This window comes from Tursiops truncatus, chromosome 2 (genome assembly GCF_011762595.2).
Source record: "Tursiops truncatus isolate mTurTru1 chromosome 2, mTurTru1.mat.Y, whole genome shotgun sequence".
Taxonomy (NCBI): Eukaryota; Metazoa; Chordata; class Mammalia; order Artiodactyla; family Delphinidae; genus Tursiops; species Tursiops truncatus.
Window position 1 is genome coordinate 41,182,447 of NC_047035.1, and position 129,339 is coordinate 41,311,785.

General features: G+C 38.2%; 2 protein-coding genes across 9 annotated transcripts; one reads left to right on the top strand and one right to left on the bottom strand.

Annotated features, from left to right (window-relative positions):
* The first annotated feature begins 57,285 nt into the window (after positions 1–57,285).
* On the top strand, positions 57,286–91,554 carry DHRS7 (dehydrogenase/reductase 7). Of its 4 annotated transcripts, XR_002173954.3 has the most exons (8): positions 57,286–57,547; positions 63,712–63,864; positions 65,620–65,726; positions 66,196–66,435; positions 69,018–69,140; positions 70,348–70,563; positions 76,974–77,127; positions 91,522–91,554. XR_002173954.3 is itself a non-coding variant. In XM_019923291.3 (7 exons), the coding sequence occupies exons 1-7, from the start codon at positions 57,415–57,417 to the stop codon at positions 77,016–77,018; spliced, it is 1,017 nt and encodes a 338-aa protein (XP_019778850.2). In that variant the 5' UTR covers positions 57,286–57,414; the 3' UTR covers positions 77,019–79,963. The 4 variants fall into 4 exon arrangements, 3 of the variants coding, with proteins under 3 accessions (XP_019778850.2, XP_019778846.2, XP_019778859.2); XM_019923291.3 differs by lacking the exon at positions 91,522–91,554 and having other exon boundaries at positions 76,974–79,963; XM_019923287.3 differs by lacking the exons at positions 76,974–77,127; positions 91,522–91,554 and adding an exon at positions 73,233–73,746 and having other exon boundaries at positions 57,290–57,547.
* On the bottom strand, positions 77,695–119,891 carry PCNX4 (pecanex 4). 5 transcript variants are annotated; one of them, XM_019923252.3, is made up of 11 exons: positions 119,561–119,891; positions 108,899–109,643; positions 103,507–103,686; positions 102,902–103,416; positions 102,553–102,653; positions 102,305–102,427; positions 97,702–98,062; positions 95,032–95,135; positions 90,936–91,972; positions 90,388–90,574; positions 77,695–78,032 (listed from the first exon to the last, which is right to left on the bottom strand). In XM_019923252.3, the coding sequence occupies exons 2-11, from the start codon at positions 109,585–109,587 to the stop codon at positions 77,781–77,783; spliced, it is 3,549 nt and encodes a 1,182-aa protein (XP_019778811.2). In that variant the 5' UTR covers positions 109,588–109,643; positions 119,561–119,891; the 3' UTR covers positions 77,695–77,780. The 5 variants fall into 5 exon arrangements, with proteins under 5 accessions (XP_019778811.2, XP_019778804.2, XP_033706980.1 ...); XM_019923245.3 differs by having other exon boundaries at positions 119,411–119,891; XM_033851089.2 differs by lacking the exon at positions 119,561–119,891 and adding an exon at positions 108,015–108,341 and having other exon boundaries at positions 108,899–109,038.
* Between the last annotated feature and the right edge of the window lie 9,448 nt (positions 119,892–129,339).

Consider the following 129,339-nt stretch of genomic DNA (forward strand, 5'->3'; position numbering starts at 1 on the left):
AGTGAAAAGATATTTAAAAATTTGCATTTTCCAAATGTAGAGAAACATATGGAAATGTAATGGACAGATGCTTATTTTATAGAGACAACATGAAGAAGGTCCCTATATTTTTCAATTTTCAGTCACGTCTTTGGTACCCTTTTTTCCTGGATTTAGGTAAGACTTAGGCCTTCTCACTCAATGGAAAGATATTGAAATACAATTTATTTTCTTCAATTTCTGACAACAGAATATTTTTGGATTCAGTGGCCTGTACCTACTTCTTCCTGTACTTTCATGAACACTTGGTGAATGCCAGGTGCTATGCTAGGCACAGAGTCAGCAGTTAACAATACATAGTCCTCCCCTCAAGGAGCTTAATCTAATAAGAATGATAGTATAGATTACCATAAGATATCTCATTAATTTATTTATCCATCCACACATTGATTTATCCATCATTCATCCACTCAACCATTCATCAACATTTATTAATCACTCAACTTGGGCATAGCACTGCCTTAGCAACTTTGATCATTGTGCATCTACAGAGATCCATAAACTGTCATTGTGGGTCTGATCTGTAAAGATAATTTCTGGTATTCATTAAGGTAAAAAGAACATTTTATTAATACTTGACATTGGATAAGGAGCAGGTGGATGATCACAAAAATGCTCTAAGAGGCAGTATAATGTGGCTAAGAGCCTGGACCTTGAAGTCAGATAGATTTGGATTCAAATCTTCAGGCAAGTTTAATCTCTATGCTCTTCAATTTCCTCATCTATAGATGGAGAATAATACCTATCTCACAGAGTTGTTGAAATTCAGTGAGATGATATCCATATAGTACTTAGCAAAAAAGTGCTTATTAAATGCCATGATGCCATTGAAAAATCATTGTGGCAAATAGAAACAGACAGGACTGTATGGCAGTACTCCATCACTCCTTCCTTGTCTTCTTTACTGTCAAATTCAGTAACAACCACTTTGAAAACAAAGCATATGAAAACACACACATGCACACACAAATGCACATACACACAAATTTGTGAATTTGCAGGTAGAATGGAGAGCCCTGACAGCCCAACTGGTTCAAGTAACGTCTCTGACAAAAGGCTTTTTCCATTTTACTAAGGGATGAGTTGTTCAGAGCACCAGTAGTAAAATTCAGTTGTCTAACAGAATTAGAATTCCACTGGTGAGATGCTTTACCTGGGACTGAGAAAGCCACCGGTCCACAGCCGGCAGTGTCAGAATTTTGCCACGTTTCAGTTGGTAGGTGCTTCAGCATAAGATGTCCTGGCTTCCACCTGATAATGATAAAATTGAGTGGAGGTTATATTTTCTGTGGGTTAACGAATACATTAACTTTCACTTGAGTAGAGGCTTTACAACTTGCCTGCACACTGGAATGGCTGTGGAGCTGTTAAAAAGTTTGGATGCCAGGTCTCATCCCCAGAGATTCTGACTTAATTGTTCTGGGATACAGCCTGGGAATAAGGATTTTTTAAAAGTGCCCAAGTGATTCTAATGAGCAGCTAAGGAGAGAACCCCTGCCCTAAAGCCTAAGCTCCAGCTTAAGGCACAGAGGAGTTCCCATCTATACTGCATGAAGCAGATGGTGCCTGTACACACACACACACACACACACACACACACACACACACACACACTCCAGTCACCTGCTATCCTGGTAACCTTACTGAGAAGCCACAAGGTTTGTGTTTGGTCAGCAGGGCGGTAGAGTGCAAGGCTGAGCATTTCCATCTCACTGCTCGGCACCCAGAAGAGGAGCCCAAGGCATTATCATTCTCAGGTTTTTCTCTTGAGCTACAATTACAAAAGTGCCATGAGCAACAGTAGCTGCTCTCAGCATGAGAAAAACCATCAGAGTCTCTTCACAGGCTGTGGTGAAGACAGGGCATATGGTCTGTGAGGTCCAGATTAGTGGCAAGAACTGGATAGAAGAGGTGTATGTTTGCTTTGGCTGTGGGAGCCATCTTGCTTTGGTCAGAGCTAGACATGGTTCTTTTTATGGTTTATAATGGGAAGCTGCTGAGACTCGTTGGGGTAAATGCTACAGTGCAGAATCCAGACAATTGTGAATATAGATATCTCTTGGGGGGGACTCATTAGAGTGCAGATTCCTGGGCCTCACCCTGTCTCCACATTCTGATTCATTAACTCTAGGACAGGGTCAAAGAGTCCGCATTGTAACAGGTGCAATAGGTGGTTTTTATGCAGATGGCCCAGGATTCACTGATGTTGGAGGACCCTAAGCAAATCGGTTGTCAATTATATTTGATACATTGAAAATATGAAGCTGCTTTTGAGTAGCATACAGTCCAGTTGCTGTTAGAGGATCTGTGTGTATGAGTGTAAGAAACAAGGACCTTATAACAGGAGATAGGATATGATGATGGCCATACAGAGATGCAAACCAACATGTGGGCAGTGAAATGAAACAGATGTCACATTTGACTGAGAGGATCACAAACACTTCATGAAAGAGGTGGTACTGAACTGGGTTTGGAAGTATGAGTAGGAATACTATAGGTAGCAATGGGATAGAGCAGAGAAGAGTATTGCTGGACCAGAGACGTCAGTCATTTCCTGCCCACCCACAGTCCCTTCTAAGGGAACCTGATCCACCTACAGCCCTAGCTGACTGGGCAGTATATCACATGGTTTCATCATCTGGTTGGAGTTGATTGGACCACATATACCCACTTGATTAGGGCTAGCTCACTTATAGGGTTGCCAGCTGTCTGTCCCTGCTGTGGCAGGGCACACGAAAATGTGCTCTTCTCTTGGGAGTAGGGAATTAGGAAACTGAGAGACTGAGTCACTTAAAAGCAAGGTCATGACAAGGTAAATTATTTGGAGTTATTGAGAATTATTTTGGGACATAAAAAACAATTCATTTTCTGGAGGATTTTAAAAATTATTATTCAGTATATTAAAGTTATACAACTGTATTAAATGAGGTTTGATTAAGTAGGACAAATATAGGAGGATATTCTGATGATGGCAAGACAATTGGGAGGCCACTGTGACTATCTAAGGAAGAATTAATTACAGCTAGCATTTATTTCGCATTTATTAGATTCCAGGCATAGCACTTGACAAGTGTGATTAATGCCAACAACAACCCTATTGGGAAAGGCCTATTATTATTTCCATTCAAAATGGGAAATGAAGCTCAGAGCAGGTAAGCAATTTGCCCAAGGTTACAGCTTATAAGTAGTGGAGGCAGAACCAGAGTCTGAACCCAATATGCCTAATTCCAGAACCTGTGCTTGGAACCACCACTTGATGCTCCCTAGATTGCAAACCGAGGGCCTCATGGCAAAGGTGACAATGGATACAGAAAGAATGACAGCAGGAGGCAGCATCCACTGCAGCACTGCCATGAGTACAACAGCGGAATGTAAGAGTGGAAACAGATGTTAGAGTTCATCTAGCACCACAGCCTCTCTATGGACAAGGCTGTAAGACCCTGAAAGGAAAACATTTCTTCCCCCATGAGCTCATCAGTCTACAAGAAAAGTCTTAACATGAAAATTAATGTCAGGGCTAAGGGAGAAGGAAGAATCAACAATACTTCTGAGGTTTGGCATCAGATTACCAAGAAAATAGAGGTCGGGGCCGACAGTGATGAGGTACTGACAGAACATAAAGGTTGAGATGTCCCATGGACTATAGGCTAAGTTTAAAGATTCACTGAAGTCAGAGGAAAGGTTAGATCATTGGAAACACCTTAAAGAGAGAAATGAAGAGCCAGGGCAGAGTGAGGGAGGATGATAGAGAAGGATCGGTGAGAGAGAAAGGAGGATATTCAGGAAGCATATGGTCACTAAAGACAACATAAGAGACATTTCATGAGGGAGAGGATTTAGTTTAAAATCCTGCAAAGAGCTAAGGGAGGGTGCTACTGAGAATGGGCCTTTGCATCGTGATGAGGACAGGTTTCTTAGCAAAAAACAATGCAAACCAACTCTGGCTAACTTCCGTAGAAAAAGGCGTATTGGAAGAATATTGGATAACTCAAGAGAACCAGACTGAGAACACCGGCAGGAAACCAAAGAAACTGGGGAATCAAGGAACATGGCTGAAGTCTTGCCCAAGAAATTGTCTGGTGAAGACATTGCCACTAGCTTCCCCACTCTGAGGTATTCACTGCATTCACCAGAAACTTCAATGTCACCCCTCCTGTTATGACTAATCTCTAACTGACATTGTGTTCTTGCTTCATGCTCTCCAAAATCAAATTTCCTTCTGCAATTTTGGCCAATCCTACTGGCCAAACCTAGATCATGTACTTACACTCTAACAGGGAGAAAGACAAGTCTGATCGTCTTCAACGTTCATAAAAGGCCAAAGAAGTCTGCCTCCACCAATCCTCATGAATAGGAGAGTTCTCACATATGAAGCTGTTTCTGTGCTGAATATCCTGGAATGTCCATCATATCACTTGGGACATTTGAAACCATAATTTCAAAAAAGGCTCTAGTGGCAAAGTCTGGTTAAAGAGTGAATGCAGGGCTTCCCTGGTGGCACAGTGGTTAAGAATCCGCCTGCCAATGCAGGGGACACAAGTTTGAGCCCTGGTCCGGGAAGATCCCACATGCCGTGGAGCAGCTAAGCCCGTGCACCACAACTACTGAGCCTGCGCGCCTAGAGCCCATGTTCCGCAACAAGAGAAGCCACCGCAATGAGAAGCCTATGCACTACAATGAAGAATAGCTCCCACTCGCCGCAACTAGAGAAAGCCCGCGCCCAGCAATGAAGACCAAACGCAGCCAAAAATAAATTAATTAAAAAAAAAAAAAAAAAAGAGTGAATGCATAAGGAAGTTTTTACTATGGTATAAACTATTCCCCCAAAAGGGAGGACATAGTTGAAGGAAGAAATTCTTTAGAATGGAGAAAGCCCGAGACAGTTTGTATGCAAGGGAGAAGGTATGCACAGAGAGAAAGGAGCAGTATAGGTCTCATTTGCCACTGGATTTTCAGCACCTAAAATGGGAAGAAGGAAGGACGGAGAAGGAGCAAGAAGAAGAGAAAGAAAGAGAGGGCCATAAGAAGCAAAGATGCACAGATTTATGAAGTCTTCTTGGGAAGACAGAAGATGCAGTTGATGTTAGGCACATATTTGTTGGGTTGCCATCACTTGAATTTGTGACTTTCTTCGGCAGCCCCACCTCAACACTGTCAAGAATAATCAAACTTTTGACTGAGATTTTGAAGACCCTCCTCCCCTGAGTCAGCACATTTTCTATTTCTTTCTCTCTTTTTTTTCCTTCTCCTATTGATTTTTTTAAAATTTTATTTTATTTTTTTAACATCTTTATTGGGGTATAATTGCTTTACAATGGTGTGTTAGTTTCTGCTTTATAACAAAGTGAATCAGTTATACATATACATATGTACCCATATCTCTTCCCTCTTGCGTCTCCCTCCCTCCCACCCTCCCTATCCCACCCCTCCAGGCGGTCACAAAGCACCGAGCTGATCTCCCTGTGCTATGCAGCTTCTTCCCACTAGCTATCTACCTTACGTTTGGTAGTGTATATATGTCCATGCCTCTCTCTCGCTTTGTCACAGTTTACCCTTCCCCTTCCCCATATCCTCAAGTCCATTCTCTAGTAGGTCTGTGTCTTTATTCCTGTCTTACCCCTAGGTTCTTCATGACAATTTTTTTTCCTTAAATTCCATATATATGTGTTAGCATATGATATTTGTCTTTCTCTTTCTGACTTACTTCACTCTGTATGACAGACTCTAGGTCTATCCACCTCATTACAAATAGCTCGATTTCATTTCTTTTTATGGCTGAGTAATATTCCATTGTATATATGTGCAATATCTTCTTTATCCATTCATCCAATGATGGACACTTAGGTTGTTTCCATCTCCAGGCTATTGTAAATAGAGCTGCAATGAACATTTTGGTACATGATTCTTTTTGAATTATGGTTTTCTCAGGGCATATGCCCAGTAGCGGGATTGCTGGGTCATATTGTGGTTCTAATTGTAGTTTTTTAAGGAACCTCCATACTGTTCTCCACAGTGGCTGTATCAATTTACATTCCCACCAACAGTGCAAGAGGGTTCCCTTTTCTCCACACCCTCTCCAGCATTTATTGTTTCTAAAATTTTTAATGATGGCCATTCTGATTGGTGTGAGATGATATCTCATTGTAGTTTTGATTTGCAGTTCTCTAATGATTAATGAAGTTGAGCATTCTTTCATGTGTTTGTTGGCAGTCTGTATATCTACTTTGGGGAAATGTCTATTTAGGTCTTCTGCCCATTTTTGGATTGGGTTGTTTGTTTGTTATTGAGCTGCATGAGCTGCTTATAAATTTTGGAGATTAATCCTTTGTCAGCTGCTTCATTTGCAAATACTTTCTCCCATTCTGAGGGTTGTCTTTTGGTCTTGTTTATGGTTTCCTTTGCTGTGCAAAAGTTTTGAAGTTTCATTAGGTCCTATTTGTTTATTTCTGTTTTTATTTCCATTTCTCTAGGAGGTGGTCAAAAAGGATCTCGCTGTGATTTATGTCATAGAGTGTTCTGCCTATGTTTTCCTATAAGAGTTTGATACTTTCTGGCCTTACATTTAGGTCTTTAATCCATTTTGAGCTTATTTTTGTGTATGGTGTTAGGGAGTGATCTAATCTCATACTTTTACATGTACCTGTCCAGTTTTCCCAGCACCACTTATTGAACAGGCTATCCTTTCTCCACTGTACATTCCTGCCTCCTTTATCAAAGATAAGGTGACCATATGTGTGTGGGTTTATCTCTGGGATTTCTATCCTGTTCCATTGATCTACCCTTCTCTTTTTGTGCCAGTACCATAGTATCTTGATTACTGTAGCTTTGTAGAATAGTCTGAAGTCAGGGAGCCTGATTCCTCCAGCTCCGTTTTTCGTTCTCAAGATTGCTTTGGCTATTCAGGGTCTTTGGTGTTTCCAGACAAATTGTGAGATTTTTTGTTCTAGTTCTGTGAAAAATGCCAGTGGTAGTTTGATAGGGATTGCATTGAATCTGTAGATTGCTTTCGGTAGTAGGGTCATTTTCACAATGTTGATTCTTCCAATCCAAGAACATGGTAATCTCTCCATCTATTTGTATCATCTTTAATTTCTTTCATCAGTGTCTTATAATTTTCTGCATACAGGTCTTTTGTCTCCTTAGGTAGGTTTTTTTCTAGATATTTTATTCTTTTTGTTGCAATGGTAAATCGGAGTGTTTTCTTAATTTCACTTTCAGATTTTTCATCATTAGTGTATAGGAATGACAGAGATTTCTGTGCATTAATTTTGTATCCTGCTACTTTACCAAATTCATTGATTAGCTCTAGTAGTTTTCTGGTAGCATCTTTAGGATTCTCTTTGTATAGTATCATGTCATCTGCAAAGAGTGACAACTTTACTTCTTCTTTTCCGATTTGGATTCCTTTTATTTCCTTTTCTTCTCTGATTGCTGTAGCTAAAACTTCCAAAACTATGTTGAATAAGAGTGGTGAGATTGGGCAACCTTGTCTTGTTCCTGATCTTAGTGGAAATGGTTTCAGTTTTTCACCATTGAGGACGATGTTGGCTGTGGGTTTGTCATATATGGCCTTTATTATGTTGAGGAAAGTTCCCTCTATGCCTACTTTCTGTAGGGTTTTTATCATAAATTGGTGTTGAATTTTGTCAAAAGCTTTCTCTGCATCTATTGAGATGATCATATGGTTTTTCTCCTTCAATTTGTTAACGGGTTTATCACATTGATTGTTTTGCGTATATTGAAGAATCCTTGCGTTCCTGGAATAAAACCCACTTGATCATGGTGTATGATCCTTTTAATGTGCTGTTGGATTCTGTTTGCTAGTATTTTGTTGAGGATTTTTGCATCTATATTCATCAGTGATAGTGGCCTGTAGTTTTCTTTCCTTGTGACATCCTTGTCTGGTTTTGCTATCAAGGTGATGGTGGCCTCGTAGAATGAGTTTGGGAGTGTTCCTCCCTCTGCTATATTTTGGAAGAGTTTGAGAAGGATAGGTGTTAGCTCTTCTCTAAATGTTTGATAGAATTCACCTGTGAAGCCATCTGGTCCTGGGCTTTTGCTTGTTGGAAGATTTTTAATCACAGTTTCAATTTCAGTGCTTGTGATTGGTCTGTTCATATTTTCTATTTTTTCCTGATTCAGCCTTGGAAGGTTGTGCATTTCTAAGAATTTTTCCATTTCTTCCAGGTTTTCCATTTCATTGGCATATAGTTACTTGTAATTATCTCTCATGATCTTTTGTATTTCTGCAGTGTCAGTTGTTACTTCTCCTTTTTCATTTCTAATTCTATTGATTTGAGTCTTCTCCCTTTTTTTCTTGATGAGTCTGGCTAATGGTTTATTAATTTTGTTTATCTTCTCAAAGAACCAGCTTTTAGTTTTATTGATCTTTCCTAACATTTCCTTCATTTCTTTTTCATTTATTTCTGATCTGATTTTTATGATTTCTTTCCTTCTGCTAACTTTGGGGTATTGTTTTTCTTCTTTCTCTAATTGCTTTAGGTGCAAGGTTAGGTTGTTTATTCGAGATGTTTCCTGTTTCTTAAGGTAGAATTGTATTGCTATAAACTTCCATGTTAGAACTGCTTTTGCTGATCCCATAGATTTTGGGTCGTCGTGTGTCCATGGTCATTTGTTTCTAGGTATTTTTTAATTTTCTCTTTGATTTCTTCAGTGATCACTTCCTTATTAAGTAGTGTATTGTTTAGCCTCCATGTGTTTGTATTTTTTTACAGATCTTTTCCTGTAACTGATATCTAGTCTCATAGCATTGTGGTCAGAAAAGATACTTGAAACAATTTCAATTTTCTAAATTTACCAAGGCTTGACTTGTGACCCAATGTATGATCGATCCTGGAGAATGTTCCATGAGCACTTGAGAAGAATGTGTATTCTGTTGTTTTTGGATCGAATGTCCTATAAATATCAATTAAGTCCATCTTGTTTAATGTATCATTTAAAGCTTGTGTTTCCTTATTTATTTTCATTTTGGATGATCTGTCCATTGGTGAAAGTGGGGTGTTAAAGTCCCCTACTATGAAAGTGTTACTGTCGATTTCCCCTTTTATGGCTGTTAGTATTTGCCTTATGTATTGAGGTGCTCCTATGTTGGGTGCATAAATATTTACAATTGTTATACCTTCTTCTTGGATCGATCCCTTGATCAGTATGTAGTGTCCTTCTTTGTCTCTTCTAATAGTCTTTATTTTAAAGTCTATTTTGTCTGATATGAGAATTGCTACTCCAGCTTTCTTTTGGTTTCCATGTGCATGAAATATCTTTTTCCATCCCCTTACTTTCAGTCTGTATGTGTCTCTAGGTCTGAAGTGGGTCTCTTGTAGACAGCAAATATATGCGTCTTGTTTTTGTATCCATTCATCCAATCTGTGTCTTTTGGTGGGAGCATTTAGTCCATTTACATTTAAGGTAATTATCGATATGTATGTTCCTATTCCCGTTTTCTTAATTGTTTTGGGTTCGTTATTGTAGGTCTTTTCCTTCTCTTGTGCTCTTGCCTAGAGAAGTTCTTTTAGCAGTTGTAAAGCTGGTTTGGTGGTGCTGAACTCTCTCAGCTTTTGCTTGTCTGTAAAGGTTTTCATTTCTCCATCAAATCTGAATGAGATCCTTTCTGGGTAGAGTAATCTTGGTTGCAGGTTTTTCCCTTTCATCACTATAAATATGTCCTGCCACTCCCTTCTGGCTTGCAGAGTTTCTGCTGAAAGATCAGCTGTTAACCTTATGGGGATTCCCTTGTGTGTTATTTTTCCCTTGCTGCTTTTAATATGTTTTCTTTGTATTTAATTTTTGACAGTTTGATTAATATGTGTCTTGGCGTATTTCTCCTTGGTTTTATCCTGTATGGGACTCTCTGTGCTTCCTGGACTTGATTAACTATTTCCTTTCCCATATTAGGGAAGTTTTCACTTATAATCTCTTCAAATATCTTCTCAGTTCCTTTGTTTTTCTCTTCTTCTTCTGCAACCCCTATAATTCGAATGTTGGTGCGTTTAATGTTGTCCCAGAGTTCTCTGAGACTGTCCTCAGTTCTTTTTTCTTTATTCTGCTCTGAAGTAGTTATTTCCACTATTTTATCTTCCAGGTCACTTATCCATTCTTCTGCCTCAGTTATTCTGCTATTGATCCCACCTAGAGTATTTTTCATTTCATTTATTGTGTTGTTCATCATTGTTTATTTGCTCTTTAGTTCTTCTAGGTCCTTGTTAAATGTTTCTTGCATTTTGTCCATTCCATTTCCAAGATTTTGGATCATCTTTACTATCATTATTCTGAATTCTTTTTCAGGTAGACTGCCTATTTCCTCTTCATTTGTTAGGTCTGGTGGGTTTTTATCTTGCTCCTTCATCTGCTGTGTGTTTTTCTGTCTTCTCATTTTGCTTATCTTACTGTGTTTGGGGTCTCCTTTTTGCAGGCTGCAGGTTCGTAGTTCCCGTTGTTTTGGGTGTCTGTCCACAGTGGCTAAGGTTGGTTCAGTGGGTTGTGTAGGCTTCCTGGTGGAGGGGACTAGTGCTGTGTCCTGGTGGATGAGGCTGGATCTTGTCTTTCTGGTGGGCAGGTCCACACCTGGTGGTGTGTTTGGGGTATCTGTGGACTTACTATGATTTTAGGTAGCCTCTCTGCTAATGGGTGGGGTTGTGTTCCTGTCTTGCTAGTTGTTTGGCATAGGATGTCCAGCACTGTAGCTTGCTGGTCGTTGAGTGAAGCTGGGTGCTGGTGTTGGGATGGAGATCTCTGGGAGATTTTCGACGTTTGATATTATGTGGAGCTGGGAGGTCTCTTGTGGACCAGTGTCCTGAAGTTGGCTCTCCCACCTCAGAGGCACAGCACTGACTCCTGGCTGCAGCACCAAGAGCCTTTCATCCACACGGCTCAGAATAAAAGGGAGAAAAAGTAGAAAGAAAGAATTAGTACAAGTGGTAAGAAAGAAAGAACGAAAGGAGGGAAGGAAGGAAAAAAAGAAAGAAGATAAAGTAAAATAAAATAAAGTAAGATAAAATATAATAAAGTTATTAAAATAAAAAAATAATTATTAAGAAAAAAAGAAGAAAAAAATTAAAAACAAAAAACGGACGGATAGAACCCTGGGACAAATGGTGGAAGCAAAGCTATACAGCATAAATCTTGCTCTCAAAGTCCACCTCCTCATATTGGGAAGATTCGTTGTCTGTTCATGTATTCCACAGACATCAAGTTGATTGTGGAGCTTTAATCCACTGCTTCTGAGGCTGCTGGGAGAGATTTCCCTTTCTCTTTGTTCTCACAGCTCCCAGGGGCTCAGCGTTGGATTTGGCCCCACCTCTTCGTGTAGGTCGCTGGAAGGCGTCTGTTCTTCGCTCAGACAGGACGGGGTTAAAGGAGCCCCTGATTCGGTGTCTCCGGCTCACTCAGGCCGGGGGGAGGGAGGGGCATGGAGTGCGGGGCAAGCCTGCGGCGGCAGAGGCCAGCATGACGTTACACCAGCCTGAGGCACGCCGTGCGTTCTCCTGGGGAAGTTGTCCCTGGATTACGGGACCCTGGCAATGGCGGGCTGCACAGGCTCCCCGGAAGGGGGGTGTGGATAGTAACCTGTGCTCGCACACAGGCTTCTTGGTGGCAGCGGCAGCAGCCTTAGCGTCTCATGCCCGTCTCTGGGGTCCGCGCTTTTAGCTGCGGCTCGCGCCTGTCTCTGGAGCTCCTTTAAGCGGCGCTCTTAATCCCCTCTCCTTGCGCACCAGGAAACAAAGAGGGCAGAAAAAGTCTCTTGCCTCTTCGGCAGGTCCAGACTTTTTCCCGGACTCCCTCCCGGCTAGCCGTGGCGCACTAACCCCCTGCAGGCTGTGTTCTCGCTACCAACCCCAGTCCTCTCCCTGCGCTCTGACTGAAGCCCGAGCCACAACTCCCAGCCCCGCCCGCCCCAGCGGGTGAGCAGACAAGCCTCTCAGGCTGGTGAGTGCCGATCGGCACCGATCCTCTGTGCAGGAATCTCACCGCTTTGCCCTCTGCACCCCTGTTGCTCTGCTCTCCCCCACGGCTCCGAAGCTTTTCCCTTCTGACACCCGCAGTCTCCGCCCGCGAAGGGGCTTCCTAGTGTGTGGAAACCTTTCCTCCTTCACAGCTCCCTCCCACTGGTGCAGGTCCCGTCCCTATTCTTTTGTCTCTGTTTATTCTTTTTTCTTTTGCCCTACCCAGGTACGTGGGGGGTTTCTTGCCTTTTGGGAGGTCTGAGGTCTTCTGCCAGCCTTCAGTAGGTGTTCTGTAGGAGTTGTTCCACGTGTAGATGTATTTCTGGTGTATCTGTGGGAAGGAAGGTGATTTCTGCGTCTTACTCTTCCGCCATCTTCCCGGAAGCCCTCTCCTATTGATTTTAAAATAGGCACCATGGCCTGATTCTCCGTCCAGTCCAGCTCAGCCTGCAGTCCATGAACTAAGCATAACACGAGCTAATTTACTCTTACCTTATGCTGCTACTCTTTGAGTGTGACCAATAGATCTGCCCAGGTGCCATCCACGTGGTCTTGGTTGGGCTTCTCCTATTCACCAGCTCTCATTTATTAAGTCTGGCAAGGTTTAAATGTATAATAGGCACTGAGGAAGAAAATGCAGCTAAGTGACCCAGGAAGAGATTACACCCAAGACCATGTGTGCAGCACAAAGGGGAAGGGCAGTCATTGGTCTCAGAAGCTCTGAACCAGATTCTCTCATGTGGTTCAAGATAATCAAGCCTAAAAAAGTACACTTGTCTCCCTAACTCATTTGCACCAAAACAATCTTAAGGCAGATTTAATTATATGACAATGAACACCGAGCGCATAGAGCTCCACTCCTCTGTTGCGGTAGTCTTTTCATGTATATTTCTCATGTTCCAGTATCTTGATGTCTGATGCTCCTAGAAAGATTTCTTTAAGATCTGAAGAATAAAAGATGCCCCTAAATTTGAGAATTTCTGAGTCCCTATTAACCTAACAAATGTTCTACCAAATGTGAAATGCAATCAGGAACAATAGGAGAAGTTTAAAATGATTCCCGATAAAAGCTGAACACGACCAAAAGTCATGGCAAAGGATATAAACAAGAACCAGAGATATAAAAATATGTAGTAAAATTTAATATGTGTGTGATTTGGTTTAGTAAATATTTTCTTAAGAAATTAATACTTTGGAAGCAATCAGTTCAAGGATAATGTATAATAGAAAGAAATTGTAATGACCTAAATGTCCATCAGCTGGGTTTGTTGAATAAATTATGGTACAGCAAATATAGTGGAATACTATGGAACAATTAATAAAGTTGACAGAGTGCTACATCTGTTGACACAAAGAGGTATCCACAGTATTATGCTAAGGAAAAATGCCGATGGCAGAACAGTGTGATACAATTTTGAAAAATCTGGAAGAGACCCACTACAATGTGTAGGTTGAGAAGAGAATCTCACTTTCTTCATTTTCTATGTCATTGATTTTTTACAGTAAGCATTCATTGCTCTGACAATCAGCAGAACCACTAAAATTGTTCTACTCACAACCCCATAAAACAAAAAGAAAGAAAAAGGGTCTGTGTGAGCTAGTAAGCATTCACATAAAAGGTGAGCTACACCTTTTTTCCCTGATATTGGAATTCAAGGTCAGCACCACTGAGGCAGTGACAAATGGGGGAAGGGTTGTTAAAGGCATGATGTTCCGAGAACTTTGTTGAAGAAATTCACAGGCCTGAGGATCTGAAGAAAGTCTAAAAGGCTGTCTCCTTTTATGGTGCTGTGTGTATGTTTGCATGCCCTTAGACATAACTTCTCATGCATCTTTTCCAATGAACCTCAGAGCCTCTGGATGAATGTCAAGGGTGTGGACTCTTTTTTCACATTCCCTCCCTCCCTCCCTGATCCCCAGAGGAAGTCCTCCTTTTAGAATGCTCAGCTCCACCTGGCATCAGTCCTGGGAGAACCTCGCGTAGAGGAGGCCCTCCCAACATCCTCTCCATGGGACACTCTTCCTCCTCCCAACTTCCTCTCTCACCGCCCTCTGTCACCTGAGGCTATTCTCCAACTGCCTGCTTTTGTCAACTGTGGTCTCCCACCCCGTGTACCTTCCTCTCACAGCCCCCCTTCTCTCCAGGCTCCAGAGTAGCATTGCCTTTTATTCCCATCTCCCTGTGGGACCACAACACCTCCTATTATGTCGGGGCTCGTTTCTTGGTTAGGAGCAAGTGAAATCACACCACAGTATAGATAATCCATACCCTGACAAGTATTATGTCACTAGAGCTAGTTACGTCTTAGAGAGTTAACTTGGAGTAATCAATCTCTAAAAGTGGAATTTTAGCCAGAGTTACAGACTAGTTAGGAAGATATTTTAGGTGGGGGGAAGCTTGTTAGCAACAAAACAAGGACTAGAAGCCTTGTTTCCCTCTTGCCCAGTCCAAGACCCTTCTGGTAACAGTTGGCTGCCTCTTCTTTTCTCCTTTGTTAAGATTCAGCACTCTTAGCACTATTTTATAATTTAAAGAAAATTCCACCTTTCATCACTTTAAAGGGAAACAATATATTGCTACAGAATATGCATACGAAGCTGATTTGAACAGTGGTTTTAGGCATCATGGTGTCTCAAAGGCTTATCCCATTATACTAGTATTTCCAGTTTATAGCAAAAAATCAAGATAACATGAATCCCTGCTAAACTGTTTGACAGATAGTGAGCTCTGGAGCCAACTGCCTGGATTTAGTGAGTGTATTATATGCAACAGCTAGCTGAGCCACAGGCTGGCTTTGTGACCTTGGGCAAGTTTACTTCACCTCTCTGTGCTTCCATTTTCTCTTCCATAAAACGCAGAAAGAGTACCCACCTGATAGGGTTACTGCTAGCATTAAATGAGTTGATGCATATCAAAACACTCAGAACAGTGCCTGGCACAAGCACTCAATAGATGTTCCCTATTACAAACAGCAGTTGAAGAAATCTAAGCATAGGTTATACCTACCTATATGTTTAGTTGGATGCTCGAGTCAGCAAAAAAATCTGTCAAATATATTGGTGAATGTATTATATATATAAATGGTGAAAGTAGTCAGGAAAACTTTTAAAAGAACAGTAATAAAATGAGGGCTTGTATTTCCAGGCGATATAGAATATAATATATTGTAATATATATAATTATATATTATAATATGTAAATACAATTCATCAATACAATCAATAAAACAAAGTGAAACTATTGCAACAGTAAACAGAACAATGGAACAGAATAGAAATCTTTGAAAGCAATCCCAACACACACAAGAATTTAGTATCTGAGAAAATTGAGATTTAAAGTTTGGGAAGAAATGCTTAGCCACCCAAAAAATAGTGGTGAGACAAATGGTTAAAAATAAGAAAAGTTGTCAGATCTATTCTTTACAATTTATACCAAACCCAAGTAGATTAAAGAGTTAAGTGTAAAATCAAAGTGAAAATATAAAATGATAAAAAACAAATATGGATGATAAAGATAACTATTAATCAGCCATTGGGATGAGAAAGGACTTAATAAGCTTGAAACAAAAGGAAGAAGCTACAAAGAAATGGCTTAATTAAAATTTTTTAATTAAAATAAATATTTGTAAAAAATGTTGCATATGGGGTTAAGAGCCTTAATATATAAAGCTCATTTACAAATCAATAGGAAAATACAGTGCACAATGAAACAAAAAAAAATGGATAAAGGACATGGAAGGTCAATTCCCAAAAGAAGAATATTAATGGCTAATATATCAAAATTTTTTATTTGGACTAATATTTCAAGGAATATGAAAATTTTAAATGAGCTGCTATATTTCTCTTATCAAATTTTATCAAAAGGAATCAACTTTTAATAAATTATACTCTTCATTATTTGAGAAGGTTTGGGGAATAAATATTTTCAGTTACTGTTAATAGGAGTGTATTTTGCTACAAACTTTCTTCAGAGCATTTAAGTGATGTGTCAAAGGCCTTAAAAATGCTTATACCCTTCGAACAGTAATTCTACTTCTTAAAATTATCTGAGGGAACTTAGATTGGTCTAAAGAATCAAGATAACTCTCCCAGGGACTTCCCTGGTGGTCCACTGGGTAAGACTCCATGCTCCCAATGCAGGGGGTCTGGATTCAATCCCTGGTCGGGGAACTAGATCCCGCATGCATGCCGCAACTAAAAGTTCACATGACACAATGAAGATCCTGCGTGCCACAACTAAGACCTGGCTCAGCCAAAAAAAAAAAGATAACTCTCCCATGCTAATGACTATATGTTCCCAAAAGAACCTGACTCCATATTTTGAGACACATTTGTATTTGAGAATAAAGACAATGAGCAGATTATCTTGAAAAAAAATTTATCTGAGGGAAATAATCAGAGATGTGGCCAAAGGTTTATCTGCAAACATACTCACTGAACATTTCTCACAACAGACTAAAAAAGACAAACCAAAGGATTCAGTAAATAGATTGTGGTTTTTCCATATGAGAGGATAATATGCAGTTTAATGTTTTAGGAGACTGCATAATCATATGGAAAACTGCTCACAGTATATTAAGTTAAAACACTGGCTTAATAAAAAGGAACGAAACTGAGTTATTTGTAGTGAGGTGGATGGACCTACAGACTGTCATACAGAGGGAAGTAAGGCAGAAAGAGAAAAACAAATACCCTATGCTAACACATATATATGGAATCTAAAAAAAGAAAAGAAAAGAAAAACAAATGATCAGAAGAATCTAGGGGCAAGATGGGAATAAAGATGCAGACCTACTAGAGAATGGATTTGAGGATACAGGGTGGGGGAAGGGTAAGCTGGGACAAAGTGAGACAGTGGCATGGACATATAGACACTACCAAAAGTAAAATAGCTGGTGGGAAGCAGCCGCACAGCACAGGGAGATCAGCTTGGTGCTTTGTGACCACCTGGAGGGGTGGGATGGGGAGGGTAGGAGGGAGGGAGATGCAAGAGGGAGGAGATATGGGGACATATGTATATGTATAGCTGATTCACTTTGTTGTGGAGCAGAAATTAACACACCATTGTGAAGCAATTATATTCCAATAAAGATGTTAAAAAAACAAAACAAAACAAAAACACTGGCTTATAAAGTTTAATACTGATTTTTTTACAGTTTTTTTTTTTCTTTTTGGCTGCCCAGAGCAGCATGTGGGATCTTAGTTCCCCAACCAGAGATTAAACCCGTGCCCCCTGCATTGGAAGCGCAGAGTCTTAACCACTGGACCGCCAGGGAAGTCCCAATACTGGTGTTTTTTAATACTGATATTTTCAATATAAATTTTAAAGAGGCTAGAAGGATATACTTTAGAGTCTTAATAGTGGTTTTTTTTTAAGTGATGAAACTGAGAATTATTTTATTTTTCTTTTTCCTTTTTCTTTTTCTATATTTTCCACAGAGAGCACTTATTGTTATTTTAGCTGAAATGTTAGTTGAGATAAGTGTATTCTCACATGCAATTATCACAACCAGGATATTGACACTGATATAATCCATGGATTTTGTGCAGATTTTTTTTTTAAGTATTTTTGGGGTTTTTGTTTGTTTTGTTTTTTGTTCGCACCATGCAGCTTGTGGGATCTTGGTGCCCTGGCAGTGAAAGGAATGAGTCCTGGATAGCCAGGGAATTCTCTGAATTTCTTACTTTATTGTACTCATTTGCGTGTGTGTGTTTAGTTCTATATAACTTTTATCACACCTGTAGGTTCATGTATCCATCACAAGCAAAATACAGAACAGTAAGAAGCATCCCTCCTGTTTTCTTTTATACCAACATCTACCTCCCTAGTCTCCCACCCACCCTCCTGATCCCTAACCCTGAAAACCACTATTATGTTCTCCATTTCTAAAATGTTATATTAAATAAGTTAAATAAATGTTTAAATTTGTTAAATAATTTAAAACATGGAATGTTAAATAAATGGAGTTAAAAGTTCAAAATGTTAAAAATATGTATTAAGTATTGGAATGTTAAATGTTAACATTTAAATGTTAAATAAATAGAATCATACTGTATGTAACCTTTCAGGACTGGCTTTTTTTTTTTTTCCACTCAGCATAACTCCCTAGAAATTAATCCAAGTTGTCACGTGTACCGGTAGTTTTTCTCTTTTTTTTGCTGAGTAGTATTTCATGGTATGGCTGTGTCACAGTTTGTCGAATCATCCAACCGCTGACGGACTTTTGGGGCTATTCTGGATAATGCTGCTGTGAACATTTGTGTACAGGTTTTCATTTAGACATAAATTCTCATTTCTCTGGGGTAAATGCCCAAGAATAGAATTGCTACATCTTAAGGTATTTGTGTGTTTACTTCTCTGAAAAACTACTAAACTGTTTTCCAGAGGGCTGTGACATTTTACATTCTCCCAGCAGTGTAAGAGTGATTCAGCTTCTCTGCATTCCTCGCCAGCATTTAGTGTTGTCACTACCTTTTATTTTCACCATTCTGATAGGTGTATAGTAATATCTCATTGTGGTTTTACTTGGAATTTCCTTAATAGCTAATGATGGTGAACATCTTTTGATGTCCTTATTTACCATCTTCAGTGAAATATCTGTTCATGACTTTGACTCATTTTCTAATTGGATATTATTGGGGGATATTTTTAGTGTTGAGTTTTTATTTTTATATATTCTAGATACAAGTCTTTGCTGGATATGTGGTTTGCAAGTATTCTCTTTCAGTTTGTAGTTTGTTTAACCTATTCACATGGTCTGTCACAGAGTGAAGTTTCCTTTTTTCTTTTCCTTATGAATTTCTAATTGATTTTAAAACCTATCCAAAGAGCATTTGAGAAACTGGGTATTTTTGACAATGCTAGTATAAGATTGCTGGGTTATATATAAAACTAGTTAATGTCCAAAAGGCCATACTATAACCTTTGGGATTATCTGTTCCACCAGACAGAAATTATTTGTATACCAGATATATAAATTCACCTCCACTTCTACAGAACTGTAAATATCCCAAACAATAGAAAGTCGAGCTCAGCACTATATCGCAAGAGTACTGAGTAACCTCTTTTGTTTCTTTCCAAATTGAACAATGTGCCAGGAACACAAAACTAAACTACAGCCAGTGAGAATCTTCAGGTCTTGCACTTTATTTTATTTTATTTTTTTAAACAACTTTACTGGAGTATAATTGCTTTACAATGGTGTGTTATTTTCTGCTATATAACAAAGTGAATCAGTTATACATATATCACCCTATCTCCTCCCTCTTGCATCTCCCTCCCACCCTCCCTATCCCACCCCTCTAGGTGGTCACAAAGCACTGAGCTGATCTCCCTGTGCTATGTAGCTGCTTCCCACTAGCTATGTATTTTACATTTGATAGTATATATAAGTCCATGCTACTTTCTCACTTTGTCGCAGATTACCCTTCCCCCTCCATGTGTCCTCAAGTCCATTCTCTACATCTGCGTCTTTATTCCTGTCCTGCTCCTAGGTTCTTCATAAACTTTTTTTTTTTTTTAGATTCCATATATACGTGTTAGCATCTGGTATTTGTTTTTCTCTTTCGGACTTACTTCATTCTGTATGACAGACTCTAGGTCCATCCACCTCACTACAAATAACTCAATTTCGTTTCTTTTTATGGTTGAGTAATATTCCATTGTATATATGTGCCACATCTTCTTTATCCATTCATCTGCTGATGGACACTTAGGTTGCTTCCATGTCCTGGCTATTGTAAATAGAGCTGCAATGAACATTGTGGTACATGTCTCTTTTTGAATTATGGTTTTCTCAGGGTATATGCCCAGTAGTGGGATTGCTGGGTTGTATGGTAGTTCTATTTTTAGCTTTTTAAGGAACCTCCATACTGTTCTCCATAGTGACTGTATCAATTTACATTCCCACCAACAGTTCAAGAGGGTTCCCTTTCCTCCACACCCTCTCCAGCATTTATTGTTTGTAGATTTTTTGATGGTTTCTGCCCATTTTTGGATTGGGTTGTTTGTTTTTCTGATATGGAGCTGCATGAGCTGCTTGTATATTTTGGAGATTAATCATTTGTCAGTTGCTTCATTTGCAAATATTTTCTCCCATTCTGAGGGGTGTCTTTACGTCTTGTTTATGGTTTCCTTTACTCTGCAAAGGTTTTTAAATTTCATTAGGTTTATTTTTGTTTTAATTTCCATTTATCTAGGAGGTGGGTCAAAAAGGATCTTGCTGTGATTTATGTCATAGCGAGTTCTGCCTATGTTTTCCTTTAAGAGTTTTATGGTGTCTGGCCTTACATTTAGTTCTTTAATCCATTTTGAGTTTATTTTTGTGTATGGTATTAGGAAATGTTCTAATTTCATTCTTTTACATGTAGCTGTCCAGTTTTCCCAGCTCCACTTATTGAAGAGGCTGTCTTTTCTCCATTGAATATTCTTGCCTCCTTTATCAAAGATAAGGTGACCATATGTGCATGGGTTTATCTCTGGGCTTTCTACCCTGTTCCATTGATCTATATTTCTGTTTTTGTGCCAGTACCATACTGTCTTGATTACTGTAGCTTTGTAGTATAGTCTGAAGTCAGGGAGCCTGATTCCTCTAGCTCCATTTTTCGTTCTCAGGATTGTTGTGGCTATTCAGGGTTTTTTCTGTGTCCATACAAATTGTGAAATTTTTTGTTCTAGTTCTGTGAAAAATACCAGTGGTAGTTTGATAGGGATTGCATTGAATCTGCAGATTGCTTTGAGTAGTACAGTCATTTTCACAATGTTGATTCTTCCACTCCAAGAACATGGTATATCTCTCCATCTGTTTGTATCATCTTTAATTTCTTTCAACAGTGTTTTACGGTTTTCTGCATACAGGTCTTTTGTCTCCTTAGGTAAGTTTATTCCTAGGTATTTTTTTCAATTCTTTCAGAATTTTTTCATTAGTGTATAGGAATGCAAGAGATTTCTGTACATTAATTTTGTATCCTGCTACTTTACCAAATTCATTGATTAGCTCTAATAGTTTTCTGGTAGCATCTTTAGGATCCTCTATGTATGGTATAACGTCTCATGCAAACGGTGACAGTTTTACTTCATCTTTTCCGATTTGGATTCCTTTTCTTTCTTTTTCTTGCCTGACTCCTGTGATAAAACTTCCAAAACTATGTTGAATAATAGTGGTGAGACTGGGCAACCTTGTCTTGTTCCTGATCTTAGAGGAAATGGTTTCAATTTTTCACCATTGAGAATGATGTTGGCTGTGGGTTTGTCATATATGACCTTTATTATGTTGAGGTAAGTTCCCTCTATGCCCACTTTCTGGAGAGTTTTTATCATAAATTGATGTTAAATTTTGTCTAAAGCTTTTTCTGCATCTATTGAGATGATCATATGGTTTTCATCCTTCAATTTGTTAATGTGGTGTATCACATTGATTTTGTGTGTATATTGAAGAATCCTTGCATTCCTGGAATAAACCCCACTTGATCATGGTGTATGATATTTTAATGTGCTGTTGGATTCTGTTTGCTAGTATTTTGTTGAGGATTTTTGCATCTATGTTCATCAGTGATATTGGCTTGCAGTTTTCTTTTTGTGTGACATCTTTGTCTGGTTTTGGTATCAGGGTAATGGTGGCCTCGTAGAATGAGTTTGGGAGTGTTCCTCCCTCTGCTATATTTTCGAAGAGTTTGAGAAGGATAAGTGTTAGCTCTTCTCTAAATGTTTGATAGAATTCGCCTGTGAAGCCATCTGGTCCTGGGCCTTTGTTTGTTGGAAGAATTTTAATCACAGTTTCCATTTCAGTGCTTGTGGTTGGTCTGCTTATATTTTCTCTTTCTTCCTGGTTCAGTCTCGGAAGGTTGCGCTTTTCTAAGAATTTGTCCATTTGTTCCAGGTTGTCCATTTTATTGGCATACAGTTGCGTGTAGTAGTAATCCCACATGATTCTTTGTATTTCTGCAGTGTCAGTTGTTACCTCTTTTTCATTTCTAATTCTGTTGATTTGAGTTCTCCCTTTTTTCTTGATGAGTATTGCTAATGGTTTATCAATTTTGTTTATCTTCTCAAAGAACAAGCTTTTAGGTTTATTGATCTTTGCTATTCTGCCCTTCACTTCTTTTTCATTTATTTCTGATCTGATCTTTATGATTTCTTTCCTTCTGCTAACTTTGAGGTTTTTTGATCTTCTTTCTCTAATTGCTTTAGGTGTAAGTTTAGGTTGTTTATTTGAGATGTTTCTTGTTTCTTGAAGTAGGATTGTATTGCTATAAACTTCCCTCTTAGAACTGCTTTTGCAGCATCCCATAGGTTTTGGGTCATCATGTTTTCATTGTCATTTTCTTCTAGGTATTTTTCTATTTCCTCATTGATTTCTTCAGTGATCTCTTGGTTATTTACTAGTATATTGTTTAGCCTTCATGTGTTTGTATTTTTTACAGAAACTTTCCTGTAATTGATATCTAGTCTCATAGCATTGTGGTCGGAAAAGATACGTGATACGATTTCAATTCTCTTAAATTTACTAAGGCTTGATTTGTGACCCATGATATGATCTATCCTGGAGAATGTTCCATGAACACTTGAGAAGAAAGTGTATTCTGTTGTTTTTGGATGGAACATACTATAAATATCAATTAAGTCCATCTTGTGTAATGTATCATTTAAAGCTTGTGTTTCCTTATTTATTTTCATTTTGGATGATCTGTCCATTGGTGAAAGTGGAGTGTTAAAGTCCCCTACTATGATTGTGTTACTGTCAATTTCCCCTTTTATGGCTGTTAGCATTTGCCTTATGTATTGAGGTGCTCCTATGCTGGGTGCATAAATATTTACAATTGTTATATCTTCTTCTTGGATCAATCCCTTGATCATTATGTAGTGTCCTTCTTTGTCTCTTGTAATAGTCTTTATTTTAATGTCTATTTTATCTGATATGAGAATTGCTACTCCAGCTTTCTTTTGATTTCCATTTGCATGGAATATCTTTTTCCATCCCCTCACTTTCAGTCTGTATGTATCACTAGGTCTGAAGTGGGTCTCTTGCAGACAGCATATATACAGATCTTGTTTTTGTATCCATTCAGCGAGTCTATGTCTTTTGGTGGGAGCATTTAGTCCATTTACATTTAAGGTAATTATTGATATGTATGTTCCTATTACCATTTTCTTAATTGTTTTGCATTTGTTACTGTAGGGCTTTTCCTTCACTTGTGTTTCTTGCCTAGAGAAGTTCCTTCAGCATTTGTTGTAAAGCTGGTTTGGTGGTGCTGAATTCTCTTAACTTTTGCTTGTCTGTAAACGTTTTAATTTCTCCATTGAATCTGAATGAGATCCTTGCTGGGTAGAGTAATCTTGGTTGTAGGTTTTTCTCCTTCATCACTTTAAATATGTCCTGCCAGTCCCTTCTTGCTTGCAGAGTTTCTGTTGAAAGATCAGCTGTTAATCTTACAGAGATTCCCTTGTGTGTTTTCTGTTGCTTTTCCCTTGCTGCTTTTAATATATTTTCTTTGTATTTAATTTCTGATAATTTGATTAATATGTGTCTTTGCATGTTTCTCCTTGGATTTATCCTGTATGGGATTCTCTGTGCTTCCTGGACTTGCTTGACTATTTCCTTTCCTATGTTAGGGATGTTTTCAACTATAATCTCTTCAAGTATTTTCTCAGTCCCTTTCTTTTCCTCTTCTTCTTCTGGGACCCCTATAATTCTAATGTTGGTGCATTTAACGTTGTCCCAGAAGTTTCTGAGATTGTCCTCAATTCTTTTCATTCTTTTTTCTGCTCTTGGTAGTTATTTCCACTCTTTTATCTTCCAGATCACTTATCCGTTCTTCTGACTCAGTTATTCTGTTATTGATTCCTTCTAGAGAATTTTTAATTTCATTTATTGTTTTGTTCATCATTGTTTGTTTCCTCTTTAGTTCTTCTAGTTCCTTGCTAATCATTTTTTTTTAATTTTCTCCATTATATTTTCAAGATTTTGTATCATCTTCACTATGATTACTCTGAATTGTTTTTCAGGTAGACTGCCTATTTCTTCTTCATTTGTTACGTCTGGTGGGTTTTTGCCTTGCTCCTTCATCTGCTGTGTGTTTCTCTGTCTTCTCATTTTGCTTAACTTATTTTGTTTGGCGTCTTTTCACAGGCTGCTGTTTCATAGTTCCCGTTTCTTTTGGTGTCTGCCCCTAGTGGGTGAGGTTGGTTCAGTGGCTTGTGTATGCTTCCCGGTGGAGGGGACTGGTGCCTATGTTCTGATGGGTGGGGCTGGATCTTGCCTTTCTGGTGGGCAGGGCCACATCAGGTTGTGTGTTTTGGGGTGTCTGTGGACCTATTATGATTTTAGGCAGCCTCTCTGCTAATGGGTGGGGTTGTTTTCCTGTTTTGCTAATTGTTTGGCATGGGGCATCCAGCAGTGGAGCTTGCTGGCTGTTGGGTAGCTCGATCTTAGCATTGAGATGGAGATCTCTGGGAGAGCTCTCGCCGATTGATATTATGTGGGGCAAGGAGGTGTCTGGTGGTCCAATGTCCTGAACTTGGCTCTCCCACTTCAGAGGCTCAGGCCTGACACCAGGCCAGAGCACCAAGACCCTGTTAGCCACACGGCTCAGAAGAAGAGGGAGAAAAAAGAAAGAAAAACTAAAAAATTTTTTTAATAAATAAAATTAAGGAGGAGTCAAGATGGCGGTATGAGAAGATATGGAGTTAGCGTCTCCCCACATCTAGGGCGCCTTCTGGCTGCTGGTGGCCGACTCAGACACCCAAGGAGAACAGAGGAACTCTAAAGTGAACTGGTAGGATGTAGGGAGACTAAGGGAGGAGGAGAAGTGGAGGCCAGACAGGATTGGCACCCCTGAGGCCAGGGAGATCAGGAGAGGCAGTCGGGAGGGGCCCTCAGGGAGGAGCGGAAGAGGAGTGGAGGGCGATTGCCCCACCCACTCAGGCATGGGGAGCCTGCTGAGCTCCCAGGCCAATCCCCTGCCCTCCAAAGTCCCCTCCGCGTGGGTCCTTGAGGGCATAGGAGGGAGGCCGGGGAGATTAGGAGAGGCAGGTGAGAGGGGCCCTCCCAGACCAGAGGAGCAGGAGAAGAGAGGAGAGCGTGTGTCCCACCCACTCGAGTCCAGGAAGCCTGCTGGCCTCCCAGGTGGGGTCCCCTGCCCTCTGAGACCAGGGGTGGAGGGCACGCCTGGGTCCCATCTTTTCCTTGAGCCTGAGCCCCACCCCCTACATCCCCCAGGGCCTTTTCCATCCCTGTGGGTCCTGAGCATTGGCCCTGCCCACCACCCAAACTTCACCCTTGCTTAGGCCCTGCCCCCCACAGCCAAGGCCTTTTGCTCTCATCTTTTTTTTTTCTTCTCTTTTCCCTCCTCCTCTTTTTTACTACTGTGGTATTGATGTACCTTCCAGTTGTTGACTCATCTATATTTTAATTTTTATATTCTTCCTAACGTATCTGTTAGTTTCCTAGTCTAATTTTATATTTTACTTTGTTATTGTTCTCTCTTTTTTTTTTTTTTTTGCACCTCATGCAGCTTGCGGGATCTTGGCTCACGAGCCTGGGGTTGTGCCAAAGCTCCTGTGGTGGGAGCTCCGAGTCTGAACCACTGGACTAATAGAGAACCTCAGATCCCAGGGAATATTCAGCAGAGTGAGTTCTCACGGAGTTCCTCATCTCAGCACTAAGACACAGCTCTACCCAATAGCCTACAAACTCCACTGTAGGAAGCCTCAGGCCAAACAACCAGTAAGACAGGAACAGACTCCCACTCATAAAAAATAAAATAAAATGAGATAACAAAAAACATGTCACAGATGAAGGAGCAAGGTAAAAACCTACAAGACCAAATAAATGAAGATGAAATAGGCAATCTACCTGAAAAAGCATTCAGAGTAATTATAGTAAAGATGATCCAGAATCTCAGATATAGAATGGAGGCATGGATTGAGAAAATACAAGAAATGTTTAACAAAGATCTAGAAGAACTAAAGAACAAACAAACAGAGATGAACAACACAATAACTGAAATGAAAAATACACTAGAAGGAATCAATAACAGAATAACTGAGGAAGAATAACAAATAAGTTAAAATGGTGGAAAAAACTGCCAAGGACCAGAATAAAGAAAAAAGAATGAAAAGAATTGAGGACAGTCTCAGAGACCTCTCAGACAACAATAAATGCACCACCATTCGAATTATAGGAGTCCCCAGAAGAAGAAGAGAAAATATTTGAAGAGATTACAGTTGAAAACTTCCCTAATATGGGAATGAAAATAGTCAATCAAGTCCAGGAAGCACAGAGAATCCCATACAGGATAAACCCTAGGAAAAACACAACAAGACATGTATTAATCAAACTAACAAAAATTAAATTCAAAGAACAAATATTAAAAGCAGCAAGGGAAAAACAAAAAATAACATACAAAGGAATCCCCATAGGTTATCAGCTGATTTTTCAGCAGAAACTCTGCAGGCCAGAAGGGAGTGGCAGGATATATTTAAGGTGATGAAAGAGAAAATCCTACAAACAAGATTACTCTACCCAGCAAGGATCTCATTCAGATTCAATGGAAAATTCAAAAGCTTTTCAGACAAACAAAAGCTAAGAGAATTCAGCACCACCAAACCAGCTTTACAACAAATGGTAAAGAAACTTCTCTAAGTGGGAAACACAAGAGAAGGAAAAGACCCACAGAAACAAATCCAAAACAATTAAGAAAATGGTAATAGGAACATACATATTGTTAATAACCTTGAATGTAAATGGATTAAATGCCCCAACCAAAAGACACAGACTGGCTGAATGGATACAGAAACAAGACCCATATATATGCTGTCTACAAGAGACCCACTTCAGGGTGGGTCAGTGTAGGGACACATACAGACTGAAAGTGAAGGGATGGAAAAAGATATTCCATGCAAATGGAAATCAAAAGAAAGCTGGAGTAGCAATACTCGTATCTGATCATATAGACTTTAAAATAAAAACTGTTACAAGAGATAAGGAGGGACAATACATAATGATCAAAGGATCAATCCAAGAAGAAGATATAACAATTACAAATGTTTAAGCACCTAGCATAGGAGCACCTCAATACATAAGGCAAATGCTAACAACCATGAAAGGAGAAACTGACAGTAACACAATAATAGTAGTGGACTTTAACACCCCATTTTCACCAATGGACAGATCATCCACAGAGAAAATAAATAAGGAAGCAAAGCTTTAAATTACACAATAGACAGGAAATATCTAATTGATATTCATAGAACATTCCACCCCAAAGTGGCAGAATACACTTTCTTCTCAAGTGCACATGGAACATTCTCCAGGATAGATCACATCTTGGGTCACAAATGAAGCCTCGGAAAATTTAAGAAAATTGAAATCGTCTCAAGCATCTTTTCCGACCACAATGCTATGAGATTGGAAATCAATTACAGGAAAAAACTGTAAAACACACAAACACATGGAGGCTATATAGTATGCTACTAAATAACAAAGAGATCACTGAAGAAATGAAAAAAGAAATTAAAAACTACATAGAAACAAATGACAATGAAAACACAATGACCCAAAACATATGGGATGCAGTGAAAGCAGTTCTAAGAGGGAAGTTTATAGCAATACAATCTCACTTTAAGAAACAAGAAAAATCTCAAATAAACAATCTAACCCTATGCTTAAAACAACTCGAGAAAGAAGAACAAAGAAAACCCAAAGTCAGTAGAAGGAAAGAAATCATAAAGTTCAGAGCGGAAATAAATGAAATAGAAATGAAGAAAACAGTAGTAAAAATCAATAAAACTAAAATCTGGTTCTTTGAGAACATAAACAAAATTGATAAACCCTTAGCCAGACTCATCCAGAAAAAAAGGGAGAAGACTCAAATCAATAGAATTAGAAATGAAAAAGGAGAAATCCCAAATGACACTGCAGAAATACAAAGGATTATAAGAGACTACTACAAACAACTATATGCCAATAAAATGGACAACCACGAAGAAATGGACAAATTCTTGGAAAGGTACAATTTTCCAAGACAGAACCAGGAAGAATTAGAAAACATAAACAGACCTATCACACGTAATGAAATTGAAACCATAATTAAAAATCTTCCAGCAAAGGGCTTCCCTGGTGGCGCAGTGGTTGAGAGTCTGCCTGCCGATGCAGGGGACACGGGTTCATGCCCCAGTCTGGGAAGATCCCACATGCCGTGGAGCGGCTGGGCCTGTGAGCCATGGCCGCTGAGCCTGTGCGTCCGGAGCCTGTGCTCTGCAACGGGAGAGGCCACAACAGTGAGAGGCCCGCATACCGCAAAAAAAAAAAAAAAAATCTTCCAGCAACAAAAGTCCAGGACCAGATGGCTTCACAGGCGAATTCTATCAAACTCATAGAGAAGAGCTAACACCCATCCTTTTCAAACTCTTCCAAAAAATTGCAGAGGGAAAAACACTCCCAAATTCATTCTACAAAACCACCATCACTCTGATACCCAAACCAGAAAAAGATCACAAAAAAAGAAAATTATAGCAAATATCACTGATGAACATAGATGCAAAAAATCCTCAACAAAATACTAGCAAACAGAATCCAACAGCACATTAAAAGGATCATACACTATGATCATGTGGGGTTTATGCCAGGAATAAAAGAATTCTTTAATATGCACAAATCAATCAATGTGATACACCATATTAACAAAATGAAGGATAAAAACCATATGATCATCTCAATAGATGCAGAAAAAGCTTTTGACAAAATTCAACACCCATTTATGATAAAAACTCCCCAGAGTAGGCATAGAGGCAACCTACCTCAACATAATGAAGGCCATATATGACAAACCCACAGCAAGCATCATAGTCAATGGTGAAAAAAGAAAGCATTTCCACTAAGATCAGGAAAAAGACAAGGATGTCTACTCTCACCACTCTTATTCAACATAGTTTTGGAAGTCCTAGTCACAGCAATCAGAGAAGGAAAATAAATAAAAAGAATCCAAATTGGAAAAGAAGAAGTAAAACTGTCACTGTTTGCTGATGACATGATACTGTACATAGAAAATCCTAAACATGCCACCAGAAAACTACTAGAAGTAATCAATGAATTTGGTAAGGTTGCAGGACACAAAATTGATGCACAGAAATCTCTGGCATTCCTATACACCAACAACGAAAAATCAGAAAGAGAATTTAAGGAAACACTCCCATTTACCATTGCAACAAAAATAATAAAATACCTAGGAATAAACCTGTCTAAGGAGGCAAAAGACTTCTACTCAGGAAACTATAAAACACTGATGAAAGAAATCAAAGATGACATAAACAGATGGAGAAATATACCATGTTCTTGGATTGGAAGAATCAATATTGTGAAAATGACTATACAACCCAAAGCAATCTACAGATTCAATGCAATCCCTATCAAACTACCAATGGCATTCTTCACAGAATTAGAACAAAAAATCTTACAATTCGTATGGAAACACAAAAGACCCTAAATAGACAAAGCAATCTTGAGAAAGAAAAACAGAGTTGGAGGAATCAGGCTTCCCAAGTTCAAACTATACCATAAAGCTACAGTAATCAAGACAGTATGGTACTGGCACAGAAACAGAAACATAGATCAATGGAACAGGATAGAAAGCCCAGAGATAAATCCACGCACATATGGGCACCTAATTTATGACAAACGAGGCAAGAACATACAATGGAGAAAAGACAGCCTCTTCAATAAGCGGTGCTGGGAAAACTGGACAGCTACAATGTAAAAGAATGAAATTAGAACACTCCCTAACACCATACACAAAAATAAACTCCAAATGGATTAAAGACATAAATGTAAGACCAGACACTATAAAACCCTTAGAGGAAAACATAGGAAAAACACTCTTTTACATAAACCACAGCAAGATCTTTTTTGACCCACCTCCTAGAGTAACAGAAATAAAAATAAACAAATGGGAATTAATTAAACTTAAAAGCTTTTACACAACAAAGGAAACCATAAGCAAGACAAGAAGACAACCCTCAGAATGGGTGAAAATATTTGTAAATGAAACAAAAGGAAAGGATTAATCTCCAAAATATACAAACAGCTCATGGAGCTCAATATCCAAAAAACAAACAATCCAGTAAAAAAATGGGCAGAAGACCTAAATAGACATTTCACCAAGGAAGACATACAGATGGCCAAGAGGCACATGAAAATATGCTCAACATCACTAATTATTAGAGAAATGCAAATCAACCTCACACCAGTCAGAATGGCTATTATCAAAACATCTAGAAACGGGGCTTCCCTGGTGGCGCAGTGGTTGAGAGTCTGCCTGCTGATGTAGGGGACACAGATTTGTGCCCCGGTCCGGGAAGATCCCACATGCTGCGGAGCGGCTGGGCCTGTGAGCCATGGCCACTGAGCCTGCGCATCTGGAGCCTGTGCTCTGCAATGGGAGAGGCCACAACAGTGAGAGGCCCATGTATCACCAAAAAAAAAAAAAATCTAGAAACAATAAATGCTGGAAAGAATGTGGTGAACAGGGAACCCTCCTGCACTGTTGGCGGGAATGTAAATTGATACAACCACTATGGAAAACAGTATGGAGGTTCCTTTAAAAACTGAAAATAGAACTACCATATGACCCAGCAATCCAACTACTGGGCATATACCCTGAGAAAACCATAATTCTAAAAGTCATGTACCACAATGTTCACTGCAGCTCTATTTACAATACCCAGGACATGGAAGCAACCTAGGTATCCATCAACAGATGAATGGATAAAGATGTGCCACACTTATACAGTGGAATATTACTCAGCCATAAAAAGACATGAAACTGAGTTATTTGTAGTGAGGTGGATGGACCTAGAGTCTGTGATACAGAGTAAAGTAAGTCAGAGAAAAACAAATACCGTATGCTAACACATATATATGGAATCTAAAAAAAAAAAAAAAGGTTCTCATGAACCTAGTTGCAGGGCAGGAATAAAGAGGTAGACATAGAAAATGGACTTGAGTACATGGGGTGGGAGGGTGAAGCTGGGGTGAAGTGAGAGTAGCATCAACATATATAAACTACCGAATGTGAAATAGTTGGCTGGTGGGAAGCAGCAGCATAGCAGAGGAAGATCAGCTTGGTGCTTTGTGATGACCTAGAGGGGTGGGATAGGGAGGATGGGAGGGAGGCTCAAGAGGGAGGGGACATGGGGACATGTGTATGCATATGGCTGATTCACTTTGTTGTGCAACAGAAACTAACAGTATTATGAAGGAATTATATTCCAATAAAGATCTATTAAAAATTTTTTTTAATTTTAAAAAAGTATTAAATAAAATAATTTTAAAAAAGGAAAAAAGAAGAGAACAACCAAACCAATAAACCAATCCACCAATGGTAACAAGTGCTAAAAACTAAACTAAGATTAACATAAAAATCAGAAACTAATCAGTCACAAACAGCAAACCCCAAATCTACCATTGCTCCCAAAGTCCACCGCCTCAATTTTGGGATGATTCGTTGTCTATTCATGTATTCCACAGATGCAGGGTACATCAAGTTGATTGTGGGGATTTAATCCACTGCTCCTGAGGCTGCATAGAGAAATTTCCCTTTCTCTTCTTTGTTCGCACAGCTCCTGAGGTTCAGGTTTGGTTGGCCACACCTCTGTGTGTAGGTCACCCTCAGGCATCTCTTCCCCACCCAGACAGCAGGGGCGTAAAGCCACGGCTGATTAGGGTGCTCTTGCTCACTCAGGCGGGGTGGGGGAGGGAGGGGTATGGTAGTCATAACTGGAATGCGGAGCGAGCCTGCAGCAGCAGAGGCTAATGTGACGTTGCACCAGCCTGAGGTCCACCGTGTGTTCTCCCAGGGAAGTTGTCTCTGGATCATGGGACCCTGGCAGAGGTGGGCTGCACAGGCTCCCTGCACAGGGGGGTGTGGATAGTGACCTGCACTTGCACACAGGATTCTTGGTGGCAGCAGCAGCATTAGCGTTTCATGCCCATCTCTGAGGTCTGAGCTGACAGCCACAGCTTGCGTCTGTCTCTGGAGCTTCAGGTGTTGCTCTGCCTTCTGTGGGCACAAGGGAAAGCAATCCCCTCTCCTCGCACACCCCTAAACAATGGTCTCTTGCCTCTTAGGCAGGTCCAGACTTTTTACCGGACTCCCTCCCGGCTAGCTGTGGCGTACTAGCTCCCTTCAGGCTGTGTTCATGCAGCCAACCCCAGTCCTCTCCCTGGAATCTGACCTCCAAAGCCTGAGTCTCAGCTCCCAGCCCCCACCTGCCGAGGGCTTCCTAGTGCGTGGAAACTTTTCCTCCTTCACAGCTCCCTCCCAGAGGTGCAGTTCTTTTGTCTCTGTTTTTTCTTTTGCCCTACCCAGGTACGTGGGGGATTTTCTTGCCTTTTGGGAGGCCTGAGGTCTTTTGCCAGCGTTCAGTAGGTGGTCTGTAGAAGTTCTTCCACATGTAGATGTATTTTTGATGTATTCGTGGGGAGGAAGATGATCTCTGTCTTACACCTCCTCCATCTTGAAGATCCCTCACGTCTTGCGCTTTAAATGATCGATTTCCAATACACAGGTAATCGATACAAACTTGGGGTTCTTGGCCGATTGTTTAGCTTAGGGCAGACCATCCAGTTGATGCTGACCAATCAACGAATAAATTGCTAAGTATTTGCTTTCCAAGTCACTTTGAGGAAGGCTTAATAAGCTTCCCTTAAATTTTCCAGGGCAACAGTTTATAATGAGGGCAGTGAGTCAGGTGTCCATATTGGTCATGGCAAAGTGTAGTGACAACTCCCTACTGCTTACTACTCCATCATTCTAGGTTCCATTTAAAATTGTTGGAATCCTGTCTCCAGGCTAGCAGTCCCTGAGATGTTTTCCCGTTCATCTCAGAGCACTTTCATGGGCCACAAAGCCCTATGGGGATTGGCCAGTTAGAACACATGCCTGTGTTCATGACTCTTCATGACAGCAATGGATAACCCTAATTCAGATCAAGAAGCTGCAACCTCAACTCCTCTGTTGTCCGGAGACGGCAGTGGCATGAACTAAAAGAGGACTCCTTCTCCTGGGGCACCAGCCTTCAGGACCTGCAGAGGGCTCTCATTTCCACTGTTTGGAGCCTTCCAAATGCACAATTCCTGGTGGTCTATCTAATACCTTGTTTGCGGAATTCAAAAGCTTACATTTATTCATTAAGTAGTGTTTCTGAGCCATGCTCCTGGATAACCAGATCCCGGAGGTGGCTCCATTTCATTAATCAAGGTCTCGACTAACTTCTCCACCCTTCAACCTCTACTTCAATGAAATGAAAGTGGTTTCTGTTTCTAGAAGAGGTGCCTTCTCAACCTCCTCAGCCCTGACAGACACCCCTGACACACTAGAGTTTGCTCTCTTTCTTTTTTTCAAAACATGAACTATCGCGTACACAAAGAGTGTAAAACACAAACGTACCACTGTTTAATGTGAAATTATGGAGTGAAAATCTGCAAAACACCATTAATCAAGGAAGAACATTGCCATCCCAGAAGCCCCAGTGTGCCCCTTTCCAAACACAACTCCTTCTCCCTCCCCAGAGGTAACTACTATCTTGACATTTGAACTCATTATTTCCTTACTTTACTTTGTAGTTTTACCAATTTTGTATGCATCCCTAAATAGCATAGTTTAATTTTGCCTACTTTAAAATTCTTTGTGAATGAAGTCTTACCATATATCTTGCTTCTTTCATTCATCGTTATGTTTATGAGCTTTATTCATTTGGTTGAGTCTAAATGTAGTTTGTATACATTCATTGTCCCATTTTTTATTCGTTCTACTGTTGATGAACATTGACTTTTTTTTCAGTTTTTGGTGAATAGGAACATAAACTATAAAGATTCTTGCACATATTTACTGGTGCAAATGTGCCAATAGTTTCTCCAGGGTAAATACCTAGGAGTAGAATTTCTGGGTCATAGTGTAAGGATATCTCTGACTTTAGTAGATAATGCCAAAGAGGTCTGCCAATTTACTCTCCCAGCAGTCCCCATAACTCCATGTGAGCAGTTATATTTTTAGAGTTCTGATGGAAAGGCCTATGTGGCTGGTGATTTCATAGAGTAATGCTTTTTTCCTTTGCTCCCATGGGTCCACGCATGTCAAAAGTAGCCAGGTTACCCAGAGCCCAGATTGAGTCTAACTCCACCAAAAGACAATAGGTGTCAAAGTCAACCTGAGGAGGTGGCCATATTGCCACAATATCATGGACACACTGCCAAAGAAAAGATATAATTTTGAACACTTTAGATAATTTTGTAAAGCATAAAAATATTTGTTGCATTAAATGACATTAGCAGAAAACAAGAACAAAATATTTATTGACAATTCTGCCACTCAGCGAATCATACTGTCTTTCTGTTGTTTCCTGCCAGACCTGGCCTAATTTAATGTTATCATTTTTTTACACTACTGTAGTCACAACATAATTTTGTGCTTTGCTCTATTCCCTTCACAAGATACCATGAGCATTTTTTTCCTACCTTGCTATATAAACTTCCTAATAATTATTTTATTCACTGTGCAATATACTGCCTATAGTGGCAGCTCTGGAGCATAGCTGGGGCAGGTTTTAGTGCCCCCCAATTCCATTCTTCATTCCCCACAAAAAGCCTCAAATAAATATTTAGCCCAAGTAAAAAGAGCATGCGCTCTGTTGAAATGCAGCTTTAAGCCCCCAACTTCCCTCCAACAAAATTATGTATCTCAAACACTTATCATGCAGAAATGCTGAGATTCTACTGACTACCAAGGGTATACCATAACTGATTTAATTGTTCCCCTGTTGGTGAGCCTTCAGGTTGTTCCTAATCCCTAGAAATTTTAAATCATGCCCATTCATAGGGCCATTTTCCTTCCTTTGGGCTATTTCTCTAGCATAAATTCTTAGAAGAGGGTTAATGAGTCAGAAATGAATGTTTTTTCTGGATCTTGATATATAATACTACAGCACTTTACAGAAGTGGTGTTGCAATTTATATTTGCATGGAGGATGTATGAATGTGTGTACTATATTAATCAAAGTCTTTAGTTGCAAACTAAAGAATTATTGGCCCTTCCAGAGGTCCAGAGAATATGTCTTGGAGGCTCCACAGCCATGAAGAATGCCTACACCACACTATGGGACAGTTCCAGAGAAGATTCTGTTGTTGTCATCAGGAGACAACACTGCAGCTCACCTGCTGAGTCTGGGTACTGGTTGATGATAGAAACTCTGCTCTCTCCAAAGCTGCACACCTCTGCTGTCATCTCCATCAGAAAATGAATTCTGTGCATCATCTGCTTCCTCCTGTTTCCCTCTTCTATACCAAATTCTTAACTGGATGTATTTGTAAGTTACAAGTCTATATCCCTGTTGCAAAGGAGCTTGGGAAAATGAGTTCTGTATTTTCCCTTAAGAGGTAGGACTTAAAACTTGACAACTTCCTCAAATATAAAAAGATTGTTCAAAAGATGCTGGTGGCCACAGACATAATATGAATATGTGTCTGCCTCACCTTCCGTAACTGCCAGCATTAGATGATTAAGTTGCTTTTGCTAACCAGTTAAAAAATAGTTCTTTTTTCATTTATCTGATTACTAATTAAAGTTTCTGTATACTATTTTTATATCCACTCACATAAACTATCAGTCCACCTTCTTCATCTTTTAGAAACACCTGTGAATATATTTATTAATATATTTCTCATGGATGTAGAGGAACTTTTATATGCGATAGAGATTAACCTTACAGGTCAGTGTTTTCATCTTTCAGCATCTAAATGTCACACTCATTTCTATGCAGGGCAAAGGTTAGGTAGGCTCAGCTTATTTGGCCTTTGTGCCCTTTTATTGCCAAGATATTTATTCTAATAAGCAGCTCGTCTCTTGATAAATGTCCAGAGAATTCCAAGTAACTCTAAGAAGAGAAGAAAAAAAGAATCCAAAAATCACAAATATTTGTTTTAAGCCTTTGCACATTTCATGGATCTAGTTATTCTAGGAGGCATGAGAACATTGTGCGCTTAAGTGGCTGAGATGGATCCTCATCATGTCTCAGGTGATATTTTTCTGAACCAGACAGACAGACTTGACCTTGACATTTTTCTCCCGTTTTCATTATGGACTGATGAAACAAAGGAAATAATATTTGTTCTTTATGTCTAATCTTTCACCCAAAGGATCATTAGTTTACAAACATTGACCTCAAGATGAACCCAAGCTCTAATTCTACACTCTGTAAGCAGCCATTTTACATATGGGGGAAAACAGCCCAGTTATTTTATTAAGGTTATAAATATTTTATCAACAGAGTCAGGAATTGTCCCTTTCTCCATTCTGGTCGCTTACTATTATTATCTCATATGCCCCTTATACAGAATTGTACAACTGCCAAATCACATTCTCAACGGCCGGGGAATTGCGCAGCATTCTTTGGGTGCTCTAGGACATGATTTTCTCCTCTACCATGAAAGCACAAAAGGTGCAGCTTACCTCATAGACCACTGGACAAATGCCTAAATCTTTCTGGATTAGATCTGCCCATGTTTTCTGACACATATGGATTTGCCCTAGCTAATGCTGCCCATGATTGGGAACGTCTCTGGAAGGACTTTCACGGATGAATGGCTCTTTCCACTACTTGGTGAATTGTGTGCTCCCATGGATAATAAAATAAATCCAACCGACAAGACTGCATTTCAGAGAAGGGGTAGCAGAGGAGTAAGCAACCAATCAAAAGTATCTAAAGCACCAAATTATGCCCCAGAGGAGTAATCCTGCATATCCTTGGTTCTGTTTCCATGGTAGTAAGGAGTGCTTGGGATATTCAAAGGTAATTTAAATGCATTTAGGCTACAGCTTACAAGGGGATCATCTTCGGAAAATCAGAAGTGAGTAAACATTAACTGCTAGTAAAAATAAGCAGTATTAAAAACGACACTCCATCTTGCTCGCTTTTTTATTTAGTAAAAAATAAACAATTTTTTGACATCTGGAAACTTATGTTTGCTTCTAACTTGGGCTTAGGATGACTCATTTCAAGAGAGCACCACAATTGCCATAGGCTAGAATACAGAAATTTGAGGCCGCTTTTTTTTTTTTTTTTTTTTGCGGTACGCGGGCCTCTCACTGTTGTGGCCTCTCCCTTTGTGGAGCACAGGCTCCGGACGCGCAGGCTCAGCGGCCATGGCTCACGGGCCTAGATGCTTTGTGGCATGTGGGATCTTCCCGGACCAGGGCACGAACCCGTGTCCCCTGCATCGGCAGGCGGACTCTCAACCACTGCACCACCAGGGAATCCCCGAGGCCGCTTATTTTTTTAATTTAATTTTTAAGCTCAAAACTATTAACTTACATTACCATTCTCCCCAGGGCCAGCATCAGGAGTGTGAGACCAGGTACAGGAAGTGTACCCTCACCTGAAAATACAACTCCTCAGTGATGTGTCAGTGTTGGAGATTCATTTCTTTAAGCTCTGGTGACTTTCTCAGCCTTTTAGAGTCTCTGTGGAATTCAAAGTACCCTCTAGAAGAAGCTTATCCAGGCACCTTAAAACATTACCAGTTGTGATCTGCTAACACCCTGGTAGGAACCTTGAAAGGGGGCTAAAGATGAACATAGAAAAAAGAAGAAGGGATTGAAAGAAGGAATTGTGGGTAGGAAAGACAAAAAGCTTACTTCTGAATTTTTCCCCTAGGGCGTTGTTTGATTGCAATAATGGGACCAAAGCCTCATGTTGTTTTATCTATTTTATAATTTTGTTTAACGAATACTTTCATAGCACTCGCTCGATGTTAGACACTATTCTATGCACTTTACAAATATTAGCTCATTTGTATCTCATAACCACCTTAAGAAGTAGGCATTTTTATTATCTCAGTTGGATAGATAAGGAAACACAGAGGCTGAGGTGAGGGTACCAAGGGTCCTCACGAGCCAGTAAGTGGCAGATCTAGCTCCAAACTCCCCACTTTTAACCATTCCACTCTGCTCATATACAAACTATGCATGTTTTCAGCTCTCTTTTAGAGCTTTGGTGGTAGGGGATGCGGACGAGGAGAGGTCAGGTTAATGGTAACAGCTAGCTCCCAGGATTCAGCTCCCAAGTGGAGAATATACAATAATGTCTACAGAGGACTCAGGAGACATAAATCCTGGAATTTGATTCTTTCCTCTGCTTTGTGTAACCTTCAGAGAGCTACAGCAACTCACTGCCTCTGTATTCATCTTTGAATGGAGATTTTGATGTTGATCAGATAAGAATTCTAATTTTCATATAAAAGAGAGGCTGAACTCCCCCAGGGGGCAGTTGGGCATTAGCATGATGGCCTGTGAAGGAAACTTTACTTTTTGCTCCTTTGAAAGCAGAGAATAGTCCGATGGTAGAAAACAGTAGGGAACTCAAAGTATTTTGTGGAATCTGAAACTCTTCTCTGTGGCTGAGTATCATGGGAATTTTCTTGGCCTGTGCTGTGAAGGTAGCATGACCCTCTCTCTATGAGGGATGTGAGTTATTCACTATTTCCAACCATACAATTGCTTCATTATGTCCACACCCACATTTTTCTGTTTACAGCCAAAGAAAAGGCCCATTGTTGATGCCAAATCAGCACCTGAAAACAAATGTATCATAATTCACCTAAAATGTCTTAGACTGTTCTGAGGAGCAGTATATTTTATTTGAAACTGGAAAGCAATTTTCAATCATCCCTTATTTAAGAAAATGGTAATAAATCTTTCTAGGGTATTAAAATACCTAGATCTTTAAAGGTATTCAGTCTTAAAAGGTATTGCAAATAATCTTTCACTACCCTCAAAACTGTGTTTTTCTCTTAAAAATGTTATGTGTTTTTGTGTATTCATAGTTTATCCACAGAAGCCTGGGTTTCTGGCCTTTGAGAGCTGCAGAGGACTGAAGTGGCTGTAAGCCATTGTTCAGAGACCATTGCATTCCAAAGCCTCAGTGGAGAGCGATTTTGGTCCCTCAGGGGACATTTCCTTGGCTATAAACAGAAAACTGGCGGTGGGATGTTGTTACTGGCATCTAGCGGGTCGAAGCCAGAGATGCTGCTAAATATCCTACAATGCCCTGGACAGTTTCCTACAACAAAGAATTATCTGGTCTAAAATGTTGATAGTGCTGGGATGGAGAAACCCTGCAATAGAGATGTTCAAAACATTATTTGTAGGACTTTTTACTTAGGCCCTTCATTTTATGCTGCTTGCCTTACAAACCTCCTTTATACATAACTAGTCCGTCCATCTTGGAGCTTACCAGCTCGCAAGGGTGCCCGGCAGGACTCCTTGTTCACAGAGGATCAGAGAAGCTCTATTTCAGAGCTTAAGGTTCCAAACCACACTAAAAGCAGTTCTGTAAGCTAGTCCAAGAACCTAACCCTCATTTATAATTTAGAACAAGTATTTGCTAAGTCCTAGTCTTAGAATGAACTTTTAAAATGTACCTGTTTGAAAACTGGGTGCTGCCTTGATGGTATTTCTTGTTTCAGGTCACTGGGAAAACAGTGGTGCTTGCATTGTTCAACTTCATGCTCTTTAGCTCCTGGAACTACTAAAGAATAAGTCACTACTAGTAAGATCTCTGTCTGAAGAGGACGAAGTATCACGGGGTGGGGTAAGATGATGGGCTTTGGAGCCAGTGTCATTGCTTTCGGATGTGTGGTCTTCGCGGCTCTAATCCTCAGTATACTCATCTGAAGATACCAATTTTTACAGACTTGTTTGAATGATATGAAATGATTTAACCAAATCATGTGCTCCAGTACCTGGCACATAATAGATGTTCACTTAATGCTAATTTTCTTCTCCCCATCTATTTTTCTTAAGAAGAACTCTTCCTTTCTTCTCCTAGCTCATAAAAAATGAAACATCCACCATTTTGCAAGCAAGGGGAAGGGAGTTTCCATCCTTTCTTCCATCTGTTGAATTCTTCTCCAGGGAAGGGGGAAAGACTCATCTGATTGGCGAGATTTGAGGAAAGCATATGTAGTAGAGCCCCATGAGTTCACATGGAGCTTTTGTACAAATGAGACAAAGGTCCCTCTCTGGATGGACACAGCCCTTTAAACACAGGGCTTGACAAGCAAATGGTATTTTTATTCAACACAGACTCAAACTGGTGTGCCCAGCTTGGCTAGCAGAGTGTGAGCTGGATTTCAGCCCCCTCCTGCCCCTCAGCTGGCACCCCATGCAGAGAACAACTTGCACTAAAACATGCATTCTCGGGACTTCCCTGGTGGCGCAGTGGTTAAGAATCCGCCTGCCAATGCAGAGGACACGGGTTCGAGCCCTGGTCCGGCAAGACCCACATGCCACGGAGCAACTAAGCCCATGCGCCACAACTACTGAGCCTGCGCTCTACAGCCTGCGAGCCACAACTACTAAGCCTGTGCGCCTAGAGTCCGTGCTCAGCAACAAGAGAAGCCACCACAACGAGAAGCCCACACACCACAAAGAAGAGTAGCCCCCACTTGCTGCAACTAGAGAAAGCCCACGTGTAGCAACAAAGACCCAACACAGCCAAAAATAAAAACTTAAAAAATTAAAAAAGAGCATCCTCATTTTTATAACTGGCTTCCCTGCAAAAAGCACACATTTCCCTCTGCCCTTGATTCTGTGGGTAAGCACACCTGGGTCAAGGCCCATGGACGAGCTTCCAGAGGCAGGCCTCTCTCTACTCTACATGTGATAGGCGTAAGGCAGGTGGCCACGTCCACTGTGGGATGATGGCTGCTCAGCAGACCTTGTCTGACTTCCAGGGTCTAGAAATCTAAACTTCGGGGGAGGAACAGGAAGCCTGATCCTGGCTTGTGGGTTCTGATGTCATTCTCCATCTGACTCCTAACTCTGTTGCCCCATAAAGGAAAGAGGTGAGAGTACCATTTTGGAAACTCCAAGAACATATTCATTAATCCTTACCTCTATTCATTTATTCCACAAATGTTTTTCAGTATCCTCATGTGGCAAGTACGATGTTAGAACTTGCGGGTAAAATTTTGAACAAGACAATCTCTGCTCTAAAAGTACTCACAGCCCAGTGGGAAAGAGAAACAAGTCACAAAATGGTATAACCAGTTCTCTAATAGACATATCTTTGGGGTGCCTTGGGAACGTGGGACCAGATTGAGAACTTAACTCAGCCTGAGAGGACCAGGGAAATCTAGGTTCTTCCCAGGAGAGGAACATCTAGTGAGTCATGAAGGCAGAGGAGTTTTTGTTTGTTTGTTTGTTTGTTTTGCGGTATGTGGGCCTCTCACTGTTGTGGCCTCTCCCGTTGCGGAGCACAGGCTCCAGACGCGCAGGCTCAGCAGCCATGGCTCACGGGCCCAGTCGCTCAGCGGCATGTGGGATCTTCCCGGACCGGGGCACAAACCCGTGTCCCCTGCATCGGCAGGCGGACTCTCAACCACTGTGCCACCAGGGAAGCCCGACAGAGGAGTTTTTTAGACACATGGAGGTAAGCAGGAGGATGGCATCTAGGGTGATGTTGAGGTGTCTGGCTTGGACAACTAGGTGAATAACGGTGGCAGTAATTAGGAAAGAGGATGTAAAGGGAGACGAATCTTAGACATGTTGCTTAGAATTGATGACCTGTGTGTCACCTGGAGTTGTCTAGTAACCAGGTAGCTATAAGAATTTGGAGGAAAGGGAAAAGAGAACACCAGAGTTTTGTTGAAAACCTAATATATGCCAGATACTAAGTGATTTACATGCTTTATTTCATTGAACTTTCCTCAGACTCTGTGATTTATGTCTTATTATTTCCACCTTGCAGATAAGGAAAACAAGGTCTTTCTCAAAGCCACACAATGGCAGAGCTGGAATTTGAATCCAGGTTGTTTATGCTAAAGCCCATGATCCTTCCAGGATCCTGGAGAGATGATGGAGGTCAGGGTTGGAGAGTCTGGTTTAGGATTTTTAACCCAGAAATGATGGTTTATTCTGAATTTGCATTTTGTCTTATTATGGCTGCATCCAGGTGTTCTTGTCGGGACAATTTATGGCACATAGTGTAATTTACATTGGGTTTTCCTTTTTTTTTTTCCTTGCAAGAGCTATTCATGTAGTAGTATCTTTTAATTACTATTTTTTTTCTTGTAAGTCTGAATTTGGGCTAGATATCAGTTGGTTTTCATGCTGTTACTATGTTGGATACAGCAGTTTGCTGGCTGACTCTGAACCAACAACAATTCTATCAAAGCATAACTTTTTCGCAGCAGGAGAACCAATCATTATAGTTGACCAGGCTTACAGCTTAAATTTTGTCTCAAGAAGATAAAAAGTTTATCTCATGAGCTAGAATTAGCATACACATTGTAAGAACTGCAGCTGGTGATGTCACAAAGAAAGCATTTACTTGAGTTTATTTTTGAGGTTGCCAAAGTAGGAAACCAGTACCCATTTACTCTGATGAGAACTGGCTCTCCTTCTCTGGCTATCTGTCTCTTTCTCCCGGTCTCTCCCTGTTTCTTTCCCTCATCTCTACCTCTGTCTTTCTGCCTCTCTGACTCTTTCTCTTTGTTGTTAATGCATTGGAATTCATTTTTTAAACTTGCAATTCTAAAAATTAGAAAAGGAAGCCTCCTCCTTTTTTTAAAAAAAATCTTTATCGGAGTATAATTGCTTTACAATGGTGTGTTAGTTTCTGCTGTATAACAAAGTGAATCAGCTATACATATACATACATCCCCATATCTTCTCCCTCTTGCGTCTCCCTCCCACCCTCCCTGTCCCACCCCTCTAGGTGGACACAAAGCACCGACCTGATCTCCCTGTGCTATATGGCTGCCACTAGCTATCTATTTTACGTTTGGTAGTGTATATATGTCCATGCCACTCTCTCACTCCGTCCCAGCTTACCCTTCCCCCTCCCCATGTCCTCAAGTCCATTCTCTACGTCTGTGTCTTAATTCCTGTCCTGCCCCTAGGTTCATCAGAACCAATTTTTTTTTTAGATTCCATATATATGAGTTAGCATACTGTATTTGTTTTTCTCTTTCTGACTTACTTCACTCTGTATGACAGACGCTAGGTCCATCCACCTCACGGCAAGTAACTCACTTTCATTTCTTTTTATGGCTGACTAATATTCCATTGTATATATATGCCACATCTTCTTTATCCATTCATTTGCCAATGGACACCTAGGTTGCTTCCATGTCCTGGCTATTGTAAATAGTGCTGCAATGAACATTGTGGTACATGACTCTTTTTGAATTATGGTTTTCTCAGGGTATAGGCCCAGCAGTGGGATTGCTGGGTCATATGGTAGTTCTATTTGTAGTTTTTTAAGGAGCCTCCAGACTGTTCTCCATAGTGGCTGTATCAATTTACATTCCCACCAACATGTTACTCTCTCACTTCGTCCCAGGGAAGCCTCCTTTTTGAGGAACATATTATTTGACCATACTAATAGGCATGGAGGAATATCCAGACAGCTCGGATGTCTTAGTTTCCATGCAGCTTTCACTGAAATTCAGAAAAAAAAAAAAAATCAAAGATTCTATTTAAATCACCTTGGACACAATTGAGTAGTAAACAAAGATTATCCAGTAGAGGGCGGTGCTGACTTATTCATGGATGCCTTCCATAGAAGATGCAAAATTTAGTAATGAAAGCCCCTCACCCCCTTTTGTTTACTTTAAAGGAACCCCCTGATAGACAATAGGTAGTTTTACCTGAGATCCTTTGAATTCAGCAAAAGTGCCTTTGTTGGAAAGAAGAAGTGTGGTCATCAGCTTTAGTCTCTGAACACCTAGGTTTTGGTGCTACCTCAACCCAAGTACCGATGAAAAGGTACATTTCTGACTGCTAAACCTAGACTAAGGTAATGTAGACTCCACATTCCCCCACGACTCAAGTCCCAGCCCCCATCAGTGTCCCTTCATAGACTCTGGTTGGGGACTTGTGCTGGGGAAATGATTCAGCATATCAGTGGTGCCTGCTCTCCTTAACTGGTCCACAGGCTGGTTTGCAGCTCCCATGGAGAGAAGGGTTTGATGCTGATAGGATCTGGTAGACTTACACTAGCTTTGTGAGACTGAGCACAGAGAATAGTACATAAGGCATGGGGGAGGAAGAAGATGCTTTCCTTCCTTGCAACCTACAGACAGAAACCTTGGAAACAGAAGCCTGGACACCAAACTTGATGTTCTTGCAGTGGTGGGTGGAAGCAGTGAGATTTCCACAATTCATTCTGCAAAATCATTTAAGGACAAGTTGGAGCAGAGGCAAAAGATTAGGGCAGATGAGTTGTGGTTGTTGCTGACACTCTGCTTTGCAGGTCCATGTGAATCTCTTTTTTGGGGACACCCGACTATGGGTGAGAGACATCTTTTTTTTTGAATTAGTACTTCATCATATTTTTACAAATTGAGATATAATTGACATATAACATTATATTAGTTTCAAGTGAATAACTTAATGATTTGATATTTGTATATATTGCAAAATGATCACCACTAAAGTCTAGTTAACATCCATCACTACAGTTACAATATTTCCTCTTGTGATAAGAGCTTTAAAGATCTACTCTATAGCAACTTACAAATATACAATGCAGTATTACTAACTATAGTCACCATACTGTACATTGCATCTCCATGACTTATTTATCTTATAAGTACTTTTGACTATCTTCACTCATTTCGCCCACCCCTACCCCCTGCCTCTGGCAACCTCCAGTCTGTTCTCTGTATCTATTTGTGTATACTGAAGAATCTTTTTATTTTACATTGCACATATAAGTGAGATCATGCACTATTTGTCTTTCTCTATCTGACTAATTTCACTTAGTATGATGTCCTTAATTTTCTTTCATCCATATGGTTGCAAATGGCAGGATTTCCCTTTTTTCTATAGATGAATAATGATCCATTGTATTCCACTATATATATATTTCACGTTTTCTTTACCTACTCATCCATTAATGGACACTTAGATTGCTTCCATGTGTTGGCAATGCTGCAATGAAAATGGTGGTGCCATTTTCACTAACTTATTTGAGTTAATGTGGTTATTTTTTAACATCTTTATTGGAGTATAATTTACAATGTTGTGTTAGTTTCTGCTGTATAACAAAGTGAATCAGCTATATATATACACATATCCTCATATCGTCTCCCTCTTGTGTCTCCCTCCTACACTCCCTATCCCATCCCTCTAGGTGGTCACAAAGCACCAAGCTGATCTCCCTGTGCTATGTGGCTGCTTCCCACTAGCTATCTATTTTACGTTTGGTAGTGTATATATGTCCATGCCACTCTCTCACTCCGTCCCAGCTTACCCTTCCCCCTCCCCATGTCCTCAAGTCCATTCTCTACGTCTGTGTCTTAATTCCTGTCCTGCCCCTAGGTTCATCAGAACCAATTTTTTTTTTAGATTCCATATATATGCGTTAGCATACTGTATTTGCTTTTCTCTTTCTGACTTACTCCACTCTGTATGACAGACTCTAGGTCCATCCACCTCACGGCAAATAACTCACTTTCATTTCTTTTTATGGCTGACTAATATTCCATTGTATATATGTGCCACATCTTCTTTATCCATTCATCTGCCAGTGGACATCTAGGTTGCTTCCATGTCCTGGCTATTGTAAATAGTGCTGCAATGAACATTGTGGTACATGACTCTTTTTGAATTATGGTTTTCTCAGGGTATAGGCCCAGCAGTGGGATTGCTGGGTCATATGGTAGTTCTATTTGTAGTTTTTTAAGGAGTCTCCAGACTGTTCTCCATAGTGGCTGTATCAATTTACATTCCCACCAACAGTGGAAGAGGGTTCTCTATCTCCACACCCTCTCCAGCATTTATTGTTTGTAGATTTTTTAATGATGGCCATTCTGACCGGTGTGAGGTGATACCTCATTGTAGTTTTGATTTGCATTTCTCTAATGATTAGTGATGTTGAGTATCCTTTCATGTCTTTCTTGGCAACCTGTATATCTTCTTTGGAGAAATGTCTATTTAGGTCTTCCACCCATTTTTGGATTGGGTTGGGTTTTTTTTTTGATATTGAGCTGCATGAACTGCTTGTATATTTTGGATATTAATCCTTTGTCTGTTGCTTCATTTGCAAATATTTTCTCCCACTCTGAGGGTTGTATTTTCATCTTGTTTATGGTTTCCTTTGCTGTGCAAAAGCTTTTAATTTTCATTAGGTCCCAGTTGTTTATTTTTGTTTTTATTTCCATTACTCTAGGAAGTGGGTCAAAAAGGATCTTGCTGTGATTTATGTCAAAGAGTGTTCTGCCTATGTTTTCCTCTAAGACTTTTATAGCGTCTGGCCTTACATATAGACTTCAATCCATTTTGAGTTTATTTTTGTGTATGGTGTTAGGGTGTGTTCTAATTTCATTCTTTTACATGTAGCTGTCCAGTTTTCCCAGCACCACTTACTAAAGAGGCTGTCTTTTCTCCATTGAATATTCTTGCCTCCTTTATCAAAGATAAGGTGACCATATGTGCATGGGTTTATCTCTGGGCTTTCTATCTTGTACCATTGATCTATATTTCTGTTTTTATGCCAGTACCATACTGTCTTGATTATTATAGCTTTGTAGTACAGTCTAAAGTCAGGGAGCCTGATTCCTCCAGCTCTGTTTTTCTTTCTCAAGATTGCTTTGGCTATTTGGGGTCTTTTGTGTTTCCATACAAATTGTGAAATTATTTGTTCTGGTTGTGTGAAAAATGCCCTTGGTAGTTTGATAGGGATTGCATTGAATCTGTAGATTGTTTGGGTAGCATAGTCATTTTCACAATGTTGATTCTTCCAATCCAAGAACATGGTATATCTCTCCATCTGTCTGTATCGTCTTTAATTTCTTTCATCAGTGTTTTATAGTATTCTGCAAACAAGTCTTTTGTCTCCTTAGGTGGGTTTATTCCTAGCTATTTTATTCTTTTTGTTGCAGTGGTAAATGGGAGTGTTTCCTTAATTTCTCTTTCAGATTTTTCATTGTTATTGTATAAGAATTCAAGCAATTTCTGTGCATTAACTTTTTATCCTGCTACTTTACCAAATTCACTGATTAGCTCTAGTAGCTTTCTGGTAGCATCTTTAGGATTCTCCATGTATAGGATCATGTCATCTGCAAACAGTGACAGCTTTACTTCTTCTTTTCTGATTTGGATTACTTTTATTTCCTTGTCTTCTCTGATTGCTGTGGCTAAACCTTCCAAAACTATGTTGACTAATAGTGGTGAGAGTGGGATCCTTGTCTTGTTTCTGATTTTAGAGGAAATGGTTTCAGTTTTTCATCACTGAGAACGATGTTGGCTGTGGGTTTGTCATATATGGCCTTTATTATGTTGAGGTAAGTTCCCTCTCTGCCTTCTTTCTGAAGAGTTTTTATCATAAATCGGTGTTGAATTTTTCAAAAGCTTTTTCTGCATCTATTGAGATGATCATATGGTTTTTATCCTTCAATTTGTTAATATGGTGTATAACGTTGATTGATTTGTGTATACTGAAGAATCCTTATATTCCTGGGATAAACATCACTTGATCATGGTGTGTGATCCTTTTAATGTACTGTTGGATTCGGTTGCTAGTATTTTGTTGAGGATTTTTGCATCTGTGTTCATCAGTGATATTGGCCTGTAGTTTTCTTTTTGTGTGACATCTTTGTCTGGTTTTGGTATCAAGGTGATGGTGGCCTCTTAGAATGAGTTTGGGAGTGTTCCTCCCTCTGCTATATCTTGGATGAGTTTGAGAAGGATAGGTGTTGGCTCTTCTCTAAATGTTTGATAGAATTTGTCTGTGAAGCCATCTGGTCCTGGGCTTTTGTTTGTTGGAAGATTTTTAATCACAGTTTCAATTTCAGTGCTTGTGATTGGTCTGTTCATATTTTCTATTCCCCTTCCTGGTTCAGTCTCAGAAGGTTGTGCTTTTCTAAGAATTTGTCCATTTCTTCCAGGTTGTCCACTTTATTGGCATATAGTTGCTTGTAGTAATCTCTCATGATTCTTTGTATTTCTTGACTGTCAGTTGTTACTTCTCCTTTTTCATTTCCAATTCTATTGATTTGAGTCTTCTTCCTTTTTTTTTTGATGAGTCTGGCTACTGGTTTATCAATTTTGTTTATCTTCTCAAAGAACCAGATTTCAGTTTTATTGATCTTTGCTATTGTTTCCTTCATTTCTTTTTCATTTATTTCTGATCTGATCTTTATGATTTCTTTCCTTCTGCTAACTGGGGATTTTTGTTCTTCTTTCTCTAATTGCTTTAGGTGTAAGGTTAGGTTGTTTATTTGAGATGTTTCTTGTTTCTTGAGGTAGGATTGTATTGCTATAAACTTCCCTCCTAGAACTGCTTTCACTGCATCCCATAGGTTTTGGGTCATTGTGTTTTCATTGTCATTTGTTTCTAGGTATTTTTTGATTTCCTTTTTGATTTCTTCAGTTTAAATTTAAAGTGTTTCTTTTTTAAAAAAATTAATTAATTATTTTAATTTTTGGCTGATTTGGGTCTTCTTTGCTGTGTGCAGGCTTTCTCTAGTTGTGGCCAGTGGGGGCTACTCTTCGTTGCGGTGCGCGGGCTTCTCATTGTGGTGGCTTCTCTTGTTGTGGAGCACGGGCTCTAGGCATGTGGGCTTCAGCAGTTGTGGCTCGCGGGCTCTAGAGTGCAGGCTCAGTAGTTGTGGCGCACGGGCTTAGTTGCTCCACGGCATGTGGGATCTTCCCGGACCAGGGCTCGAACCCGTGTCTCCTGCATTGGCAGGCGGATTCTTAAACACTGTGCCACCAGGGAAGCCCTAAAGTGAGTTTCTTATAGATAACATTTAACTGGGTATTGTTTTTTGATCTACTCTGACAATCTGTGCCTTTTAATTTTTGTTTTTAGACCACTGACATTCAAAGTGCTTATTGATATAATTGGACTAATATCCACCGTATTTGTTATTGTTTATTGCTCTATTTATTGCCTTTGTTCTTTGTTCCTAATTTTGTCTTCCACACTTTTTCTGCCTTTTGTGGTTTTTAACTGAGTATTTTATATGAGTCTATTTTCTCTCTGTGATGGTTAATTTTATGTGGTAATTTGAGTGGGCTAAAGGGATGCCCAGATAGCTGATAAAACATTATTTCTGAGTGTGTCTGTAAGGGTGTTTCTGGGAGACTGCATTTGAATAAGTAGACTGAGTAAAGAAGATCACCCTCAGCAATACAGGTGGGCATCATCCAATCTGTTGAAGGCCTGAATGGAACAAAAAAGCAGAGGAAGGGTGTATTTGCTCTCTGCTTGAGCTGGAACATCCATCTTCTCCAGATCTCAGGTATCAGTGCTTTTGGGCATTTGGACTTGGATGGGGACTTATACCACTGGCTCTTCTGGTTTTCAGGCCTCTGGCTAAGACTGAATTACACCACTGGCTTTCATGGTTCTCCAGTTGGCAGATGGCAGATCATGGGACTTCTCAGTCTCCATGATTGCATGAACCAATTCCCATAATAAATTTCCACACACACACACACACACACACACACACACACGCACATCTTATTGGCTCTGTTTCTCTGAAGAACTGCCTAATACGCTCTCCTGTATTAGCATATAAATTATATTTCTTTTTTGTTAACTTTTTAAAGTAGTTGCCCTGGAATTTGCAATATACATTTATAATTAATCCAAGTCTACTTTCAAATAACACTACTTTAGAGCAAGCATGTTATAACAAAATATTCCTACTTTAAAATGATTATAGATTCATAGGAAGTTGAAAAAATGAAACAGAGAGAGGTTCTGTTTACCCTTTACCCCGTTTTCCCCATTATGTAAAATGGTAACATTCTATATAATTTCAGAACAATGACAGAGCCAGCAAATTGATATTGGCACAATCCACAGAACTTATTCAGATTTTGCCAGCTTTACGTGGGTGCGCATGCGCGCTCAGGCACGCATGTTTAATTTTACACAATTTTACCACAAGTGTAGATTTGAGTAACCAGCACCACTGACTAAATGATTTACTGAGATATGTAAAAGGAAGTTTGAAATGAGGCATTCAATGAGAGAGACAGGGAAACAGAGAGAGGGAACCATATGGTGAACTTTTCATGTTTAAGAGACTCAAGATAATCTTGAAATCAGCTAATCTAAAGAAATGCAATGATATGCAGAACAACATGTGGCCAGCAGTGCAGTGAGATGTTCCTATTGAGGAATCCCATGAGATTATCAAAGAGAAGGAAGCAACTTCTGTAAGAGATGCAAGACCCTTCAGGTAAGATGTTGTCTGCCTGCAGAATATCAGGATACTAAACAGTAACCCGAATGCTTGTACATGCAGTATGGCCCAGGAGATGCACAGGGTATGGAGGAATCCTTCCCTTAAGCAGGGGATAGACCACGAAGCCTCTCTCCACCATGGCCAGGATGCAGTATTTCTGGACAGGCACTGTGGGCATTTTGGGCCAGACAATTCTTTATTGGGTATGTCTTTACACGCTGCACAGATATTTAGCACACCTGGTCCTTGGCCACCAGGCACTATGAAAACAAAGCACGTCCAACAGATTTCCAAAAGTACCCAGGGGTTGTAAACATGTCTGCAAGCAAAAGCCACAAACCCCTTCTTGTTCTTGAGGGAGAATATTCTCTCTCCAGACTTCCTCAGTCTCTGTTTCCACGCACAGGGTCTTTCTTTTTTCTTCTCCCAGATACTGCCAATCTTGGAGGATCTGGATTTTCTAAGTTATTTTTAATATATGCTTTTATTATGGAAGGTGACAATTTTCTTATACACCACTGCTTACATCTTGGCTGATCTACTTTGATTGGTCCTGAGCCCATACATCAAAAGTGACCATTACTAAAAGGAGGGAAGGTGGGGTATCATTCTATCACAGCTGGAATTAAAAACTAAGGTTACAGATTATACAAAAGCCCTTGCTTGGGACTTTATTCAAAGCATTTTAATGACACTAGGAGAAGTTTGAATTATTAAATTCTAGGAACTCTCATTCTAATAATCAACTTGAGCTGAGAGCTTCATGGAGGTTTAACTTTCAAAGAAAGGAGAATTTAATTCAATTTGGGGCTTACCATTTGTTATATTTACACTAAGCTAAATATTGCAGACCCTTCAAAAGAAACATTAGCTTTGCTACTTTATTTCAAGGAGCTTAAAGTTTCATTGAAGCAATAATATATTAGCCCTAAACATAATTAGAGATATCAGAAATAGTTCCAATCAGAAGTAATTGTAAAAAGAGGTAAGACTAGGGAGGAGGTGATATCGCTCCAGACAGCCAGAAAAAACTTTCTAGAGAAGGATGGGAGTGGGCAGGGGTTGGTGGAGGTTTGCAATGGGATTGGAAAGAGACAAAGAAGAGCCGTTTAAGGAAATTTAATTATTGCAAGCAACATTCTTCAAAAACTTTTGAAGACGAAAGAAAAGGAAGTTTCATAACTGGAAAATAAAACATTGAGGAAGGAAGCCGCTATCTCACTTTCATGACTGTTATAAAGTTATATTTGGCTTCTGCCAAAGAACAGCCTTAGATGTCAGAGCATACAAGGTATTGCAGGAGTTAGAATGGAAGTTCTGTTGCATCAATGCCTAGAACATTCTCCATCTGACTATATATTGTCATCAACTATGACCTCGTTTCTCTGCATGCTACCTGGGCCCCCATGAGGCTTGTGGATTGAAACACTTTTGCTTTTAAATGCTTACGAATAAGAAAGTTGCTGCTGTTGATGCTTGTCTAACATATGTAGGTGTTTAGGAGGAAGCAATTAAATGCTTTGAAGCATATTTCTAGTGGAAATTAATCAAGAATAGTATCTTAATGTTTTGTGAATTAGAGTGGTGTTTTGATTACTTTCTGTTTTCACTGTATTGTGAAATTTAGGATGTGAATCATGGCTTAGGTAGGGGGATGATTTAGCACCAAACTAGGATTTATTTGCCAAAATGGATACTTTTGATGAGAGTAAGTTTGTGTGTTTGTAGAATCATGTTGTAAGGTGCTGAAATATATTGGGTTGGCCAAAAAGTTCCTTCAGTTTTTAAGTAAAAATAAAAGACACATTTTTCATTTTCACCAGGAACTTTACTGAACAACATATTCACTCTTTCGTTCCACTACCTTCTGCCATTTTTCAGGCAACTTCATCATAATTCCATCTTCCCCAAACTTTTTATCTTTCTGAGCAAAGAACTGTTCCAGGTGCCTTTTACAGTCTTCCAGGGAATTGAAAGTTTTTCCATTAGGAGAATTTCGTAAAGACTGAAATAAATGGAAATCCGAAGGTGTAACGTCTGGTGAATACGTTGGATGAATCAGAACTTCCCAGCCAAGCTCTAACAGTTTTTGCCTGGTCATCAAAGAAACATGCAGTCTTGTGTTATCCTGATGGAAGATTATGCGTTTTCTGTTGACTAATTCTGGATGCTTTTCATTGAGTGCTGCTTTCAGTTGGTCTAACTGGGGGCAGTACTTGGTTGAATTAATCATTCGGTTTTCTGGAAGGCGCTCATAATAGTGGACTCCCTTCCAATCCCACCATATACACAACATCACTTTCTTTGGATCAAGACTGGCCTTTGGTGTGGTTGGTGGTGGTTAATTCAGCCTGCCCCATGATCTCTTCCGTTCCACATTATTGTACAGTATCCACTTTTCATTGCCCATCACATTTTTTTTGAACAAAAACAGAACGTTTTCGTAGCGTTTAAATAGAGAATTGCATGCAGAAATACGGACAAGAAGGTTTTTTACTTAACTTATGTGGAACCCAAATATCAAAGCGATGAACATAACCAAGCTGGTGCAAATGGTTTTCAATGCTTGATTTGGATATTTTGAGTATGTCGGCTATCTCCCGCGTGGTATAATGTTGACTGTTCTCAATTAATGTCTTGATTTGATCGTATCAACTTCAACTGCTCTACCCGACTGTGGAGCATCAACCAGCGAGAAATCTCCAGCACGAAACTTCGCAAACCACCTTTGACATGTTTGATCAGTCACAGCACCTTCTCCATACACTGCACAAATCTTTTTTTGCGTTTCAGTTGCGTTTTTACCTTTCTTGAAACAATAAAGCATAATATGCTGAAAATGTTGTTTTTCTTCCATCTTCAATATTAAAATGGCTACACAAAAATTCACCAATTTTGATGTTTTTTTAAAAAATGCACACTGATATGACAGCTGTCACAATACAATCTAACAAAATTGTTTCGAATGAAGTTAAAGACAACTAAGCGCTGCTAGAGTCATCTTACAGAAAAAAACCAAACAAACCTTTTGGCCAACCCAATAGTATATGGTTTCAGCCTTTTTTCTCTAATTGTGAAAGGCCCCTGTCCTAACTGAGGGACCACTGCCTTGGCTCGTGGGGACTTAAGTGATGGCCACACTCATCAGTGCTGTCCTGACCTCATAAAAATATACTGAGATGTGAGGAAAGGAGAATCCACTGCTCTTTCCAAATGGGAATGGCATAGGGTCTGAAGTGACAATGATTCTCTCCTTGTCTCTTGGCAATTGTTTAAGTTGCTCTGTTCATAGGAAATAATGTAGCTTATGTTTGAGTAAGTTTTTTAAAAAATTAGTGGAATGTTATATTTCAGTGGTTAAAATTTGTCAGCTCATGAATGGACTGATTCAGGAGAGGCCAGATTTCCACTGCTCTGCCTCTTATGCCCCACTGGCCTCAGAAGAGTCCCTTCATTTGTTCATCTGTCTTTCATTTGCTTTGAGCACTTTGGCTCCAAGTTTTAAGGTAAATTCTGTGCAAAATGGGAAGAGGCAACCCTAATGGACACTATTTATGAAAAGAATTTGCTGAGTATCTTCACCAGAGGCGGCAGATCTGAAGCTGGATTTTTCTCACTGGTAAATAGAACAAATGGGGACATTTTATATTGCAAAGGTGTTAGTTATAATAGTTATTTTTTCTGATGATAGTAACTAAATCTTTAGACATATACTTGAATTCCAAAATGAATTATGCCTCTATTCAGGTAAAATAAAATTTCTGATGTGGAAATTTATACATTAATTTGTTGTTTTCATTTTCCAATGCAAGAACTGCTGGTGAGGTGAAATGACTGTGCGGTTTTATTATAGCTTGTGTACTAGTTAGGGTTCTCCATAGAAACAGAACCAATAGGAGATACACACACACACACACACACACACACACACACACACACACATATACCTATACCTATACATATACAGAGAGAGAGATGTATTTTAAGGAGCTGACTCACACAATTGTGGCGGCCAGCAAGTCTGAAATGTGCAGGGCAGGCCTGCAGGCTGGAGACTCAGGGAAGAGCTGACATTGCAACCCAAGTTCAAAGGCAGTCTGGAGTCAGAATTCCCTCTTCTCGGGACCTCTGTCTTTTTTTTACCTAAGGCCTTTAACTGATTGGATGAGACCCACCCTATGGAGGCTGGTCTGCTTTACTCAAAGTCTACCGACTTAAATATTAATCATATCTAAAAAAATTACCTTCACAGCAACATCTAGACTAGTGTTTGACCAAAAACTGGGCACCATGGCCTAGCCAAGTCAACACATAAAATTAAGCATTATAGCTTGTTAATTAATAAATGTCCATAAGTTTACAACAAGTACATACCCTGGAATGAATGAGACATTCATACTGCACCAAATCATCTGATTAAAAGACAAAAACACAGGGATAGATTGGGAGTTTGGGACTGACATGTACACACTGCTATCTTTAAAATAAAATGCTTTTCCATTAAAAAAAAAAAAAGACAAAGACATATTTTTGAGACTTAGATGTTCAGAGCTCACGTAGACCTCTTACTCACCAGGGATGGGCAGACCAAAAATCATATTCTTTGGGCCAGTTTTTCCCAGCCCTGGGCCTGCTTCCCAGCTCCCACTCCCATAACTGCCATCTGCAGACCTGTCCCGTTTCACACACACACACCCACCACCACCACCCCCAGCTGGAGTTTGTGATGGAGAATAGAGTGTACCCATCCATGGGTATGGTCTGGCTTGGGACATTAAGTCTAACTCAACCATTTCATTTTACAGAAGGAGAAAAAGGCTCAGAGGAAACTCTTGAAAAGAATTTGTTCACTGTAGTAGTATTGAAACCGAGCAGGACCCTGCGGGGCCCTCCCAGGTACAAAAGCGCTTCCATGTACAAAAGCGCTTCCATGTCCCGTTTCTTGTTTGTAGAAAAGCTGTAGTCTCTGAGGCCCTCCCTGAGTCGCAAAAGAGCAGGCTCAAGCAGTTCATGATTAGGACAACAGAGTCACAGAATCTTTAGTTCCTCCCTGAAGAACGTAGATAACAGTGTCTGATGCACATTCCTGAATTGTTTTGCAAAATACTAAAACCACTACCATATGGAAAAAGCTAACTGTATGATGACTAGACTATAGCCATGACATAAGCTGCTCCATCTTACACAATTTGCAAGAACCGGCCTCAAGGAAATGGAGACAAATCGACCTGGAATTGAAGATTAACTGCACTTAAAACAATCAAGATGACACCAACCAGACCACCACATGACCAGTTTCAAGATGTTTGTCGGAGCTGACTGTGCTGTTCTGCACACTCCTGAAACTTCTCCATTTTTCCCTGTAAAACCCTTTCCCTCTAACTGACAAGTGGGAAATGGTTTGGGGGTTGCTAGTCCACCATCTCCCTAGGTTGCCGGCTTCCTGAATAAAGCATCTTTCTATTTTCAACAACCCTTGTCTCTTGGAACACTGAGCAAGAGCAGCTGAACCTGAGATCGGTTCCAGCTCCAGCTGGTAACTATTTATAAGCACCTTATTTGAAAAGTCATTTGTCATAAGGAAAACAAAACCCATATTGTAAAGGTGACAAGGCAATAAGGGTAACTCTTGAGCAATATTATTCCAAGTTGTGATGAGGATAAACTACCAGTCAGGGTCAAGGTTTAGCTAGGTAGGGCACATCTTCCTCCAGGAACCCAGAACAATATCACAACAATTTCTGATTCAACACAGTGTAAACATTCTTATGGCTTTCAGGTGTAAGAGAACTCTATAGGTGTAGAATATAGAGTTTATAAATAAAGCCCTCACCTTTCAGGTTGGAGTCTAAGAAATGATAATTATAATAGAAACAATAAATAATAATAATAATTAATTCTAATAACTACAAAAGAATGAATATAATTACTGCATATGAGCCACTGTGCTCCTCTCACAGGCATTTTTCTCATTTAAATTACATATTCTTGGGCTTCCCTGGTGGCACAGTGGTTAAGAATCTGCCTGTCAATGCAGGGGACATGGGTTCGAGCCCTGGTCCGGGAGGATCCCACATGCGCGGAGCAACTAAGCCCGTGTGCCACAACTACTGAGCCTGCGCTCTAGAGCCCGCAAGCCACAACTACTGAGCCCACGTGCCACAACTACTGAAGCCCGTGCGCCTAGAGCCTGTGCTCCTCAATAAGAGAAACCACCAGAATGAGAAGCCGGCGCACCACAACGAAGAGTAGCCCCCGCTCACCGCAACCAGAGAAAAGCCCGCGCGCAGCAAAGAAGGCCCAACGCAGCCAAAGATAAATAAATAAATTTGTTTTAAAAAATTACATATTCTTTGTGGGTACAGATAAGGAAAAAATTTACTCAGGGTCACTGAGGGCTCAGCTACCCGGACTCCAACTGAGTTGGCTCAAGTCCCCAGTCCGTGCTCCTAGCACTAGACTCAAGTTGCCCAACCTGCACTTTCTCATTCAGCAATGGGGCCAGGGTCACTTTTCAAGGTGCTTTCCAAATTTAGGTGGACACGGGGCCAGTCTTACTCAGCCACTGGGTTAATTCGGTGAGGGGGTGGGGGTGGCGTGGGGTGGGTGGAAACAAATTGACGGTTTGTTGGGTTCATCTAGTTAAAGAAAGAAAGATAAGAAGAGGGAGGAGGAGGTCGAATTCATAGGTTGGAATATTTGTGCTCCTCCTGAGCTTCGAAAACTATTTGCCCGCAAAACAACTGTAAAAGAATCGTTCTTGAGATTATAAATGCTGTAACTACCGTACCAACAGGAGTATCGCCAAGTGCTTAAGTCATCCACGCCGTCTGTTCCTACTGCAACCCCTTATTAGGAGCACAAGCAGGCAAAACCTGGGAAGCGATCGCCGGGCTGGGCGCTGGTCCGGCATTGCCCACACCCAACGCGCGCAGCCGAGGGGCGGATCCCGGCCGGCGGGGAGCCGGTCTGGGAGCACCTGGCCACTCCTCCCTTATGCCGGCTCTCTGGGCGGGCCCGGGCCAGGGGCGGGCGCGGCGGCGGCGGAGGCGGTGGCGCTGAGGCACGACCGCTGCCGCGCGGCTTAAGACTAGGGCGGTGGCTCTGTTGGTCTGTCGGCCTTCGTCCTACGTAGCAGGGCGCGCGCGGCCGCGATGAGCTGGAACCTGCTGCTCTGGCTGCTGGCGCTGTGCGCGCTGCTCGCTCTCGTGGTGCAGCTGCTACGCTTCCTGCGGGCCGACGGCGACCTGACCCTGCTGTGGGCCGAGTGGCAGGGGCGACGCCCAGGTGAGGACCCACAGTCGCCTTTCCGGAGTGGGAGGCCGGGCTTCGTGCGGTCCGATTTCCGCTGCCTTTGCGTCCCTCGCGAAGGGTGGCGTGGAGCTTCCGGGAAGCGAGGCTGCGTCTTTCCCCGGGGCTGCGGTTCGGGGAGGAAGAGGCCGGGGCCTTTTGTCTTCTGTCCTGGTCCATATGGACTTCCCTGGTTGCCAGCATAAGAGAGCATTGTGGGGTGCCCACAGATCTCAGAATTCTCAACCCCGCTCCCAGGGATTCAGATGCAGCGTGGGAGGACAATACTTTGAGAAAGTGCGTTCGTAAAGGAGGCTCCTTTTGAGGCTACTTTGTGCGGTTGTTTATCTGCCATTTCTCACTCTACTCAGAGTAGAGAAATTAAATTTGAGGTAATCCAGAGTCACCCACATACCTGCTTACTCACTGGGATAAAAGTATAACCATAGAAAGAACTGGATTGGCGTTTTGCCTGGAGGAAGATCATTACTGGCATACTAAAAGGCGTTCTGCCTGTCTCACTTTTATCTTTGCCCTGCTTAATATTTGATGGTCGTTTACTAAACGCATTCTATGTGCTAAGCACTGGGCTAGGCCCTTTTCGCACATGACAGGTCACCTTTTCAGTGACTCTTAAGCTTATTTTCCAGATAGGGAAACTAATGCTCAGAGAAATTCAATAGACTACCCAGAGCTAGGCTTTGGATCTGTAAGGGCCAGGGGGGAAGTGGGATTTCCCTGGACCTAGTTTCCTGTATGAAACTATCCAAATTATGTGAGGAGGTTTGCTTGGAAGTGATAACTAGTATGCTTTAAAAATGGAGCCAGGCATATACCCTGAGAAAACCATAATTCAAAAAGAGACATGTACCCCAATGTTCGTTGCAGCACTATTTACAATAGCCAAGAGGACATGGAAGCAACCTAAATGTCCATTGACAGATGAATGGATAAAGAAGATGTGGCACATATATACAATGGAATGTTACTCAGTCATAAAAAGGAACGAAAGTGAGTTATTTGTAATGAGGTGGATGGACCTAGAGTCTGTCATACAGGGTGAAGTAAGTCAGAAAGAGAAAAACAAATACCGTATGCTAACGCACATATATGGAATCTAAATAAAAGGTAATGATGAACCTAGTGGCAGGGCAGGAATAGAGATGCAGATATAGAGAACGGACTGTAGGACACAGCGTGGCGGTGGGGGGGGCGAGGCGGGGTTGGGAAGCTGGGACGAAGTGAGAGAGTAGCACTGACATATATACCTTACCAAATGTAAAATAGGTAGCTGGTGGGAAGCTGCTGCCTAGCACAGGGAGATCAGCTCAATGTTTTGTGATGACCTAGAGGGGTGGGATAAGGAGGGTGGGAGGGAGGCTCCAGAGGGAGAGGATATGGGGATATATGTATACATATGGCTGATTCACTTTGCTGTACTGCAGAAACTAACACAACAGTGTAAAGCAATTATACTCCATTAAAACTGTTAAAAAAAAAAAAAACCCCAAAAACTGGAGCCAGGGAGGGGAGAGGAGCCATATCACTTACACAGGGGTGAGAATTGGTTCTTGGGGACAGAAAAAATTCTTAGATGGTACAATGTTTTATGCCCCTCCAAAGCTCATCTCTACCCAACAAAATATTATTCCTTAGTAGTTCATTTTTCTTCTTGGGTTTTTTGGGGGTATAGCATGTGTAGGGCTGACATTGAGTTCATGGAAAATACATAACACATGTGCAAGATCAGGGCTACAGAACTATGGTAAATAGATGGCTGTGATTGGTAGACTTTCTCTTAGTCATTTGCTCCATCTCAACAGATGGAATGCATGTGCCTATTGGCTGCTTTGTGGATGTTTGTGTTTGATCCTCAGTGCTTTTGTGTTAAATTGGACTTTGAGAATTCCATAAAAATATCTTATATTTTATTATTCTATAAAAGTTATTCAACTGATAATGTCAAGTGCTGAAAAGGAAAAATGTTGACAATATCTAGCAGCTAGTTAAATGAAAAGTTATTTTAACATATCAAGTAAAAGTTAAGGTGGCTAAAGGTAATTTTTAAGAAATTCATTTAGTTTTTTCAATGTCTTACTTTTGCTGGAAAAGTATCAGTTTTGAAGGGTTTTTTAATACATTTAATTACTTTGCTATTATTATGTAGCTGTATAATTTGCCAATTTACATATGTAATATAATACATTACAATTTAAGTAAATACATTACAAGTTATTTAGCAAAATAACTTTTGTAAGTTTACAGTTGTAAAGTTAAATGTTAATAGCTTTTAAATTTTAACTTAACTTTTAACTTAATTTTTAAAGTTCACCATTCTTAAACCTGCATTGACTGAAGAGTAAACTTTATAGAACTCCTTTTATGTGTAAAGCAAGATAGATATATGTAAATACATAAACAGATGTACAGTATATCTGTGAAATTAAAATGTCTTGGAGGAGTTATTAGGAAAAAATGACTAAAAAGACATTTAGGGGCTGGGGGTGGGGGTGAGGTGATAATGAAAAAAAGTTAAAGGAACATGAAGATAGACTCAAGTTCCCAAAACAGCTCAGCCTGCAAAGATGGGTAGACTCTTTGAAGGTTAAAAAAAAATTATCCTCTTTTTCTTCTCTATAGGTTTATTACTTTTTGTCACTTTAAAAAATAGACAATATACTCACATAAGGCAAATTTTAAAAATACAAAGGGATGTGTGGTGACAAGTAAAGCTCTCTTCCACCCTTGTCTCCCAGCCACCCAGTATGCCTCTTTGGAGGCAACCACCATTTCCTGCCTTTTATGTATCCTTCTGGAGATAGTCTCTGCATTTCCAAGCATGTATCTCACATGGTGAAATTTAAGAGTGACTAATTTTAGTTATTGCATGTAGATGCAGAAAAATCCATGGCACCAGTCCAGAGTAGGAAAAGTCTCAACAGCAGCACATGTGAGGAAGACTCAGATTTTAGTTGGCCGTAACCTCGATGTGAGTCAACTGTGAAGTGCCAGAAAAGATTAGGCAATCCTGGGAGATGTTTAGTGTCTGATGGAACAAACTGCAAACAACAGCAGATGTCTTCTGAATACCTGCTTGTGTTGGCCTCTGTGCTGGGCACTGGGGACACAGCAGTGACTGAGCCAGCCACTGCCTGGGCCCTCACAGAGCCTCCCTTCTGAGGGACAAGGGAAGCGATTTAGTCATGTCACCTTGCTCTGAACTGTCCAGACCCCATGGGAATCCTGTGTCCTGCTCTGGCCGGCTCCTTTCAGTAGGAACATTGACCAGCTGGAGCTTGTGCAGAGGGTATGAGCAGAAGAGTGAGGAAATCGGATGCCATGTCATCTGAGGGAAGGTAGCAGAAATTGGAGGTGTTTAGCCTTAGAGAAGCAAGAGATGAAAGGATGTAGGGAGGACATAACAGCTGTCTTCAAATAAATGAGACACTGTCATGTGCAAAACAGGCTTGATTTATTCTTCCTGACACCACAAGGCAGAAGTGCTGCCAATGGCTGCTGGTCCACAGAAGTTAAAAAGTTATCAGTATAAGAAAGAATCTCTGAACCCCTTAAATGATTAGACTTGCCTTAAAAAGGAACCGGTGTCTCAGAGATAAAGATAACTAGCTTACTCTTCCTGTGAGGAAATTAAGTAGATCCTAGTCAACAGCCTGAGGGGAGAATTCTGAAACTGGGTTGAGGGTTGAACTCTAAGTGTCCTTCCAACTCCAAGAATCTGCTTTCAGAAGCTCTTTAGGGGAGGCCAGTTATGTATGCCAGATTCTGTTGAATTGTTAAACAAAAGTTGGTGCTGAATAAAAAAGTTTTCTTCTCCAGAGTGGGAAGAAGGGTGCCAGAACTGCAGGTGTACTAAGGTAAATGTGAGCCTGTGGGTTTTCATTGTTGCCTTTAAATAATGTTTGCATATTGGTATACAAATGAAGAAATCTTTGTTAGTTCTGTGCTAGTTAGTAAATAGTTACAAACAAATTATATTCACCTTGGAGTCTTGTGTATTGCAGAACTTTGGAACAATGAGTCGTCAATGAATGACTATGAATATACATTCTGCTATTCCTGATAAAGTCCTTCAGGAAGGATGCTCAGTTGAGCCTTTCCACAAAAGTACATCAGATGTGGGAGTTCCCTGGTGGTCTAGTGGTTAGGACTTGGAGCTTTCACTGCCGTGGCCCAGGTTGGGGAACTGAGATCCTTCAAGCTGCAGCCAAAAAAAAAAAAAAGAAAAAAGATGATAGGAAAGCATTGTAGCCCAGACACAGTATTTGGGATGTTTCTGTCCTTACTTCAGATATTTACATGACACCTCTTTCCTGAGGACATTTTCTTGAATGGCTAAGATAGTTGGGTTCTAAGATATTGATCTTATTAAAACGTGGTCAGTGTAGGCTAGTGATCACAGTGTGGGCTTTGGAGCTAGATATACCTGGACTCCTATCCTAGCTCTGCCAGGGTTCTTGGGTGTTTATTCAACAGTGATTTATGGAGTGCTTTCTCTATGCGAGTCTCTGTGCGATGCACTGAGGACACAGCAGTGAATAAGGGAGTCAGGGTTCTAGCCTTAAGGAAATTTACAGTCTAGTGCTGTAAATTAATCTCTGTAAACCTCAGTTTCCTTTTCTATAAAACTGAGATAATTCTTGTTTCATAAGGTCCTTGTGAGGGTTTTCATAAGGTAATATGTTTAAGCACATAGGAAGCAATGAAAAAATGTTAAGCCATTAAAGTTAGTAACCCCATTGCCCCTGGCTGGAGAAATTACAACATACAATGTGTTTTGCTGCCAAAAAGTCCATTTGTTAATCAATTTTAGCAACAATTACAGTTGACATTTTATTAAGCACTGAGTATGTGTCACACACTGCTCTGAGTGCTTTACACATTTTAACTCATTTCTCTCAACAGTCCTATGAAGGAGGTTTTATGATTAATTCAGTTTTCCAGGTTTGGAAAATTAAGGCACCGAGTTCTCACATGGGAGCATTTCATTGCTGTGTGTGACACAGCTGGAACTTAAGCCGATAGTCTCCAGAGCTCGTACTGATTACCCGCCAGTTAGGTTTTAGAATTGTTTGACTAAAACAGTAAACTAGTTTCCTGATTTTAACTTTTCTGATCTAAAATCAGCAAGGTGTATCTTAAATAAAACCTTGTTTGCTATTTTTGATAAATAACACATTTTAATAAACAAGGCACACAGGAACACTGCACTACAGTGACTCTCTATGAATTCAGATGGACGGTGGCTATCGTGTGCTTCAGTGCAAATAAGTTTTTCACTGGAGAATAAACCACTCATCATTGCTTTATTTTTACAATTTTTACAATCTTTAACAAGATGATACTTGGGCAAGCAGAGTACATTTCATTGCTCATATGTATTTCTTCTTGGGTGAACTACTAGATTCTTCTAAGGTGAAAGCTCAGGCATTTGGGGGGCACTAAAAACCTTTAGTTGATAGGCATCAGATATGATTGACAAATGGGGAAAACATGACTTTAAAAATCCAGGGTGATTCTACCATACCCTAGAGTAGAACTTGGTATATTCAGATTTGCAAGAAATTAGAATAATAGAATTGAAAACTGGATGGGACTTTTAGTGATCATCTTATCTGAATCCCTCATTTATGAATAAGGAAAGTGAGAATGTGAATCCAGATACTTTCTATTTACTTACCCTTACTTTTCTTGATCAAATATACAGATAAATAGAGTCTTAGAGTCAGACCATGGAGTTATACCTTGAAGTAAAGTCTGGAAAACTCACCAAGAGTCTAGAATACACAAAATAACATGTTGATAACTGCTACTAATGTGATTTGTAGCACTAAGTAGGAAGTGTTTTCTTAGGATATTTAATTAAAAAAAATTTAAACCACTTTATTGAGGTATGATTATAAGAAACTGTCCATATTTAATGTATACAACTGGATGAGTTTGGGGATAAGTATACACCTGTGAGACCATCACCACAATCAAGGCTGTAAACATAGGATATTTAAATTTTTAAGCGCCACACATTATGTCTTCATATTCAGTGATATTGTTTAAAACTACTTTTTTCCTTTGGTTAATCTTTGATTTATGGATGTAACTCATAGCTTATTTTCTCCCCTCAATCCCCACTCCTTTTTCAATAGAATGGGAGCTGACTGATATGGTGGTGTGGGTGACTGGAGCATCAAGTGGGATTGGTGAAGAGCTGGCTTACCAGCTGTCCAAACTAGGAGTTTCTCTTGTGCTGTCATCCAGAAGAGTGCATGAGCTGGAAAGGGTGAAAAGAAGATGCCTTGGTAAGTACATCTAAAAGAGCAGCAGTGCTTCCTAGAAGTAAATCAGAACCCAAAGTCAAAATTTGGCAATTTTAGAGAGAAGAGGGGGATTCTCCTGGGCAGTGGACTCTGTTTCCAAATGCTCTACGTGCTTTGATCCAAGTCCTCTTCCTTTTGTCATCTCTTAGTTAGCTGGCCTGGCCTTTTTCTTCTTTTTTTCTGCCACATTTCTACTTTTTTTTTGACACTGGTTCTTAGCATTAGGGAGTGACCATCAATTCTCTCAAATGCTAGTGGATTTTTAGTGACCAAATAAATGTCTTACACTTTTGTCTTAAAGAAAGAACAGTTTGGTTCTTATGTATGATATACATGTATGTAACCAGAAAAATTTAATTGACATTTTGGTAAAACATCAGATATTAAAATCATAGGAAATGGTATAAGATTTTTGTTACCAGGAATAAACAGGAATAGAGTTAAATTTTTTTGGGGGGGGGATGCCACACATGTGGGAATCTTAGTTCCCGGACCAAGGATCGTACCCATGCCACTTTGCAGTGGAAGCACGGAGTCTTAATCACTGGACCACTAGGGAAGTCTCGGAATAGAATTAAGTTTGAAAAATGCAACTTGAGGTAGTATTTTTCATATATATAGGACAACAATGTTTTTGTCGGTTTGGGTTTTGGTGTAGTTATGTTCACAGTGAAAGCAGCCTCAAGTAATAAAGTTATTATTTCTCATGGGACATTTAGTATCTACACTGAAATAATTTTGAATTTTCCAGTAGACCATTTTTTGGGTCATTTACCTGTCATTCTTTAAAAATCTTTCTTTCACTTTGCTGACGGAACTAACCACCCAGAAACAGAGTTAGTTGCCAAGGCCACAAGCCCTCTTTCACGATATTGCTTTCAAAGGCTTCTTGTGTTTTTGAACTGGGCCACTTCTTAACGGCAGTTGCTCCTCCTCTGTTGAGACTTGCACTGGCAGAAATGAACCATAACAGCATTTCTTAGCTGGAGTAAGGCTGTTTTCTTTTGTCAGATCATTAGTCCAAACTATTTCTTTTAAAAAACAGTTACTGTTTCACAATTTACTCCTTTGCCCATAAAGCCTTTACACCTCTTGTTTTCTCTACTTACTTGTTTTTCTTATTGAAACACAACCTTGTTGTATTTCAAGGTTATTCAAGGAAATTAGTTTCAGTTGCTCTTTTGATGAACAGAAATAGAAAGGGCCATTACAGCACAACTTGTTTCTTGGTTGCGAATTTCAGGATTGTATCCTTTTCCTTGTTTGCCTCCTAGAAACCTTAGCCTCTGGAAGGAAGCTTCTATGTGTCATGGGACTGGAGGACTCAACTTATTGATTTTCAGCATAAAATTTTTAAAAATGTGCTTAAAAATCAAGTAGTGAACCTGTCATATAACAGTTGTACAGATGTACCTCTGTACTTCTAAAGAAATTGCTCTAAAATTTTTGCTTTTTTTAGTTTGTAATATAATCTTGATTTCTTCCAGAGTCTGTTCCAATATTAGGCTGTATATATTCAAGCTGAAGAGAGGAATTCTGCTTCCTGTGTACCCAGCTTTTTGTCCGATGATATGTTGCCATATCACCACCAGTCCTCTTCTTGGTCACTGAAGAGAACCTCATCCACAGGGCCACCCAGAAACAAGTTCATTGCCAAATGTGGTTGTAGGGTGGGTGTTAAATGTTAATGTAAATAGCACATGACTTCCACATTAATTTTTAAGTGTCTTTATTTAGAGAACGGCAATTTGAAAGGAAAAGATATACTCATTTTGCCCCTTGACCTGACTAACAGAAGTTCCCATGAAATGGCTACCAAAGCGGTTCTCCAGGAGTTTGGCAAAGTAAGTAGCATTTTGAGTGCATGAATCTTGCTTTGAAGTAGGTGCAAAAGAGATTCCCATCTATGGTGCTGTCATTCAAAGGGCTTTAGGCAAATGGGTTCATGCAGTGTGATGAAGGCCCATGAGTTGGGCCTCTTAATCTCTGAGTCTGTGGCTTTATGTAATTAGAACTTTTCCTCCCTTAACAAATACTAACTCCTCCATGTAGAACAAAAGAAACTAAAAATCCACTGTGCCTATTATTTTTGTGACACATTATTTTCCATAAAAAGTCACTTAAGTTGAGAATTTAGTTCCATAGGTGAATTCTGATTTTCATTTTATCTTTTTTATTGCTGACTTCTGGAAATATACCATCCTGTTCCATTGATTTATCAAGTTAACAATATAACCAGCCATCCCTGGGAATTCCAACAATACATTTACAGGTCATCTCTAAAGTGCCTCTTTTCTGATTTTCTTTAATTAGATTGACATTCTGGTCAACAATGGTGGAGTATCCCAGCGTTCTTTGTGTGTGGACACCAGCCTGGACGTCTACAAGGAGCTAATAGAGGTTAACTACTTAGGGACGGTGTCCTTGACAAAGTGTGTTCTGCCTCACATGATTGAGAGGAAGCAAGGAAAAATTGTTACTGTGACTAGCCTCCTGGGTGTTATATCTGCACCCCTTTCTGCTGGATATTGTGCCAGCAAACATGCTCTTCAGGTAAGGCTGCCAAAACTGAACTCGGATAGAACTGACCTGAATGTGTATATGGGGCATATGGCCTTCACTGCAAGAGATCAACGGAACTGGGTAGTGATGTACGGAGACAGAGAGAGACCGAAGGAGATCTCGGGTAGAAGACTTACCCAGAAGATGCTAAAAAAGACTTGAGTCTTACATGCCTCTTCCTAATTTAGCAAACATGTCTTGAGCACCTACACTGTGTCGTGCACTGCAACAGGTCCTGGGAGTATAAAGGTGATAAGATATGATATGATCCCTGCCCTTGAAAACTGTATAGTCTAGTTGACATGTCACCCTTTACCTTATCCTCGTTTCTAACACATCTTCATGGCAAATTTGGGGTCTACCCCTTGTTTCTTCTACACACATTTCAGGATGTACTTGTCCTCCTCATTTCTGTGACTTCTTTTTCCTTCCCCATTGTTGTTGGTGTTTATTTTACCTGAATTTCTAAATGTACATGCATGTCAGATGTAGGAACTGCCCACTGAATGATGAGCCCTGCGTTTCATATCCCTACTGGGACTAGCCTTGACTCTGTTTACTCTGATTTCATTGGAAGAAGAAAATCTAGTTAAGGCAGAGTCTCGGAGAAAGCTTAATTTGGCTTGCATAATTTATGAGATGTGAATATTAGAAACGAATGAATTTTTAATGTTGGCTCAAGAGTGGATAAGAAATGTTACTAAACTATAACATGGAGCAAATTAAATCGTAAGGCCAGTAGGAGGAGAATGATTAAGAAAGACAAATGATTTATAATTAATGCTGTTGAAGGTCAGTTTAAGTAGAATGTTTCACTGTTGGAATAATGAGATGCAATAGTTGAATGGTCATCAGTTTCATGAAAATTTGAAGCTTTGGTTCCTTAGGATCCTCTTTCTGCTGTGAAGAGCAGACAGTTGCAGAGTGATGAAATGAAATACGGGAGTGATGATTTCCTCATATTTGGTAATGGGGTATCATTTACTTCCTGCAGAGCAGTTGGGCAAGTCTCAGGCAGGCAGATGAGGGAAGTTGGCCACCCCATCTGTTTCACACTTAGTGTCTCATAAGACATGCAGGATGCTTTCAGTCAAACACAATATGAGTTGTCTGGCCTGCCCTCCAAGACTCACTGTTTTATTATTGGATTTGATCATCTGATACCATGTGGCAGGTTGAGACTCTGGTTATACCAGTAGCTGAACACTGAGACCAGGAGGCTCTTTTTGAAGAGCACATTTCCTTCCCCGATACCCAGCAAGCTAGAGAGTGAACTTATTTGTCATTCAGAGGTTCACACACTATACTAGATGTGATTTCAAACAAGGAGAGGTTTTCGTGTCTGGTGTATTGGCTTTCATGGTGTCCTCTCCCTTCTTTTGCTTACAGTGGCAGAAGGTTAAGGGTGCAGGAGTTCATTCATGAAGCCTTTTTTCCTGTCCATCAGTCAGGCACTGTATTAGTCTCTGACAGCGTGAACCCTCAAAGACCCTGTGTTTGTTAGGCATCAGCATTAAAGGCTGGTAACTGTTTGATGTTATTGGATCATAAATGAACGTACCCTGGGTTAGCTGCTTAGGCTTTTCAGTTAATTCAGTTTATCACAATGTAGTCTTGGAATATTTCCTGATTTAGAGAGGAGATGAAGGGATGTAGATGTTTACTCCCTATTTGGTTTAGAAATGGGCAGTATCCTGTAAGTCTAGAGGGTCCAGCTTGTTTTTACAAAAGCCATTGAGTAAGCAATCATATTACATTTTTAACTAGCTGTGTACTCTCTTACTACCCCCAAAATATAAATCTTTGCTGAAACTAATTATCTATTCAAATAGTAATTGAAAAGGTTGAACTGTTCCTCTATGATAGTTTCGGTTTAGTACTAATCCCTGCTTGCTCCCCCTTGCCCCAACATCTGCACTTTAGGCCACTTAGAGGGAGAAAAAGAAACCCAGCCTCAGTGATGCTCAATGGAGAACATGCAACCCTTTTGGAGTGGGGAGCTGGCGGCGACTAGGTGGGAGGGTGTATCAGACTCTCCAGGGGTAGTCTCTCACTTATTCAGTGCTAAATCACTGGTGGCACGAGCTGCCACTGCCAATGCGGGGATGAACCATTCATACCTGGAAAGAGCTGAGAATGCCTCTTCTAGATTGCCTTCAGTCTTACACTTAAAAATGCCTCATCTTGCGTAATTACATTTCCTATCCTTTACTCAGGCATTTCAGAACATATTTTCTGCTGCTGTTGTCCTTTATAAAAAGTTGAAGAGGGGCTTCCCTGGTGGCGCAGTGGTTGAGAGTCCGCCTGCCGATGCAGGGGACACGGGTTCGTGCCCCGGTCCGGGAAGATCCCACATGCCGCGGAGCGGCTGGGCCCATGAGCCATGGCCGCTGAGCCTGCGCGTCCGGAGCCTGTGCTCCGCAACGGGAGAGGCCACAACAGTGAGAGGCCCGCGTATCGTAAAGAAAAAAGAAACAAAAAAGTTGAAGAAAAGTAATTCCATGCTATTAGTAAACATGAGATATGTGTCTGTATTTAATTTTACTTGCTTTTTTTTTTTTTTTGCCTTTTAGGGGTTTTTTAATACGCTCCGAATTGAACTTGCTACATACCCAGGTATAATAGTTTCTAACATTTGCCCAGGACCTGTGCAATCAAATATTGTGAAGAATGCCCTAACTGAAAAAGTCACCAAGGTAAAAATTTCTAGTTGGGGAATAATTTGAGTGCTTTAGTAGTTATACACTGGCATCGTATCACTATGCCTCAGGGTTTTCATGTTAGAATTGCTTATGAACTCTTTACAGAACTTAACTCAGCATTAGGAAAATGGTTAAGGTTAGCTGATAGGGCTTTGGCATCCAGTTTTAATAAAAGCTAAAGAAATTACTAAGATACTGCTAATAAGTAATCCACTATTATGTGCGCTATCAGTATTTTAAAAACCCAGTTTTAATCAATTCACGAATTATAGCAACACTGAAAGGTTCTGTGTGGCTGAATTTTGGTACATTAAATCTTACTGGGATTTTAAAAAGGGATTATGGTGAAGGAGCTTAGAAAAAAGCTTGTTGAGTTGTACTAATTTTAGGTTAGCCTCACCCAGGCCTGTGCTTCCCTCAGCTCATAGATTACACATGTGATCTATCAAATGAATAGTGAATGTCTCATGAAGAATCCAGTATCACTCACTAATACAAAAATCCCTCTAAAGGCCATGAAATTTTCCTTCTTCTCCACTAATATTTCTACTGAGATAAAAATCTATATATGCTTCTATGTAAATGTTTACATATACAGTTTACATTTTCACATTTTCTGTGGAGGCACTATGGTAAAATAGAATAAGCACTCTATTATAGGAATCAAGGGACTTGGAATATAGAACTGGCTACTACTAAATGATCTGTGTGAGCACAGGTAAGTTACTGCCTTTCTGGGCCTCAGTTTATTTGTAGAATGGTAGTGGGTTAACTAGAGTAGCAGTACCAGATTTGTTCAATACCAAGAAACCGCTTTTATCTTCTTCCTCCATTTCATCCTCATGGACTCCATATTTTATAGAATTTCTATGTATTAATTTAAAATTTTTTACTAAGTGACATGGAATTATCATTAAGTACTTTAAGACGGTACAATTCTAATTAAAAGCAGAGAACTTTTATCTTGTAGTTAGCCTGCACAATCTTATCTGGTTAAGTGTATGAATTCCATTAGGCTTTTTGAAATATTACAAATAGCTTATAGGAACCCATTAGTACCTGTGGGGACTCCTAAGGGGCATGAGGCCACTTTAAAGGAGTCACTCAACTAGATGTCTTCTGGGTCCTTTCTAGCCTAAAAGTTCTGTGAGATAACTTGGATAAATACACATCCCTCACTAATTTTTCAAAATTTTCTTAGACTACAGGCAGCAATGCAGATCAGTCCCACAAGATGGCAGCCAGTCGTTGTGTGCAGCTGATGTTAATCAGCATGGCCAATGATTTGAAGGAAGTTTGGATCGCGGATCAGCCTTTTTTGTTAATGGCATATTTGTGGCAGTATATGCCAACCTGGGCCTGGTGGATAACCGACAAATTAGGGAAGAAAAGGATTGAGAACTTTAAGAATGGTGTGGTAAGACCGATTTATACATTTCTGAATACATATCCGTCTTGTAGGAAAGTATGACATCTTCTAGTGCTTGAAAACTAACCTTCCACCAACCTCATGATATAAATACAAAAGGTATAGAAAGTTTTCCATTCCCCCATGCATATCTGTTGGTTTACTATAAATTACTACTGGTCTTGGAGAAAGTTTTCTACAAGGTAAAATCAAATCAAGGATTGCCATTTTTTCTTCTATACTTACTGTTTGGCTAGTGTATGGGCCACAATGCTTTTTCTCTACCATGTGTCCCCACAAACTCCAACCCATCTTACAAGTTTACATCCTACAAGTGTCACCTCCTTGGGTTGATACCTGGCCTCCCCTCCCATTTCTCCCCAGGAGGTGTTGTACCTCAGCCCTGTGCCTACCTCCGTCAAAGCACTTCCACACTATTAAAAGAGATGCACTCTTACATGTAGTGCTGGTTCCTTTGACTTTGTTCCAGAAGCACTTTGCACATCTGAGATGTGTCTAGGAAAATACGCTGATCGCTCATTCTTTCAGCACTCATTCTTCCAGAAAAGTAAGGAATGTTATAAACTATTTCTGAGAAAATTGTGACCATCAAAAGAGTTTAATGTATAAACAGCACAGGATATGTAATGAGTTAAGCTAAAAATTATAGATCATATAGATATGATTATGCAAAGAAGCATTATTTCTGTGGATGGTTTTTACTGTTAAAGTATTTCTTTCAGTGATTACTACCTTCTTTTAGAAATGTTAGCAGGGATTGTATATAAGGAGAATTATAAAATGGGATCATACCATTTGTATCATTATATAACCTACCACTATTTAAGCAATCACAAATTGTTAGACATTTGTTCCAGCTTTTTGCAGGACGGTGAAAATGAATTAGTGAAAAAAGCGAAAAACAAAAGAAAACAAAATACTTAAAGAGACTTAAAGGTTCTAAAACTTTCAATATGCACTAACATGTCTAGAGCTTGAAAAATCATGAAGGGGGCTATTCATTTTCTACTAACTAGTTTGCTTTGGGCCAAAACATTTATAAGTGTTTTGGTAACATTAAGTCCCAACACTGGGACTTGGTAGTGTGGGATGGTTCCGAAGGTAGAGCTTCATCAAATATTACAACTGGGTTTGAAATTTAGAGGACAGCAGATATAGTGGCATTGTGCCCAGTGATGGATAAGAGTTGAGAGGGAAAGGCCACCTTACTAAAGAGGTGACACAGCATCCTGGTTAAGAGCATGGAGCCTGGTGCCGGTCTACCTAGGTTGAAATCCCAGCTCTACCCCATACTCGTCCCATGACCCCAGGCAAGTTACTTCTCTCTCAGTCTCCCCATCTACAAAATGGAGACTACTGATAGCACCTAGGCATAGGACTGTTATGGGGAGTAAATAAGTTAGTATGTGGAAAGCTCTTAAAACATACCGTGGAGTGTTATGATTATTAAGTATTAGCTGTTAATGCTTTTGTTTTGATGGCAGGAGGATATTCAGCAAACAGTAAAGATCAAAGAGTTAAATAATATGGCAGAGAGAGAATGCATTATAGAAATAATTGTTTCAGAGGGCAAAGAAGGACTAGGGGCTAGAGTTTCAGTCCCAGTGTAGCAGCTGTTCTTTCAGGAATGTCCGTAAGAAGGATTTTTTTTTGTTTACAGAATACCTAACTGCAAGATATAAACATCACTCAGTAAATCTAGGCACTTCATTAATCTCACATTTGCTAAAAATAATGACCTCTCTCTTCCTACCGACATCTTTAAAATATTGCTTATTACGTGGTCTTACTGCTTTATCACTTTATGATAAACTGGGCATCCTTTCATTTCCCAAAACCATTTCTGAGATATACCTTATTCTTTACACAAAACCCTAGAAACTTTTAAAAGTTGTTCCTCTTTTTTTTTTAACTTAATTCTCTCCTCCTTGCTTCTTTCCTCCCCACTGTTATTTTGTATTGTATATATCCATCTCCTTATTGAAATTTGTTTATAAGCATCTAAGTTAAGAGATGCCAGTATTATCCCAAACTAAATGTACTTGTTGATAATACTTGAATTTGTTTCTGTCATTTAAGGTAGGAACATTATGTCTGGAACTTTGTTTTGATGAATCGTTATTAATTTTAGGCATAAAGAATTGCATTGAATTTTGTGTTATAATTTATGTCTTATTTAGTGCAAATTCTTGAAAGTGGTAAATGGATATCTTCCCAAATGAAATGTCACCTCTTAGAGACTGAGTTGCCTTGTTTTACTCTTTAAGCAATGTACTCAAAGTCCACAAAAGATTTTGAAGTTGTCTGTCAATTATTTTAATTCTAAAGACACTGTTCTTTGTATTTACTAAGGCAAGTCAGTGTAGGTATGACATGCTGATCCAGAAGAGTAATAATAGAAATTTCAGCATTTATGAAATGGCATAGTCAGATGCTAACAAATGACAGGGAAATAACTATGCTAAGCCCATTAGAGATATTTTTGTGTAGATCTAGAATTTTGGCTATGATTTTTATTCTGACTTAAGCATTTGCCCAGGTTTTATAAGGATTCTCAACAGTGAATCATAATGATATAGCTCCTCAAAACAGAAGAAATTAATTGTCAAAAACCGGGGTAGAAGAGACTGATTCATGTTTCTGTCATTCTGTTATAGGATGCAGATTCCTCTTATTTTAAAATCTGGAAGACAAAATATCAGTGAAGGAGTACTTGCATTTTTCAAGCCAATGGAAAGAGAAACGGAAAACATAACAACAGCAATTTTCTTATGCACTGAAGACTTATTTGTGATTTTACTTCTTAATAGATACAACTTTCCTTTCAATGTGTAATAAATAAGATTGCCAGGAGTCTTGCAATAAGGGTATTAATACATACTACATTCCTGGATTAAAGAGCATTTTAACATACTCTAGCATGTATGCTTAAAATCTAGGTTAGCAGAATGCCAACCAAAGAATTACAGTAATCCATTTAGCATAAATGCATGGAATATTACATGAAGCAGAGTGCTGGGGAATGGGCAGATATAAAGAAGTGTCTGAAATGGCATGCTTCCAAGGTGCTTACACTCTCTTGGAAGAGCTGACAGGTACAAATGTCTGGAATTTGAAGCTGTAGGTAGGACTCATAGCAGCCATAATTTATTAAAAATCTATTATATGTCATTTGCTGTACTGAGGTGCTTTGTAATTAGTTAATTCACTTATTTCTCATAACAGCCCTCTAAGGTAGGTGGTATTATCCACCTTAATAGATGAAGAAAGAAATGACCAAAGCAAGTAGGTGTTACTTTCCCAAGGTCACAGAGCTCGTAAGGGGTAAAGCCTGGGTTAAACTCAGCTCAGGAAGATTCCATTGGCAACTTCTTATTTTAGTTATTATCATTAATTTTACTTTAATCTTTAGCACCTTATAGTAGAAAACATGCATAGGCCATAATAGAAGGGAGAAGAACAGGGGAAGAAGAACATGGTTCTTATGTATAAGCAGTTCACAGTTTACCTATAGACAAGGTAACACCCATAAAATAACTGGAATAGTTGGTGGAGAAGTTGAAGACCACCCCGGTGGCTATCTTTGGGAAATGGGGAAGGTGTAAATGGTGGAGTGATACCATGAGGTACAGCAAGTAAAAGCAATGGAATAAATGCATACATGGCAAGATGGATATATCCTAGAAGCACGGTGATGAGTGAAGAAAGTAAATGATGACTATAACAATTCTGTTTACATATACTTAAATTTATGTGCACAGAAGATAGTGCTCATTTTGTCCACAGGTGATCCCAGATAATGGAATTATTAAACACAGGCTTGAAAATTATGTTTGGTATATTTAAAGATATAAAACACAAGATTGAGAATCTCAGCAGCAACCTAAGTGTCCATTGATGAATAAAGAAGATGTTGTGTATTTATATAAAATGTAATATTACTCAGCCATTAAAAAAAGAAATCTTGCCACTTGATACAACATGGATGGATCTAGAGGGTATTATGCTAAGTGAAATATGTCAAAGAAAAATACCACATCATCTCACTAATATGTGTAATTTAAAAAAAAGAAAACAAGGGCTTCCCTGGTGGCGCAGTGGTTGAGAGTCCGCCTGCCGATGCAGGGGACACGGGTTCGTGCCCCGGTCCGGGAAGATCCCACATGCCACGGAGCGGCTGGGCCTGTGAGCCATGGCCACTGAGCCTGCGCGTCCGGAGCCTGTGCTCCGTAACGGGAGAGGCCACAACAGTGAGAGGCCCGCGTACCACAAAAAAAAAGAAAACAAAAAACAGACACGCAGCCACAGAGAAAACATGGGTGATTATTGTGGGGTAGGGGGCAAAATAGGTGAAGGGGATTAAGAGGAAAAAGCCTCCAGTTATAAACCCCTGTGGGTTTGTTCCTATTGTCTGTTGTTTCTCTTGGATTTGGCTCATGTTGTCTTATCTCCTCAGGTGCTTTATTTTAGATGGTCCGACATAAATATGAAAAATTATAAAAATAACTTAAAAGGTCCAGAGAAGATGTACAGTTGCTCTGGGTATTAGCTAGGTACACTACAAATCCAGGGTCACCTTAATCCAGTTTTAGAGATTGAAAAGATTGAAAATGTATCTATTTTTTTTGTTCACCCTCTTTCTTTGGAGAGCCCTGGACTCCATTTTTTAACCCTCTAACTTAGTAGCAAGTCTGCCAAAAGTGTTATCTTCTCAGCCACCTCTTCCTTAATTGGCAAATATTCCTAGAAGAAAAGCAGCTCAAATGCTGAGCTCAGGTCTCTTAAGTTTCATTTTGCCTTGGATCTTGGTTGGTGATATAATTCTTCACTGTCTTCTTGGTTCTCTGATACCTTTAAACAGACTTAAAAATATTATTTTGCCCAGCTTTCCTAATTCTCTGTGAGATGTCTCATGTGAATTACCTAGGCAGTACTAAGGTAGAAGTCAGAAAAGCTGGTATTAGGGCAAGTTCAATCAGGTCAGATATTTTGAATATATGAGATGGAGATAAATAGTTACACATACAGGTTCAGTGCTAAGAAGAGAGGTTGAGTACATGTATTTGAACATCATCGACTTATTGATGATATTTTAGGTCTTGGGAGTGAATGAGAATTGTCTGTGGTGAAATGTAGAGTAAGAAAAGGGGGCCTGAACCAGTTGTTAAGAAATTCCAAAATTTAGATGTCAGGTGGAAAAGGAAAAGCAGCAAAGGTGATTGAGAAGGAGTAGTCAGGGAGACAGGAAGAAAATGAAGATAATGTAGTGTCAGGGAAGCCCAAAAGAAAAAAATTCAAGGAGTTGTCAAATGTGTCAAATGCTACTTAGAAAACAAATAAGACGAGAATATAAAAGTAACTATAGTTGACCCTCGAATAGTGCTGGGGTTTTAATCTGCATATAATTTAGAGTGGGCCCTCTGTATCCGTGGTTCCTCCTTATCTGTGGATTCAATCGACTTTGTATCTTAGTATTTACTACTGAAAAAAATCCATGTACAAGTGGACCTGCACAGTTCAAACCCACGTTGTTCAAGGGCCAGCTGTAGTTGGTTTGACAGTATGAAGGTAAACAATGACTTTAATAAAAACTTTCTTTATCTGGGGGGATAGTAGAGATGGAATCCAGACTGGAATGTTTTGACAAGTGAATGAAGATGAGGAAACGTGGCCATGAAAAGAAATGGAGGGACATGGCGGTAGTTTGAGAAAAATTCATGGTAAAGGGAAAGCATGGCTTGGCACTATTATAATACTGAAAATCTTTAAACAACTTAAGATGCCCATTATTTGGGGGACAGTCTAATAATCTGTCATGTCTATCAATGTTATACAGTCATTAAAACTGGTAACTAGTGTTTTTAATGATATGAGAAAATTCCCCTAGGTGACAAAAAGGTATATATATGTAATTTTCCAGCTAATAAATCTGTTACATAAATCATAAGCCTGAGATCTGAACTCAGATGTAACACCAAACCCTATCTTATTAACTATACTATATTGCTTCCCCCAAAATGACTTAACACATGAATCTCGTGAATTCATTAATTGAAATTAGTCCAAAAAGCTATCCTTTAACACTGCTGTATTGAAGTGTTCCACTTAATAAAGGAGTAATAGTAATAAAAACCTAATTGGTACATTTCAAATAATTTCAATCATTACTAAAGAGAATATATTACTGTACTACCTACTCAGGAGGCTACTACAGATTAAATAACAGGTACTATAGACGGAAATAAATAAGGTGTAGAGGAAATTCATGTCCCAAATGATGCAGATTCATTGTTCATCCTCCTTATAAGTACCTGTAAAAAGTTCTAAGCAGCAAAAGGGTGAAAATAAAAGCCTGATCACATTATGAAAAATTTTCTCCCATCTCTTTCTGCCTTTAGTTCAAACACCTTAAGACACTAGTAACTGGTAGTCCTACTGGATAAGTCGTTCTTCAGAAGCCGTATATTCAGTTGAAAAGAAATGCATGAGGAGCCAGATCTACAGAATGGCCTCTAACAGTCATAATCAGATTACCTTAATGTTGCTGATCCTGTGAGTATTCACATGATGAATGGGATGACCTTTTCCTTTCAAACATATCAAAAGGATACTTGGGGAAAAAAAAGAAAGATTTTTTTGGAAGAGATTTTATTGAAAATTTTTAAGGTTTCTGAATTGAAGTATATGAAAAGAAAATGAATAGATTATATGGAAACAGACCATGTTAAATATTAAAATAAAATAGCACAAAGTTTGAAAATACTGTAAAATTTAATATTTCAAATAAATATATATACATTATGTAACCTTCAGTAGGATCCATTATCTTGACTTAAAAACACTGGTATGTGTATCTTTTAAGCATGTAAAAATTACATAGTTGTTGACTAAGGGCAGTCACTTATACATTTAAGAAAGCATTAAAAAATTCATTATATTATCTTACACAAATGTTTTATATTTACCAAAGCCTACCACACTCAATAGGGCACAAATATTGGCCAACTAATTTTAACTTTTATGTTAGACATAAAGTTGTTGTTTTAAACCATTAAGATACCTAAGAGAATCAACTTTATAGAGCTTAGCTTTTCTTAGGCATCTGACTTGTGGGAGGAGAGAGAGAAGTCCAGTGAAGTTATGAGGAATCATATTGTTAATTTTCTAGACATCTCATTTGCTCACAATACAAGTTAAAATGGGTTCTAAAACAAATGTATATGGAGAGGTTTTGAAGAATAAATTGGATATCCCAGGGGAGGATCAGCCGCTTGTACTGTAAGGTTTCTTAAAAGTAGTGGATGAGCTTGTATACTATAACGTTCCTCATCATCATTGGTGGCATAAAGCAATTCCCATGAAAGATTGGCCCACTGACCTCTAACAGCTTCAGCATTTAACTTCCCAACTTGGATCAATAATTCTTGAAGGGTAAGTACTCTCCCAGTGTAAACTCCCTGTAAAGAATAAACGAGGTGGGAGGGAAAGCAAAAGAAAAGAGATTATATTCAGGCCTTTATTTATAAAATTAGAGAAAAATTCCATTGTAGTTAGGCAAACTTAAACAGAAAGTAGTGTATCAAAATGTACACGAGTTGCTTGTCTTCAGAATCAAGAATCACATCTATCTGATTGCTCTCCAAATAAGTGCAAGAGAAAAAAATTTCCTGATAGCCACTGCACTCACTTCTCTTTACTTTCCTCTCTATTCCCTCATCTCATCTGGCCTCAGCAATGCATAAGTCATAAATACTAGTCAGTGAACAATCATCCAATAGGCTCTTTTCAAAAGCAGCTTTATTGAGATATAATTCACATTCCATATAATTCACTGATGTGAAATATATAATTCAATGACTTTTTAGTATGTTCAGATACGTACAACTATCTCCACAACTGCAGAATATTTTCATGACCTCAAAAAGAAACCTTGTACTCTTTAGCTATTATCCTCCTATCCCTTAATTTCCCCAGTCATTAGCAACCACTAATATATTTTCTAATCTAATGTATTGATTTGCCTCGTCTTGGAAATTTTACATGAATGGAATCATGTGTTTTTTTGTGACTGGCTTTAATTCAGCATGTTTTCAAGGTTGATTCATGTTGTAGCATGTATCAAGTAAATTCACTCCTTTTTATGGCCAAATAATATTCCATTGAATGAATATACCACTATTTGTTTATTCATTCATCAGTTGATGGACAGTTGGGTGTGTCCATCTTTCAGCAATTATGAATAATGCTGCTATATTTGAATTTTCATGTGGATTTATGTTTTCATTTATCTTGGGTATATAGGAGTGGAATTACTGGATCATATGGTAACTCTATGTCTAGTTGAGAAAATGCCAGAATGTTTTCCGAAGTGGTAGTACCATTTTACATTTCTGCCAGCACTGTATCAGAGTTCCAGTTTCTCCATATCCTCACCAACGCTTATTATCTAACTTTTTGATTTTAGACATCCTACCATGAAGTGATGTCATTGTGGTTTTGACTTGCATTTTGCTGATGATGAATGATATTGAGCATCTTCTCATGTGCTTATTGTTCCATTTGTATATTTCCTTTGAAGAAATGTCTATACAATCCTTTGTTATTTTTAAATTGGGTTAAGTTATGCTATTTATGGTCTAGCCCTCTAGTATATTTTTCATTTAGTTCTTTTTTATAATTTCTATCTCTATTGATATTCTTTCTCTATTTGATGTGAGATTGTCATCATACCTTCCTTTACCTCCCTTTTTAAATTGAAATATAATTGACATATTAGTTTCAGGTGTACAGCATGATTCAATATTTGGATATATTGTGAAATAATCACAATAAGTCTAATTAACATCCATCACTTCTTGAGATGAGAACTTTTATGATCTACTCTCTTAGCAATATAACAATATACAATCAGTATTATTAACCACACTGTGCATTGCATCCCCAGGTCTTATTTATTTTGTAACTGGAAGTTTGTACCTTTACCAATTGCACCCACTCCCACCCTCTGGCAACCACCAATCTTTTCTCTGTGTCTGTGAGTTTGGTTTCTTTCTCTTTAATTTTTTAGATCCCACAGATAAGTGAGATCAAATGATATTTATCTTTGTCTTATTTCACTTAGCATAATACCCTTAAGGTTTATCCATTTTGTCACAAATGGCAAGATTTCCTTTTTTATGGATGAATAATATTCCTCTGTGTGTGTGTGTGTGTGTGTGTGTGTGTGTGTGTGTATTTTCTTTATCCATACATCTGTAGGTATACAGGTTATTTCCATGACTTCGCTATTAAAAATAATGCTGCATTGAGCATGGGGGTACAGGTATGGTTCTGAATTAGTATTTTCATTTCCTTTGAATAAACATTAAAAATTGAAATTGCTGGATCATACGGTAGTTCTGTTTTTAATTTTCTGAGGAACATCCATATTGTTTTCCAGAGTGGCTGCATTAATTTACATTCCCTTTCTCTACATCTTAGCCAACACTTGTTATTTCCTATCTTTTTGATAAGAGCCATTCTAACAGGTTATGAGGTGATAGTGGTTTTGATTTGCATTTCCCTCATGATTAGTGATGTTGAGAACCTTTTCATGTCCCTGTTGGCAAACTGTGTATCTTCTTTGGAAAAATTCATATTCAGTCTACTCATATCCCCTGCCCATTTTAAAAACAGATTTTTTTTTTTGCTATTGAGTTATATGAGTTCTTTATATATTTTAAAACATAATAACCCATTATTAGATATATGTTTTACAAATATTTCTCCCACTTTGTAGATTGTCTTTTCGTTTTGTTGATGATTTCCTTTGCTGTGCTGAATGAAGCTTTTTATTTTTAAATTTAATTTAATTTTTTTTTTTTTCTGAGCCACACAGCATGTAAGATCTTAGTTCCCCAACCAGGGATCAAACCTGTGCCCCTGCAGTGGAAATGCAGAGTCTTAACCACTGGACTGCCAGGGAAGTCCCTGAATGAAGCTTTTAAGTTTGAAGTAATCCCACTTGTTTATTTTTGCTTTTGTTGTCAAATCCAAAAAATCATTACCAAGACCGATGTCAAGGAGCTACCACCTATGTTTTCCTCTAGGAGTTTTATGGTTTCAGGTCTTACATTTAAGTCTTTAATCCATTTTGAGTTAACGTTTGTGTATAGTGGTAAGACAGTGGCCCAGTTTTCATAACATCATTTATTGAAGAGACCGTCTTTCCCCCATTGCATATTATTGGCTCTTTTGTCATAAATTAATTGACCATATATATGTGCGTTTATTTCTGGGCTCTCTATTCTGTTCCATTGACCTATGTGTCTGTTTTTATGCCAATACCATACTGTTTTGATTACTATGGCTTTGTAATATAGTTTGAAATCAGGAAGCATGATGCCTCCAGTTTTGCTCTTTCTCAAGATTGCTTTAGCTATTTGGGATCTTCTGTGGATCCATACAAAGTTTAGGATTGTTTATTCTATTTCTGTGAAAAATGCCATTGGAATTTTGACAGGGATTGCACTGCATCTGTAGACTGCTTTGGGTGGTATGGACATCTTAACAATATTAATTCTTCCAACCCATGAGCATGGAATATCTTTCCATTTATTTGTGTCTTCAATTTCTTTCATCGATGCCTTATAGTTTTTAGTGTCTTTCACATTCTTTTAAAAATTTACTCCTAGGTCTTCCTAACTTGCCTTTCTGATAGTTCATTATTAGTGTGTAGAAATGCAACATATTTCTGTATATTAAGTTTGTATACTGCAACTTTACCAAATTCATGTATGAGTTCTAGTAGTTTTTGGTGGTGTCATTAGGATTTTCTATGTATACTATCACATCATCTGCAAACAGTGACAGTTTTACTTCTATCTTTCCAGTTTCGATTCCTTTCTTTCTCTTCTCTGGTTGCTGTGGCTAGGACTTTCAATACTATGTTGAATAAAAGTGGTGAGAGTGGAAATCTTTGTCATGTTCCTTATCTTAGAGGAAATACTTTCAGCTCTTCACCCCTGAGTATGATGTTAGCTGTAGGCTTCTTATATATGGCCTTTATTATGTTGAGGTATGTTCCCTTTATACCCACTCTGTTAAAGAGTTTTATCATAAATGGTTGTTGAATTTTGTCAAAAGCTTTTTCTGCATCTATTGAGATGATCATATGATTTTTTAAAAAACTGAAGTATAGTTGATTTACAATGTTGTGTAAGTTTCAGGTGTACAGCAAAGTGATTCAGTTATACATATTCATAAATACATATATATAATATATTCTTTTTCAGATTCTTTTCCATTATAGGTTATTACAAGATATTGAATATAGTTCCCTGTGTGATATAGTAGGTCCTTTTTGTTTATCTATTTTACATATAGTATGTATAGTATCTGTTAATATATGTATAGTATCTGTTAATCCAAACTCCTAATTTATCCCTCCTCCCCTTTCCTCTTTGGTAAAAATAAGTTTGTTTTCTGTGTCTGTGCGTCTATTTCTGTTTTGTAAGTAAGTTCATTTGTATTATTATTTTAGATTCCACATATAAGTGATATGATACTTGTCCTTCTCTGTTGGACTTACTTCATTTAGTACGATAATCTCTAGGTCCAAACATATTGCTGCAAATGGCGTTATTTCATTCTTTTTATGGTTAAGTAATATTCCACTGTGTGTATATATCTATGTATGTATGTGTGTATGTATATATATGTGTGTGTGTGTAAATTGGGTTGGCCAGAAAGTTCGTTTGGGTTTTCCCATAACATCTTACAGACAAACCTGAACAAACTTTTTGGCCAACCCAATATATACTACATCTTCTTTATCCATTCATCTGTCGATGGACATTTAGGTTGCTTCCATGTCTTGGCTATTATAATAGTGCTGTTATGAACAGTGGGGTGCATGCACCTTTTTGAATTAGAGTTTTTGTATTTTCCAGATATATGCCCAGGAGTGGGATTGCTGGATCATATGGTAACTCTAGTTTTAGTTTATTAAGGAATTTCTATATTGTTCTCCATAGTAGCTGCACCAGTTTACATTCCCACCAACAGTGTAAGAGGGTTCCATTTTCTCCACAACCTCTCCAGCATTTATTGTTTGTAGACTTTTTGATGATGACCATTTTGACTGGTGTGAGGTGATATCTCACTGTAGTTTTGATTTGCATTTTTCTAAAAATTAGCAGTGTTGAGCATCTTTTCATGTGCCAGTTGGCCATCTGTATGTCTTCTTTGGAGAAATGTCTATTTAGGTCTTCTGCCCATTTTTTGATTGGGTTGTTTGGTTTTTTAATATTGAGCTGTGTGAGTTTGCATATTTTGGAAATTAATCCCTTGTCGGTCTCATTGTTTTGCAAACATTTTCTCCCAAACCATAGGTTGCCTTTTAGTTTTGTTTATGGTTTTCTTTGCGTGAAAAAGCTTTTAAGTTTAATTAGGTCCCATTTGTTTATTTTCCTTTCATTTCCATTGTTCTAGGAGGCAGATCCAAAAAATTTGCTGCGATTTATCTCAAAGTGTTCTGCCTATGTTTTCCTCTAGGAGTTTTATAGTATCTGGTCTTAAATTTAGGTCTTTAATCCATTTTGAGTTTATTTTTGTATACAGTGTTAGAGAATTTCTAATTTCATTCTTTTATATGCAGTTGTCCAGCTTTCCCAGCACCACTTATTGAAAAGAATATCTTTTCTCCATTGTATATTCTTGCCTCCTTTGTCAAAGATTAATTGACCATAAGTGTATGGACTTATTTCTGAGCTTTCTATCCTGTTCCATTGATCTATGTGTCTGTTTTTGTGCCAGTACCATACTATTTTGATTACTGAAGCTTTATAGTATAGTCTGAAGTCAGGAAGCATAATTCCTCTAGCTCGTTCTTCTTTCTCAAGATTGTTTTGGCTATTCAGGGTCTTCTGTGTTTCTCCATACAAATTTTAAAATTATTTCTTCTAGGTCTGTGAAAAATGCCATTGTTAATTTGATAGGGATTACACTGAATCTGTAGATTGCCTTGGTTAATACAGTTATTTTAACAATACCGATTCTTCCAATCCAAGAACACGGTATATCTTTCCATCTGTGTTGTCTTCAATTTCTTTCATCAGCATCTTACAGTTTTCAGAGTACAGGTCTTTTGCCTCCTTAGGTAGCTTTATTCCTAGGTTTTTATTCTTTTTGATGCAATGGTAAATGGGATTGTTCCCTAAATTTTTCTTTCTGATATTTCGTTTTTTTGTGTATAGAAATGCAACAGATTTCTGTATATTAATTTTATATCCTGCAACTTTACCAAATTCACTAATGAGCTCTAGTAGTTTTCTGGTGGCATCTTTAGGGTTTTCTATGTAAAGTATCATGTTATCAGTCAACAGTGATAGATTTACTTCTTCCTTTCCAATGTGGATTCTTTTTCTTTCTTTTTCTTCTCTGATTGCTGTGGCTAGGACTTCCAAACTATGTTGAATGAAAGTGGAAAGAGTGGGCATTGTCTTGCCTGCAAGTCCTTGTCTTGTTCCTGATCTTAGAGAAAATGCTTTCAGCTTTTCACCACTAAGTATGATGTTAGCTGTGCGTTTGTCATATATGGCCTTTATTATGTTGAGGTATGTTCCCTCTATGCCCCTACTTTCTGGAGAATATATATATTTTTTTATCATAAATGGATGTTGAATTTTGTCAAAATCTTTTTCTGTATCTATTGAGATGATATGTTTTTTTACTTAATTTGTTAATGTGATGTATCGCATTGATTGATTTGCGGATATTGAAAAATCCTTGCATCCCTGGGAAAAAATCCCACTTGATCCCAGTGTATGATCCTTTTAATGTACTGTTGGGTTCAGTTTGCTAGTATTTCGTTGAGCATTTTTGCATTTATATTCATCAGTGATACTGCCTGTAGTTTTCTTTTTTTGTGATATCTTTGTTTTTAGAATAGTTTCAGAAGAATAGGTGTTAACTCTTCTCTAAATGTTTGGTAGAATTCACCTATGAAGCTATGGTCCTGGACTTCTATTTGTTGGGAGTTTTAAAATTACTGATTAAATTTCAGTACTGGTAATTGGTCAGTTCATATTTTCTATTTCTTCCTGGTTCAGTTGTGGGAGACTGCACCTTTCTTAGAATTTGTCCATTTCTTCTAGGTTGTCCATTTTACTGGTGTATAGTTGCTCACAGCACTATCTTATGATCCTTTTTGTTTCTGTAGTGTCAGTTGTAACTTCTCCTTTTCCATTTCTGATTTTACTGATTTGGGCCCTCTCCCTTTTTTTCTTGATGAGTCTGGCAAAAGGTATATGGATTTTACTTATTTTTTCAAAAAACCAGCTCTTAATTTCATTGATCTTTTCTATTATTTTAGTCTCTATTTATTTCTGCCCTGCTCTTTGTTTCTCTCTCTCTCTCTCTGTTTCTTCTAACTTTGGGTTTTGTTTGCTTTTCTTTTCCTAGTTCCTTTAGGTGTAAGGTTAAGTTATTTGAGATTTTTCTTGTTTCCTGCGGTAGGCTTGTATTACTATAAACTTCCTTCTTAGAACTGCTTTTGCTGCAGATTTTGGATCATTGTATTTTCATTTTCATCTGTCTCTAGGTATTTTTTAAATTTATTATTTGATTTATTCAGTGATCCATTAGTTTCTCAGCAGTATATTATTTAGCCTCCAGGTGTTTGTGGTTTTTTGCAGGTTTTTTCTTGTATTGATTTCTAGTCTCATATTGTTGTGGTTGTAAAAGATGCCTGATATGATTTCAGTTTTCTTAAATTTACTGTGACTTGTTTTGTGGTCTAGCATGTGATCTATCCTGGAAACGTTCCATGTGCACTTGAAAAGAATGTGTATTCTGCTGCTTTCAGATGGAATGTTCTGTATACACCTATGAAGTTTAATGTGTCATTTAACACCAGTGTTTCCCTATTGATTTTCTGTCTGGAGAATCTGTCCATTGATGCAAGTGGGGTAATTAAAGTCCCCTACTGTTATTGTGATACTGTTAACTTCTCCCTTTATGTCTGTTAATATTTGCTTTAAGTATTTAAGTGCTTCTATGTTGGGCGCATAATATTTACAATTGTTATATCGTTTTGTTGGATTGATCCCTTGATCGTTATGTAATGTCCTTCTTTGTCTCTTGTTACAGTCCTTGTTTTAAAGTCTCTTTTGTCTGATATAAGCATTGCTAACCCAGCTTTCTTTTGGGAAAACAACCCCATTCACAATTGCATGAAAAAGAATAAAATACCTAGGAATAAATCTAACTAAGGAGGTAAAAGACCTGTACTCATTAAACTATAAGATACTGATGAAAGAAATAGAAGATGACACAAACAGACGGAAAGAGATACTGTGTTCATGGATTGGAATAATTAATATTGCTAAAATGACCATACTGCCCAAGGTAATCTACAGATTCAGTGCAATCCCTATAAAAATACCAATGGCATTCTCCACATAACTAGAACAAATAATCTAAAATTCGTATAGAAACACAAAAGACCCCAAATAGTCAAAACAATCTTGAGAGGAAACAAAGCTGCAGGTATCACACTCTCTGAATTCAAAATATATTACAAAGCTACAGTAATCAAAAGTATGGTACTGGCAAAAAAACAGTACATAGACCAATGGAACAGAGCAGAGAGCCCAGAAATGAACCCACACATATGTGGGTGGTTAATCTATGACAAAGGGGACAAAAACATACAGTGGGAAAAAGACAGCCTCTTCAATAAACAGTGTTGGGAAAACTGGACAGCTACGTACAAATGAATGAAACTGGAGTATTCTCGCATATCATACACAAATTCAAAATGGATTAAAGACTTAAATGTAAGACCTGAAACTATAAAACCTCTAGAAGAAAACACAGGCAGTAAGTTATTTTACATGAGACTTGCAATACATATTTTTGATATGTCTCCTCAGGCAAAGGAAACAAAAGCAAAAATAAACAAATGGGACTACATCAAACTAAAAAGCTTTTGCACAGTGAAGGAAACTATAAACTAAACGAAAAGACCACTTACTGAATTGCAGAAGATATTTGCAAATAATATACCTGATAAAGCATGAATGTCCAAAATATACAAAGAACTCATACAACTCAACATCAAAAAAAGAAACAACCCAATTTAAAAATGGGCAGAGGACTTGAATAGACATTTTTCCAAAGAAGACATATAGATGGCCTAAAGGCACATGAAAAGATGATCAACATCACTGATCATCAGGGCAAGGCAAATCAAAACCACAATGAGATATCACCTCACACCTGTCAGAATGGCTATTATCAAAAAAACAACAAATAACAAGTGTTGGTGAGGATGTGGAGAAAAAAGAACCCTCACGCACTGTTGGTGGGAATGTAAATTGGTGCAGCCACCATGAAAATCAGTAAGGAGAGTCCTCAAAAAATTAAAAATAGACCTACCACACTAACAAACGTAGTAAGGTAGATAGCTAGTGGGAAGCAGCCGCATGGCACAGGGATATTGGCTCGGTGCTTTGTGACAGCCTGGAGGGGTGGGATAGGGAGGGTGGGAGGGAGGGAGACGCAAGAGGGAAGACATATGGGAACATATGTATATGTATAACTGATTCACTTTGTTATAAAGCAGAAACTAACACACCATTGTAAAGCAATTATATCTCAATAAAGATATTAAAAAAAAATAGACCTACCATATGATCCAGCAATTCTGCTCCTTGGTATTTATCTAATTAAAATAAGTATAGGACTTCCTTGGTGGCGCAGTGGTTAAGAGTCCACCTGCCAATGCAGCGGACACTGGTTTGAGCCCTGGTCTGGGGAAGATCCCACATGCCACGGAGCAACTAAGCCCGTATGCCACAACTACTGAGCCTGTGCTCTAGAGCCCGTGAGCCACAACTACTGAGCCCGAGTGCCACAACTACTGAAGCCTGCGTGCCTAGAGCCCATACTCCGCAACAAAGAGAAACCCCCTCAATGAGAAGCCCGCGCACCACAACAAAGAGTATCCCTCGCCCCCTGCAACTAGAGAAAGCCTATGCACAGCAACAAAGAACCAATGCAGCCAAAAATAAAAAATAAATAAATTTTTAAAAAAAGAAAAGAAATATGTGCACCCCTATGTTCATTGCATCATTATTTATAATAGCCAAGATATGGAAGCAACTTAAGTGCCCATCAATAGATGAATGAAGAAGATGTGGCATATATACAATGGAATATTAATCAGCCATAAAAAAGAATGAAATCTTGCCATTTGTGACAACATGGATGGACCTAGAGGCTATTATGCTAAATGCAATAAGTCAGACAGAAAAAGACAAATATGATTTTGTTTATATTTGGAATCTAAAAAAACAAAACAAATGAACAAACATTAAAAAAAAACAAACAGAAACAGACATAGGAAACAAACAAGTGGTTGCCGGAGGGGAGGGAGAAGGGGAAGGGGATGGAGAGAGGAAAGAAGTAGGTGCAGGAGATTAAGAGGTACAAACTTCCAATTACAAAAAAAATTTATTCCTAGGTATTTTATTCTTTTAATGCAATTGTAAATGGACTGTTGTCTTAATTTCTCTTTCTGATAGTTTGTTATAGAGTATAGGGTTTTCTATATACAATATCACATCATCTGCAAATAGTACCAGTTTTACTTCTTCCTCTCCAATTTGGATGCCTTTTATTTCTTTTTCTTAACTAAAGTGCTCTGGCTAGGACTTCCAATACTATGTTGAATACAAGTGGTGAGAGTGGGCAACCTTGTCATTTTCCTGATCTTAGAGGAAATACCTTCAGTTCTTCACCACTGAGTATGTTGTTAGCTGTGGGCTTCTCATATATGGCCCTTATTATGTTGAGGTAGGTTCCCTCTATAAGCACTTCGTTTCCCACTTTGTTTAGTTCTTTAATCATAATTTCCTTCAGTCCTTTGAACATATATATAAAATGGTTACTTTGATATCTTTGTTAAACCTGACATGTTGTTGATCTCACAGGCCATTTCTGTCATGTCCCCCTTCCCACCACCCTACACATGGGTCAGACTTTCTTGTTATTTTTGTTTTTTTTCATATCGCCTAATTTTTGTTGAAAACTGGACATTTTAGGTAACACTGCAGCAATTCTGGGTACTGATCCTCTCTACCCCACACCCCAGGGCTTGTTATTATTATTTGCATATTTGCTTAGTGAATGGCTGGATGACTTTAGTGAAGTTAATCCTACCTCCCGTTCAATTGTGAAGTCTTTGATATTGCTCCTCAGGGAGTGCAGCCTTGTGAGTGCCCACAGTTATGATAGGATGGCAGTGGTTTTGGCAAGGTTTTCTTTGTTAAATGCTCACACCCAGCTGGTTGCTCTACATTTTCAACAATGACCTGGGACCTAAATTGCTCCAGAGTGATCCAATTAAATTTGGGCTCCTTTGAAAGAACAGTTTTGGAGGTCAGTGTTTGAGATTCGTTTTGACCCCAGGAGGGCTCTTCTCTGCTGTTTCTTTCCCTGGTTCTCTCTGTTAATCTACCTGGCCTGCAGTTCAGCTGAGACCTCTAAATTTTACCAATTGCCTCTAGTAACTTTCACCACCACCTCCACTGTTTTTTGAGGAACATCTTAAGCTTCAGTGTGTCCAAACTATGTGCAAATGAAGTCACTTCCTTTGGTAAGAGATCTAGAGCTTTTTTTTTTTTTTTAATGGTCTGCTTCTCCCAGTGGGCAGAATCTCTGAGCCAGAGCGCTGGAACTGGGATGTAAGATAATGACGCACTTCTGAGTAACACCTATGCTTCAGGACATGTGTTTGGTAGAGGGGGAGCAGTAAACTCAGGTCTTCTTGGCTTGCCACTCCCACTGTGGAACATCCATAGACAAGAGGAATCAGGCCCCGCTATTGTCAGTGACACCAGGCCCAGGTAAAGCCTCCATCCAACAAGTTAGGGGTGGCCAGAGGGAGTTCCAACCTCTTGATTACACATGCCGAGAACCAAGCCTCACAATAGGCAGCTGGGAGGAAGATGAGAAATGCTGAAGTCCTTCCTCTTCTGGGAAAACAGTCCTCCAACTGGGAGCTGAGGGGAGAGGGAGCCCTGTGTTCTTGGCCATACCAGTCTGAGTGGAGTTTCTGTCTTGCTGAGCTGGGAGGCAATGGGTCTTGGTTCAAATGATGTAGTCTCTAACTGTTCTTAGGTTTCAGAAGATTTTCTTTAATAAATGTTTATTTGCTATATGCCCTTAGGACCATTTCTAAGACTTTAAATGGTTGTTTTTAAAAAATAACTTTCATCATTTTCATTGGGAAGCACATGTGCAGTAACACCACATGTGGAACCCACAATAAGCTCATAACACTGACTCTTTCATATTGTGCACACTCAATGACATTTTAAATGCAATGAGAACAAGTACTAAATCTTAAAAAAGGCATTCCTTATTTAGAGTCTCTGAATTTTCACAAGTCAGACTTGCTTACAAATTACAAATTTTTCTTCTAGGATTCAAATCCAAAGTAATAATTCATACACTTGAATTTGCCGTACAAATACAACCCATTTAGTCAAATATGCTATAGCAAATTACATTTACTTGACTATCTTATAGCTCAGTTACTGCATAATAGCTACACAACATTCTTTATTGGCTCCTATTAGCTTTGCCAAAGTAAATAATCAGTCATTCTAGGACTGGATTATGTTGGCCATAAAGTCATGATTACAAATACCTTAATACTATAATTAATATATTTATCTCTATCACTTAGGTTAAATACTTTATAACTGATTTCTATTCTTTAAGGTTAATATACGAAAATGTTTAAGAACACATTTTTAACCTTACCATATTAGGATCATACCCCAGAGAAAACAAGTATGGTTTTTCTTGTAAAATTGCTTCCTTCCACTTTTCATCAGATACCAAACCAATGTACCAGTCACTTTCATATTCTTCAAGGCAGTTAGTCAGCTCTTTAAAGTCTTCTATTGGACCTAAACTCGCTTTATCAATCATTAGTTTCAGAGTATACCTAAAAAATGGAGAAACAAAGAATTTTAGAATTTTTAAAATCAACTTTATAGATGAAATAGATTTTTAAAGACACTGAACTGAAATCATATATATTTCAGAAAAAAAGATCTGGGAGAAATGATAAGAGTTAAAGCAAAACAATCCAGTAAGCCATACAAAAAACAGGTTCTCCACATAAAAAGAAAGTACAAATTTAAGTGTGCTCCCGATATAATCAGAGTACATACCAAGCATTTTTCATTTTTTGGAAAGTGATTATTTTTTAAAATTAGAAATGAAAGAGCATCTCCTTCTACGTTATAAAAAAATCAACATTTTTTGGCCAATGTTACAACTTATATGTAATCAAAATGAATTACCTGAAAGCTTTTAGGGCTAGTTGGAACAGTTCTGGCTTTTCTGTGAGCCAATCCAAGGCAAGAGACCAAGGGAAAACACCACTGTAGACTCTCAATATATGACCAGGACTAGGAATCATATTGTCTACTCCAAACAAACTAAAATAACAAGTCATTACTGCATGAACATAAAAGTCTTTTAAAACTTTGTCCTTTGCAATTTCTTCCACTACATTTGAGGCATTTTCTTCTGAATGAAAACATTCCAACTGCCTTAAAACAAAGTGGTACCAGTCTTCTGGAAATAATGAGCTCATCTCCTTCACTTTGGAATTAGGCAAACAATTAGATATCCACTCTTCAGGTAAGCTTAACAAGTGAGAATGAGAACAACTGAACTCCATGAGAGGGATGTATGCCATGGCTTCTTGTTTCCCTTTGTCAGTAGCAGGGTATCCCAATGCAACTGCTTGGTAAAGACTATTTTCAGTAACTGTGCCTGTAGAATGTTTACCAACCCCCTGTGATTCCACTGATCCTGGAATAGGCAAATTTATACCTGGCAAAACTTTCAACTGATCTTTTTCTTCTTTTCCTTTTTTGATAGTTGGCTCTTCACCAAAAACATCATCAGACCAGTCATCCAAATTTTCTGAATTTAAACTATCTGTGTCTTCTGGGGATTCGGTTTGTGGTGAAGTATTCAAAGGAGGAAGGATTATTAGAGATGCTTTCCCTTTATTTTCAGTTTTGTGAACATTTTCCTGCATGTTGGACCTTCTGGAACAGTACTGAAGAAGTATCCACACAAGTACTTTAACAAGGTCACCTTTAAATTCTTTTAAGTTGTCATGGGAATCAATTATGCCAGACAGGACATTCCTGGCATCAGAATAGAGTTTCACAGGCAAAACAGTACAGGGTGTCAAGACATTTCCAAAGTGTTCATTAATGGAACATACTCTTGCATATTCTTCTTGTTCAAAGGCACCTTCAAAAACTTCGTCAACTCTTCGAGCTTCAGCAGTATGACAGGATGTCTCTTGCAATTCTAACCCCTAAAGAGGAAATAAGAAAATACTTGAGTTTATGATCACTTATTACACAGAGAAAAGTAACTAGTTTTGTAAATACTCATGGATTGGATTCTCAAAATAAAAATATGTAAAATGCAAAAAAAGTCTTTAACCCAAGAGCTACACCTTAATTCAAACTTAATGACACAATATATTTGATATTGGATACAGATATGAAAAATAATGTTATATTTTTAAAGAAATTTTAGAAATTCCACTGGAAATTAGCAAAACAATTTTAATGAGTATGACCATAATTTTAAGACTGTACATCAAGGTTGAATCACACTTGTTAAAAACTTTTAAAAATTGTACAAATTTGAGGGGGGAGCAAAATTGGAACTACACAATATGCACATTAGCTTTGTATCCTTTCCAGCCTACTTTATATGAGAGCAGTATTCTACTATATGGATATGCCATAATCTATCTAACTATTCCTTTGTTCCAGTTAAAAAAATTATAATAACGTAATAATAATACAGATTTATGTATTTGATTATTATCTATCTCCTCCAACTACAATATAAACTCCACAGAGCAGCTCTCTTTTGGTTACTACTGTATCCTCAGTGCCTAAACTAGTAGTTGGCACACAATGAGGGATGCAACAAATATATGCTGAAAGAATGAATACTATGAATATGTCCTTATATGAGTTTTAAACCCATTTTGATTACTTCGCTAGAAGGAATCACTTGAAGAGGATACCTCAGGTCACTGTTTACTATTATTATTAATTATTGCTTATTTATTTATACATCTTTACAAAACTACCAGTGATTTTAATAAAAGGCAATGCTGTTAGGTTGTATTATGATCCAGGGAAAGAACACGGAATGTGATATCAGAATCTGCTTTTAAATCATGGCTCTGCCAGATGCTAGTACACAATCTTGAGTAGGTCACTTACCCCCTGAGATTCCTTTTGCTTCTCTTTCAAAGAAAAATAACCCTGGCACATAGGGTTGTGAAGAGAAAAGCAAGTAATGAAAGTGTCTTGTCAAATTTAAAGTGTTATATAAATGTTAGTAGATGGTATATCTAAGCAAGCTTGTGTCCGGAAAAATGAAAAGGAAAGAAAGAAAGACTGCCACCAAAAAGTATATCTATATATCATATATTTCATGGAGCATAAAAGATCAATAAAAGGACCCACATTATTAGGTATTATAAAACTGTACCATTAAAAAAATAGAACTAAATTAAGCAATGAAAATGTCCTCCATATTTTACATGATTTTTTGCCTTCTCCTACTTGTAGATGTTAGACTAGAGCAGTAGTTCTCAAACTTTAGGTGAGTCAGAATCACTGGAAGACTTGTTAAAACACAGACTGCTGGGCACCCCCCCCCCCCGAGTTTCTGATTCAGTAGGTCTGGGGTGAGGCCTAAGAATTTCCATTTCTAAAAAGTTCCCAGGACATGTTAAAATTACTAATCTGGAGAACTGCATTTTGAGAACCACTGGACTAAAGGAACAGCTTTTTAGTCACCAGCAATTTTATCCAATCCGCATTAAGACAAAAAAATTCATTAATTCACTACTCATTCAACAAATATTTATTAAGGGCCTACTATGTGCCAGGCCCTGTTCCAGGGGCTCAGGATATATTCTCCAAATAAAAACAGAGATCCTTGCTCTTGCAACATTTATATTAGAGAGTAGAGGAACACAGGTAATCAACAATAAAATTAATAAGCAAATTACATAGTTTGCTAGAAGGTATAAGTGTTATGAAAATAGAGAAAAAGTAAAGCAAGCAAGGAGGATTGGAAATGCAGGCAGGAATGGGAGTGGGTATTCAATTTTAAATAGGATGCCCACAGTAGACCTCATTGGGAAGGTGACATTTGAGCAAAGCCCTAAAGGTGGTGATGGAATTAGCTGTGTGGCTGTCTGAGGAAGAGTGCTCCAGGCAGAGGGAACAGCCAGTATGCTGGAGTAGGGTGAGATGGTTAAAGGAGCAGATGAGACCAAATAGGGAGCCTGACCCTTTAGGGCCTTGGCTTTTACTCTGAACAAAAGAAGATATTCACTGTCGGATTTTGAGTAGGGAAGTGACATGATCTGACTTAGATTTTAAAGATCATTCTGGTTGATAATAGGCTGTAGGGGGCCAGAGGCAGAAGCGGAGAGACCAATTAGGAAGTGATTGCAGCTATCCAGGAAAGAAATGAAGGTGACTGAAAGTAGGGTGGTGAGAAGTGGTGGGATACAGGATATGACTTAAAGGCAGAGCCAACAGGATTTCTTGTTGGATTGGATATGCAGTATAGAAGTAAACAAGGAGTCAAATATCACTGGACTAAAGCCCAAATGTTTTTGATCTGAGCCACTAGAGGATGGAGTTGTCAGCAAGGACTGGGGCAGTCTGATATTAACAGGTCAAGGAAAGAGAAGGAACCATCAAAGGAGACTGTCAAGGATTAATCCATGAAACAAGTGAAGAGATGAACTCTGGCAAATTCTGCTGACAGGTCAAGAACGGGTCTGAGAATCAATCCTTGGATTTAGCAATGCCACAGCCACTGGAGACCTTGACAACAGCAGTTTTTACTAGAGTAATAGGTAATAGGGTCAAAAACCTAGAGTAAGTTGAAGAGAAAAATGGAAGTAATGAAATTGGAGACATGATTATAAGTGACTCTAATAAGGCATTTTGCTCTGAAAGGAGAAAAACAGTATTAGCAGGTAAGGGCAGTGGGGTCAAAAGAAGTTTTTTATATTAAGTTGAGAATGCTTGTATGATATAGGAGTGAAGAAAATATTACTGAGTCACCTTTTTGAGATGCTCAACTAGATAGGGATAAAAAGAATAAGACTGGATAAAAAAGGGGCAAGTGTATTTTGTTACTATGCTCTATCATACAGTCAACACTAGTCTGTCTATCAATATGTGCATACTGAAATACACTTTAACAATCCTAAGTGTTTTCACAAGTAAAAAAATACTCTTCCAAAGTGAGCTGTTAATTCTTTGATGTGTGCATAACAAAATTTTTACACATGTACTAGAGAGGTTTCAAATGCACATTGACCTTAATGTTAATACAGCAATAAGTATAGCCACATTCTAGAATCATTATCCATATTAAACGATCCTGAAAACGGCCCAAGTAATGAGACCCAGGTAAGAGGAGACCTAAAACAAATTAGAAAAAAAAAGTAAGTAATTGTTAAAGCTTGTTTTATTTTGCCACGTGAATCTTTAAAATTAATAACACACTTGGGACTAATTAATAATTCTTTCTACCCTCTTTTTAGGTCAAGAATACAAACAACTATCCATTGCATATCAGGAGGCATTAAATTAAGCTCTTTACAGGAACAGTTGGAAGAGAAAATCTATAGGTGATAATTTATAAGAATTAAGAATATATTTTCCAGAAAAACAACAAATTAGAACCTGTTATGTAAAACCCTAAATACATATTAAATATATTAGGAAAATATATTAAATATATAAAAGCCAACTTCACATTAATGATTTAAAACATTTTGGACATTTTTATATACATGCCTATAAATTTGTGGTGTTAAAAATTTACATAAAATGCTATCTACCACACTGTACAAATACTCTTAAAACTTAGTTTTTCTCTCAACATTGTCTCTGAGACATTATATATCGACTACAAAGCTCCTTCACTCTAACTATACTGAGAATTCATTGTACAAATACAGCTGAATTTAAATATTCATTTCCCTGATAACATTTCAGATGTTTTCCAATTTTTCACTATTATAAATAATGCTGTATAAATTATCTTTGTACAAGTCTGCTTGTACAATGTATTATGTAGAAAGAGTTAACATAGCAGAAATAACTGCTGTCTGTTGAAAGGCCTGCTTACAAAGTTGGCCCTTGGCTGGAAACTGGGAACTTGTATTTCAAAAGAGCTCTCACCACCCTACCTGATAAACAGTCTCGCATTGTGCCTAAACTGTCTGTGCAAAGAATACAGTTTATACTGAGCACTTGCTTTCCTTTTGGGAGCCTGAAATTTTGGTATTTCGTAGGCAGCGGGTGCCTACATGACCAGCCCTCAATATAAGCCTTAGGCATTGAGTCTCAAATAAGCTTCCCCAGTAGTCAACATATCACACATACTGTCACAACAAGGCGCTGGGGAATTAAGCACGTTCTGTGTAACTCCACTGGGAAAGGATGCCTGGAAGCTTTCACCCAGTCTCTCACCCCATGTGACTTTTCCTTTGCTGTATTTGTTCTGCATCCTTTTACTATACTAAATCTTAGCTATGAGCACAACTATATGCTGTCCTATGTGTCCCCCTAGAAAATCATCAAATTTGGGAATGGTCTTGGGGACCCTCAAGACACACGTCCAAGAGTTTCTCTAGAATTGCAATCACTGGATCATGGAATTTAAAACTGGAATTCCTAGGCCATGGGATATGTACATCTTTACTACAGACTATTAAGTTTACTCTTCAAGGTAGCTGTATGAATTTACACATTCCCTTTCAACAGGGTTTGAGAGTTCCTGTTCCCCACTCCCTAGCCAATACTTGTTAATGTCAGACTTTTTTTATATTTTTGTCAATCAGATGTGTGTGAAATGTTACCTCACTGTTTTCTGTTTTTCTCCCAGGAAATACTTTACAACACACTTACTGGTTGAATATAATTGATTTGATAATAACGTATAATTTCTACCTTATTACTAAGGTATTTATTATTTCAGATGTGAGTTTAACGTTACAGGCATTTTAAAAAGTGGCATTGCACTATATAATAAAAATTAATTGGAAGTGTATGAAAGTATTAAAAGTGTAGAATATTTCCTATAAGGAAAATGCTTATTCATAAAAAATTTATATCAGAAAAATAAAATTTTTCCTAAATTATCTCACATAATAGATAATTAGAAAAGTTCAACCCAAATAAACATTTCATTAAAATTCTAATTTTAAATTGCTACTCTCTGCCAGGGGAGTCAGTCTGCTAGGAAGTCACTGGACATACCTAAAACAAGTTCAGGGGCTAAAGCATACCGTAGGAGACAACACACTATTGTCATCGGCTTGTACTTTATCTAAAACCAACCTTGAGAAGTACAATATAGCTGAATTTACAGTTAGTGTATGATGAAATTATAAAATTATCACAAAATTATAATTATAATATTAGCTCATTCTCATCAAAAATCTTGCTAATATTCGTATAGCACTTCATTTTGGGAGGTTACCGATCACTGACCAAAGCTTTTATGTTCCCTTACCCTCTAACCTTGTCAGACAAGTTGCTAGACATTAACTAATAAGATACAAGCAGACTCCTTTAAGCTCTTCAATCTGATATTTATATAATGCTAGTTTTCACTCTTTATGGACCTAAGCTGTTATATCTACTTGACATGAACTCATTAAAATTCATGAAAATTTTGGGATAAGGTGTTTCATGTTTCATAGGGGGACTATAACTTGATTTTAGTCAAGAAAATGTTTTTTAAAAATTGTCAAATCACCTAAATGAAATTTTCACTTCATATTTTTATTTTATAACTTTATTTCCCTCAAAATAAGGAGTAGGAGATATACTTCTTCATATTTAGTCTTTCTGCCTGCACATCAAAGTATTAGAATCTGTATAACAGCTGGATCAAAAGACTGTTTTTCTGTCTGTTCATTTTTTTGTACTTTATATGCATTTGTGAGGATTTCTTAAGCACAACCCATTTACTTACCTAAACTTCCAGCTGCCATTGCAGACTGCAGGGCAGTGTTCAAACTCGGGACCATCTGGTAGTAGTACACTGTATCTGCACACACACAGGCTGTGGTACCCACAACTCCTGGCCAACTCTGAATAGGTCGAGGAAACCCCACCAAGAACAAAGGAAGGGTGAAGAGGGGGAGTAAGGGAGAAGAGAGTAGTGCAGAAAAAACTATGAAGGTGAACACAAATGGAGAGAAGACAATGTTGAGTACACATAAAGTGGTGGTTGATTTTCTACGTTTTTTCTCTGTCCATGACGCCAAGAGTATGGTCACAGCAAACTGCAATTTAGAGATGAATTGAATCAGACGATCACGCATGATACCAACCTGCAGAGACATAAAAATGAAGTTTTTATTCTTAAATACCTTTCATAAATTTTCAAGATCATATAAGAAAAACAGTATAATTTTATTACTGCTCCAATATTTTTGAGGAAATAGCCCTTACATGAGATCCTTTGTTATAATTTTCTCCAATCTCACAGTTAATAAATGAGACTACATTTTTAAGTTTCACCTCTCTTAAAAAAAAAGTAGTACTAAAGAGAACACAGTGCTATGTCTATCTTAAGGTTGATTAAGCTTTGCATTACATGCTTGTTAAGTCATGAGAACTAGCAGTAGTAAACAGTTAAGCAACTATCCTTAATTTATCCTTATTTTAGAGAATATTTTACAGATTAAAAAACAGACATCATGCCACAAGACAAACCTCAATAGACTGAAATCATACTAAGTGTATTCATATGAATCATGAAAAGTATGTTCTTCAATCAAAACTGAATTAAATCAACAACAGAAAGAAATCTGGAAATTAAAAGACAAATTCCTAAATAACCAACAGGTCAAAGAAGAAATCACAAGATAAACAAGAAAACATTTTCAGATGAATGAAACACACAACAAAACTTGTGATACAGCAAACCCAGTCCTCAGAGGGAAATTTATAGCTACAAATGAAAGAGCAGAAAGATCTTAAACCAATAACCTAATCTTCCACCTTAGGAAACTAGAAAACAAAGAGCAACTAAATCTCAAGTAAGCAGAGGTAAGGAAATAATAAAGATTGGAGTGGAAATTAATAAAACAGAGAATAGAAAAATAATAGAGAAAAATCAATGAAACCAAAAGCTGTTTTTTTGAGATCAGCAAAACTGACAAACCTTTAGCCAGACTGACCAAGAAAAATACATAGAAGACTCAAATTACTAAAATCAGGAAGGAAAGAGATAACATTGCCAGCAATCTTACAGAACAAAATAAAAAGAATTATAAGAGAATATTATGAACAATGATATGCCAATAAAGTAGATCACTTAGATGAAACTGACAACCTCCTAGAAAAAGACATAAATTACTGAAACCAACTCAAGAAGAAATAGAAAATCTGAATATACCTATAACAAGTAGAGAAACTGAATTAACAATTTAAAAGCTACCCAAAGAGAAAAGCTGAGGCCCAGATGGCTTCCATACTACAAAATACTACATAGTACAGAATATTTTAAGATACATACTGAATACTACATTCAAGATTATTGATATGAAATTCCCACCTCATTCTATGAGGTCACTGCTATTCTGATATCTAAACGAAAGATACGAAAAGAAAGCCACAAATATATACATCAGACAAAAATTCTCAACAAAACACTAGCCAACTGAATCCTGCAACATAAAGACAAGACTATACACCAAGACTGAGTGAGATTTATTACAGGAATGCAAGATTGGTTTAACAACTGAAAATCAATATATTACACCATGTTAGTAGATTAAAAAACCAAAACCACATGACTATTTCAATAGATATAGAAGAGGCAAAATCCAACACCCTCCAGGATAAAGAAGTTTAACTAGGAATAGAAGCAGGAATGGTAAAAGACAGACATCAACTTAATGGAGAAAGACTGAATGCTTTCCTCATTAAGATGTCCACTCTTACCTCTTCTATTCAACATTATACTGGAGGTTCTAGCCAGGGCAATTAGGTAAGAAAAAGAAATGAAAGACATCCAGATTGGAAAGGAATGGAAAGGAAGAAGTAAAACTATATCTAATTTGCAGATGACATGATCTCATATACAGAATATCCTAAGAAATCCACTAAAAATCTATTAGAAACAATAAAACATTTCAGTGAGGTTTCAGGATATAAGATTAACATTAACTAATCAACTGCAGTTTATACTTGAGCAATAAACAACCCAAAAAATTAAGAAAACAATCTACTTATAATATCATCAAAAAGAATAAAATACTTAGGAATAATATTTAATAAAACTGTAAGACTTGTACACTGAAAACTACAAAACAATGTTGACATAAAGAAGATATAAATAAACATGAAGACATGTCATGTAGATGAATGCGAAGAATTAATATTTCTAAGACAGCAACGAAGCCAAATCTAGCCTCTGTATCCCGACACTGAATTGAACCTCGGAGACAAGAGTTTTGGGTGAAGTAGAATAGTTTTATTGCTTTGCCAGGCAAAGGGGGCCACAACGGGTTACTGTGTTCAAAACTGTGTGTCCCAAACCCGGGGGTGGTGGTGGTGGAGGTGGGGTGAGGAGTTTTATAGTCAAGGGGAGCAGTGTTGCTGGTAAGGATCAGGGTGCCTTGCTGCATTCCTTCAATCCAAAGATTATATGGCATCAGGTGATGATGGGCAAACTGTGACCTTCTCTGGAATGAAGAGTGCTTCATCAAGTAGTTAACACCTTCCATTTGGTGGGGGTTTTAGTTCTGCAGAAGAGCTCAAAGATATTGTTATGTGTATCCCTTGAGCGGGAACCAGGACCCTGCTCCTAAGGCTGCACTATTGTTTCTTGACTGCTCCTCATTTGTCTCTCCATCCTCTCCCTTCCCCGATTAGCAACTGTTTGAACCTGCCCTTTGGAACTCAGGGAAGGGGACACAGAAAGGTTTTTGTGCCCAGGAGCCCCACAGGGTCCTACTCGGTTTCAGCAATATTCCCCAAATTTTATCTACAGATCTAAGGCAATCTCTATCAAAGTCTCAGATGCCTTTTTGAAAAACTTGAAAAGCCAAAACCAATATTTCTATGGTAACACAAAGGTACCAGAATAGTCTAAACAATCTTGAAAAAGAAAAACAAAGTCATAACATTCACACTTTCCAATTTTAAAACCTACTACAAAGCTACTGTAATCAAGACAGTGTAGTACTGGCATAAGGACAGACATAGATGAATGGAAAAAAGAATAAGAGCCCAGAAATAAACCCTTACATTTGTTTGATTTCTGGCAGGGTGCCAAGAAAAGTCATTGAGGGAAGAATAGCTTTTTCAATAAATTATGCTGAAACCATTGTACATTCATATACAAAAGAATGGATTTGGAATCCTACCTCATAACATATACAAAAATTAACTCCGAGTAGATCATAGACCCAAATGTAAGAGCTAAAACTATAAAACTCTTAGAAGAAAACATAGCAAATCTTTACGATCTTGAATAGGCAGTGTTTATTAGATATGACACCAAAAATACAAGCAACAAAAGAAAAAAATAGATAGATTGAATTTCATCAAAATTAAAACTTTTTTGCTTCAAGGGACATTATCAAGAAAGCTAAAGACAACCTACAGAATGGGAGAAAACTTTTGCTTGTCATATATCTGTCAAGGAACTTGTATCCAGAATATATAAAGAACTCTTAAACTTAACAGTAAGAAGTCAAGTAGCCCAGGTAAAAATGGGCAAAGAAGTTGAACAGACATTTCCCCAAAAACATACACATAGGGCCAAGAAACATATGTAAAGATGAATCATTAGTATTCAGAGAAATGCAGTATCAAAATCGTGAAAAGACCCATGACAATGCTATAATGAAGAAGTCAGATAACAACTGTTGATGAGAATGTAGAGAAATTAGAATCCTCATACACTGCTGGTGAGAATGTAAAATGGTGCAATCATTTTGGAAAAATGTTTGGCAATACCTTGAAGTGTTAAGACATAAAGTTCGTGTGTAACTGAAATTCCAGTCCTAGGTAAACATACCTGACAGAAACGAACTCACATGTCCATATAAAAACTTGTACTTGAATGTTCATGGCAGCATTATTCATAATAGTCAAAAAGTGGCGGCAACCTAAGTATCTATCATTTAATGAATGAATCAACTAAATGTGATATATCCATACAATGGAATATTTTTCAGCAATAAAAAAGAATAAAATACTGATACATGCTACAACATGGATGAATCTTGAAAACATTAAGAGAAAGAAGCCAGATGCAAAAGACAACATACTGTATAATCATATTCGTGTGAAATGTCCAGAATTGGCAAATCCTTAGAGACAGAAAGTAGATTAATGGTTGCTGCGGCTGGAGTAGGGAGTAGATGAGATGGAGAGCAGAATGGAAATGACTATTAATGTGTATGAGGTTTCTTTTTGGGATGTTGTAAATATTCTAAAATTAGATTGTGGTGATGGCTGCAAAGTTCTGAATATACATCGCAGAACTTTACACTTTAAGTGAATGATTTTATGGTATATGAAATACATCTCATTAAAGCTGTTAAAAATATATTTACCAGTAAGAGTCTGATTCCTGTATCCAGATTTCGGTTCCACCATATGTCTGTATTGGAGATCAACAAGTGCACTGATGATACAATGACTGTCTCCAATAAAGCATTTTCTGTATTCTGCCATACCTGCAGTACACAAATTTACCACTTTATTAGGCAGAATTTGATAATCTAAGTAAACTGTTAGAGTAAGCAAAATCATAATTAAATTTGGGAATAGTAAAATACTATTAAGTGCATATTAGCATTACCATTCTAAAAGCTCTTGTGAATCCAATGGAGACAGACACAGAGTGGAGTCCTTGTAAGGAACTGTCCAATGAAAGAAATGCTATCATAGCAAAAGGTGACACTAAGGCAAACAAGAAAAGAGACAAATTTAATGAAGGCAAAATAACCCCTTCTACCATATTTTATTTTGGCCTATGAGTATTTTTATGAGCACATTTAAGCAATGAGCTAAAAAAAACAATAAATAAACCAAAACATAAACGAATAAACACTTGTATGCAGTATAACATTATACAAATACAGGAATTCCATAATATTTTTGTACACTTCCTAGATAAAATACAAGTTTATTAATATTTGTCTTCCTACCTAGATTTATCAAAATCCGTCTGACAACACCAATCTTCATGAGCGTTGTTTGCTTCTCTAGGAATAAAGTCACAGTCCGCACATGCTTTGGATAGATAGGGTTCCGGAAAATTCCAAATATATAGACACTTTGAATTTCTTTAAGTATCCATAGTATTATAAATAATATCATCAAAATATAGCCAACAATAGCCTGGGGACTGTTTTTGGAATTCTGTGAGAAACCAGCAAAGTGATGCAACAAACCAGTTTCTAAGAGAGCCAAGACTAATACAATGCTGTAGAAAAGGTATTCCTTCCAAGTAAACTGTTTTTCCAAACCGTTGGGTAAAGCCTTAGATTCGGTTCCAACTCTGTGTCCGGTCACACTGTGTTTGAAGCCAAAAACAATCTCACTTAGGTTAAGACTCAGTAAGAATCCAAGTCCAGTCATGAAAAGAACCACACCAACAGTGCTGGGAATGAAATATGATGTTACAGCTGTTCCAGTAGAAATGATGAACATTATTAACAACCTGCAGAGGGGAAAAAAAAAGATCTGCTTGAAAAGAAAAAATGTTCTTTGAGAATAAATTACATATCACTTTAATATTTAAAATAATTACCGTAGGTGGGTTGACATAGATGAGCCTCCAAGGCCAAACTCTAAAACCTGCTCCATTGCCCATAAGAAAAGTGCATCAGGTGGGGGTAGGGTCCCGAGTGCCCACAGAAAGGGTAAAAATATAAACAAGATGTGTAAAATCTGATTAATTTGTTCTAGAACTGGTATATTTACCATAAACCTACAATAAAAAGAAAATATTTAAATCATACAAAACAATAAATAGAAGATCTTTAAAGGAAAAACAAAACACTTACACCTCCCTTTATACCCCACCTCTGCCCTGAAACAAAAGAATATTTACAGGAAGGTCCTAATCCCAAATTGCAAAAGATCAAAAACATAAATTGTGACCACTGTCCTTCCTCTATACCAGCAAGTACTCAATTGTATACAAGTGTAGTACAGGACAAAAATATTTCTCCCTTAAATCTTTAAATTACATTGGCTGCAATTCCACTAATGATTCTATAGAGTTTAAAAATTTTAAATTTAAAATTGCAAGCAACCCTAGGAAAGCCAAAGCCTTCCTGCTGTTCATATCTTAGTAGCTAGCAAAGAGAGTAAGCTCTTCTCTTTTTCCTACTCTCTCCTGTACTGTCTTGCTCCCAGGTCCTGGAATTTGAAATCAGTATATTTAAAATCAGAGGTCAGCAACATTAGGTTATGAACATGTCTCTGGGTTAGCCTGGGAATTTAACAAACATATAATATTGTTTCTATTTTGTATAAACAGTGGTATGGATTTGAGAACACAAACTTGTACAACACAGTCTCATAAATTAGTGAAGGCTTCTATCTTAACTGGAGGAACTGGTTTTTGGTACAGCACTTACCAGTTAAACGTAACATTATCAAATTGTTTCAAATAATTTAACAAAAAATTTAAAGCACAGAGGAATAAACATTATCAATATGTTACTAAGTTTTTGGAATAAGGTTAGCCAAACACCTTGCCTGGAAGCCAACAACGCTGTAGTACTTATGGAGTTCCAAAGACAACTTTCAAAAGAGAAAACTAAATCTCAAAACTTATAGCATAATAATTGTACTTGAATATCTGAGCTGCTAGGAATCAAAGTCAAGGAGAAAGCCAACTAATATTTATACACTTAAGTGTATGTTAATAGCCGAGAAGCAAATGCATAGCAACTATGATTATAATGGTATAATGTGCTTCCTTACACAGATATCAGGACGATGCCAGCTAATGCACTCTGCTTCATAATGTATGTCCTTCAAATTTTTATAAGCAGAGAGAATTAACGAACACAAGGTTAACAATGTGATGCTAAATTAGAGGATACTTTCTGTAGTGTAGTTTTAAAAAAAAATTCATTTCATTCTGAGAAGAAAACACTCCAGTAACAAAAAAGAAAATCAAACCACACACAATAAGCCATAGGAAGGTCAAGGAAAACATGTAGATTTGTATAGTTTTTTTGTTTTTTGTTTTTTTAAAAGACAACACTTCTCTTGCTAACATATTCAAGGAAAGGATAATTTGTGTAAAAATAATGTATACTTAGGAAATATGTTATCCAAGTTCTATTTTACCCCCCAATCTCTTTTTGTTCTTAAGTAAACAAGCAATAGTACAGAAAAGTGTTTATACACAAGAATAGCACAATATAAGAATACATAATTGAAATAACCAAACATTGTGATTACTTTCCTGTGTGTATGACTCAGGATGATCAAACAGATGATTACTGTGGTTCTTTTATAACAGAAAAATGTTTAAATCCTAAAATTTCTGATAACATTACAGTAATTTTCTAGAGCAAAAAAATCTAAGCCCACAAGAAAAAACTGTTTTTCTAATAACCATAAAAATATTTCAAATTCTGTACACTAAGATCCACATGCCCAGAAAAAGATGTTCCTAATATGTAGTGGCTAAGATGATATAAACATGCATCATTCATTCAAACAGTTCCTGAGAGTCTATGAACTAAGCACTGAAGGTTTCACACTTGTCTTTGATAAAAATGCATAGAAAAAGTCATTTAAAATTATTAATATACAACTGTACTAGGTAGACTAAAGAATGCAGGAAGAGAAAAGATCACTACACTGTAGGGCTTGTCTCTTCAACTTTCACATTCTCTGAAAGAATATTAAGATACAACTTGACATATCTGACAACTCTCCAAATTCAAATAGAGTACACATTTCATACAGTATTTATATGCAGTATCACACCTACTACTGCATAAAGAACATCTTGATTATTATTTTGTTAATAAGAAGATAAAATTTTTCTAAAATTGAAATGGGAGGTTAATTTTTCTATATAAACTTCATATTTTCGTTAAAAATAGGTTCGAGGACTGCCTCTTTTATAGTTGAAAAAATCTTTTTATAATCATTAAACTGTAAACATTAAAACTATATTAAATCCAACTTGAATATAGTAAAAAAAAACATTTTATGCTCTTTTATTGAGAAATGAAAAATGAGTAGTCAAGGTAACCAAATTATAAATTAACTGAGATTTTTAAAAAGATTAAAAGAACCTAGGGCATCATTTAAATGCAAAGATGTTTTATAGCAGGTAATTTCTGATATCAGAAATGGCACAGTGAGATAGTAACTCAATAATTTATATTCTGAAAATAAGAATGTTATAAATAAATCTTTCAAAAGGGGTCAAATGTATACATATACATTTAAACTCAATTTTATTGCTAATTTTTCAAAATCAAGTTTTTAATTGTAATATATTTTATAGTTAGTAAATGGTTGTGGTACTAAGAAATCATTTACAATAGAATTTCCATAAATTAATTCTCCTCTTACAATATTTGATTAGGTGAAGAACTACAAGGGTATTATAGTGTTCTTTGGTCCATAAATGTAGCACAATTAGAAGAGGTTAAGAGTTAAGGAATAGCAGAAATCTAAGAATCGGTCAGTTTCAGTACACAAGCTGGCTATATATTTTTAAATGCCTTGTCTTCTTTTGGGCTACCATAACAAAGTACCATAGACTAGGTGGCTCAAACAATAGAAATTTATTTCTCACAATCTGAGATCAGAGTGCCATTACGATTGGGTTCGGATGAGAACTCTTCCCGGCTTGCAGAGAGCCAACTTCTCACTGTATTCTCACATAGTGGAGAAAGAGAGAGAGATGGAACTCTCTGGTGTCTCTTCTTATAAGGGCACCAATTCCATCAGGAACTAGGGCCACCCTGATGACCTAATTACCTCCCAAAGACTCTCTTAAAATATCACTACATTGGGGGTTACGGCTTCAACAGAAGAATTTTGAAGAGACACACACATTCAGCCCGTAACATTCCACCCTGATCTCCCAAATTCATGTTCTTCTTACATGCAAAATACATTCATTCCTTCCCAACAGCGACAAAATTCTTAACTCATTCCAGCATCAACTCTAAAGTCCATCCTGAGGCAAAATCCTCTCCAGCTGTGAACCTGTGAAACCAGAAATGCTTTGTGCTTCCAAAACACAGTGGTGGGACCGGCAAAGGACGGACATTCCCATTCCAAAAGGGAGAAACAGGAAAGAAGGGGTGATAGGTCCCCAAAAAAGTCCAACATCTGGCAAGGCAAATTCCATTAGATTTTAAGGTTGTAGAATAATCCTCTTTGTTTCATACTCTGCCCTCCAGGCCCCCAGGGCAGCAACATCACTCAAAAAGTTCTAGGTGAGGGTACCACCCCAAGAGCTCTGCAGGGTATTACCAGCCCCAAGGCTTCCAGAAGAGGCTTTCTAGCTTGTTGAAACCTGATAATCTCTGAATCACTTTTCAGATCATTTGGTGCTTAAGAAAAGCGCCATGTTCACCATCAAATAGCTCTAATATCCCTGTCCTGTCAAATTTAATAACTTTAATAGCCTTCATCCATTACATCTTTAGTTCAAACTGGAAGTGTTTCTGCTCTTATAATCCCAGAAACTCTTCACTGAGCGACAGTCCAGCCACACCCCTGGTGTTCCCTTCAGAACATGCTTTCTCATTTTTTGCAATATGTATACACTGAAAATTTCCCAAATCTTCAAGTTCTGGTTCCATTTTGTTTAGCAATTGCTTCTTCAATTCATCTCTCTCCTTTTATATTTTACTATAAGCAGTCAGGAGAAATCAAGCTGTTCATTCAACACTTTGCTTAGAAATCTCCTCGGCTATATATCCAAATGTATCACTCTCAAGTTCTGCCTTTCACAAAATATTAGAAAATGATTCAGCTAAGTTCTTTGCCACTTTATAACTAGGATCGCCCTCTCCTCCAGTTTCCAATAACATGCTCTCACTGCTGTCTTGAGACTTCACCAGAATTACCTTTAATGTCCACATTTCTAGCACACACTTCAAAACTCTTCCAGCCTCTACCCATTACCCAATTCCAAAGCCACTTCTACACTTTTAGGTGTTTGTTATGGGAGCACCCATCTTCTTGGTATCAAAATCTTAGCCAGCTCATAATCAAATAACATAGTCGGGTGACTTAAACAACAGAAATTTATTTCTCACAGACCTGGAGTCTGGAAGTCTGAGATTAGAGTGCTACCATGATCAGGGTATGGTGAAAACTCTCTTGCTGGCTTGAAGACAGCTGCCTTCTTATTTCATCTTCATATGTTGGAGGGAGAAATCAGGTTCTTTAGTGTGTCTTCCTATAAGGGTACTAATCCCATCATAGCAGGGCCCCACCCTCATTATCCTAATTAGCTCCCAAAGACCCCATCTCCAAATATCACCACATTGGGGGTTAGGGATTTAATATATGAATGGGGGTGGTACAAACACTCAGTCCATAAAGTGGTGCCTGTACATTTCTACCTGTGATAGAGAATGCTGCAATCTATAGGAACAGAGAAAGAAATGTCAGATTTAGAAAAGGCAAGCAAAAGAAGTCATCAAATAATTTTGTTTAAAATTGCTATTTTCTATTTTTCTTCCATAGCAAATTGATTTAAAAAAAACAATATTCTATATAATTACTATAACAAAATTAAATAAGTTATTCTGTTCATCTTAAATCCACTCAATCTGTGCATTAACATTTATGTGTATAAATTCTCTATTTTCCCTTCACAGGAAAGTTCCATCTCATTTCACAGGTTTCACCCAGGCTATCTTACAGATTCATAGCTCCTTATTTAAAGTAAAACACAGGATTGAAATTTTGCTTATTTATCTTATAAAGGGTTTTCTTTTTACTCTTCAACAAGATTTAATTACTGCTTTAGGATGAATGTTTAACAAAGATTAGTCCTATGAGATTATTCATCAAAACAACCTATCACCCAATGGTTTGGTGACTTTTAATTCATAGATTCTTTTCTTTTAATACTAAGGAGAGTGCTCTTACTATGTATGCTTAAAAATAAAGTTATAAAGTATTTGATAGCTTATTACCTGTGTGCAAGATCTATAGAAACAAAGAAAAAAATATAAAGAGGTCTCATAAGAGGAGTGATTTCATAAGTATCCTGGGTTTGGAAAGTTGCAGTCTCTGTAGCTGTGTTTACAATTAATGAATATTCTCCTATACACAATGTCATCCATCCAAAGAAAAATAGTAGAACAGTGCCTCCCGCGCTGCTATAAAGCAGGGTTATTCTATTCGGAAGCAAATACCATGTTCCAAGACCACACACTAAGCCAGCAAGAACAGAATGAAAAACGGTATTGGCTGTATGTTTTTTGCCAGGAATTAGAAATTTGATGGTCTCAGCACCAGCACAACTTGTAAATTCATGTTCATCTTCCTCTGCTAAGATATCTGTGGTCAGCATTCTTTCCACTGTCACCCATCTGCTTCTGGCGTATAAACTTGTGAACTGGATGACAAATGCAGTGAAAAGCATTAGTCCACCTGAAAGTGCTGCTGTATAATAGTCCTCCAGGATGCCTAACTGGTACAAAAGTGTTCCTATTCCACCCAAAACCCATGGCATCAAAAAAAGGATAATCTGATTAACATATATGTAAGGAGGGGCACAATAGCCTAAATTGAGTCGAGGGCCTCCAAGAACAGTCTGTGGAAAGCGCTTCAGAAAGAAGTCCTGTTTGTAATCATTCAGCAGAGGCACATCTGGACTCATCCTTCTCACTCAGGATTATTCTGAAAGTCACATCCTTTTCTGTAACACAGCAGTCTCTAAGAAAAAGAAAAAAAAAACTATTTGAAAATATCATACTTAAAACATGAGGGAGAAAAATCCCATATTTCCATTAGTTAGTTCCCTAGTGCAGGATTTGTAACTTCACTTCTCTAGCTCCTTCCCATTGCCTGACACATACTTGGCACAAAACAAATAGTTGCTAAGTACTTTTTTTTTAATTTGGAAAAAAGTCATATTCACTATTAATTTACCTGGAACTTAGATAAACTTGGAATTTCAGATTTTGAGGTCAAAGGAAAGTTCAAAAAGCCAGTACTCTCAACTCAAAGCTACTAGTGGTTTAACCAATCATTTCCCTGAGTGCTTCTGTTGTTTGTTTCTTAACTTTTCTATTACAAGGGTAAGCAAAATTTTTCTATAAAGGGTCAAATAGTAAATATTTTTCTGTTACAATGACTCAACCCAGCTGTTGTTGCAGAAAAGCAGCCATAGATAAGTGGATATTAGTAGCTGTCTTCCAATATAACTTTATAGTATTTATATACAAACAGGCTATGGGCCAGATTAGCCTGTGGGCCATAGTTTGCCAACCCCTGCTCTATAAAATAAGGATATTCTCTATAATTCCTTTGAATTGAAATGGAAATAGAAGTGGAAAGTAGAAATACTAAGTGTGAGTCACATCACTTAACAATTATAGTAAACTTTTCTGATAATTCAAAAAGTCAAACCCTGCTAAAATAGCATTTCAATAAAAAGCCACTGGCAGCTCAACATGCAGTAGGAAGGACAATGAACTGGAAACCAAAGGACTCCAAGAGTCATATTACATGCTTATTATTAAGCATATTATTACTATGTTACCACATGCAAACCACTTCATGCCTCAATTTTTAGCCTCTCTTTCTCTTGTCAGTTTCTAAAATCTACCAGAACTAGCAAAACATGAAATAATAAAAGGACCCATATATGCTTTAGTCTAGATTATTTTCATTTAAGGGCCATAAAAAACTAAGGATCAAATAATATGGATTCCGTTCTCTTCAACTTTCCCTTTTCCTGTTTCTGAAAAACAGTTGCCTGTTAACAAGATCAGCTAGTGAAGCATTACCTCAGGGGTCATATACTAAGTTAGAAATGAAAAATTAAGTTTAAAGCCATCTTCATAAGGACAGACATATAGACCAATAGAATAGAATAAAGCGTCCAGAAATAAACCCTCACATATACAGTCAAATATTTGACAAGGGTACCAAGATCATTCAATGAGGAAAGAACAGTCTGCAAAAAATGGTGCTGGGAAAACTGGGTGTCCACATGCAAAAGGATGAAGTTAGATCCTTACCTAACACCATATACAAAAGGTAACTCAAAATGGATCAAGAGCTTTAAAGTATAAGACCTAAAACAACAACATTCTTAAAAGAAAACATAGGACAAAGCTTCTGATATTGGATTTGGCAATGATTTCTTGGGTATGACACCAAAGGTACAGGTAACAAAAGAAATAGACAAAATGGACTTCACAAAAATTAAATCATGTGCATCAAAAGACACTATCAACAGAGTGAAAAGACAATTGACAGAATGGGAGAAAAAAATAAGTTGTGAATATCCAGGATATATAAAGACCTCCTAAAACTCAACAACAGAAAAACAATCTAATTCAAAAACTGGCAAAGAACTTGAACAGACATTTCTCTAAAGAAGATATATAAATGGCAATAAGTACATGAAAAGATGCTCAACATCACTAATCATTAGGGAAATGCAAATCAGAATATAATGAAATAACACTTCATGTTCATTAGGATAGCTACTATCAAAAAAAAAAAAAAAACCCAGAAAATAAGTGTTGCCAAGGATGTGGAAAAATTGGAACCCTGTGCACTGATGGTAGGAAGGTAAAACGGTACAGTTGCTGTGGAAAACAGTATGGTAGTTCCTCAAAACATTAAAAATTGAATTACCATATGATCTAAGAATTCCACTTCTTGATGTATACTACAAAGAATTGAAAGCAGGGTCTCAAAGAAATAATTTGTATACTCACGTTTACAGCAGCATTATTCACAATAATTAAAAGGTGGAAGCAAACCAAGTGTTCATCAAAGGATGAATAAATAAGCAAAATTTAGTATATACACACAATGGAATATTATTCGCCCTTAAAAAGAAAGGAAATCCTGCAAATTGCTATATCTTGGGTGAAACTTTAGGACATTATGCGTGGTGAAATAAGCCAGTCACAATAAGACAAATACTATATAAATCTACAAGGTACTTAGAGTAGTCAAAATCACAGACAGAAAGCAGAATAGTGGTTGCCATGGGCTGAGGGGAGAGGAGAATGGGTCGTTACTGTTTAATTGGTATAGAGTTTTACAAGATGAAAAGAATCACGGAGAGAGACAGTGATGATGCCTGCACAACAATGTGAATGCATTGAGTATCACTGAACTGTACACTTAGAAATGGTCAAGATGGTAAATTTTATGCTCTGTGTATTTTACCACACACAAAAAATTTAAAGCCATCTTAAAGTAACCTTTCTTCCTATCAGTTTAGAAGAGTCTTTCTGCAAGTCACTTCTACCCAACCAACATCAGCCATGGAGGGAGCTTTTGGGTATCACAAAAGGTTTTTTGGTCATCACTAAGAATTACTACCTTAGAGCACCTCTTGCTATACTTTTGGGAAATTCTTTATACTATAAATGTTTATCATCTTATATCTTCCAGCTACTAGCCTTAGCTCTATATAGAAAGTCATAGCTTTTACTCACATGACAGCCCTGCAAGTACTCACAAAATAACAGAACCACAGGGCCAGATGGAACCTTAATGGTTGATCGTTTAATCTCAGGAAATGAAAAGATTGCCTTCCTCCCCTCTGAATGAGCATATCTCCTGTACCGATGTCAGTGATGTCAGTGTATTGTACTGATATGCTTGTTCAGTACAAGCCATAGGTAAGTAAGGACATGCTCCTATGAGTGTGGGTAAAGATTCTGATTTCAATTATCTATGGATGATACTATCAGACAGGAAATTGAGCTTGGATGGCTGGCCTGAGCATTTTGAAGAATCTAGATGTACCTGAAATTTCCCCAGGGAGTTAGGTAAAAGCTGACCCCTCCTTTTCCACTGAGGCAAGTGAGGAACAAGGTGAGATGGCTCGCTGGGAAAGGAAGCCAGAAATCGAAGATATCTTATAAACTAGATTATCTAGCTGCATGTTACTATCCATATTCATTAACCTTTTAGTACTTCTGAGTCTTTTGTAAATTTAGTTTAAATGTTCACCCATTTGATGGAATACTCTGTGATTAGATTCCAAACAGTGGAATATTCGCAAGATCTACTGTTGATTTGGAAACATGGAAAGATGCCCACAATATACTGCAAAGTACAATAAACACACTGATGATCCTATTTGTATAAAAAAAAAAATAGTACACACACTTGTCCGTATACATGGTTATTCGGTGTGTATAAGTGTAAAAAATTTCAAAAGTCATACTCACTAGGCTGTGTTTGTGTGTATTTTACATATAACATTTTGACACCTCTTTAAAGTACCAAATATCCTCTAGAACTCTCAACCCATGCCCTGTAAACACATCCTGTGGCCTTCTGGCCGTCTGCTCATACCCTTTCCTTTGCCCAGGATGTCTTCTCCTTCCTTCCATAATTACTAATCTTAGTCAACTTTCAAGATTCAGTTTAATCCATACTGAAAATTTTGCAGAGCACTTAGACCAAACTATGCCTCTCTCCTATCTGTGTATCAAAAACATTGCTTGTTCATAGTACTCATCTTGTAACATGTATCAACAGAGGGCATTTCTTGTATTGTTCACCTCTTTACATGTTATCTTTTCAAATGTTTTTCTTTTCTCTGCTATTAAGTTATTTGTGGGTAAGGGCCAAATCTTGAGATACTTCTGGTTCTCCATAATATTTAGTAAAATACTGTACCTTGGCACAGAAAGGCATGTATTTAGTACATTACTGGCATAGCTTAAGTAAGATGATTAAAGTTGGAGAACATTAAATATTGTTGTTAAAAGGGAAGTTGGATGTTATTTACTGTTTTTGAAAACTTCTTCCAGCATATCCTGCCTCATTCAAAACAGTAAATCCATAAACTCTTTATTCCCAGTTTTTAAATGTTTGGAAAGTATCTTCATTTATTTTTCTTATGGACTAAATAATGGCGTCTAATGATAGTACTATTGGCTCAGAGAAGATTTTGCCTAGAGCAGTATAGTATCCCAGTAATACTGGAGCAGGATGGGCCTGAGGGAGAAACATGGCTGGGTTTCTCCCATGGAGAAGGAAATGGCTAGAGGATTTTAACATGTCAGAAGTCCAATTTTAATTTGCTCCTTGTCTTATGCTACGCTTTAATCTCCTTCATTACCAGGAAGGAGCAACTAGCTCTTACTGGGAGAGAAAAACAGGAAGAACGGCAGACACAAGAGGCAAAATAAGGCAGGAGCGATAATAAAGTGAGGGCAGATGAAAAAGTATGAAGGGTATAAGTTCCCTCAAGAAGCCTTTAGGAGAATGGGGGAGGACACTGGGATGGCGATTTATTTTAATGGAATATAAAAAGAAAGGCTGAAGGATACAGGATTGTTTGCCCTACAGAATGTTTTTTGAAAAGGTGTCTGTGGTCAAAGAAGTTTGAGAAACTATATACCAGATTGCAATCTTGAAGAGTCACAATGGATATCAGCAGACTAAAGACTCTGAGACATCTTCAAGTTAAAAAAAATACCACTGCAAATCTGCTTAAAATATGTCATTTGAGATTTCCAAACTTATTTGTCCTTGGAACCCATTTTTCCCTTGATATCTAATAACAGATCATGTGTGCAGTGTTTTATGGAAACTGCTTTCAGAAATATCGGCCTGGGCTTCAATCACAACCTTAAAGATTTAGGTAGGTGAAGTAGAGTTAAAAAGATATACCAGTTAAGGAGGAATGTCATGAACAAAGGTACACGAGAAAAAAAATTATGGAAATTTGATAGCAAGTACATCAGGTTGTTTTTTCTAGTATTTTAAGGATAAAAGAGGATTACATGACAGATATTGTAAATTTCATTTAGGCAAAAATTATGATAAATTGGTACTGTTTGACTTAAACTTTAATTACAGATCCTGGAATACTTCAAAAATATTTTATTTGTATGAAATGAGTGTTACATTTCTATAGAGAGATCTTCTAAGTCCTAATCTGGATTAGTAGCGTGAAAAAATAAAATCAGAATAATTAAAACTAACTCCCTGGGGCTTCCCTGGTGGCGCAGTGGTTGAGAGTCCGCCTGCCGATGCAGGGGACACGGGTTCGTGCCCTGGTCCGGGAAGATCCCGCATGCCGCGGAGCGGCTGGGTCCGTGAGCCATGGCCGCTGAGCCTGCGCGTCCGGAGCCTGTGCTCCGCAACGGGAGAAGCCACAGCAGTGAGAGGCCCGCGTACCAAAAAAAAAAAAAAAAAAAAAAAACTAACTCCCTGAATGAGAATTTGGCATATGCTCTGAAAGACTGTTAAAGACAGATTGATGCATTTATATGGCTGCTACCTCCAACATGTTAAAATGAAAAATGGCTCAAGGCTTAGGGAAAAAAATTTTAAAGCTGTGAAAAGAGAAGTTAAGGGATAAAGGTGGCATCACAATAATCATTTAGGCCATATGCTTTCTTCATATGCTACTCTGAAAGCAGGCCAACAAAATAGCCATAGAAATGTTACTTTTTTTGGAATTTGAGCCACATTTCTTACCCATTATCCAAAAGGGTAGGAAACAGAGATCAATTTAGCAATGACCTAGAAAGGAGTACTTAGTTACCAAAACTTTAACTCAGTAACCATGCAATATATCAGACTGAAAATCCCTTAAAACAAAGAAAGAGATAACAAAAAGTGGCAGTTTTGGGGGATTATACTGAATTTATAGTTCTCTAAATTTGGCAAAAAGAATTCCTAGAAATAGAAGTTTTAGCAATTGCCTGATTTTGGTTAGCAAAGGTTACTTTTTTTTTTTAATCTAGCATATTGTTTTTATTGTTGGTTGATTTCATTCATTGAATCCACACATTTATTTTCTGTTCTATTACATTAGATTTTTTTTTTACGGCAAGGACACTTAACATATGATCTACCCTCTTAAATTTTCAAATGTACAATACAGTATTGTTAACTAACAACACAATGTTGTACAGTAGATCTCTAGAACTTATTTATCTTGTATAACTAAAACTTGTTAAACAGCAACTCTCCATTTATTCCTCCCCCAAGTGCCTGGCACATCATTCTACTCCCTGTTTCTAGGACTTGGATGATTTTAGATACCTCATGCAAGTGGAATCATGCAGTATTTGTCCTTCCATGATTGTCTTATTTCATTTACCATGTCTTAGGCTCATCCATGTTGTCACATATGGCAGGATTTCTTTCCTTTTCAGGGCTTACTAATATTCCATTTTATGTATATACTACATTTTCTTTATCCATTCATCAGCTGATGGACATTTGGTTTGCTTCCACTTTTTGGCTATTATGAATAATGCTTCAGTAAACATGAAAGTGCAAATATGTTGAAAGACCTTGCTTTCAATTCTTTTGGATAAATACCCAGAAGCAGAATTGCTGGATCACATGGCAGTTTTATTTTTAATTTTTTGAGGATTCCCCATACTGTTTTCAGTAGCACTGTCCTACTTCTGTGTGATGTACCATTTTGTATTCCCACCAACAGTAGGAAGCTTCCAATTTCTCCACATCCTCCCCAACACTTGTTATCTTTTGTTTTTTTATAACAGCTATCCTAACAGGTGTGAGGTGATATTGAATCCACACATATTTACTGAGCACTTCTGCACTGTACCTCAACTATAGTTTTGTTGTACTTTCAGGAAACTTATTATGTTTTAATATACTTGTCAAATTTTACTAAATCTGGCAAGATATGAAACAACTTAATTCTCAGTTACTCTGGATAGAAATCATCTGTCATCACCAGAACACATATGTGTATTTTTTAGATAGCCAAGTACTAACTGTTGAGGGTACTAATAGGAATCTACAGATGCAAAGATAGTTACCCCTGTAATTATGAAAATACTCTATGGAATCTGAACCAAATGCTATGCCATGGATTAACAGCTAGATTCTTGAAGAGTCTTTTGAAAGACATCTGGTGCTTAAAGATGAAAAATACATTTCGCGCTTTAGTTTATCGATTATGTAGTAAGCACACTCCTCCCTTACCAGTAAAAGGAAAATCTACCCAAGTGCCTAAAAAGAACAAGGACGTTAACATCTCTTTGGCTATACAAAATGGTAATTTTTTAAATTCCAGATTTTGAAGGGTCTTTCAATTTAAGAGTTTTCTGTAAATTCACAGGAATTGGTATGTAGGGAAAACTCTGACTGGATGGGAGGGGTGATTAGATAGCTCAAAGGATCTATTTATTGCAGATTATGTATTGGCAAAGCTTCCCAGGTGGAATGATGAGTTGTTGGTTCTATGATTCACACTTCCCAAATGTACAACACTAGAACATGAACTGATAGCATTCCATTACTTACAGAAAACTAAGATGGTAGGAAATAGCCAAAGGTCACATCAGAGCATCATAAATGTGCAGCACTGCCAGTAATACTTCTGCTCCTATCCCAATCTACCCTTCCCACACCTCACACATCTTAGCCATTATAAATTCAAATGGATTAATAAGCTCTTCCTTCAAAATCAAGTATCAGGCAAATGAAGTCTACCACTCACATGAATTACCAGAAATAAATCAATATATTTTACAGAAAGTAAAATTGAGAACCTGTGATATTAAGTGACTGAACCAACACATAATGTCAGCTGGAAGAATACAGAGTTTTTCAATCACACCAAGCTACTGACATATGAAAGGAAAGTTTCTTTCGTGAATTAAGAAATAGAAGGACAAATTTGGAAAAAGGGTTTTCCGAGGAAGGTGGACCTAAGAGAAATCTACAAATGTCAAAATAGGAAGCTTTTGTTAGCTAAGCCAGCATGGCCATGGCAGGTAGGACTGCTTGATAAGACATAAACACAAGTGGGGAAAGCGTCTAAAAGAAAAGGTTCTCACCATGAAGAAAGTGAAAACAACTCACAGAATGGGAGAAAATTATTGCAAAAAATATATATGTTAAGGGACTTATAACTAGAATATAGAAAAATCTCTTACAACTTAATAATGAAAAAAAAATAATTTAAAAATGGGCAAAGGATCTGAATTTCTCCAAAGATAATATACCAATGGCCAGTATAAGCACACAAAATGATGCTCAACAACATTACTCATTGGGGAAATGCAAACCAAAACCACAATGAGATATCACTTCAAATCCACTTGACTGGCCATCAGAAAGACGGACAATAACAAGTACTGCTGAGTTTATGGAGAAATCAGAACCCTCAAGTGATAATGTAAAATACTGCAGCTGCTTTGGAAACAGTCTAGCAGTTCCTCAAAAGGCTAAACATAGAGTTACCCTATGACCTAACAATTTCATTCCTAGGTATTTACCCAAGAGAAATGAAAACATAAGTCTACACAAAAATTTGTACATGAACATTCATAGCAGAAATATTATTAATAGCCAAAAAATGGAAACAACATAAACGGCCATCAACAGATGAAATAAAATGTAATATATCCATACAATAGAATAGTAATAGACTATAAATGACATTGAAGTACTGATGCATGCCGCAACATGAATGAACCCTGAAAACAGAATGCTAAGTGGAAGAAGCCAATCACAAAAGGCTACATATTGTATAATTCCATTTATATGAATTGTCCAGGACCAGCAAATCTATAAAGACAGAAAACAGATTAGGGTATGCCTGGGCTGGTGGATATAGTGAGGACTGGGGGCAGGGAGAGTGACTGCTAAAGGGTACAGTGCTTCTTTTGGGAGTGATGAACATGTTTTAAAATTGAATTGTATGGAATGTGAATTTTTATCTCAATAAAGTTCTTACAGAAGAAAAAGAAACAGAAAAGATCCCCAACGTGGTATTTTCTGTGGCAGTTAATAACTAGCAGGCATCTCTTTAAGTAGGAAATTTTAAAGCAATGGTCAGGTGCCCAAACAGTTAAATTACTAAAATGGCAACGTGTGAACTGGCTTTGGATGCTATGATAACAGTTTGGAAATTTGGCACAGGTGGTAGTAGACACTCAATAATATAAAGGATGGTCTTTGCCCTAAATGCAGAAATGAGCTAACAAAGGAAAAATCCACCTAATATTATACAGCTGAATAAGAGAGAAAATCAGTTCAGAGGCCTGATAAGTGACTTCTGATGGAGTAGACTTCATTGAAGTAAATGTTGGCCCTTGATAAACAGCGGGCTGTGGAGAGAGGATGCAGATCAGTGGGGAAAGAGTTGTTCCTGTTCAGGGGTCCATGATTTGACCACTATGGGGCAAAAGGGGAGATAAAAGAGAGAATGAACACAGTAGTAAGGGGCATAGTGTGTAAACTTTATTGGGATAACAAAGCCATCCCTAAACTAAGACTGAAAGGGCCATTTTCCATTTCGCAAGTGTCTCTTAGAAATAAAATGCTAAAACTCAACGGGCTAACGCTGCCTTACGAAAGAAAATTAAAATCACACCAGATTGATGCCTCTAGCGACTGAGCTCATCTCACGTCTTAAAAAGTGCAATAATCACTCTGCACAGCCTTGGAAATTAAGGCTACCAAGAAGTTCCCAGGTGGGTGTCGGGAATCTAACGTACCTCGAGTCACCTGAAGGAAGAGGCGACGCGAAGGCATCCCGGGGACTGCGTTTTTGCAGGTAAACCCGTATAGGGCGCTCCCGCCGGGAGGCTGCCTGCGGTCCGAACGCGGAGGCAGAAGAGCTGTGGCGGCCGGGGCAACCAGCTTACCGCGGTGACGTCTCGACCCGCTCCCCGTTTCCATGGCTAACGTCAACTCCAGCGGGCGCCACCCGGCGCGGAACGGAGCTCGCGTGCTCTGGGGAGGGCCGGGCGCTCCGCTCGCCCCGCCCCTTAGCCTGAGGTCGCGTCTGGGCGTCCAGCCTCCGGCCCACCAGGCGAGGCCGAGGGCAGGGAGAGGCGCGCTTCGTCCGCTCCCAGCCCCGGGCCAACGCTCGCCTGGCCGAAAACCTTGGGAGTCGCTTGGGTTCCAGCCTCGCCTTGGGCCCAGACGCGGCGCCAGGGTTCGCAGCGTCAGGGTTCGCAGCGTCAGGGTTCACAGCGTCGGCCCTGAACTTTCACCCGCGTCGCGCCCTTACGCAAGAGCGTCGTTGCCCTGGTCACGTGACGTTCCTCTGGGGTAGTGCTCTCTGGTGGGTAGAGGCGCGGCCGCCATTTTTAGAGCGTGAGGTGCCCAGTGATCCGACTGACGAGTCCCGGCGTAGTGCGACTCCAGCCGCTCAGGGTTCTGCGACGTACATTAACCACAGCCGCACTTTGGCCGTCACCACCCAACACACCGACGGTAATAAATGCTTTTAAGTGATACTTCATACATATACGTGTTCGCTGTCGCCCCTTTATTGCATTTTCCCCCCCATGATTGGATTTGTGACTGTATTTTAAATACTAGGAACCAAAATACCCATAAGTGAAACATGCCACTAAAGTATCTGTTTATTAATAAAATAAGGCAAAGTTACCGTGTTCCATCAAAAACAAAACAAAACAAAAAAACTGGCAGACTATTATTGTGGTATTAATTTCAGGGCCGGGAATCTTTACAGGGTGCCCGCGGAGTCCCCAGTTTTGCTAGTTTAAAAATTAAACGCATGCCCATCACCCACTGCCTCCATTTTCCACCAAGTTTCATTGCTTCTCCAAGTTCTGGACACCTTCCAAGTTGCTAGTTGGGGGCCCAGGAGGCGGCCCCTGAGATCTTTAAATTGGTCTCTGACGATTTAGAGGTACGTGTACCGGAACGTTGAAGCCAATTGGTCGGTATCAAGGTACCCGAGTTTTCCCACGTGATTGATAACCTAGCAGTTCTGCATACACGAGACTTCTGATTGGCTTGAGGACCGTCTTTAGATAAGGATCTCCTTATCTAAAAACTATGAATGCGCCCTTTTTTGTTTCTTTTGTGGCTTTACTGAAAATGATGGCTTAGTTCTTAAGCACTTAGGTTTTCAGGCCATAATGGGGAAAACCTTTTGGTATTAATCAAAGGAAAGCCAAGGCTTATAAAAAAAGAAGATATAAATCTATCTAGAGGAAAAATGTAGTTTGTTGAAAGCATATGGAAGAAAACCCTGGGCGCCATCCATGACAATGAGGTACATATATACTTGCTTTCGACGATACAATTTGCAGATAGGACTTTTCCTAGTTTGATGTGAAGAGGAAGTGTGTATTTGGTTCATCCCTAATGTTTTCCAGTCTTTTGGGGAACCTCAGTCATCATGGGTCACGGTACCACATTAAGCATCTTTGAAGCATCAGCTACCGCTAGGAAGTCAATATAGAGTGGTTGAGAGTAGAAGCTCTGGGGTCTGGAAGCCTGAGTTAGAACTACTGGGGCCTGGGCAGGCCACCCCAAAATATTCCACAGTGGCATATTGATTATTTTGAATTAAAGTTACTTAAGGAATAGCGGATGCAAGAGGGTCCTTTGAACCTCCTTTCAGTCTCCCTGAAACCAAGGAGCTCCTATGTGAAAGTTACCCTCTCTGTACCCTCCCAGTATTCTACATTTTTAAAAAAGTTGAAATCACAGTATTGGAATTGAATGCCAAGATTTGGATATTAGTGGCTGCAAAGAAAAGCATCAGGAGAGAAGACGAAAGGGACTATAAAATGATTGATTTCTTACATGGCTTGTTGAAATTCATCTCATTGCATTTATATCACAGATCGTGATATGCATGTAAATGTATACAAAGGCCAAGTGAATGGGCATGTGATGGGTAGAAATTTTAGTATGTTCCAGCATATTCACAGGCACTTGAGTTGGGTGACATTGGGTTATGAGGATATTAAAGACAGGGAGTGACCACTTGTTAATTGTAAAGTTTCATACTGAAGCTTCCTTTATTATAGAAAATATCTCATACCACACAAACATTCATAAGTAGAACAAATAATGTATAATATAATCATAGCTTTGCCATTAATTGGTTTTAAGCTTTGTTATAAAAGACAATATATTTTAAATTACAGTTCTGAAAATCTTATAGTAATTCCTGTAGGGTGAAAGGATAGAGTTTCTCAGGTTTTGATTTTGATGAAGAAATTTGAATTTTATTGTGTAGCTTTTAAATTTAATTATTTCACATCAGTAACTCCATAGATTAGATTTTTAATTCTAGAGGTGGTTCAATTAATATTGTTTTAGAAAGTTATCACCACTGGAACTTACTTTACATAGTCATTTAAAAAGGAACACAAAATTATTAGTAGCCTGGAAATCACTAAATTGCAGTATTTAAAAGGCTAAAGTTTCATTTTTTAAAGTTATGTTACATTTTGTAAAAGTTTGTGAATATAACTTCACTGAAAGATCAAATTTTAAGCGTAACCAAACTCTGTAAATATCCCCAGGCATATTTACAATTTCACTCTTTACAAAAATTAAGTTACATGCAGATCTGAATTAATAACAATGATTCCCCTTTATTTTGGCATATATAAATAAGAGTTGACTCTGCAGATTTCATAGTCTTTATCCCCAGTGTCCTGTATTAAGTTTGGAACATCAGTTAACCTCTTCTGTTGACAATGTTACCAAGAAAAAGATGTCTTATTATTAGTAACGTTAATTTCTAATGCTAGAACTGAAGTTAGTAACCTCAAGTTGGTGTCCTTTTCCTGGCATTTGCCTGCTAACTTCTTTGTTTATAAGTGTACCAATTGTTTAGAATTGTGTGAACATTATTTTCACTTTCCTATGGAATGAATATATAAGGAAATGCAGTAAACAGTTTGCCTGATAAAATTTCTGTTTGAAGTTGTAATTAAATAAGAATGTGGCGGTGGGGGAGGGTTAGGTGTAATTTGCCTAAAGGTAGAAGAAAGCTTATATACCCTCTCATAATGTCTCCAGACTCATGATACTATTGCTGTTGAATGGAAAAGTCCACACTGGTTAGAATTACTTCCTAGAGCTTGCATTGTGATGCCCTCTTCAGGTTAATATATTTAAAAACATGAAAATTGGAGGTTACTCACAGATAAATAATTTAGGGGATATGAAACCACATTTGGCAAGTAAAATTATACAAAAAATATAAATAACAACAACAATATCAGCAATAACCAGCTTTGGTGGGATAGCAGTTTAGAGGTACGTTTTGAAACTTAGCTTGGCTCCATCTAGAAATTTTAAATGCAATTCTCTTTGACAGAGAAATTTTATCTCTAGAAACATACCTTACAGATACCCTCCTTTACAGATATCTCACCTAAGTAGGTAGCAATATTTGTACAAAAATGTACTTAAAACATTTGCAATAGCAAAATGCAAAACATTCTTAAATAAGGAACAGTTTTAAATAAATTAATTTAAAAAGGATGTACACCTACATGTACTGCTATGCAAGCATGTCCAACTTAAGTATGAAATTTTTAAATTACACTACAGTTTGTATAGTATGATCTTATGTAAAAACTAGATGTATGCATGAGCGTGGTTTGTATAAACTTATCTTTAATGGACACATAGGAAACTATGATATAATTCAACCTCTGAAGAGGTAAACTGGGGTTTTTTTTGGTTTTTTTTTTTTGCGGTATGCGGGCCTCTCACTGTTGTGGCCTCTCCCGTTGCGGAGCACAGGCTCCGGACGCGCAGGCTCAGCGGCCACGGCTCACGGGCCTAGCCGCTCCGCGGCATGTGAGATCTTCCCGAACCGGGGCATGAACCCGTGTCCCCCTGCATCGGCAGGCGGACTCTCAACTACTGCACCACTAGGGAAGCCCATCTGGGGTTTTATAGGAAGGGGACTTTTACTTTTTACCTTTACTCTTACACTGGTAATTTATTTTTAGCAATCAATATGTATTGCGTTTATAATCTTTAAATCGTAAAATAGCCAACAAACAAAAATAAGTTGACAATCAAAAACACCCCCCCTACCCTTCCCCAAACTCCACCAAGCTGCTGTATAACCAGAAAACTGGCACAGTGGATTTTTGTTTTTATAATAATACTTGTAATCCAGAAAATAATTTGAAAAATGTAGTTGCTAGTTTCTGTGAATAAATGATTACAGTATTGATGCTTTCATAGGGAGAAAAATGCTATTTTTTAGTGTTATATTACAGTTAAAAGTTACAATAAGTCATTTGGTATACTGGTAAGTTGTGAGCTCTGATCATCAGACTGCTTAAAATCTTGACCACTTCAGAGTTACATCGATAGGAATCCTTAAAGTTAGTTCATTTTATGCTAAATGAGAACATTTACTGAATTTATGTATACATTCTCAAAATTATTAGGGTTTCTTTCTAATGCTGGGTATAAAATCCTAATTTTAGTATATGTGTAAAATATACACAGATTAGTGTATTCATACACATATATACATAAAATATACATATCAAAAGTATCTGTTATATATAACATATAAAATAAAATACATGATAATCCTGTTTTATTGAACCAGCAATGACTAGGTATTAATGGAAAAAATTTTCATACGTGGTTTGTCTTTAGCAATATAATTTTAAAGCACAACAATTTTTAATAAAATTTATGCTAGTAATTTAAAAAAAATTTGCCAGAGGTGCTTTTTAGGCTCTTGGTTTAAACGAAAACCAGTGTATAGAAATGAATATCGGAACAATCATTAATCCTACTGCATTAAAAAAACTCTGTCTATAAATTTCAAGCCAGTAACATTCATGTTTTTACATAGAAATTTTCCTCCTAAAAGACTTTGTAATTAGTGGAAAATGTATATACCAGTAAAGAGCAGCGTGCAAGAAAGAGATGCATTTACTTGTAGAAATAACCATATGTTAAGAAACAATGAGGGTTTCCCTGGTGGCAGAGTGGTTGAGAGTCCGCCTGCCGATGCAGGGGGACACGGGTTCGTGGCCCGGTCCAGGAAGATCCCACATGCTGCGGAGCGGCTAGGTCCGTGAGCCATGGCCTCTGAGCCTGCGCATCTGGAGCCTGTGCTCCGCAACGGTAGAGGCCACAACAGTGAGAGGCCCATGTACCGCAAAAAAAAAAAAAGAAACAATGAATCATTTTTGTTTGTGTTTTTTATATAAAACTTGTCTGTGGATTCTTTTTTCCCTGTGAATTTTTTCCCTTATAACTTTTTCTCCTGGCAACAATAATGAATAAAATTTTAGAGATAAGCTTTATTTTAAGGGCATAAGGGCATATATGCCCTTCCTAACACATGTAATACCAAACAAATACTCATACTCTCTACTGAAAAAATCAAATGAAACTCCCCGCATCTCCGCCAAATGGCCCAGTTAGAGTACAGTCGTACACTCTGAATTCTACAATCCAGTATCCCTGGGCAACTTGTTCTTGTATCATTGATATGCCCAAATGTACACTGGGCTAGAACATTGGGCTATGAAAACCTAAAACTTACATTTACTCTATAAAAAGACTTCCTTTGTTCATCTATGTCTCTTTCCCCCACTATACATTTTCTTTAAAACTATAATACATCATAAAAATACAAAGTTGAATATGATGTGGATTCTTCCGGAAATAAAATTTATTCCTTTTTCTCCTGATTCTCCTGATGCACGTAGTGAATAGTGTTTGCCTTATTAGACAATGAACAGTCGTTAAGAACAATGAGGAGGGCACTGAGCTGTTTTTCCCCTCCTTTCGATTATAACCCCAACATCCCATCCATTACTGCCTCCTCCCAAAGAGAATGACTCCTTCTATTCAGAAATAAAAGCAGCTCTACCTGACAACATTCTGAAATACTTTGCCCACTTTTCTTTTCATAACCTCCATTTACTAGACCGGTATTTTCCTCTCTCCTTATCGAAGCATGAACTCAACAACTGCTTTCTTCTTCCATGTTGGATAAATGGATGTGGGAACTTTATTGCAGATTAAAATAGTGGAAAATTAAGAAAACAGTGCTCTTAGTGTGAAGGGCAAGGCCAATGATTTTCATAGAACTATAGAAAGCATATTTAATCAGAAATAATGAGATCTGAATTATAATTCACTCTCTGCAAGAAACTCAATAATTTGACATTGAACAAGTCAAACTCTCTGGACTTCACTTTCCTCCTTTTAAGAGATTGGGCTACATCTCATAAATTTCCATTTAATTCTGTATTTTTGCTTTTGTATTATTTTCGTGTTAAACATCTCATGGTATGGGTGGAAATAAAGACAGGCTATAACATTTTTGTGTGTTCAAAATTTTTAAGGTGTATGAGTTTTCTAAATAACAATCTTTTAACAAAAGATTGAGCCTTATTTATTGTCGGGCAGACCTAAACAAACATGATTATCATTGGAAAGCTAAACTCTGCTAACTTCAGTATTGACCACTTTTTCCTGGGACAGTGATTTCTGTCAATGTTAACATCGGGTAATGTGTCACCTTAATCAGAATTCACTAAGTGCCAACAGTTTACTTTCTGAGGAATCTCTGTTTAAGGTCAATTAAATAAAAATGTCAAAGCCAGTGTTGTTAAGATTTTTGCCACATAAGAGTCAAATTATTTTATGTTTAGCCTTTTTGATTAAAAGTAGTGGTCAAAAGATGTTGAAACCCTCAAAGGTGATTTTGAAGATAGAGAAGTGCTGGAGCTACCCAGGCAGCAACCAGAAACAGTTAGGAAAAATGTACTAAATGCTTCATTCTTTCTCTAGGCTGCATTGCAAATTACATTTAATATTTCAGGCTTGTTGCATTTTAAAATAAAGCCTCCAACTAAGCAATTTTCAAGACAGTCAAAAGATATTGCTTAAAATTTTCCTTTTGCTATAGAAGTGAAAAGAGTGATTGTCTATGTTGATTAGCTTGAAGATTGCTTTGGGAAGAATTTGACAGTTCTGGTAATATTCCCATTATAATTTACAATCTATGAAGAAGACTTGAATACTACATTAAACATTAGGATAGTTTAAAGCTTCCTTTTTATCTGATAATTTTATTCTACTACTTTAACATAAAGGGGGATCTTTGTAATGTGTATTTTTAATGCATATATACTTTATTTGTATCATGATTCTTTAAAATTATCCTCAATTAGATCAAATAGAAAATAAATATATAGCGTAATAAATATACCAGAATATTTATTGTTACCTACTATGTACAGATCCTTTTTTTGTGCTAGTCAGTTTGGCAGATACAAAGATGAAAAGAAACATTTAATGTCAAAGGACTCAACAGTTTAATCAATAGAAAATTCATAAGAAAAAAGAACAAAGAAAACAGAGCCAGTTATACTTCAGTTATGATAAGTAGAGTATGGCTGATACTATTTTATTTGCTTATACATAAATGCTAAATAGGAGATGTATCTACCTAATACCATAAACTATGCAAGTTAGGAAAGTGGTCCCACAGTAATATTTTATGTTTAGAAAGAAAGGTTATAATTGAGTGGAATTATATTACACTTGGAAATGTATAGGAAAATGTGTAAATGCCAAGAAGACCTACATATTGTCATTCTTTTATGGACCTCCTGATTTGAAGGCCAAATTTTTAACTGTGTTAAAATAAATAGTTTAAACCAGTCCAACATGCACTGGTTCTCTTAAATTAGCAAACGAAATAAGATTCAGTGATAGTTAGGATTCAGTTAAATGGCATTCTCATTTATTCATTCATGAATTCTATTAGTAAACATGTGTGTTTGCTAGGTGATAAGCAATCTGTTAGAGAATTAGTGATACGAAGAAGGATAACGGTACCTCCCATCACAGCTCCTTCTGGTGAGAGTGCTGGGGTAATACAAATCTATATGATTCCTTTGTTAAAAAAAAAATTAGTGATATTTACCAAAAACTCTGTAAAAAAGTGCATATCTTTTAGCTGACTAATACCTTCCTATGGAAAGTATTCAACAGAAGAAAAAGGATTTATACGTGTATGTGTTTATTGCATATTTTTAATGGTGTAAAAGTGGAAGCAATTTGAATGTTCAGAGGTATGATTAAGAAAATATTTCCCTTTAGTTGAATATAATTCAAATATTAAAATGATAATTACGTTGGGTTTCTAATATCATGGAAAATGCTTAGATTTATAATGTGGAAAAACCCAAAAAATATATAAAGTATAATTCTGTAAAAATATACAAGTGAGAAAGCATTTAGATTTTAGAAAATGATAGTTGTATTAGCATGGTGGTGTTTTAGACAATCATTTCAGTGTTGTTTTGGAAGCACTATATGTTATTTAAAAATAATTAATTTTTTTATGTTTAAAAGTATTCCCAAGCTGGAACCCTCATGCACTGCTGATGAGAATATGAAATGGTGCAAATGCTGTGGAAAATGATATGGTGGTTCCGCAAAAAAATTAAACTTGGAATTTGATTCAGAAATTCTAGTTCTGGGTATATACCAAAAGAATTGAAAACAGGGACTTGAACAGATTTTTTTTTTTTTTTTTTTTGCGGTACGTGGCCTCTCCCGCTGCGGAGTACGGGCCTCTCACTGCTGTGGCCTCTCCCGCTGCGGAGCACAGGCTCCGGACGCGCAAGCTCAGCGGCCACGGCTCACGGGCCCAGCAGCTCCGCGGCATATGGGATCCTCCCGGACCAGGGCACGAACCCGCGTCCCCTGCATCGGCAGGCGGACTTTCAACCACTGCACCACCAGGGAAGCTCGAACAGATATTTTTACACCAATGTTCATAGCAGCATTATTCACAATATCCAAAAGGGGGAAACAAACCTTGTCTGTCGACAGGCGAATGGATAAGCAAAATATGGTATATACTTACGATGGAATATTATTACAATGGAATATCAGTTTTGCAAGGTGAAAAGAGGTCTAGAGATAGATGGCTGTGCAACAGTGTACTTAATGCCACTGGACTGTACAATTAAAGGTGGTTCAGATGGTAAATTTTATGTATCTTTTACCACAATTAAAAAATAAAAAAGTTAAAATGGTAAATTTTATGTTCTATATTTTACTACAATGATCACAAAGTTATGGATGGATTTCTAGATATGTATCAGAAGTTGTAAAAAGGGCCAGTTAATAGATTTAAGAGTACAAGACAATGAAAAAATGAAATGCATAAAGCAGTTGGAAAAAGAATTTTTAAAATGAACATCCCCAAATTCTGTTCTCTGTTATGCTCAAATTAGTATTTTGACATCTGTCCTACTAGCGCATGTATGTTGGTAGTTTAAAGAAATGTAATTGTGAGACCAAGATGAGCTTTTAATGCTCAGTCACAATTAGAGGTGAAAGAGATGCTTGTGTTAAGAGGTGAGAGGGCTTCCCAGGTGGCGCAGTGGTTGAGAGTCTGCCTGCCGATGCAGGGGACATGGGTTCGTGCCCCAGTCCAGGAAGATCCCACATGCCGCGGAGCGGCTAGGCCTGTGAGCCATGGCCGCTGAGCCTGCGCGTCCGGAGCCTGTGCTCCGCGACGGAAGAGGCCACAACAGTGAGAGGCCCACGTACCGCGAAAAAAAAAAAAAGGGGGTGAGAAAACAGGGGTCCAGAGAAGTTAAGATTATATTGATAGGTAATGACAGAAATG

Excerpts from the sequence above, each read along its gene's own strand:
- DHRS7 (XM_019923287.3), top strand. The coding sequence starts at position 57,415 with ATGAGCTGGAACCTGCTGCTCTGGCTGCTGGCGCTGTGCGCGCTGCTC. Across the intron at positions 57,548-63,711 it reads GTGGCAGGGGCGACGCCCAG|AATGGGAGCTGACTGATATG; the intron begins GTGAGGACCCAC and ends CTTTTTCAATAG. Across the intron at positions 69,141-70,347 it reads TAACTGAAAAAGTCACCAAG|ACTACAGGCAGCAATGCAGA; the intron begins GTAAAAATTTCT and ends AAATTTTCTTAG.
- PCNX4 (XM_019923252.3), bottom strand. The coding sequence starts at position 109,587 with ATGAGTCCAGATGTGCCTCTGCTGAATGATTACAAACAGGACTTCTTT. Across the intron at positions 103,687-108,898 it reads TCTATAGATCTTGCACACAG|GTTTATGGTAAATATACCAG; the intron begins GTAATAAGCTAT and ends TTTTTATTGTAG. Across the intron at positions 78,033-90,387 it reads TGGGGTATGATCCTAATATG|GGAGTTTACACTGGGAGAGT; the intron begins GTAAGGTTAAAA and ends TATTCTTTACAG.